Raw genomic sequence first — 144,179 nt, 5'->3', positions numbered from 1 at the left:
ACTCTGTTACAGAAGCAACTCCCCCTCTCCGGGGGTCTTGTTACTTATAATGGTTTTTATGCCCACCACTGACTAAGAACTATGGTTTTTAATGCCAGAGTTTGGTAAAAAGCAAAGGAATTATTTATTTAAAAGTTACGTAGGTTCAGAGTAATAGCAGAATGTTGCTGTTAAATTCCAAATTTCTTTTAAAATGCCCAGGAACATACACAGCCCTGCCTTCCTTTGCCAAGCCAGGCCAATCAGGGGTACCGTATCTCAGGAAGAGATAAGTTCATAGCTTGGCTGGACTCCTGTTCTTAATTCAAAACTGTGTCCTCATGGCCAGTCGGTGGGAGTCCTTCTGCATTCTTTCAAACCATGTGGCCAAGGGAGGGAGCTCCATATGGTTGCTACATCTTGCTTTCCTGCTTCTTTCTAAGCTGCCTGATCAAGACAGCCTCCTCTTCACTCCCAAATCACGTGGTTAAGCCCCAGCATGGCCGCCATGCCTGGGTTTAAATTCTAGTGCGGATTTTCCTCAGTAACCCCATTTCCGACTTCTCCCACACTGGGTTACAACTGCCAGCGGTCTGGTTCTTCCTACCTTTCTCAGCTGTCATTGTTAGTCCAGGTAAGTGTGGCTCTATGACACAGAAGCTGCTTCTAAGCTACTCTTACAGGTTGAGGAAGCCACTCCAGCTATGGATCATGGATTGGAGACACACCCATCTCCTTAGCTATACCCAGGCACAGATTTTAATATTATTAAAACTTTGGCTAAGTTCTTCAGATATGCAAAGTAGATCTCAATGACCCTGCTCCGCTCCCTTCATTCCAAGTGATAGTTATGGGCTTTTTTCTCCATTTGGGGGGACCTTCAGCTCAGCACCCCATTACAATCCCCCCTTTAAGATAAAATCCCTTATAATATTATAAAAAACAATGACCAAAAGATCTTATCTTTTTATAGCTGCTTCCTGCTGGACATGGCCACCATCCTACCTACCCTTGGGTCTGGGAGTCCCCAAAAGAGTGGTGGAGCCCTGGCTGGCGTAGCTCAATTGATTGAGTGCAGGCTGCGAACCAAAGCATCACAGGCTCGATTCCCAGTCAGGGCACATGCCTGGGTTGCTAGGCCACGGCCCCCAGCCACTGCACATTGATCTCTCTCTCCCTCTCTCTCTCTCTCTCTCTCCCTCCCTTCCCTCTCTAAAAATAAATAAATAAAGTCTTAAAAAAAAAAAAGAGTGGTGGGATATGGTGTAGAGAGGGTGGCCTTCCTGTGGGGGGAAGGACCTTGCAGAAACCAGGTCAGTTGGCTGTTACCAGGGAGAAGCAGGCTTGATGTCCAAAACCTGGCATTATCGGACAGTTGGCATCCTTGTTATATTCTGGAGGTGACAGATTTGGCAAGAGGGTTAGAAAGCACAATTAAACCATAACCACGAAGTGACAAAGGCAGAGATTAATTCTTCAATGTCCCACATTAGGAGAAGAATTGTTTATCTGGAGAATGGTGTATGAGTCATGCTACACCTGTCCAAAGCCCTTTTGCCCACTATACTTAGCTTGGGCTGGGTGAAATGTTTTAGGATGTCCACCCTTTCAGGTTTCTGGGCCTTTTCTGTCTAGGCAGAAAAGGAAAACCAGTTTTAAAGTGAAGCCCACAGACCTCCCCAACAGGTCACCAACCCAGCCACTTATTTCAGCCAAACCATTGAGTCTCGGGGGCAATGATGAAGATGGGTTTCTTAAGTAAGGTCTATATTGCACCTAGTCACTCAGGTAATGAGGCCATAGGCATATGCCCTATGAAAACAGAGGAACACACATGTTAATTCACAAAACAACCCACAAACCAGTCTTTGTGCCTGTGAGACTGTCTTTTGGGAAGACATCCAGTTGCAAGGCATTTGCTGAAATAACTTTTAACAGTGGCAACTTGACAGGTCCTTTGTGCCCATCTATTGAGCATCTTTGATGATGCCACATAGCCAATTTCAACTTCCAAATGAAATAAACTTTCAAGACAGTTAGCTGTACCAGTCCAGTGTCCAACGCTGAGCATTGTGATTTTCCTTGAAAGACAATCTTTTCCTTAAGACTACCTGTATTATCATTTTAGGACTACAGTGAGTCCAGTTTGAATTTTTCCTGTTTGTTTGCAAAAACACACCAAGAACAGTCATGGATCATACATGATTTTAAAGTCTGCTTTGCTGGAATTCACACAATAAACCTTTAGATTGCCTTTCTCGTCTGCCCTTCAGGGCCCAAAAGCATATATCATCTGGCTTCACCAGAATCAATTGTTTCACTTAAGTCCTTGAGGCTTCCATTGTGCCTGCACCTTCCTTTATTAACCATTTTTCAGAAAAGCGACCTTCATTCCTCCCCTGGAAAGACTGCCATGAACCACGCAACTAACCAAGAAACCAGTTTTTTTCTTGTGCACATTCCATCCCAGTTCCTCAGGGCTTTCTTGTAACAACCAGAACCTAGGCATGCCTCCTTCAGGTATGACCTTTAAGTAAGAATCTTGGTTGGCAAAACTACCATTAAGCACTTGTCTTACTGGTTTTATGCAAAGAAACATTATGTCTTTACTTAGTTCTTCAGAATTCCCAATTCTGGAGAGACCAGGTAGGGAGAAAAATAGCAAAGTGTAAAAGAAAATCCTTGTGCTTCCAATATTTACTAAGATTGAATTTCCATGTCTCATACTTTCCCTGGTTCATTTTCATGCATAGTGTGAAGTTTTAAGTTTTCCTGGGAAACCTCAGTTGCTTTTCAGAGCAGACACAGAGCAAAAATCAAAACTCAGACAGAGTTCTTCCCTTAGATGTACTTCCCTACCCACAGGAGAACATCCAGGGACCTTCTGGCAGAGAGGGGTCCCTCAGGCCGAGTCTCCTGACAAAGACCTGCTTTTTTGCCTCGGGCCAAAATACTCATCAGCCCGGAATGACCCTCCCTGGGTACCCACCCTGAAAGACCCTCCCTGGGTATCCACCCTGAAAGACCCTCCCTGGGCATCCGCCCTAAATGACCCTCCCTTGGGTGTCAGCCCTAATTGACCCTCCCTGGGTGTCCGCCCTAATTGACCCTCCCTGGGTGTCTGCCCTAATTGACCCTCCCTTGGGTGTCAGCCCTGAATGACTCTCCCTGGGTCTCCGGCAATAAAGGTGTCCTCCCATCCCCCCACCCCCCACCACCCTCTGCCAGTTCCAGGGTACCTTTCCCAGGTCTTCAGATACAGAGGATTTCTGATCAGAAACAGAGCGAAATTTAAATCACATTCCTACTTGTGATTTAATTTACAAGTAGTTGTGGTTTTCTTTTCTCCGTGTTCGAAGCTTTCACATCCTTTCCATACACTTTTAAAACTTTCCACAGACCTTCTGGATATTTTTACCCATTGAGATTAACCATAATATACTTTCAACCCTTGTTTTTCTCACTGGGAAGGACTATACTTAAACTTAATACATGGCAGCTAAGAGTCCCTATCTTTACAGGCACAGGCATCTTGCACTAAAAGTCCCCAGATCTGCAGGAACATTCTGCAGATTTCTGAAGCTTAGACCTTGCAAACACCCTATAACTCAGATTGTCACCCTTGGACCCCAGTTCATGACTTTCAGAACCAGAGCCCTCCTTATCAGAACCAGCTTCACAGAGAACACAACTGGTGCAGGCCCACACAGCAGCAACAACACACGGCCCATAATCTGAAGAGAACGCTTAGCCCACACCTGGCCCAGTTCCAAGAAGGGGGAACCCTCACAGGATCCATCATCCAAGACAGCAGAGTGGCCAGCAGCACATCCAAAATGGCAGCACCCACACACGCTGAGTCATCCAAGATGAGCCCAGCACACACCATCCTCCAAGGTCACGCGCTCATGTGACTCGTCCTCCATTTTACCCCAAATGGCTGCAAACCCTTGTGACTTGCTGTCCAATCCTCAACATGCTTGCAGGCTCAACTGACAGAGCCTAGAGATTCCCTTCCTCTCCAAACCTGCTCCTTTACAGCGTTCTGGCCTTTCTGGTGACTGGCGCCTTGAGCTGGGGTACACGGCACTTCCCTGAGATGGGAAGTCCCCACAGCCCTACTCCAGGGTCGGTGGGCTCCAGGGGGCTGGAAAGGAATACAGGTTCCTTTAATCCCATCTGGGCTCCCCAAAACTGTAAGCGACCAGACCAGAGCAACCTAGAAGCAGCATATAACCAAACTATTATTCACAACTCCCTTGTTCCAAACCAGTGCTCAGAAACAAATTTTCAACCAAACCATCTAACTTCTCCAATCCCTTGGCAGATCCAGTTTCTTTTGACCTTCCAGGGTGTTCAGGTGGCCCATGGCCTCAGGAGGGGTACAGAGACTGGGGAATTCCACAGTCTCCCTCTGCCATTCCTGACGGGGTCTGTCTGCTGAGGGAAATTATCAGGCCCCCTGTTCGGCACCAGACACTGTTACAGAAACATCCCTGAACCCCGGGATCTTGCTAAAACTGGAAAAGCTGGTGTCCCTGTTGCCTGTCACTTGCCAGAACCAACAAGGAGAGACAGGGGTTGAATTTTTATGGGTGGTTAATTCAGATGGCCAGTTATCTGAGGACAGTGGGTTTGTACCCTGACAGACCGACTTGAATTCCATTTTAGACCCACTCTTCCTATGAGAAGAAAACTGTAGGCAAGGGGATTGGAATTCAGTGGGAAAAGTCAATCTGATAAAAAGCTGCTGCATTCTTTCATCTGTGTCCTGGGCGGTGGTCTTTATCTGTACCCTGGGTGTGGGTGTTTCACCCTGGAGGATGATGGCCCAGATACCATCCTAATGGCTTGCAGTCCTCCTGAGGCACAAAGGTGGAATTGTTTGTGGTCTCCTGGAGTCAGGGTGGGTCCTACCTTCAGTTCCTGAAATAGTAGCTTTTTACATACCTTGATTACTAAGCTTATTAGCTATTACCTGAAACTAAACTTTTTCCATCTGAGTCCCTCATCATTCTCCCACTGTAAGTTTAAACTATCTTATTTCTATGAGATCTGTTTCATGTGGAAGTATTCATTTCATTGTTGAGCACGAATCTTAGCATTAGACCATCTGGTAGGGGTTTAGGAATACATTTAATTCAGATCCTCATAAGGGGACACACTGTATGCAACAAGCTCTGAAAAAGCACAAAACAGTTTTTAGCACAATTGACAAACATTGCACTCTCTCCAGCTGGAGCTACAGTAGTGACTTTTATGGGAAACATGTCCTTGTCCTTTAGAATTACCACAGGTTCCCAATTATATATATTGGAGTAGGTTATTTTCTTACTGATATGCTTAAACAAAGCATAATACAAAAGGCTTTCCAGGGGAGTACAAACACCTATAATACATGTAGTGAAAGTTTGTTCAACATAAGTTCATCCTACAAGACAAAATTCAGAGATGTTCACTAAATATTTTCACTAAATATACCCAAATATTTTTATCTCATCTGAAAGGAACAAGTTCTCCGTAATATGGGGCCAAACAAAAGTAATGAAAAGAATATAAGCTATTGTTTTCAAAAGATGCCTTTCAGGTTTTCTTGAGGTTGAGTGGTCCATTGTTCCTCCAGTGATTTCTTTACTCTGGTGCAATGAATCCAAGATTTTATTTCTGCCAACTTCACCATGGTGAGGGTGGTGAGTACGTCCCAAGGTTCAGTTCACTTTTGTCCTAGTTAGTTTTCTGGAGATGCTGTTACCCAAAGCTCGAGTATAGCACCTTACCTACAGGCTCGTAGGAATGTAGCATACCTGCAGGAAAGAGGTCTCTGATATGAGCAAGGTCATTAATTACAGCTAAGGTCTGATTTAAATGTATATTTTCTTTACCTTCACTTCTTGATCTATATACATGTCTCTCACCCCAATCATAACCTGAAATGATTGCCCATACACAATTTGATAAGGACCCAACTGAATTCCATTTCCAGGAGTCACCCTAACATAAGCAAGGCAATAGGTAAAACTTGTTCCCAATGAAGATGAGTTCTTGGCACAGCTTGGCTATATTTTTCTTCAAGGTATGATTCCTCTTCACTACCTTCCTAGAAACCTGAGGTCTCCGTGAGATGTGGAGTCTCCACCTGATTCTTAAAAATTTACTAACCTGTTTAATTTCTGAAACAAAAGGAAGTTCACTATTGCTCTGGATGTCGCTGGGTAGGCCAAAGTGAAGAATTATTTCCTTCAGTAAGTCTTTTACTACCTCAAGGATTTCTCCATTCTGGTAGGATAGGCTTCTACCCATCCTGAAAAGGCATCAATAAAGGCTGGCAAATATGTCCACCCTTGGACCCTTGACATCTGGGTAAATTCTATTTGCCAGTCCTCAAGTGGCCTCTGTCCTTGGTATTGTTTCCCTTCTTTCTTTTGATGCAGATCTGTGTTGGGGTTGTTCTTTGGGCATATAACACACCTAGCGATTACTTTTCGTATGGCTTTAGAAATTCCAGGACCTGTAAGCCACAATTTAATATAAATGGTTAATGAGTCCCTTATGAGGTGAGTGGCCTCATGTAAATGCTTCGTGACTGGCTCTACTAAATGTTCATTAAACAGTATAACTCCTTTCTATTCTGCTGGAGGGAAGGCAAAAGGCCTGAAATTCCTTAGGAGCAGGCATTTATGACTCTGTACCAAGATCCCTCCTTTTGCTCTGGCCCCACCCTGACAGAACCTACAGGCCCAGTGTTGATCAATTAGAAGATATCCTACTTAGTTCCCCACCTGTCTCTCAAGGGAGATTAAGAAGACCCCAGAGCTCAGGAGTCTCTGCCCCTACCTTAGAGGGAGCGACCTCTCCACCATCTTATGCTATAGACAACCTAAAGCCACCAGCTGCTGTAAACCTCAGCCCTGCAGGACATACTAGTAGTGGTGATTCTTATCTCCCTATCACTCTTACACTCCTACCCTTGAGGGAGGTAGCAGGCACCGAAGGTGCTGTAGGGGTACAAGTGTCCTTCTCTATAACTGATTTACAACAATGTAAAGACAGGCTAGGGAGTTTTTCACAGGACCCTTTCTGTTTCACTAGTAACTTCCAGACTCTTACCTTAGCCTTAAGTATGTCATGGAGGGATTTGTACATAATTCTGACCACCGGCTATTCCCCAGATGAGAAACAGTGGATCTGAGAGGAGGCCTGTAAGCATGCAGGCCAGCTGCATATCAAGAACCCCAGCACAAACCAGCCTGCTGCCTAAGCTGTCCCAGACCAGGATCCCAAGTGGGGATACAATACTTAGGCAAGAATCCAGAATGGGGATGTAATGATAGATTGCCTACTGGTAGGAATGAGAATCTTCATCAAGAAACCTGTAAATTATGAAAAGATTAGGGAAATCACCCAGGGCAAGGAAGAGAACCCAGTTCTCTTTAGAAACAGATAAGTGGAAGCCTTCAGAAAATGTACAAATTTGGATCTGTCCTCCCTAGAGTGTTGAATCTTGACAGGACACCATTTTATAAGTCATCTGGCCCCTGATATTTGCAGGAAGCTTCAGAAATTACAAATGGGTACAGAGAACCCACCCCCGCCCCTGCCCCAGACCAGCTCATGGATATGGCCTTTTTGATCTTTAACCATAGGGATTTGGAGGAAAGAAAATAGAAAGCAGGAAAGGGAGAAGCAAGTTGAGCTCCTTGCACTATCCTTGAGCAGAGCTGTTGGTGGAAACCAGCCCCATCAGGGGAGCTCGGGGAGGAGGCAAAAGGATCAGAACTGTTATAAGTGCAAGCACACCGGACACTGGGCAAAGAACTGCACTTGACCACCTCTGGGACCCTGTCTTCCATGCAAGAATATCAGTTCTGCCCTGGCTGGTATAGCTCAGTAGATTGAGTGCAGGCCGTGAACCAAAGGGTCGCCAGTTTGATTCCCAGTCAGGGCACATGCCTGGGTTGCAGGCCAGGTCTCCAGTGAGGGCCACATGAAAGGCAACCACGCATTGATGTTTCACTCCCTTTCTTTCTCCCTCCCTTCCCCTCTCTGTAAAAATAATACATACATACATACATGCATACATACATACACATCAGTTCCAACACTTGGCACTGGAAGGTAGACTGTCCTCATTCCCAGAGTGGAAAGGGGTCATCACCCAAGGCCATGGCTACTCTCAAGCTGAGGGTGCCCAGGGGACAGGTTGGCCCCAGGGAATATTCATATTCCCATCTCTACCAAGGAGCCCCAGGTAACTCTGGATGTGGCAGGTAAGAAAATCAACTTTCTTGATGATACTGGGGCCACTTACTCTTTCCTTAACTCTTACTCTGGACCCTTTTCCTCCAAATCAACTAATATAATGGGGGTCAAAGGAAACCCTTAAGGCCTATTTCTATACATTCCCTGTCACTTGCCAGTTTGAGAGTCAAATATTCAAACACTCCTTTTTGGTTGTTCCTCAGTGCCTTATTTCTGTTAGGCCAGGGCATTTTAGCCTGAATGGGAACCATCTTGTCATTCCCTGAAGATCCACTTGAGTCAAACAAGGTCATGATAATCAGTTATAACCAAAACCAGGAGGAAACCCAAGTTCGGTTCTGGATGCAGTAAACCTGCTAGTTTGGGAGTCAGGGATTCCAAGGAGAGCAAAGACTGCATCACTGGTTAAAATCCAATTATATACCAGGTGGGATTCCTCACAGGAAGCAGTATCCTATTAAATAAGAGGTTTTTGGAGATGTTATAGCCTATCATAACTAAATTTATATAATACAGGCTCATAATTCCTTGTCACTCTTTTTGCAACACTCCCATCTTACCAGTGATAAAACCCACCAGAGAGTATAGGCTAGTCCAGAATCTAAGGTTAGTCAATGGGGTAGTAGTCCCTTTTCACCCAATAGTCACTAACCCTTATACCTTGCTCTTGCAGGCACCTGATGATGCTCAGTGGTAGCCAGCATTAGGTGTGAAAGATGCCTTGTTCTTCATCCATTTGCATCCTGACTCCCAGCATTTGTTTGCTTTTGAGTAGACTGATCCAAAGACAATGATACATCAGCAATATACTTGGACTGTATTGCCACAAGGGTTCAGGGATAGTCCCCACCTCTTTGCTAGGGTATTAGAAAAGGATCTTAGAGAGGAACAGTTACAAGGAGATGCCATTTTACAATATATAGATGACACACTAATCTGCAGCCTCTCCAAGGAGACTTCTAATCAAAATACCATCCAGACTCTGAATTTCCTAGCTGAAAGAGGATATCGGACATCAAAAAAGAAGGCTTAGATTACCCAACAAAAAGTAAATTATTTAGGGTATATTTTGACTCCTGGGTTTAGGCAATTAGCACAGGAAGAAATTAAAGTTATTGCTGAGTTAACTCCACCTGCTACTAAACAGCAGCTACATTCCTTTTCAGGAGTGGCAGGATTCTGTAGGATTTGGATCCCCAACTTTGGGCTAATTGCCAAACCTTTGTACGAAGCTCCTAAGGGGCCAGATAAATATGATCAGGCTTTTGGTAAAATCAAGCAGGTCCTAGTCGAGGCCCCAGCCTTTGGTATCTCCAACTTAAACAAGCCTTCCCTCTATACATAGCAGAGAAGCAAGAAATAGCTTTAGGGGTTTTAGCCCAATTACTAGGGAATGAACCTCAACCGGTTGCATATTTCTCTAAAAAACTGGACACTGTAGCAACTGGGTGGCCTCCGTGTCTAGGAACAGTTGCAGTCACAGCCATGCTAACCAAGGAAGCTGCTGAACTAACTCTCGGGCAGAAGTCAGAGGTCTTAACTCCACATCAGGTACAAGGGGTATTTATTAGAATGAAAGGGCACCTCTGGCTAATAGGAAACAGACTCACCAAATATCAGGCCCTTCTTCTGGACAATCCTGAAGTAACTGTAAAGACCTGTGATACCTTAAATCCAGCCTCTTTTATGCCTACAGAATCATCCCCAGATTTGACCCATTAGTGCTCAGACATGATTAATCTTACTCTAGCAGGACTCACTTGCTAGACCAACCCTTAGAAAACCCTAATGATGAATGGTTCACTGATGAGAGGTTTGTACATCAGTGGGCAGCAGAAAGCAGGATATGCAGTAGTTAGTTTATATAACACTATTGAGGCAGAATCCCATGCACCCTTGACCTCAGCCCAAAAGGCTGAAATTATAGCCTTTACGCAAGCTTTTATTCTAGGACAAGGAAAAAGGGTTAATATCTATACAGACTCCAAATATGCCTTCCTTGTTCTGCATGCTCACGCTGCCATATGGAAAGGAAGAGGACTTATCACTGCTAAGAATCCCCACATTAAATGTTCACCAGAAGTCTTAAATCTGTTGGAAGCAGTTAGGCTCCCTGAGCAAGTGGTAGTCATGCATTGCAAAGACCACCAGAAGGATATGTCCCCTGTCTTCCAGGGAAATAGGAGAGTAGACCAAGAAGGTCTACTCTAATTTTCCAAAAATTAGGAAAGCTTACGTTGAGTTGATATACACATTCACTCTCTTTTCCTGCAACAATTCCAGTGCCAACGTCAATGCAGTCAGCTTAGCTTTCTGAGCAGAGGTTCCCAGCAGCAAGGCCTTGACCTCTACTATTCCTTCAACAATCACAATGGCATGCCCAGCCTTTCTGTTTCCACTGTCCATATAACTGCTTCCATCTGCATATAGAGACCAGTCTGCCTCTTCTAGAGGGTGGTCCTGGAAATCAATTCTGCTAGAATACACTTCATCAACTATCTCAGCACAATCATGTATTAGTGCAGCTGAGTCAGGGTCCGGGAGAAGAGAGGTAGGATTTAACTTACAGTTATGAGGGAGATGTTGGGATTGTTGCCAGGAATGGCTGAGTACCTGCCCATTCTTCCAGCAGTAAGCCAAAAATTTCCCTTTTGCTCCAGCAGGCTCAACATTCGGTGGGGTACATAAACAGTGATAGGCTGTCCCAAGAAAAATTTCCAGCTTCCTGTAAGAGTTCACAGATGGCTGTCACAGCTCGCAAGCAGGCTGGCCACCCCTGGACGGTGTGATCTAGTTTCCTTGACAACGACAGTATGAAGTGGGTTGAGAAATATCACTAATTATTTGGGTGAGGACACTTGGCACAATGCTCTGCCGTTTGTGAACATGTAAGTGAGAGGACTTCAGTAGGTTTGGAAGGCCCAAAGCTGGTACAGAAGCCAGGTGCACCTTCAGGAACTCAAAAGCCATTCTTCATCCATTCTAAAGAGATACACTCTGGTCCTTTCAGAGTTTTTCCGGTTTAACAAATCTGATGTAGAAAATGGAGCAAGTGCTCATGAAATCCAGCGGGCTGGTCCTCTGGCCCCATGCCCACTGACGTTTTCACAAAGGGTATTGCCCTGCCCCAGTAGGGCTTTTCCTTGATTCCCTGATGGGTTCCAGTTCAGACTCACATTTCCCGTGTCCCTCAGCTGAGTAAGGAGGAAGATCCCTCAGGATTGGAGGGGTGTTGGGAAGCCTGACCATACTCACAGCAGCCCTAATATTTAATCTTCCTGGGCCCTCTCCTCGAAGCTTCTGCTATCTTTCACAGGCATGTTCCCTTTTCTCTGGACCATTCATCCATTTCCTTTTAATCCTGTATCCTGATCATTTAAACTCATGAAAATTTCTAGGTAAGGCATTTTGTCCCACTTCCCCGATCTCTGACAGAACACCTCTAGTTAAAGTACAACACAGTAATTTAAAGACCCATTCAGCGGCAGTGCTCTCCTGAGTCTAGATTATACAGTACATAAGCCAAACAGTATTATAATAAAACCACTTTCTTTTTAGTCATAGATTTATAAGCATAGGTTGATCAATTAACCAAAACTTGCCCCAAAAGGCTGTTTCCCAGAACAGAGGCTTTTCCTCTTATTCTACCAGACAGAGCTCGGTAATGTCACAAAGACCAGAAGGTACCTTAATTAAACCAGTAGACACCTTTTTACCAGACAGAACTCTGTAAACCAAAAGGCACCTTAGTTAAACCAGAAGACACCTTTTTACCAGAGCTCTGTAAACCAAAAGGCACCTTAATTAAACTGGAAGACAACTTTTCCAGCAACATCGAATCGCTGGTTAGAGTCACGTCCTCCTCCCTTGCTCCACTGGCACAGTTTTTAGTATTATTACAACATCTGCCAAGTTGTTTAGAAACACAAAGTAGCTCTCAAGGGCCTTGCTCTGCTTCCTTCATTCCCCAAGGGATAGCTAGGGGGGCTTTTTCTATTTGGGGGGACCTTCAGCTTATCACCCCATTATAAATGGAATAGAGTGTGTGAGAAGTATTCAGTACTATGGCAGAGATATGGGAATGCTTCAGAGGCAGTGTTGAGAGAGCTGTAAAGCTCCTGATTCTGCCTGGGTAATTATGTGAGGCTTTACAGAAAGGGAAGGAGCTCTGTGGGCTAGGCTTTGAGGAATGAGGGTAAGGTTGCCAGGTTGACAAGAATGAGAGTAGTATAGAGGAAAGAGAGGATGGAAGAAGAGAAAGAAGGACATTCCAGGCAGACCTGTATCTATCTCAAACTTTTCACCCCCTCTATACATAAAGCTGGAGAAAACATGTTTGTTAGGAGAGGCTCACCAGGTAATTTAACTAGTTTTAAATGAATTCTCAGTGGGGAAGAAGGAAATGTCCAGAAATAATTCAGTCAGGTTTTTTTTTCATGGTTTTATTTTTATTTTTAGAGAGAAGAGAAAAGAGGGAGAAAGAGGGAGAGAAACATCAATGTGTGGTTGCCTTTCCAGTGCCACCTACCAGGAACCTGGCCCACAACCCAGGTTCCCCCTATTGGAAACCTGAATGAGAATTGAACCAGCACTTAATCCATTGAGCCACACTAGCCAGGGCTTTTTTTTTTAAGTATTTTTTATGGATTATGCTATTAGAGTTGTCACATTTTTTTTCTCACTTTTATCCCCTTCTGTCCAGTACTCTCCCTCCATCCAGCATTCCCCCATCTCCTTAGTGCATGTCCATGGGTTGTACATATAAGTTTTCTGGCTTCCCTATTTCCCATGCTATTGTTAACCTCCCCCTGTCTATTTTGTGCCTACCAACTATGCTTCTTATTCCCTGTACCTTTACTCCCATTCTCCCTCTCCCCTTCCCTGCTGATAAGCCTCCATGTGATCTCCATTTCTGTGATTCTGTCCCTGTTCTAGTTGTTTGCTTAGTTGGTTTTTGTTTTTTAAGTTCAGCTGTTGATAGTTATGAGTTTGTTACCATTTTACTGTTCATAGCTTTTTTTCTTCTTTTTCTTAGATAAGTCCCTTTAACATTTCATATAATAAGGGCTTGGTGATGATGAACCTCTTTAACTTGACTTTATCTGGGAAGCACTTTATCTGCCCTTCTATTCTAAATGGTAACTTTGCTAGACAGAGTAATCTTGGATGTAGGTCCTTGCCTTTCATGGCTTTGAATACATCTTTCCAGCACCTTCTGGCCTGCAAGGTTTCTTTGGAGAAATCAGCTTATAGTCTTATGGGAACTCCTTTGTAGGGAGCTGTCTCCTTTTCTCTTGCTGCTTTTAAGATTCTCTCCTTATCTTTAATCTTGAGTAATGTAATTATGATGTGCCTTGCTTGGTGTGTTCCTCCTTGGGTCCAATTTCTTTGGGACTCCCTGAGTTTCCTGGACTTCTTAGAAGTCTATTTCCTTCACCAGACTGGGAAAGTTCTCCTTTATTATTTTTTCAAATAAGTTTTCAATTTCTTGCTCTTCCTCTTCTCCTTCTGGCACTCCTGTGATTTGGATGTCAGCGTGTTTAAAGTTGTCCTAGATGTTCCTCAGCCTCACCTCATTTTTTGGAATTATTGTTTCTTCATTCTCTTACAGTTGGACATTTATTTCTTCCTTCTGCTCCAAGTTGTTGATTTGAGTATCAGTTTCCTTCCCTTTACTGTTGGTTCTCTGTATATTTTTCTTTATTTCACTTTGCATACCCTTCACTTCTTCCTCTACTTTGTGGCAGTGCTCACACATTTTTTGTGAGCATCCTGATTACCAGTGTTGTGAACTCTGCATAGATTGGCTATCTTCTTGTTGCTTAGTTCTTTTTCTGAAGTTTTGATCTGTTCTTTCATTTGGGCCAGATTTCTTCATTTTGGCACACCTGTTATGTTTTAAGGGGTGGAAACTTAGGTACTCATCAGGATGGGGCAACCCACTTCCTTGTGTGTGGTAGTATATATGGAGGAGGGGTCAGAGGGGAGACAATGCTTGGCTCTCTCCTTGCTTTCAGTCACTTCCTCTGCTTCCCACAAGCAAATTGGGCTCTTCTGGTGCTGATTCCCTGGTGAGTAGTTTTGAGTACATTCTAGGACCTCGTGAATCTCTCCAATGAACTCTCCTGTGAAGCTGGTGTTTTCCTTTTCTTTTTTTGCCCCTGCATGCGGCCTCCACAGGTTTTTGAAGCCAGAAGTTTTTGAGGCTTTGTTTTCCCATTCTTGAACCCTAGGTTTTGCAGTCTGTCTTGCTCCCTGGTTTTTCCTCTAGGCTTATCCAACATGCAACGGTGGGACCACCCACCAGCCCCAGCCTCACCTGCCCAGTCTGTTGCCTTGCAGGATATCCTCTCTGCTACAGCTGCCCATCTCCATCCCTCCCACCAGTCTAGATGAATGTTTTTATTTAAATGCTTGGTTGTCAGACTTCCATTCAGTTCAATTTTCTGGCAACTCTGATTGTTTTTTTTAATGTGTCGTCATCCTTCTTTTGGTTGTGCAAGGAAATAAAGCATATCTACTTATGCCTCCCTCTTGAAATCCCAGTCAGTTATTTCTAAAATGCCTACTACCTGGAGGTTACCACATGTGACAGAAAAAGAAGCTTCAGAGCCAAGCGGGCACCAGCATGTCTCAGGTGAACATGAAAATAACAAAAAGCAAAAAAAAGATCAGGTAGAAGGCGCATGACGTGGGAGGCTATAGATAGAGACTGGAGTTATAGGTCAAAACCTTTAGGGCTGGAGATTTAGCCTTTGAAGTATTTGGCTGGATTAGGAGGCCTAAAGTGTTTGTAGTGCCAACAGTGCTCTGAAGAAGGGAGCAACTAGAGAGAGAAGATAGTAAAGGCATTTTGGTTGGACATAGAAGAGGGAACTAGGTGGCCTATAGGTGTCACAGAATTCCAGGGAGGAGGCATTTCAAAATGAAGGGGGCCCCCTAACAGGGCTGCTCAATTGGTTGGAGCATCATCCTATAGACCTAAGGGTTATGGGCTCGATTCCTGGTCATGGCAATACCTGGGTTGCAGGTATTTGTGTGTGTGTTTTGGGGTCTGCTCCTTTTGAAAATAGACTATAATATAAAATCCCTCACTTCATCATCATACCTAAAAATATATCTTCATGCTCTATTGTCAAGATAGGCTAATTTTTGCACCTCCTTCTAAAACCAATCATATTTTTTTCTCCCTCAGAATATTGATTTGATTTCCTCTTTCTTCCACCTCCTCTGAGGTATTTTTTGGTTTGTACATACCATTGTGTTATATGTAACCCATGTATTCTTGACAATCTTCAGAATCAGTTTAGAAACTTGAGTGAGAAAATGATTTTAGGTCTATGTCTGTTAGGAAATTGACCAGTGAATACCAGCTACTGTATTCCTGCTCAGTTGCAGGTTTCATCCCCACCTGGGGCGCGTGCAAGAGACAGCCATTAATGTTGTTTCTCTCTTAAATTGATGTTTCTCTCCCCACCTCTCTATTTCTACCCTTCTCTCTAAAATAAATAAGCATGTCCTCTACTAAGGATTAAAAAAAAAAGATGAAGAGGTAATAAGAGAATGAAGCTGTGCTATGAATGTAACTCAGGTGAGTGGGTTAGTGGACTCAGTGATAAGTGGATGTTATGAGAAGAAAAAAGAGCTAGAAATGTAATTTGTTATGGAGAGAAATAGGTATAAACTTAGATGGGAGAGCAAGGTCAAGGAAAGGAGGTAACCTGAGCATGATGAACATAAAAGACCTCTACACAGCAGAGAGGAAGGAACTAACAAAGAGACTGAAGATGCTTAGAAAGAAAATCTCATTAATGAAGTAAAAGCTGTTTAAATAAAGTAGCATTTAAAAGAGGCTGTGGGCTCAAGGCCACATAACAGGGAAGAAAGTTCAGGTAAAGAAGGAAGTAGTACTATTGAGGAAGGGAGAGCAAGGTAAATAAGTCTATTGCTTCAAGGTCTCTCTTGATAGCCTAGGCTCTGAACAGCTTTGGAGGTGAGCAAAATGAAGACTTAGAACAGATCCCATGTAAGGGAGAGGCTAAAAAGCTCCCAAAGTAAGGATTGCTGAGAAGCAATAGAAACCTCTAAACAGCTGAGAGGAAGGGACTAATGAAGAAAAGACTGAAGATGCTTAAAGAGAAAATCTCATTCATGAAGTAAAAGCTGTTTAAATAAAGTAGCATTTAAAAGAGGCTGTGGGCTCAAGGGCACAAGTTAAAACACAGCCGCAAAATAGGGAAGAAGGTTCAGGTAAAGAAGGGCAGGGAAGGGAGGAAAACCTCAGGCCTATTTAGGTCTTAAGATTTTGAAGCTGGTTAAGGCTCCAACAGAATTCTCAAGTGCAAGCAGTTGAGAAAATGGATAATGCAGATATAGAGGTCAACTGTGGGTGCTTCCAGGTTGAATTTGGGAGCGGACAGCTTGAATTATTAGATTGGAAAATTACCATTGAAATTACAAGATAAGGCACAAATGGAGAGAATGGCCTAATCCTGTTATAGAAAGTGCATGTGTTTTGGGGGTGGGAAGGGACAAAGTGATGGAGCTTGCACTGAAACAGACTCACTTTGACTATTCACTCAGGTCTTGTTTTGGAGTCTGCTCCTTTTGAAAATAGACTATAATATAAAATCCCTCACTTCATCATCATACCTAAAAATATATCTTCATGCTCTATTGTCAAGATAGGCTAATTTTTGCACCTCCTTCTAAAACCAATAATTTTTTTTCTCCCTCAGAATATTTACTTGATTTCCTCTTTCTTCCACCTCCTCTGAGGTATTTTTTTTTTGGTTTGTACATACCTTGTGTTGTATGTAACCCATGTATTCTTGACAATCTTCAGAATCAGTTTAGAAACTTTGGTGAGAAAAAGATTTTAGATCTGTGTCAGTAAATTGACCAGCAAATGCCAGTTACTGTATTCCTGCTCAGTGCAAATTCTCTGGTAATTCCCTTTGTATGTGTGTGTGTGTGTGTGTGTGTGTGTGTGTTATATTTTATTGATTATGGTACTTCAGTTGCTCTGATTTTCCCTTTACCTCCTCCACCCACCACCCCCCACTCACTCAGGTAATCCCCCAACCCTTGTTCAAGTCCACAGTCATGCGTGTAAATTCTTTGCCTACTCCCTTTTCTCTACTGTACTTTTACATCCACATGGCTATTCTGTAACTACCTATTTATACTACTTAATTCCCTCACCTCTCACCCATTCTCCTATTCCTAACGCCCATCTCTTTATCTTTAACCTTTGGAATTTTAATTATGGTGTGTCTTGCAGTGGGCCTCTTTGCATCCATCTTGTTTGGGACTCAGTGCTTCCTGGATTTGCATGTTTATTTTTCCAAGTTAGGGAAATCTTTCATTTTTTCAAATAGATTTCTAATTTCTTACTGTTTCTCTTTTGGTACCCCTATAAAGTGAATGTTGGATTGCTTAAAGTTGTCCTACAAGTTGCTTATCCTATCCTTGTTTTCATGGGGTTCTCTTTTCTTGTTGCTCTGATTGGTTGTTTTTTACTTCCTTATGTTCCAAATCATTGATCTGATTCTTGGCTTCAAGAATCCATTGTTTCCTATTAACCGTTCTTTATTTCAATTAGTGTATCACTTGGTTCTGACTGGATATTTCTTAGGCTGTTAAGGTCCTCACTAAGTTCCTTGCGCATCCTTATAACCAGTGTCTTGAACTCTGTACCTGATTGCTTATATTCATTTCATTTAGCTCTTTTTCTGTAGTTTTGATCTGTTCTTTCATTTGGGCCATGTTTCTTTGTCTCCTCTTTTTTTGGCAGCCTCCATGTTTGTTTCTATGTATTAGGTAGAGCTGCTTTGACTCTGTCTTGGTAGTGTGGCCTAATGTAGTACGTGTCCTATAGGGTCCAGTGGGATAGCCTCCCCTATCAACTGAGCTGGGTACTCGAGGTATGCCTTGTGTGTGGGATGAGTATGATAGGGGACTTAAGAGTTGGAAAATTTTAGTTTAAGGTAAATAGTCATAAGCCTAGCAAGTACTGTAAATGTTAAAGCTTTCATTTCAGAAACTACAGATAAGGCCCACCCTGGCTCCTGGGAAAACATCTGACCTTTTGGGGCATTGCTAAAGATCACCGCCTGGGGACAAGTGGAGGCATCCAGGCTATTGTGTTTCAGGGAGGGGCAAATAACCACCTGACCTTTTAGGAACAGCTAACCACCCAGGATAGGAATGTTGCAGTTTTTCTACCTGTCCCTCCCTGAATTTCAAAACCCCTCATTGCACCTTGTTTTTTCCCTGTTCTAAAAACCTTGGCCAGGAAAGAAAATACAAGATGTCCTGTTAGGGCATGAACCCGCCATCTTCTCAGATTGCCCACCATCTTAATAAAGCAACTATAAAGTTTTATTTGCTGTCATTGCTTATTGGGTTTGGTAGTGACAGGCAGCCCAAACTCTGGTGTCTTTTTTGGTTTCGGGTATACCCTCCTCTTGTAGTTGAGTCTTGGTTGCTGTAGGCAGATCAATTGAGAGAGATTTACCCAGGCCAGTCAGCTGTGACCAGTTACCACCAACCTCTACCCTCCATGGAGGACCAGTTATGCAGGGGCAGGGTGTTGGTTCTCCAATATGGTCTGTAGCTGTCCACTGGATGTGCTGACCCTGGGGTTTCTTGGGTGGTGTAGGCCAAGATCAAACCCCACCTGTGTTTTTCCTGGGGCCACCCTGCTTGGGTTATAAAGTGAACTGGGATGGCTGCTACTTGTGCTGGGCTTGGAGATTCCCAGGTGAAGCCAAGCTGTGAATCTAGGTTGCTAGATCAGGGTCTGGGGTTCACTGAGTTCAGCTGCTGCTCATGTGAGAGGATTTAGGATGTTGTGAAGCATGAACCAAGACCAGCCATTAATATGGAAAAGCAGCTTGGGTGAGCCAGTAGTTAGGTGGGGTAGAGTCTCTGGGGATCTCCATGGAGGGTCAAATAGTGTTAGTCAGCTTAATGGAATCTGAGATATGCACCAGTCTGCCAGATCAGTCTGATGGATATGGTTTCTTTAATTCCATAGTTGTCAGACTTCCACTTAAATCAATTTTGTATCAGTTCTGAGCAATGGATGTTCCATATTTTAGTTGTACTTTTGTTGTGGTTGTGTGAAGAAGTGAGCCATGTCTGCCATCTTGATCAGAAGTCCTAGGTTTGTTTTTAATCTAAGTTTTTCTTGCTTTACTGGACTCCTAGCAGAAATGACAGCATTAAATCTTTCCACTGCTAAACTATTACTGCAAATTTCTCTTGCACAGCCTCCCCTGTTATCCCCTACGATGATGCAGATTGTGCTGTGCCAGATCCCAAGGGACAACTAATTCTTTCCTAACCACTAATATATCCTCTATTTATCTATCCATCCCTGATCTCCTTTTTAAATACTTTTTAACATTACAGTTTACCTTTAGTATTGTTTTATATTAGTTTGAGGTGTGTAGCATAGTAGGTTAGATAAGCACATACTTTACAAAGTGTGCCCCCTGATATTTCCAGTACCCACCTGGCACCATACATAATTACAATATTACATCCTTGATCTCCTTATGGAGAATGAGTCTGTCTTCCTTTCACATTTGTATTTCCAGAATGTATAAGAGTTTTTCACCAACACTTAGTATTGCCAAATTTTTAAATGTTTGTCAATGGAAATTATATTTTTTAGAAAAGAGATACTGTGTATGCGCATATGTGTGTGTTTGAAGGGAGTATATCTATTTTTTTCCTAAGGCACTGCACAATGTAATTAGGAAGCAAGGCAGCCAAGATAACGAGTTGTATCGTTAGGAAGTTTGATAAGCACTCTTCCAATACCCATATTATGTATATTTCACATCTCTTTTCTAGACAGGTATTAGAAATAAGGCAGGTATTCTTGCTTTAATAAGGAAGAGAAGTAGTTGTAAAGCTAGAGGGAAATTACTTAACATTTATTTTTTGATATTGAAATATGGAAAGAATTATACTTCTGCTTGAGTAGACATCTCATTTTATTGTTTTCCATCACTTGTTCAAACTTTCCATTTGTATTACAAATATCAGACCCATATGTTGCTGTGTTTAAGACTCAGATACCAAGGTGACTTTAATTAGCTACACACTGATGACTCCCAAATTTGTTTTTCCAAGCTAAATTTCTTTTCCAAACTCCAAATTATCCAAAAATTGGCCAGTGGGAGCAATCTTTCCACTTTTTACTGATAGACAATTTCAATATTTTACTGTTGTGAAATAGTTGTATTTCAACTAATTGTTGTATAATACAACTATTTACTGTTGAAATAGCACAATCCCACCTTCAGGGCCTTTGCCCTTGCTGGTTTCTGTGCATAAAAAACTCCCAACTTCAGATCAAGTCAATGTCCTAATTACTATATTTCAAATTGCAAAGTTCCCCAGCACTCCTGTCCCCTCTCTTGCTTTCCCCTCTACCTCTGACTATAGCAACCTGACATATGTGCCTTCTTTATTTTCTGTCCCCTCATTCCCACTTCAAACACAGAGGTTTCCGTTTGTTCATTGCTGTTTCCCCAGAGTTTAGAACAGTGCCTGGTACATAGCACAGACTCAACTAACACTTGTGAAATGAAGAGAATGAGTATTACCAAGGACAGTTTTTGTGATTTTACTATTTCAGTACTTTGAAATTGAATCATTTTTATTAATTGAAAAAGCCAGGATATTGCTGTTTCATGATAGTGTTTTCCCTTTTGTTCTTTATGAAAATCAGATTTTGACTGAAACTCTCCCAATATTCTTTTCATCTAAATCTAAGGAAATTGTTTTTAACACAGTATTTACAATTAGGCCTTTGGAAACACTGACTGAGAAGAGTCCATTTTTGCAGGTAAGATTTATTTCAAATGCTATGTTTCTGGCTTTTCCAACAAAGGTATTTATCTGACTGTAGCATTGGAAACACAGTAGGGTAGTCATTAGTTTGTTTTGCTTGCAAACCTGCAATGTATGTTCCTCTTGGGTAGGAGGCAAATTTTATTTAGCACTGTATGTCTAGTTCGTAAGTCAAGAATTTGTTTGGCCCTGGCCAGGTAGCTCAGTTGGTTAGAGGTTCTACCCGATGATATGTCAAGGCTGCAGGTTCCTCCTCTGGTCAGGACTTGTACAGAAATCAACCAATGAGCTCTGGCCAGTGTAGCTCAACTGGTTGGAGTGTCATCCTGCAAACTGAAAAGTTGGAGGCTCCTAGGTTGTGGGTGTAGTCAGGGCACATTCTGGGAGAGGCAACCAATCAATGTTTCTACCATCCCTTCCCCTCTCTCAAATCAATAAGCATGTCTTTGGGTGAGGATAAATAGATGTTTCTAATCTCTCTTTCTCTCCTTGCCTCTCTCTAAAATGGATAATTAATGTATATTTAAGTGAATCAATCAGTGAGAAAGTTTGAAAATCTAGGATCTTTCTCAAAAGAAGAAAGGAAGTATAACAAAGAATAAAAATTAAGTGCAGAATGGGGGTAAAATGATGCAGAAGGCAGTGGTAGAATGACTCTTTTCTCTTCAGTTGAAGTTTGACCTGAGAAGAATGATAGTTCCAGGAACACAATTTCCCCTACCAGTGTGACCCCATTAAAGACCTGGATTCCCATGTCTGTGTAATGACTGACTGCTTCAAGAAGACACAGCCATCTCACACATTTCAGGAGAAATTCAGATCTCTAGAATTAATTTTGGCATAATGACAGTGGCTATAACTCCTAATGCTGAAAACCTACTTCTTCCTCTACCTTCATTTCTTCATCCATAAAGTAAGACCATCGCCAAGGCACAGGGCCAAAGAACTAACAAATGTTATGGTGACTTTTGCAGACATCCAGCACTGAGTCAAGAGAACACAACCTTCTTCTGGCATCTCTGCCTTTGGTGTTGAGGGCAGTTTTCCATTGCTAGTGACCCAGATAGTTGCTCAATGGTGTCATCTCTGACCTGACACCCCTTTATGTATCTACAAACATTCAATTTAGAGACCCTACAACTTTTCTGTCAGCCCAAGAACCCCTCAAAAAATAATGGCTAGACACCTCTCTCCCTCTCCAAAACTCTGCTTTGACCTCAAGAAAAAAAAGTGTTGGAAGAGGGGAGGAGGGCGAAAGGGATGGGGAAGGGTCGAGGGGGAGTCCAACTCCAGTTTGGGGAAATCCAGCTCGCGTTTTGTCTACTGCACAGCGGTGCGGGGTCTAGGGAAGGCAGAGCCCCACCTTCACTCCCCGAGGTCTGTCCTAGGGAGACACTGCAGCTCCGGGGGGCTGACCTGGAGGGGAGGGGCAGGGCAGACCGCTCTAGCCAGGCTTTGTGGCTAACCTCTCTGCTCTTGGGTCGGCCCCCCTGGGACGCGCCCCTGCCCCGCCCAAATCATGAAACTATACCTGCCTCTTCTTCACTTCAGACCTTTGGGAAGCAGCCTCCCACCCAGAGGTCTCGCATCCTGACCGTGCCGGAATCCGGTAGGTAGGTATCCCTCCCGGGCCGGCCGCATCCCTCGTGCCACTGGCGCCCGCTAGGGCCCCCAACTCTACAGTGGTGGGAACCTGCGCAAGTTGGGAAGTTTGCTCGGGGGGCTGGTGCGGGGCTGGAGCCGGGTTGGAGTGTAGCCGGGTTGGAGCTGGGGGGACCTGCGCTGCTCTCGGAGCCCGAGCCCGTCAGTGGTGAGTTGGGACGCTGGCAGAGGGTAGCGGCACCCCGCGCCGGAAGGCAGTGCGGGGGGTGGCGTTCCGCTGCCTTCGACCTGCTGCGCTCGACCTGGACACCGGCTGGGGTTCCGAGTCTGTGGGTCCTCTGCGGCGTCTCCCAGCAGAGACCCCCCCACTGCCAGGTATCTTGGGGACCTTTCGTCGAGGGTGGGAAACAATGCCCCGGAGTCCCTACTTCGGGGTCTGGTGGGGGAAGAGGGTATGCCTCGCACTCTGACCCTGGGCTCCCCTGAAAGCCGGCCTGGGGCGGGGAGTGCAAGAGTGGCCTGCAGGGGTCCCCAAACTTGCTGGCAAATGAGGCGCCTCTTAGGAAAGTCGGAGGTCGGGACGCCTCGGGGAGGCGAAAAAAGAATTAGGCTAAGTTTCGGGCGGGGAACCCGGGGTGTCTGTGCTCAGGCGTACCCCCAAATGTTTTCTCCGTCCCCATGCTGATACAGGGGGCCACCTCGCTGGGGACGTGTTTTGGCGCTTGCCTCCCCCCGCGTTTCCGAGAAGGGGCTTCAGAGACAAAACTCTGGCCAGGACTTTACCTGAAGTTGTGCGGATCCGGGAAGAAGGGAATAGGGGATAGAATTAGTGATTTGTCGAAATGGCTTTTTTTTTTAAAGAATAAAAATCAGAAAACTTATTTTAAGGGCCGCCTGGTTGCCGAACGCACTGGCAGTGCCATTGCGGCAGTGCCCGCAGGCGCTGTCCGATGCGGGGCCTGATGCGGGCCTGAGGGCGGGATGCGGGCGGGATGCGGGCCGAGCCGGTGCCCCGGTGGCCGTGCTGCACGCACCGCTTCTGGTTGGCTTCTCGGCTGGGACTCGGCTAAATCCCTCGCTCGCTCTCCCCCTTTTCCTTTCATCCCCTCTCCCCACTCCCCGTCTCCGCTCTTCCTCCCCTCCCCGCCGTCTCTCACCCACCCTCCCAGCCGCTGAGCTTCCCGAGAGCCTGTGTGCGGAGCGCACACTTCTACAGAAGGCGGTCAGGAAGTTCCTGGCGGGTCCCAGTGACGGTTCCACGAGAATTGGAAACCCAAGTTGGGCATTTCTGACCTCGTGAAAATTAATGTATTGCCGGTAGACCAGACTTGCTCGATCTAGGAGTCTGTCCCCCGCCCCCAACTCTTCGTCCTCTCAAATTAACCATCTTGCAATCTTGCATAGGTCACCCCTGTCCCTCTACCTCCTTCCTCGGTTCCACTCGCGGGCGCAAAATGACCTGCACAGTCCATTGGAATCATGATCAATTTATGAAGAAATGTTTGAAAAGGACTTCAAGATCTTGAACAAGGCAAGGATTAACTTGAGCACCACTCGTGTCAGCCGGGCGCGCTGCACCCGGATGGGCAGGAGGGCGGCGCTCTGGGACTGCCGCAGAGCGGCGGCCGCGGCAGGGATGCCGGCGGCCCGCAGCCGGACCGATGTGTGCTCATCCTTCGCCCCTCCCCCGCCCAACGATCCTAAGGGAAATAAAAATGTTGCCTTCTTTATGCCTCAGTATGTTAAAAAAGAATACGGAAGAGGCGCCTTAACCAGTTCTTAACCAGTTCGGGCCAGTGTTGTTTAGAGCATATCAGGAATTTATGAGTACAGTTAAACGGGCGGGGGAGGGGGGCGCCTGCAAGAATGTAGGTGTGCAGATAAGGAGATATTTGGAGATTGCCCGCATTGCATAGACTGAGATAACATAGCATTTTTCTGACGTTATTGATATTGACTACTCAGATTAAAAAACAAGTCCCCACCCTCCCCAATGAAGGAATGTTATTAAGGTCGTATGTCAACCTCTGACAGTGTTTAATGCCATATTATGATTTCATTTACATTCCAGAACTAAGTTCTATGGGAGGCAGCATACAGTGTCCCGTTTTCGTTGAGAAGATACGTAGCTCACACCTAGAAATCTGGATCCACCCTCTAACCATTTTAAAAAGAGAGTTAACTCCCACTCCTCTCGGGTCTACCAGAACTGATGGGTCGGAGTTTGGATCACCGTGGTCTCTGCCCTTTGTTCTTTTCCTCTTATCTGGTTTGTCTCCCTTCCCCCACTCTCTTCTTTGCGTACTGAAAATTCTCTTTTCTCTTCTGCGAACTTACATTCCCTTTCCCTCCTCTGTTCTTCTATCTTTAGTCTTTAGTGTTTTGAACCCAGTTTTCTTTTTAATATTCTCATTTCACTACTATAAATTTCTTCCCTTTCCTCAGTCTTTGGCCTTTTTTTTTCCTCTTTTACACATTTTCTAATGCTTTTACCTCTAAAGCATTTCCTAATGCTTCCCAATATGTTTTATGCTTTTCTTGTTTCTAGAAGGGTCATTCTGTCTCCATTTTTTTTCTCCCTTTCCTTCTCTGTGGCCCTTTTTGGCCGTTTTTTTCCCTTGCTCTCTGCAGGGCAGCAGGGTTGTTTTACATATGGAAGGAGCCTTTGACTAAATCTGCTGGCCTTCTAGTGAGTTTCCTTGAACAGCCTTTCTACTGCTGAAGGCTCTCACACTTCCTGTGATAGAAAACTATCTAGGAACAGCCAGCAACCCGCCCACCTCCTCTTCCTTCAGATGTAGAACTTAGTTACTGGAAGAAACTAAGCCAGGTGGTGCCTTTTAAAAAGAAATATTTTTAAGTCTTGTATTTCTGAGTCAAGGGCAGTAGTCTTTAAATTCCCAGGAGCTGAATGGAGTAACTATGAATCAGTGTTTCTTTTGCAGCTAGCTCTATGTATGCAAATACTCACCACTTTTCTGGCCACTGCTGGTAGTGAGAAGGATTGCAGTATAATTTTAAGTTGACATGCAGGCTGGGTACCTCATTTCAGCCAGTCCTGCCCAGGGGACTTGGGGACATCCAGAAGGAGGGAGGAACATAGGTGGTAGAGGACTTTTTTGACATGTTGATATCAATATTGCCCTTTATAGACAACAGCTACTACTTAGGAAGTCAGCTTTTCCTTTTCTAGGCAAGGTGATTACTTCAATTGTAAAAAATAAAATAAAATAAAAGCTCTGTTTAAGGAAAAACTGTGATTACTTGGTAAGCTCAAATAATGTTGATGCAAAAATCTGATCCTGTTTGTTGACCTGTTTGGCTAGGTAAGTTTAAATAATGTGTGAATAATGGGCAGATCCTTGCGTGGGCCACGTTTATTCTCCCCATGGCCTGTTCCTGCCACTTTTCCAGTCTTCATACATTCTCTACTTTGGGCTTGCATTGTTGGTTGTGTTTCAAACTTGAGTGGCTTCTTTGTGCTTGGACTATAATATTTTGGGTCTCATACATTCCAGTCCCCTATCTCACAAGGACATTTTAGAAGGAAAAATTTTTATTATAGGTTAGGGGTCTTGGTGCTCTCTGGTAAAGTTTGTTTAAATAATATTCTACACCCTACAATCTTTTTTGTTTCATTTTGTTTTCTAGAAAAATAAGAACTCAGAAGATTGTGTCAATTCATTAGATATGGTTCCCCTCATGGGCCTAATATAAGCTTAATAAGAGGGACATCGTTCTCTTATTTTCTACTTTGAGTTATCCTGTAGCTATCTGAAGTACTCAGGCTCTTGAATGTATTCTGAGGTAGAATAAAACTGATTTTGAGAAATAACCAAAATGTCAGTTTTCATCAGAAATGAAAATGGAATTAGTATTCAATTGCAAAAGTACTTTTTTGTAGGGCTTAAATACTCTATAATAAAAATACCAAAAAAATGAAATAGAGCATTTGATAATATTTACAAATCATTAAGGAAAATAAATTTAAGGAGATCTTGTGGGGATAATTTCATATTTAAATATGGACCTATTTAAAAAATTATTTTTTCTCTAAAATAAAAAAAACAAAATCTTGCTTCTCCTACCAGAGTTCAGCTCTGGGGATACTTGGTTAATCACTTAAAAAAGGTTATGTTTCATTAGCGGAGCCAAGGGTGATAACATTAGAATCTTGTAGGAGCTCTTATTTTGTAATTGTCTTTCTTTGGCTTGGTGGTACCCAGTGGTTTTCCCCCTGCAGTTCGGTTTTTCTGGGGTCCTTGGCCTCTTTAATGATCTCATAAAAAGGCTGTTACCATTTAAAGAGGCCACATCTTCCAATCCATGTTATTCATACTTTTTCCATTTACTTGCCAGGCTCTTTTTCAGGAGATAAGATTTGAATGCTAAACATGATCTTAATTACAAGTCTGAATTTCTAAAGCAATTCAATTAAAAAATATAAAAGAATATATGAGACAGAGATTGATTTATAAAATACTTTCAAAACCAGATCCCATGACACTCTGGCTTATCCAGATTACTTGCCTTCATAAAGGAATTTTAATTTTCATGGCTGATTACAATACCTAGATTATATGCTCCTAATAATTTTTTAGTAATATAATCTCTAAAAAGATTTTATTGATTTTATTTTTTAGAGAGGGGGAGAAACGGGAGAAAGAGGGTGAGAAACATCAATGTGTGGTTGCCTCTTGTGTGCCCTCTACTGGGGACCTGGCCCACAACCCAGGCACGTGCCCTGACTGGGAATCTAACCAGTGACCCTTTGCTTCCCAGTCCAGTGCTCAATCCACTGAACCACACCAGTCAGGGCATAAGTTTTTAGCAATATAATCTTGATACAAGAGATAAAGAAAGCCAATACTGATATTGTTGAATTTCTACAGAATGGAATAGATTGCTTTTCATTATCTGAAAAAAGACAAAGATTGCTAACTTTATGGAGATTGCAGTTGGAATGGCTTTTTTCTAAAAGTGTTGGTACAAAAAGCAATGGTCTTTAGAGAAAATATCTGATAATTTTTCACAGCCAAAGAGTTTGTGTGAGCCAAAAGTTTTTTTGTTTGTTTGTTTGTTTTTTTAAAGAAAAAGGAAAAACAGTAAGCTTAGATGCCAAGAACTTAAGTGAGGTATTCTCTGGCTTAGTGTTTGTATTTGACACAGATATATCAAAACATTATTTTTCTGTGGTTCATGTTGTTACTGTCTACTTCAAAAGTCTTTCTTACAGGCAAAACACTTTGACTGTAAATGTTATGCTTTGCGATCTTATAGTGTATGGTATACAGTGTCTAAAGTGGGAACAGAAACAAGAGAACTAGATTTTGCTTTGCAAGATCTGGCAGACTGTGGGTTAAGCTGGTTCTATAATAACTACCAGGTAGCCTATTTCCCTTATTTTTTTTGTATTTTAGAAATTAGTCTTTTTTTTTTTTAAGCCTCCCATTTATTAAATGCCTAATATGCCAGCCCTGTGCTAAGCCTTTATACATAACATCTTATATTCGTATGGTAACCCAAGAAGACTAGTATTACATGCTTCCTCTCCAGTTACACAGAAGGAAACTGAAGTTATAGAGAGACCAAGGAATTTGTTAGAATTACACAGCTAATGTTTTCTGAACTGGAAACCAAAATCAGGTCTGCATATTTCCAAAGGCCTTCTTACCCTACCTTCCCCTACTTTGCTCTTCAGCCTCAGGTATCACATGGATAAAACCAGTGCCTCTAGGCTTTCCCTGTAGCAGCCCACTAATATCTCAAAAAACAATTTCATTTCAGGTGCAGAAATCTCTCAACTCATTTTAGTGGTTTGCTGAAGGACACAGCTGGTGATCATCACAGGTTCAGGTTCAAGGCTTTTGTGACACAGCTCAAGCCACTAACCCGGCCAGTGAACCCCAGCATTACCTGGATCAGCAGGTCAGTACAGCAAAACCAAAAGCAAAATTTCAGAATTACAGAGCTGTCAAATTTTTGCTTTGCCAAGCAATAACAAAAGAAACAAGCTTATCCTTTACCTTTTGACAAAAGAGAAGACTTTTATTAGATTTTTAAGAGAGGACATTTCAATAGGAGAAAATAGGAAGGCATAATTTCAGAACAAAAGAGTTAATTAAAATGAACTAATTCAACTTGATGAAAATCTTTGTACTGCATCATTTCCCCCCTGATTTTGCCACAGACTGATGATCACTTCGTTACAGACCAGTTTTTGATATCCGTTCTCCTACACCATGCTTTCTCACAAATCCAACAACCTGGCACCTGTTAACAAATTATCACCCAGTCTGTTGTCAGTGTTGATTCTGTGATCCTTAGAGTCTGTGGATATGTTTTGTATGGTGAGCTTGGCCTTGTTTGGGATCAGGGTACGCAATCCGAGGAGATGAAGAGGTAACTGAGGATGGCTGTTTGTCAGCCCCTTTCATTTCCTTCTCTTTTCTTGTTTATCTTGCTTGTCTAGTATCCTTTGCTATTTTAATTATTTCATTTTCTCTTTATTTCCAATTTCCTTGCCTAGGCATCCATCATGAGACTTTTGGGACTGCTGGTAGAAAGGATTTTAGAACCAGCAGTCTTTGGGTTAAGGCGGGTGAAAGAGAAAGAGAGGCACATCATTTATGGGTATGGGCACTGCCCACCAACCACAGTGCCTTCCTTGTACACAGTAGGTGCTCAGTAGATACTTGTTGGACCAGTGAGTCTTCCTTGTAACCTAATCTGTTAATACTACTTCCTAGACTTTATGCTATTGTTGGTGCATGTGAAAAGCTCAAAATTTGTTAGCTGGAATGTGGTTTTAATATTATTGGATCTCCAAGATCCAATATAATCCATATAAGTAGAGCTTCTTGGATTATATAAGCCTCTTCTTCCTCTGGCTTTAGACCATCTTTGCTGTCAAACAAGTGATACCTTTGCCTGTGTGCTGATATGCTGTGGAAAGAGACTAAGAAATAATTTTTTTTTGAGTGGCCAAATTTGGGAAGATTGAGATTTGAGCTTTACACTCCATGTGACAATAATAGTGTGGTTTCTAATACTAAGAAACCCCTTTTTTTGAGAGAACTTCAACTTAATCAGTTCTCATAGGTAATTAAAGGAGCTTTTATTGTGAATACAGGGTTTAAAGAATACCGTAGGTTTTTCCTGTTTATTTTTCTTTTGCAGTAAAAATTCTCAGTTCCCTAATACTAAATAATAATCAGTGGTAAATACTCTGTTTCAAATGAGAAAATGCACTGGGAAAAGCTCACTTCCCATGGTTTTTGGTTATTATTTCAGACCAAAACCTTGGGCTAGCAAACCCAATCACGGTACATTCAGTTCCTCCTCAAAAGTGAAACTTTTCAAAGGACCAATGGCTCTGTTGCCCATGCTGTTTTCATTTTTTTCCTACTCCACAGCCATGGCTCGACCCCGAAAGGCAAAGTCTTCCAAACTAGTCAAGAAGGAAGATTTAAACAAAAAGAAAAGCAGTCAACTGAAGACAACCAAGGCAACCAAGAAATATGTAGTATCAGTTAAGGTAGTGGATGGTAGAAAAATAAAGCAATTAGGAAAAAGAGATATTAAGAAGAAAACAGAACCTAAACCACCCACACCAGTCAGAAGCCTGCTGACAAGAGCTGCAGCAGCTCGAATGAATTTAGGGAGGGCTGGGGTTCTTTTTCAGAACCCAGAGTCCTTAACTTCCAATGGGTTCACGATGACTCTCCGAAGCAGCTCTCTTACCAGGCGACTTGCTCAACCCCCAGTGGCCATAGCCAAACCTAAGAAAATTTCACCTAAGAATTTAGAAAAGCAACGGAAGTGTGATAAAAAGGTGCTTTCTAACACCAGAGTCAAGCACTCGGAAAATGATTCTGTCCCAACACAAGACCCCCTAGGTCCTCCTGATGCAGAGAATCTAAATGACATACAAGATGCATCTTTAGTGACAGGGGAGAGCCTAGGGACAACCGAGTCTTGGTCCCAAAGGCCTGAAGATTACGAAATAAATGTTCCTACTCATGGTGACCCTGTAGCAGAGAGCCTTTCTGGGGCACTGGAAGGGACACATGATGAAGGACTATACCCTAAAGAGACATCAGATGATACCAGTGATTCTCCTGGCATATTTGCTCAGGATACTCTGTGTGCTCCTTTGCTCCAAAGGGCAGCCCTCGAGGTTACCTCTGAGGAGAAGGACAGCTTTGAATTAGAAGAATTGGGTTCACAAGTCGAATCTCTTAAGCTGTCTGATTCTAACCTGGATCTCAACCAAAGTGAAAGTGATTGTTGCCCCACCTCCAGCTTTAATCAAGTTATGTCTGAATTGGACCTTACAAACTGTTTGTCTACTGGTGGGTCTATATATCCTACCTCATTTTTAAAATTGCTCTTGGCAGACTCAGAAGAAGAAACCCTTGGTGCTAAACCTGATTTCATAGAGGTAGTCGAGGCTACCCCAGATTATCAGGAAGTTCCTGATAACATCCTTATCTCAGGACAGGCCGATAGCTCTTCCCCCCATCAGTGGGAAGTTCCCTATGCTAACCCAGGTCAGGGAGAAACTCTGGATGAGACCCCAGACCCAGCAGAGATTTCTGGTGCTATGTCAGTCCAAGGAGAGGTCTTTGGTGCTATACTAAATGAGCAAATCCTTGATATAGGTGGGGGTCCTACCTCAGACTCACCTGTCTTTATGCCTGCTGCTCTGAACTCAATTGATCCCTGTGATGCTCTCTTGGAATGGCCTGCACCCCAGAACACTGTTTTATACAGTCTCGGGGAGAATACAGTCTCAAATCATACTATGCAAATTCTGTCTTTGGGCTCAGGTGACACTCCACAACCATCAAACTCAGAGATAAATTCGGATCTTCCAGTATTTGCGATAAGCAGTATAGAAAATGAGAAGCCAATTCATATAGGCTTTCTACCAGCTGACACTCAGGGATTTACATTAGCCCCTGAGAGAGGACTCAGCTATGACTCACAGGGAATTGTCCAGTACTACCAGGCTAGTCCCGACATACCAGAAGGAGGGAGCTCCCAGATGGACTCCACAGTGGTGTCTAGGCCCGTGTCACTTGCCAGCACCTCTTCTTCCTGCACAACCTTGCCACCTACTTTGGAGAGGAAGAAACGAAAACCATGTGGAGTCTGCGAGCCCTGCCAGCGGAAGAAGAACTGTGGTGAATGCATCCACTGCCAGAACAGAAGCTATAGCCACCAGATCTGTAAGAAGAGGAAATGCGAGGAACTGAAGAAAAGACCAGGTGTCACAGTGCATTCAAAGGTGAGTAAATACACAAGGGCCTGGGAGACACCAGTGGGACTTGAGAGAGTGGTCTGTGTGGAAGCAGTTTGCTTCAGCATCAATCATACTGTTTTTACTGTGTAAAATGTTGCTTAAAGTTTTCTATAAAAATTTGTGCACCTACCTGCACTATGTCTTGTTCATTGACACGAGCTTATTTTTAGAATTTGCTTGGGAAACTGGAACTAATAGTTTTATTATAGAATTTGATGGAAACAGGGAAATTGTATGAATGAAATGTGATTTTACAAATATTTCCATCACCCCTCATTTTGGCTAAGTATGTGTCTTTTTTGGAAGTTACAGATTAAAAAAATTAAGAATGGAATAAACTCATAACTTCCTTGCAGCTTTTCTCAATTTTTAGCAAGTAATTTCTCTCTTGTACTTATCTCACATGGTTGTTGGGGTTAAAGGGTAATTAGAAGTGGAACCTGGCACAGTTGGTACGCCTGTAACTCCCGCCTCTCTGGGGGCTGAGGCAGGAGGATCTGTTGAGCCCAGGAGTGCTGGGCTGTAGTGCCTGCACTAAGTTCGGCATCAGTATGATGACACCCAGGAGTGGGGGACCACCAAGTTGCCTAAAGGGAAGGTGAATCAGTCCAGGGCAGAAATGAGTAGGTCAAAACTCTGATGCTGATCAGTAGTAGGGTTGAAGCTGTGAAATAGCCACTGGGTACTAGCCTGGGCAACAAAGAGAGATGGCATCTCCTGTCCCTCCCTGATTCAGGGAATCCTACATCTCCTAATATTCCTTATGTTGTATAAACATCAGTTCTCATAACTATATTTTGTGAACCTGAGGTAATAAAAGTATTGGTTAACTTAGACTTCATTTAACGAATTTTATGGAGCTTGGTTAATGCTCAAATTTGCTTTTCAGATCTTTAAAATACCTGTCAGTTATGGTGTTTTATGATTTTTAGCTCACTCACTTGAAGTTAATATTTTGTGTTTATTATGACTAAGGTATGGTAAGAGAGATTAAGTGTTCAGAACTAAAATTCAACCAACCTTTCCAATTTCATTCTTTTTTTTAAAGATTTATTATTTTATTATTTTTTTTAGATGGGGAAGGGAGGGAGAAAGAGGGAGAGAAACATCAGTGTGTGGTTGCCTCTCATGCGCTCCCCACTGGGGACCTGACCCACAAACCAGGCATGTGACCTGACTGGGAATAGAACTGATGACCCTTTAGTTTGCAGGCCCATGCTCAATTCACTGAGCCACATCAGCCAGAATAAGAGTATATTTCTTTAAAAAACAAACAAACAAGGATATTCTCTTAAATTATTATCAAAATTAGGAAATTAATATTGAACCATTATTATCTAATCATCAGCTTTTATTCATATTTCCTCTAAAAGAAAATGTCTTCTTGGCCTCCTTTAATCTGGAACAGTTCCTCAAATTTTAAAAACTTTAAGAAAATTGGCATAGAGTAAACTGCACATATTTAAAGGATACACTTTGATAAGCATGACACATGTATATACTATGTGACCATCACCAGTCATCACAGTGATAGCCTGTCCCTCTTAAAAGTTTATTCATGCCCCACCCCCCCACCCTGCCTCCCACACCCTTTCCCCTCTGGCAAACACTGTCTTTCCGTCACTGTGGACTAGTTTATATGACCTACAATTTGATATCAATGGCAACATACAATGTACTCTTTTTATTTTTGGCCTCGAACAGTTCCTCAGTTTTTATCTTTTATGACTCTGCTACTTTTGCCAAGTGCATGCAGCTTACTTATTTTGCGCCTCAGAAGTTTCACTCCCTGGTTTTAGCATTCGCTGGTGACTTTTGCCTGATGGGTTGTTAAATAGTAATTCTCTATTTTCATGATTTCTTTTAAATGTATTAGTTTAAGGAAAAGCTTTTCCTTTTGTTTACTATTTATTTCAATATGAATTTATAGGTTTTATGATATTAAATAGATTATAATCCCTTACTATCATTTTATTTTAGAGAAACAAAAGGAAAGGGGGGGGGAGAGATTTGTTAAACTTACTTATGCATTCATTGGTTATTCTTATTTGTACCCTGATCAGGACTGAACCTACAACCTTGGTGTATCGGGACAATGTTCAAACTAAGCTTCCTGGGCAGGGCTATCATGATTTCTTTATTTTTTTTTAATTACCATATTTTTCAGACTGTAAGATGCACTTTTTTAACCACATTTTTTGCTTCAACAATTTTTTTCCTATTCTCCTCTAAAACCTAATTTGAAGTAAAAAAATGTGCCATATAGTACAAAAATACGGTACTTTTTATTTTTAAAGGTTTTATTTATTTAGTTTTAGAGAGAGGGGAAGGTAGGGAGAGAGGGAGAGAAATATCAATGTGTGGTTGCCTCTCAAACGCCCCCTTCTGGGGACCTGGCCCACAGCTCAGGCATGTGCTCTAATAGGGAAAGGAACTGACGACCCTTTGGTTCACAGCCTGCACTCAATCCACTGAGCCACACCAGCCAGGGCTATCATGATTCATTTTGATGCTGAAAGTTTCCCAAGTTTGGTCAAGGAGCTCCTCAACCATTCATTGAGTAAGTCTTTATTTTCTGAAACAAGTGGTCTAGGCTTTTGTGCGTTTTTGTCCTCCAGACCTGATGTCAGCTACTTACCCAGGGAGTTCCTTTTAGTGGAGAATACTTAGAAAGCAAGATTCTTTTTTAAAGATTCTATTTATTTTTAGAGAGAGGAAGGGAGGGAGAAAGAGAAGGAGAAAAACATCAATGGGCGGGTGCCTCTCGCACACCTCTCAACTGAGGACCTGTCCTGCAACCCAGGCATGTGCCCTGACTGGGAATTGAACAGGTGACAAGTCTTTTGGTTCTCAGGCCGGCACTCAATCCACACCAGCCAGGGCAGAAAGCAAGATTTTAATGATAGATGTGATCATGGTTACTGGAATGTCAGCTTAAAGTGGTTCTCTCTCAGGCTTTCTCACACCATTGTTACCCTTCAAAATGGTTATGTTCTTCATATCAAATACAATTTTAATATTTTACTATATTAAATTTTATATATACAGTACTACTTACTATTATATTAACAGTAATTTTAATATATTATTGTTAAACTCTGTAGAAAATTAAAATATATACATAAAATATAATTTGTTTTCTACTTCAGGGTTTCCCTATACTTGATGATATTCATATTCTCTCTGTCTTGTTCTCCTCCTGCCCCACAAAGTTACACTCACCACTGACAGAGTTGATTCTGAAGAATGTACTAGGTTGTGCTTTTACTGAACTCTGGTGGTAGATATACCCACTGAGAGGTAGCAGTGAATATGGGCCCTCAGAGGGAGTTCATTCCAAGAGAGCAAGAGATAGTTGATAATCCTTTTTTTCTCTTAATGTTATGCTTATGAGATTTATCTACAATATTGCTTATAGTTATAGATATTCATTGTCATTGTAGGATTCCACTGTATGTATATGGCACAGTACATACTGTTAATAGTAGTGCTATCATGAACATTATCATAATGTCTTGGAATATTTGTATGCATTCTGTTGAGTATATTCCTAGGAGTAGAATTTCTGAGTCATGGAATATGCATGATTTAGCTTTGGTATATATTAGCAGACAGCTGTAGTTGTTCCAGTTATGACTCTAATCAGAGGTTTTGAGAGTTCCATTGCTTCATACCCTTACCAACACTATTTTTGTGCTTGTTTTATTTTAATTTTGTTGGGTATGTAGTACCCTACATTGTGTTTCCTTGATGTCTAACAACACTGAGCAACTTCTCACGTGTGTTAGTCATTTAGATATTGTCTTTGAAGTGCCTGTTAAGTCTTTTGTTTGTTTTTAAGTTGGTTCTTCTGCCTTTTTCTTTCCAAAATATTTAATTTCTTTTTAAACCCTTGAGTTGAGGGAAGATTTTTAAAAGATCACAGTGCAGGATTCCTTTTTACTTTTGATTTATGAATTCATTATGATTTGTTGCTAGAAATCCTTTGTTGAATATGTAATCACTGATATCTTTTTCACTCTTAATCATACTTTTTAATTAACAGAAATTCTTAACTTTAATGCAGTCCAATTTACCAGTCCTCTCCTTTATGGTATCTTTTTATGTCCTCTTTAAGAAAAATGTCTTGTTTTTTTTTTTTTTTTTGCCAATTCCAGGTCATGAAAGTGTTCTCATTTGTTTTCTTCTTTAAAAGTTACCTTTTAAAACTCTTCACATTTAGATGCACAATATATCTGGAATTGACTTACCGGTATGGTGTGAGATAGGAGACAAGATTCATTATTTTTCATATGTAAGATTCATTATTTTTCATATGTATACCTACCTGACCAGCACTACTACTAAAATGACGATCCTTTCTCTGTTACTACAGGGTCACCTTGGTAGTAAATCAGGTGATTAATTATTTCTGGGATCTGTTCCTAGACTCTGCTTTACTAACCTTTTTGTCTGCCCTCATGTCTACATTGTCTTTATTTCCCAGGTCTTACCAACTGGTCCTTCAGCTTTATTTTTCCATACTGATTTGGTTTTCTTTTGTTGTTGTTCTTTGAATTTCAATGAAAAAATTTCAGTTTGTAAATTTCCACCAAAATACTACCTTGCTGAGGCTTTTCTTGTAATTACATTGAATGTTTATATTAATTTGGAGAGCTTGACATTTTTACAATATTGAACCTTCCTGTCGATGACTGTTGTATACATATTTTAAAATTTTTTAATTTTAAATTGAAGTATAGCTGATAAACAAATCATGCTATACTATATTTTTATTTATATAAGCCTTATTGAATTTTTCCAATAATGTCTTAAATTTTCAATGTGGAGTCCTATTTTTATTCCTAGGTATTTGGTATTTTTAAATATATTTTATTGATTATGCTATTACAGTTGTCCCATTACCCCCTTTCATTCCCCTCCACCCTGTGCACCATCTCCCACCCATATTCACCCCCTTTAGTTCATGTCCATGTGTCATACGTTCTTTAGCTTCTACATTTCCCATACTATTCTTGCCCTCCCCCTGTCTATTTTCTCCCTACCGTCTATGCTACTTATTCTCTGTACCTTTCCCCCCTCTCCCCTGTTGCTAACCCTCTATGTGATTTCTTTTTTTAATATATTTTATTGATTATGCTATTACAGTTGTCCCATTTCACCCCTTCACTACCCTCCACCCTGTACACCTTCTCCCACCCACTTAATAGTGGCTTGGTGATGATGAACTCTTTTCACTTGACCTTATCTGAGAAGCACTTTATCTGCCCTCCCATTCTAAATGAAAGCTTTGCTGGATAGAGCAATCTGGGATGTAGGTCCTTGCCTTTCATGACTTGGAATACTTCTTTCCAGCCCCTTCTTGCCAGTAAGGTCTCTTTTGAGAAATCAGATGACAGTATGATGGGAACTCCTTTGTAGGTGACTGTCCCCTTATCTCTTGCTGCTTCTAGGATTCTCTCCTTTATTTTTACCTTGGCTAATGTAATTATGATGTGCCTTGGTGTGTTCCTTCTTGGTTCCAACTTCTTTGGGACTCTGAGCTTCCTGGACTTCCTGGAAGTCTATTTCCTTTGCCAGATTGGGGAAGTTCTCCTTCATTATTTGTTCAAATAAGTTTTCCACTTATTGCTCTTCCCCTTCTCCTTCTGGTACCCCTGTAATTTGGATGTTGGAACATTTAAAGATGTCCTGGAGGTTCCTAAGCTCTCATTTTTTTTTAACTCCTTTTTCTTTATTCTTTTCTGTTTGGTTGTTTCTTTCTTCCTTTTGGTCCACTCCACTGATGTGAGACCCAGCTTTCATTCCATCACTATTGGTTCCCTGTGCATTTTCTTCACTTATTGTAGCCTTCATTTATTTCACCTAATTTGCGACCAAAATTGACCAATTCTGTGAGCATCCTGATCACCAGTGCTTTGAACTGTGCATCTGATAGGTTGGCTATCTCTCAGTCACTTAAAAGTACTGACTGTGGGGCTTTCAATTCTGTTTGAGGCATCTTTTTTTTTTCCTTTGATCTGGTCATGCCTGTTGTGTATGAGGGGCAGTGCCTTAGGTGTTCACCAGGACAGGGCACCCCAGTTACTGGGTTGTGATGTTGTATGTGGGGGCGGGGTCTCAGGGAACAATGGCGTTTGTTCCACTCTCCATGGGATCTCAGTCCCTTCCATCACTTCCCCCAGTAAACTGGGCCCTTCTGGTGCCAATTCCTGTGTGGGTGGGCTAGTGTTCCCTGTGGGACTTTCCAAGGACCTCTCCTGTGAGTCTGGGAGTCTCTCCCTGCTCCTCAACTCCAACAGGTGTTTTCAATCTGTGCCCCAAGCCTATTTCCCAGCACTGTGATCCTGGGTTGTGCACAGTGCCTTGCTTCATGATCCCTGCCTCGCAGGGTGTACCAGTTGCCACCCCTCTGGGGTCTGTCAGCTGCCACTTGTGTGTTCAGGGTCCACCTGCTGAGGTCTTGCGAGTCCCAATGCCTTACGCCCCTGGTCGTAACACTCTCTGCTCTCAGCGCTGGACTCTGCCCCTTACTGGTCTGTATCAACGTGTCTATTTTAACTTCTTGGTTGTCCAACTTCCATATTGTTCAATTTTCTGTCAGTTCTGGTTGTTATTCTATTTCTAAATTTTTGTTGTCCCTATCTTGGTTGTGCGAGAAGGCACAGCGTGTCTACTTATGCCTTTATCTTGGCTGGAAGTCAGTATTTGATATTTTTATATCATTTTTTAATACCTATTTGATGCTATTGATGATTCAAGACCTTTTGCTTTGATACCTAAGGATTGGTAAGCAAATATATTTTATGTATTTGTTCTTATTAAAATTATTTTACTTGAAAATTGGAGTGAGAAAGAGAAAATACATTTATAGTTTTAAAATGCTAATATTTTGTTGTAGTTCTTTGTTAATGCTTAGTGAAACAGAGCTGTTAGAATTTTTTTTTTTTTATAAAATGTACTTAGTCCCTTAAGGCATATGTTGTTTCTCAAAGTGTAACTACTCATCTCTTGGAGAAGTAATAACAGTCTTGACTTACTTTTTGGGTCATGAATTGCATTTTTGTCTCATACAATAAGATTGAATTTCTTTTAATTGTACAAGAAGGTGGCTAGATAGTCTCTCCAGAGATTTTTTGGCCAAGAGATAAAATGTTATTTTTCTGCCAAGCTTATTTCAACATTCTCCACATTTAGAAATACAGATAGTTAAAACACTAACTTTTATAATTCAAGAGTCATCTAGGAATTTGCTCTTGGCTATGTATTCCTCATGTGTATTTGTAATTTAACATTTTGAAACATGCATTACCCTATTTTTTAAACAGTGATAGAAGTGAAGTAGAGTGCATTGCTTTTTAAAGACACAGAGTGGATTCTTCAGCTAGACTCCACTAACATAATTTTTAGTATGTATTAATAGAAGAAAACAAAGTCTAGTTTTTTTATAGTATGCTTCTGAGGGTGGGATATTGCATTATATATGTTTAGGTTTATGTTTTGGTATAGTATAACACATTTAATTAACATTAATTGAATGACTAAATGAGCAGCTTGTTGCCAAAGTGTAAGTCTCTCTTATATTTAGTCTAATTAGATTCCTCCCCCCAAATATTAAAGTGTTATTATATATTTGGTTAGATTAAATAGCAGAGATTAAATAGCAGAGTCCTAGGTAACACTGTGAAGTATGCTGTTTTACTACCATGCTACCTTAGCTAATGCAAATTCCACCTGAAAAATGGTAGTAGCTACTTCTACTTATATTGTGCTTGAAAAGCTGAAAGTAGTATTATGTGATGCAAATTGAACCACTGACTATCCACTATCTTATGGATAATGAATGTGATAACAGTCTAGTTCCAGATATGTCATTTTAGAATTGGTTGACACACATTTTATTTTATCCATTTTAGTGGGAGTGGGGGTGGGGCAAGCCTCTCTTAGCCACTGCTTTACTTGGTGTTTTCTCACAGCCGGATCTCATTTTGGCATATGTTGTATATGGCATATGGAACAAATTTTTGCTACCAACTCCTTCAATTGAGGACAGATGTTATATGTCCTTAAATATGCCTTTAAGGAATCTTTTTGGATCACTACTGAGACTTCAGTAGCATACCTAACCACAGAGCTGACCATAAGGGGAAAAAAGGGCCTTTGGGGTCTAGGATCCCTGCATCCATAAATCCCAGGTATGTCAACAATAATTTATATGCTGATCTTTATTGATTCTTACCTGTGGGTGTTAATTTCCAAAATCTTGTTACTGTGGTTCTAATCTTACCTTGCCATTTTGTGTATATCATCTCATTCAGGAAATAAGTGTGTGAAACTGGCTAACACCTTTGTCTAACATCAGTATAATCCAAGTGGTACTATTATGTAGTAGTGAGCACCGTAGTGTGCTACATATTTTTATTTTGATATGGAATTTAGTTCCACATTTGTCATTGCTGGTCAGCCTCTAGGCTTTTCATTCCCAAGTAGTGTTTCAAGAGTTTCGTTTCAAAGCTTCAAAAGTCATTCTCCTTATAAAGTAGTCAGTCTTTGTGGCTCTGTGATGGATGCCAGGAAATTAAGAGGAAGGAGAGAAGGAGGGATCTTGTTATCATAATAAAATAAGACAGAACTAGCAAATAAATCAAACTAAGCAATTCATATCATTACCTTGACAATGAAACTCAGTGGTCAAGTCATGAATATTATCCAGAAAGTCTTGGCTAGTTACCATCTGTTCTTCATGTCTGTTATGAAAGCAACAAAAGAGAAATCTTGCTCTTTTGTGATTAAGTTATGTCCCACTAATAGTCACTTTTTAAAAGAAGAGCATAGTACTCTGCAATAAAAGCAGTAATTAGAAATGAGATATTTAAATTGCTTTTAGAGCCCAACCCCAGGATTACAGGGTGCTAGCCCATCATATGGGCTCAACAAATGTTTGCTGAAGGAATGACTGACTGAAGGAATTAATGAAATCTTTTCAAAAATGTAATTCAGTCTATTTCTCACATACCAATGTTTCTTAGAAAAAATGTATCTCAGTCCTAACGTGTGGCTCATTGGGTTGGGTGTTGTCCCACGAACTGAAATGTCACTCACTGATTTGATTCCTGGTCAGGGCACACGCTAGGGGTGTGGGCCAGGTCCTTGTTTGCGGGCCTGCAATAAGCAACCAATCGATATTTCCTTCATGTCAATGTTACTCTCCCTCTGTTTTTTCCTCCCTTCCCCTCTCTAAAAATAAATACGATCTTAAAAAAATTACAACCCATACGTAGTTAATATATCATCTTAGCAGCTAGTACAGTACCCTAAAACATTTTGGAGTTCATTCTGTACATGTCACTTTCAAGTACTAAAGATATTAGAATCACAGGATATCTGTAACAGAAATTCAAATAGAAGACTTGAGTACAAGGTTTGTAGGAGGGTGTAGAGTGCTTTAAAATATTTTAATTGCTGCTTATGTTTAAAATTACTGCCATATGCATTTGTGATTGAGTTATTCCAAGAAGCAAAGTTTGGACAACTCAAAATTCTAAAGAAGGAGCATGAAAGCTCAAAATTGTGTATTTTTCTAATTGTAAATGGGATTTGGAAAAACAATTCTAGAAATATACCTAGCAAACCAACTCTTACCGTGTTTGCCTCTGAGGATTAGATATTTTTTGGATGGAGGAGGGGTATATTAGAAAACATGTGACTTAAACTTTTTGCTTAATTTTCTTTCTTTTTAAACAAAACTTTAGTTATTGACTTTTAGAGAGAGGAAGGCAGGGAGGGAGAGAGAGATTTTGTTGTTCACTTATTAATTCATTGGTTGATTTCTCTTGTATGTGCCCTGACCAAAGATCAAACTGCAACCTTGGGCTATCTAGATAGTGCTCTAACCAACTGAGTTATGCAGTCAGAGCTTAAATTTTTTAATGTGGTTTGAATTTTTACATAAAAAAGTAATAAAACATATTAAATCTAAGTGATATAATTTGTATTTTTAAAGTTTAGAAACAGGAAAAAAAAGTACAATACTACTTACCAATAGGCAACTACCATGAATAAATTGGTATATTTGTGTCCAGTATTTTTTTAAGATTGCATTTATTTTTAGAGAGGGGGGCAGTAAGGGAAGGAGAAAGAGGGAGAGGAACGTCAATGTGTGGTTGCATCTCTCGCGCCCCCTACCAGGAACCTGGCCCGCAACTCAGGCATGTGCCTGGAATCTGACCATGACCCCTTGGTTCGCAGTCCCGAGCTCAATCCACTGAGCTACACCAGCCAGGTCTCCAGTATTTTTTTCTGCATTAAAAAAAAAAAAAATAGTTGAAGTCAACTGGGTAAAATTTTTTTCTTTTTTCTATACATCATCAGTATTTTTCTTTGTAATTAAAAACTTGTAAAGATTTTAAAATAGTGTGCATAAATGTACATAACCTACTAAGTTATTTTTTTATTGCGGGATGCTTCAAGTTTCTTAATATTTTTCATGACAGAACATTTTTTGTATAAATCTTAGTTCCTTAACACTGGAGTCATTAGTCTTTTATTTCAAACTAAAAGTATTAGGATAACCAAAATACTTAGCATTTTGCTATGAGTTACAGCCTCATGACTTCTAAATCTTTACCACTTTTGGAAACCAGGTATTTTAGAAAGGTCCCTTTCTTTTGCCCAGAATCAGAAACTAAACTTGAAATTACATTCTTCTTGGTAAATCTCCTAATTAATGGCTGGATACTAGCCACATCAGATTAGATAGTCTGTGTATTTTTAGCTGCCATGGGGAAAAAATTGTAAAATTTCTATTATATTAGTACATTAGTTTCACTAAACTTGCCACATATTTTTGGTTACTAGACAAGAATTCCCAAGACTAGATCCCAACACTCATCTTTCATATGATGTGTTTCAGAAATCATAAAAATAGAACTCCTGCATCAGAGGGTTGTAATCTGGATGAGCTGCAGTGTTCTGTTGATCCATCTCCTCACAATTTATATGCAACATATTGTTTCTATATCCTTTTTTCTGGAAAGATGGTCCATGGCTGATCTCATCTCCTCAGAATGATAAGCAACATTTTTATATGCATTTTTCTGGAGAGATGGTCGATAGCTTTTGTTAGATTTCAGAAATGTAAGTCACATCTTCTACTCCCCAAAAGAAAAACAAATAAATTACATCACTTCTTGAAGACTTTGAAAGAACAAAATTGACAACTGATTAAGTAAAGAACTGTTACACTAAAGAGTTTTTGTATTCCTGCATGTGGTCATCAGTATAAAAATGGGTCTATTGGTAACATTGTGATAATCAGACCAGTGAAGCAAGATGGCCACGAGCAGAAGAGACTCCATAAAGGGTCAGGCAGAGTTCCTGCTACATAACAGGTACTTAAATTTGGCAGTTACTATTATATCCTTTTAGAGATTTGCATATTAACTTTTTTTAAGGTTGTATTTATTTATTTTTAGGGAGGGAAACATCAATATGTGATTGCCTCTTGCGCGCCCCCTACTGGGGAATCCGGCCCATAAGCCAGGCGTGTGTTCTGACCTGAAATGCAACCAGTGATCCTGGACCCTTTGGTTCGCAGGCAGGCGCTCAATTCACTGAGCCACTGCAGCCAGGGCTGCATATTTCACCCGCTTCACTCCTGCCACTTGATTTATGTTATTTAGAGGAAAGTAACTGAAGTCCTCAGAAGTGGCCATCACAATGCAACTCATAATGCAATGAGTTGATTTCACTGTTCCAATGTGCTAAAGAATTATAGTTGTGGTTTCCAGCCACATGACAATGCCACAGTTATTTTCTTGTCCTTGTGTAATGAGAGGTTTTGGTGTTTCTGGTGTATTCTTTGCATTTACTCTATACAGCTTATTTTCATATCATATTTCACGTGCAACACAATTTGTGGTGACTTTTAAAGAGAAAAAGTGTGATGGAGGCAGGAGGAAGTGGGAGGACAAGACACTGCAAGCCCACAGTTGATCCAAGCCATGGAATTTTGGATGGAGTTGATGTATAATAGTTTAGACTTAGAGAAAAGTGTATGCTAGTTTCTTCTACTATAGTTGTAGGAGTATGAAACTTATTTACAAGTGAATACAGAATTGCAGAGAGATTTGTCTACTAGGCAACACAGAAATTAAATTACCTTTATCACCTAATTCTGTTTTTCTAGGGACCCTTCTAATGCACTATGAGATGTTAAATAAAAATCAATAAAATCAGGAAAACAATGTTTAATTTCTCTCTAAGAACCAATAACCAGGGACATATGTCTTTATTGCTAATTAGGTACATAAGCTTTTAACAAAATTTAAACTTGAACTTGAAACACAGGAATCTGTCAAAGGAATGAAATGAACATTTATTGAGCGTGTACTATGAACCACAGACACTGGGCTAAAGGGCTTAATGTTACCATATTTGATTCTACCTGTGATCCATGAAGTAATTAGGACTCTCATTTTGCATACCAGAAAAAGAGAAACCTACTTAGAAAAAAAGAAATTTAGCCCAGGCTGGTGTGGCTCAGTGGATTGAGTGGCATAACACATGATATTCATAAGGGAAATTTTTCTAAACAGCATCCTTTGTGATTTCTTTGTTATTAAGAAAAACATGTATATGCTGTTACTGGATTTCTCTCCAAATTAATGGCTCTAGGCTTTAAACCGAGGGATTAGGCCTGTCAATTTCAAGTTAGTACTAAGAATTGTTTTGAAATTGGGAAGAAGTGATATTCTAGCCCCATTAGTCTCTAGTGTTCTCTTATATTTCCCCTCATTGTCAATGATTTGCACTTGGCAACTGTTGAGGAACTTCCCTTCAAGTGTTCCTTAATTCTTGCTGGTAAAGAGCAGTTATCTTCACCTGCAGTAAGCAGCACTGTTGGGGGAACAGGAGGGACACCAGGCAGCCCTTTGCTCCCAGGGCAAAGGATTTCTGTAGACCCTCCTTAGGGAAGAAATGGGGGCACAAGGCCAGGGCAAGGCTGTGGGAGGGAATTAGTTGGCTATCCCCAGACTATTATCACCAAACTTTGCCATTATAATATGGACTGCTTTGCCCAAATTTTTGAGGGAAAAATAAGGATGCGCATTATACATGGGTAAAACTTGAAAGACTTCGTATCTGTTCTTGTATTTTGTAATTATTTGTTATATAAAATTTCTCATACCATAATGTTAAAAAATAAATGCTCAAATTCTTGTATAATACAAAAAACAAGTATCTAAATATAAATAAATTAAAAATTGAATTAAAACAAGATTTTTTTGCCTGAAAGTTTGGGCCAAAAACATGGGTGCACATTATACATGGCAAAATATGGTACTTGATCCCATCAACCAGGAATATTTCCAGTGTTAGTATTCCAGGTTTCTATATGTGATGATAAATAACCCAAGCTAACTTTAAGATCTCTATTAGAATTGTGAAAAGTGTGAGCTATCTTTTACTCATTCTTATTGATAAGAAGTTTACAAAAGATGGTACTTAGAATATCTTTATGCATTTATCACTGCAAAAAACTATGACCCCTCTGCCCCCCCCCCAAACAGACTGGAAGAGAGAAGAAATATAGAAGGATTTCATGGGAGAGTGTGACTAATATTGGAAGAATTTTGTGCTGCAGAGGTGTTGATTTTAAGGAAGACTGAATTATTTAGAAGATGCCTCCTAGTCAGTGTTTGTATGTCTAGTTTCTTGTGGGTCCAGAATTACTTAGGAAGAGAAGTAGAATTTTGAAATTATCCATAAGTTTATCTCTGAAGGCACAGGACATGTTTTTCAAAGGGCACATCTAATGTAATGTTGATTTAAAATACCAGTCTTGCCCTGACTGGTGTGGCTGTCGGCAGCGTTATGGAGGGCGAAAGGTCACCGGGCAAAAGGTCACCGGGCAAAAGGTCACTGGTTGGATTTTGGGTCAGGGCACATGCCTGGGTTGCAAGTTGAATCTAGTTGAGGTGTGGACAAGAGGTAGCCCATCTATGTTTCTCTCACATCACATTTCTTTCCCTCTTTCTCTGCTCCCCAAACCCCCTCACTAAAAATAAATACGGTGTTTAGAAAAAACTAAAGTACCAATCTTGCACTGTCTGAGTAGCTCGGTTGGTTGGAGTGTGATCCCCTACACTGAAGAAGGGTTGCAGTCAGGGCACACACTAGGCTGTGGGGTTATTCCCCAGTCAAGAGGCCTATGGGAGGCAACCAATCGATGTTTCTCACATCGATGTTTTTTTCTCTCTGTAAAAATCAATAAAAACATATCCTCAGATCCTCAGGTGATAATTAAAATAAAATAAAATATGAATCTTCTCTAAATCTGAGTTAGTTCTCTATCCCAATAATTAGGCATGTGGTTTTGAAGACTTTTTAATTAAAAATTTTTCAGTTATAGCTTATATTCAGTATTTGGCATTAGTTTCAGGTGTACAGCATAGTGGTTAGATCATGATATACTTCATAAAGTGTTTCCCCTGAAGACATTTCTTTCAAGATTTTTTGGGGGATATTTACAAATGTCTATTGTTGGGGGCGTTGAAAACCAAGAGAAACTGTCGAGGGAGCAGCTTAGGTGGTTAGAACCAAACTCAAGTCAAGTTCTAATTTGCTGTGTAGCCCAAGATAAAGGAACATTACTTCTTTAGGCCTTAGCTTGTTTATGAAATAAGGTAGTAGTAGACTAAATATTCTGATTTTTTTTAGTTCTATTATAATGTTGTTGTTTTGTTTTTTTGAGAAAGATTTTATTTTGTGATGACTCATGTTTTAAAGAACCTAATACACCTGTGTTAATATGCTATTGAGTGTCAACTCATGCAATTTAATGATCACAAATCCATTGTGGGAAAAACAGATTGAAGTGACAAATGTAAGTTCTGAATAAGTAAGACTATAACCTAAGGTTTCTTTGGTTATAATCGCTCATACTTGCAACAGGATCTAGTTGTATGCACTTTGCCCTAAATAATAAGAAAATGGCTTTCTTGACATCCAATTTCTTTGCTAGAATTCTCTCCATCCAAGTTCATTCTCACCTAAGCCCTGAGCTGAGACTCTCAAATCTTTAAGTATAGGACAGATGGTCACAAACAATAGAGGTTATCAATCTATTCTGTGTTCAGACAAGTGCAGAGCTTCATGGTATAGCACCATTTGGATACTTGGAATTAATGTTAGTTCTGGTCATTTTCATTAACTCATAATTTAGCTTGGGTGAGTTTTGGCTTTTATACATTTTATGGAACACTGCGCACAGACCTTTGGTGTTTGCTGAGGTTGCTAAGGGTAGTGTTATATGGCTTGTGAGTATCCCATGCAATAGAAATACCTGTTCATGGGGCTCTAAAAACTTAATTTCCACCAATGTGGGTACACAGTATACCAAGTACTTTGATCCTGATTTTATTCATTTTATTGAGGCAAACATGTAGATCACAGAGGTAATAGGTAATAGATTAATTTAAAATATGTAACTATATCTTAATGGATCATGGCCACCCTACCAAATATTGAGCAGTCAGCCTGGGAAAATGTTGATGCTTTAAAAAAATTTAGGCCCCAGCCTGGTAGCTCAGTTGGTTAGAGCATTGTCCCAACGTGCCAAGGTGGAGGGTTGGATCACCTACCTGTCAGGGAACATACAAGAAGCAACCAATGAATGCATGGATAAGTGGAACAACAAATCTTTCTCTTTCTCTTTATCTTCCTCTAAATTCAATTATTTAAAAAAATATTAAGAAAAGGAAGTTAATGAATGCATAAATAAATGTAATAACATATCGATGTTTCTTTCTCCCCCTTTTCTCTCTCGAAAATCAAATTAAAAAGTTTTTAAAAATTATGTTTAAGTATTGGACTAGTAGGCATAATTTGTAACTGGAATGAAAGACACTTTAAGAAATACAGAGCTACCCTTGAGTGCATTGCTGATGGGAATGTAAAATAGTATACCTGCTATAGAAAATGGTATGGGCCCTCGCCAGTGTGGCTCAGTTGGTTGGAGCATTGTCCTGTAACTGAAAGACTGTGGGTTTAGTTCTCAGACTGGGCACACACATACCTACGTTTGTGGGTCATTCCCAGTCAGGGCTTGTATGGGAAGTAACCATTCTATGCTTCTCTCTGGCATCAGTGTTTCTCTCTCTCCCTTCCTCTCTAAAAGCAATGAAAAAAATTGTCCTTGAGTAAGGATAAAAACAATCTTTTGTCAGTTCCTCATAAAATTAAACAAAATTATTATCTATCACTTCAATAATTCCTAGATATATACTCAAAAGAATTTAAAGCAAAGATTGAAATAGATACTTTACCCAAGGATATGTTTATTAATTTGAGAGAGAAAGAGAGAAAGCACACCCTGACAGGGTATTAAACCTACAACCTAGGGGTTGGGATACTCAATTTGGATGGAACCCTCAACCTTTTGGTGTGCAGGATGTTGTTCCAACCAGCTGAGCCACCTGCCAGGACTGCACACTCCTTTGCATAGCAGTATTTACAGTAGCCAAAAAGTAGAAACAACTCAAATGTACATGAACAGAAGAATACATAAATGAAACGTGGTAGATATACATCTAATGAAATATTATTCAGCCTTGAAAAGGAATGAAATTCTGATACATATTACAACATAGATGAATCTTAAAAACATGCTAAATGAAACAAGTCAGACACAATAGGAAAAATACTGTGTGATATCACTTATATGAAGTACTTACAATAGGCAAATTGATAGAGATGAAAAGTAGAAGTTAGCAATGGCTAGGAGAAGACAACAAATGAGGAGTTAATTGTTAGTTTGGGACAGATAAAAAGGTTCTGGAAATGGTTAAATGGCAAATTTTATAATATTTTATCACAAAAATATCTCCAAAGAAGAAATGTAGAGTTTGCACCTATTTTTAACATGTCTTACACCCTTTTTAAATCTTGCTGTGTTTGATCCTGTCTTTCTGCCTGTCTCATGGTTGCTTCATTCCCTAGAGAGCTTCTCAGTGCAGGCTGCATGTGCCACAGGTTGCCCTGGTGGATGTGGTTAGGTCAGAATCCACTGGATTTGCTACAGTAGGCTTGCTTCTTATATTTGTTAAAATTTTTGAGGGTGGATGGGTGGATGAGGGAGAGGTAGTTTAAAATGGAAAAACAATGCATGTTGGAGTCCCCATTCCAAAATGGAAAGCATGCTTTTGGGGCAAACCAAAAGGCTAGGAATCAAGGGTGATGAAATGCAGTCATTCTGGCCATCCGGATATCTGGTGTGGGAATCTGTTCTGAATCCAACTGCAAGTGCAAAACCCATCTTTGACTGAGCAGTGAGGGAGGCCCACCCACAATCCCCCAAATGCGCTGCTGAAAGTTCAGCCCTATGGGGATGGAGCTGAGGCTGTCTTTCCAAGGTCCGTGTAGCTGTCAAGGTGGCTATGATGGAGCTGTGACGGGTTGCAGAACTGAATTTGAGAAGTGACCTTGAGACTTGCCAGGTTGTAGCAGCTGTACTGGTTCTCCCTCTACTGCCACTAGTGCATAGCCAGAGAGTTACAGGGAGGGAGCTAAATCTTCTGGGTCTGCCATTCCCAGGATCTGGCAAGTTCCAGCTATGGTGCCAAGCTCTCCCAGCACTTACCAGCCACTGGGCTTAGGGACAGTCCAGGTGTGTGAGTGTGGGTGGCTGTCTGTTCCACCTCTGGCTCAGGTTTCAGTCCCTGGGAAGTGGGTAGCTCTCTGACCATCAGCCTGGCATGCAGACAGGCTCCACGTGGGGCCAACCTGCTTAGCATCTCTATGGAGAGATGCTCAGTGACAGTTGGTCTTGGTAGACAGACAGGTCAAAGCCAACGGTGCTTCTTTGTCCAAAAGGTATGAGGGAAAGATTTCTTTGGGAAATGAAGGTCACCAGAAATGTCCAGAGCAAGAGGAAGAAATATTTTTTCTCCAGCCAGAGAGTGGCAAGTGTATTTTGAAAACTCCTCCCCCTACTTCATGTCTTTATCCTGTCCTTTTCCTTTTAAGTGGCTTTATTTTTTTTTAAATCCGCCTTTGTCATTGGACATTTATTGACAGAAATCAAATTGCTGTGTTTCTGGGCAAAGTGCCTGCTGCAGAGAGGTGTGGTTCCGGAGGAATGAGACACGCAGCCCAACAGCTGAGCCTACACTGTCCTCACATAACCTCCCTGCCTTAAATATCGCCAATATTTAGCCTTGCCTTATAAAGTAAAAATGCACAATACCTTCCAGAATTTCATCAAGCCCAAATACTGCCCCCGGCACCACAGCTCAGTTATATCTTCTGTATGTTGGAGGCAGTGCTGCACAGCCCCCCTTCTCCCCCCACCATGGTCCTGCCCTCGGAGCCACCAAGAGGTTACTAATCAGGGAGACTCCGCCATCGATCCGATGGTGGAGACCTGGGGGATTTGTGTGCATTGTTTTTGCTGAAGCCTCCTGTGAATTCATTGCGACCAGATCCTCTGCAGCGAACTCCATGTCGCAGCTTGTGGCTGCCTGTGTCCTGTGGTGAGAGCAGAGCTGCACAGGAGATCCTTTGTCTAGGAAGGCTAGGCAGAGAAGATCACTTTGGAGTTGCTAAGCTCTGCATTGCCATTGGCTGCACTCTTTGTGGGGCTGTTTTTGCAAAAGGCATGCCCAGCACTTCTACAGTGCTGGCAGGCCAGGGCTGCCTTTAAACACCATGATAATAATACCAAAAAGCAGTTTGCAGAACTGTTCCACTGTAGAGGCTTCCTCTGCAGAAGCAAGCAAGATGGCTACCTCGTGGGCTTCGCCGTGAAGAATGCAGAGGCTAATTAAGACAGACTTTAAGGGGAAAAAAGGGTATTTCCCTACTTCATCTTTATGCAAGGCTTTTTTTTTTTTTTAGTGACTTTTAAAGTATACATTTTACATAAGCTCTTGAGGTTCTGCTTAGCAAACATGTTGATGATTTTAAATGGTATAAGTAGTTTTATAGAGAAATAGCCAAAAATTTTTAGGGGATGGGAGTTAATTTTTCTCTTAAATGGAGGTTCATTTTGCAATTTGATTTTTTTTAGGTTGTAAAGGAAAACAAGAGGCCCCAGAGGGAAAAGAAGCCCAAAGTTTTAAAGGTAATCAGCTATTGATTAAATCATATTTAATTTTTTCCATTTCATATAGTATTTTTCTGTCACTTAGAAGTGAATTTGGAGTATAGTGGATGTGCATTTTCCCAGATTCTCAGTAAATGAATTTTCACTCAAGTAAAGTGTTTTCTCCTTTTGAGATGTGCTGCACAATGTGCATGTTAGCATCCTTTATTTTCAACTCCACACAGATTAGCAGAAGGAAAAGTTCATGTGCAAAGTGCTGTGAATAAAATTTATTTTTCTTCATAGCTCCCTTTGTAGCATCTGCATTTGTGGTGTTGCTCCAGTGTGTAAACTTAAGCTCCTAAGAAGAAAGCCACTGTTTGAAGTTGACAGCTATGATCCATTATGATTTAAATAGACTTTCCATTAGATACTATGTTAAAATGTGTGATTTTTTTTTTCCAAAGGAAAGGGTTCTCAGAGATTTCAGTTCATCTTAAAATGTGCAAGCCATTGAAATCTTACAGCTAAATGACAATTGCTGAATCCCAAATTTTTATTATACCATCTTTAATTTTGACATTCATTGAGCTGTAGGAATATGCATGTTTTCTTTATTTTCAATAGTTTGCCTAACGAGTATTTAGTAGTAACCTAATTTGATTATAAGCTAGCAATTCGTGTTATGAGCTTTGTACAGTATTTAAAAGGGTTAATTTAAAAGCATATGGCATTGCTAAAAGTTCGAGGCCAGCTTTGGTCTAGCAAATAAGTGCTTATGTGTTAAAGGTTTCAAGTGGTATATTGCTATTATAAATGTAAGCAACCTGAGCAACCAACCTTTTTAATTCAAGAAGACATTAAGCAATAACACTACTGGCCTTGAAAATTATATCATGCACTTATAATTTAATATTTTCACCTATAGCTCTTCGTTTGCAAATAAAGTTTTAGCATTCAAAGAGAAACATGTTGGACTATGAGTGTGGCAAATGTTTGTCACTTGTTTCCCAGTGTGTATCTTGAAAGTGTTTTTGACATGGAGAACCAAACCTTGCATTGCCTTCTAATTTGTCTGATCTCAAGTTTCTGTTTCCTGTGTGCACACAACATTGCCATGTACAATTTCCATCATCCAACAAGTATGTATTTAACATTTACCATATAGTCATCTGTGTGCTAGACATTGTAAGTGAGTGTAATTGCTTGGCACAGATTCTCACTTGGTCTGGACAAATAGAATACTGATTATTTTCAAGGTAAATTAAACCCTTTTCTGTTTTTTTCCTGCATATTGATCTACCCATCCTCTATGACTGCCCCCTTCAACTATACAAGTATATCATCTGAAGTCCTTCTTAGGTGATTTGTCTTAAAATCTTCAAGAGAAATAGTTTCAGTTCTGGTATTATAAGTGACTCTCAGATTTGTGGGAGGCAGGGATGAGTGCATAAGATAGAAGGAGAGACTTAATGGACAAGCTTGGTAGCTTAAATCACCTGCCTTCACTAGGAAGTGCAATTGGGCGTTGGGAGTACTATTTAATTTCTATATTTAGTTAGTCTAAAGTAAATTTAGAAATATTTATTTCTAAAATTTCAGAAATCCATATACTGTGTGTTGCTTTTTTGAATCATGGCAGTAGACTCTAACTTTCTGAAAGAATAAGTACCTATGAGTGGTTGAATTTCATGTACCACAGCAAGCAGAACCAAATTCTTGTTCACTCTTCTCTGTAGTTATTGACTGTTGTACCAGAGTAGGAAAATGCACGCTAACTGGTGTGGCTCAGTTGGCTGAGCATCATCTGCAAAGCAAAAAGGTTGCCAGTTAGCTTCCTGGTCAGTCCGCATTCCTGGATTGCAGGTGGTTGGGGCATGTGCAAGAGGCAACCAATGGATGTTTCTCTCACACATTGACATTTCTCTCCCTCTCTCTAAAAATAAATAAAATCATTTTTTCAAAAAAGAATAGGAAAATACGCTAAAAGGAAAAAAGATTTTTGCCCTGATGTTGGCATTTGAAAAATTTTACTTAATGTTCTGCTGGGCATCATATCTTCTTGTTCTTCTAAGAAAGCTTTGTTTTTCTGCTCCATAGAGGAAATGCTAAAATACTTGGAGGTTTTTATTGTGTAAGATACAGTTAGAACAAATGTAGAATATTATGTAACCCTGAAGGAGATGTTAAGAAAACTAAATCCACATTTTGGGAAAGAGAGTGGGGAAAGAGTGCAATCTACAGTTTGAGGTTTTATGAATGAGGACTTCCTGTGCTGCTGGCTGCTACTCAGGGGAGCCGTGATAGGATCTACAGGCTATAACATGGTGTCCTTTCATAATTCTCTTGTTGCCTTTGGTATTGTTCCAGAGAACTAGTTAGCTTCTTCTGCCTCTGGCCTCTTGGATCTTCAGATATCTTGGGTTCTTTGCTCTTTGTCAGGGTAGATGCTGTAGGTATCTTGACTAACTCTCATCCTCATCTATGGGGAAGTAGTTGTATAGATAAGAGAGTCTAATTGAGGCAATTGGGTATTGAACTGAAGCTTGTCGCTTCCAACTCTGAACCTGCTAACTAATAAATACTGAATCCATGTGTGGGGGCTGAAATTGCCTGGTGTATCTCACACTTCTTACCTTAGAACAATTTGTCAATAACCTATATTCATTCTACTGTAATTCAAAATTTAAGACAATAGTGATCTCAAATTTCTGACCAAAGAGGCCATTTTCCTGTAGCTGAAATGATAGTTTCTGAGAATCAAGTGATTGAGGGGTGGGGGTGGCAGGTCAGCACAAACTTCTGCCCCCACTGGTGCTACAGGACCAGGTTGCTGCTCAAACCCTGTTAATGACCACTAGAGTTATTTTCATATGTAGGTGGCCACTTCCCATGATGCTTGAATGAGATAAAGGTGTGAAGTAATTTCAAGCCTTGATTCTTGAAATTGTATTCCTGAGTGGCATTGTTTGGGACTTCCTTCAGTAAAAAAACATTTATGTAAAAAATTTTACTTTGTGTGTTGGGGTAAAAAGGACATTCATTTACAGAAAGTCAATTTTGCCATAATATCATTTTGGTTAGATTGTCAATCTTTGTCTCTGGAGAAAATCAGATTGCACAGTCAACTGGGGGTATTAAGGGAAATGTAATAAAGGAATTGCTTGAAAGGGGTGGGCAGGCTAAGTAAAAATGATGAGTCTAATGACATCAGAGAGCTATTGCCACTCCTAGGCCTGAAGGAACAAGGGATTGGGAGCAGAAACCCAGGTAGAAGAGTTATAGCTGAATAGAGGGAGCAGAGGCTTTTGTTGTGGCCATTTGGTAAAGGGATCTCTCTGCAAAGAGGAGGTCAGAGAATGGGGTATGGAAGTAAATAGCCAGCTCTTCAGTTCTTGTGCTTTCATTGGTTGAGCCCAATAAGAAGTGAAAAGGAAAGGGAGCCCACTAATGAAATATATCTTGGTAAGCCTTCTGTGGCACGTAATAAGGTATGGAAGATAGAGTGTGGTCCTCAGGGGAAAAACAGTCAGCATCCCTAGTGACGGTAGGGTCAGAATTAGTCCCAGAATTGTGACAGTGTAAGAAGGTAACATTAGGCAAGACTTGGTGAAATATGTAGAATTCTATAATATTTTTGCAACCAATCTGTAAATCTAAAGTCATTTTGAACTAAAAAGTGGGGGCATCCCTGAGAGGGGGGCCCCGTGTATACATTCTGTAATCACATACTCTTTCTAGGATGGTGAGGGACATTTTCTAGCTGTTCAGTTATAAAATACCTTCAAAGTAGTATTTGGAAGACTGAGTGAACATATATAAAGAAATGTCAATGAGCATTAATCCAGGAAACTGTCTACAGTTGATTTCGAAAAGAAAAAATGAAAACTCAGTGATCTTCCCACTGGCTTCTGCGCTGGCGATGGCCCCGTTTTGCATGGTGTCCCTCCTTCCTTGACTGTGGTGATGGAGGACACCAAGTGATGCTGGGGGCCATGAGGTGTATGTTCCACTCAGAGCGGACACTGGCATGCTGATAATGTCTCTTTGAAATATGTTTTGGATGGAGGTGGAAGAAAGAGTAGGGGAGATAAATGGTAATAAAAGTACAATGAATTATGTTTTAAAATGGCAATCAAATCATACATTAATCACATTCATGCATGTTCCTGATTTGCATGCCATAGTTACATTCAAAATATTTAACACTAATGTCATTGCCTGGCACATAGTAAATGCTTAAGAAATGTTCTTCCCTGAACACCATTATTATTAACAGTCATTAAGTATATTTTTAGCACATACTAAACGCTGGAACTATAATGGTTTCTGCCTTCAAGGAGACTAACTGGTGCTGAGGAAAGGTGGGCAAAAAAATTAAAGACAAATGGGTAAATTACAAATTATGATATGTACATCATTATATATGTATGTGTATATATATGCATATATATGCATTGAAGGAAACAAAAAATGTACAGAGATAGGTAAAACATCCAGGGAAACTTACTTGATATCTCTGAGAACTATTCCCTTCATTTATAAATTGTTATATATACTAATGCTGTTTAAAAGTACCAAATTGGCTGTCATTGAGTTACCTTGTTTATTTTCAAAATCCATTAAACTACAAAAAAGGAAGATAACAGTTACTAAAGAGTTTTCTCTGCACACTTACCTGCAAATTTGTTTCAGTTAGTAACAGAAATCATTGGAAAAATGATACACTTTTCTTAACTCTGGTTATAATGTAACATTCCATGGCTTACAGCAACATGTTGCAGGTTTAAGCGATAGGTCAAATACTGAGCTTGATCATTATTCAGGACTTAAAACATGTTTTTTTGATAGTGTCCTTCATAGTCCTAGGCAATGAATCTCAGGCTTCTGGGTATAACAGACCATTGGGTAGGAAAAATTGAGAGTTGGTGGTGAGAGGATAACGGGATGCCAGCTTAATATTTTAAAATATTTATGGTCCATGTATATATTAATATTATGTCATGTAAACTGTCATGCAAATCAGGACCATGCATATTTATATATATACGATAGGGGAAAATACATATATGATGGAAAAGTAATCGCAATACAGGATGCTCACATAAATTTAATAGTTTAGACTTCAGATTCAACATATGGTCCTTATTTTCCTCATTATGTCATGAGCTGGCAAAAAGTATCAAAGCAGTGTGTTCATCCATCAGTGTTTATTCACACGCTCAAAGGCACGCATGGGGCTTCTGGTTTGCATACGAACAAATTGTAAGATAGCATTTTGCCCAGAGATGATCAGACTGATTTCAGGGTTAGGTTGTCACTAATCCAGCTCACACACAGTCAAATCATTTATCATTGGAGCATGTACATTTCCAGTGACTCAAGACTCCTTTTTGTAATTTCTAGGAATGATCCCAAATAGAAAATTAGAATGAATGAAAGCCAAGTGGTGTGAATGGGCTTGAGGGAAATTTCATTTAGGCCACAAAACAAGTCTGTTGAATTCTTTCTAGAGCAGAAAAGAACATATGCCTTACCCCTTGAACACTTGTGCTCATCTGACACTGTGTTTGTGTTTTGATAGTGCTGGATTCTTACTGTTTTTTGAGGACTACCTTCCTTACTACATAACTCTCCATATACTTACAAAATTTTAATTCGTTTTCAAATTATAATTCATTTAATAATGCTTTTCTGGGTTCATAATGTCGTTGAAAAAATACTTTTAAAGGTTTGATGGCAAGATTTATTGACCATAGTCTATGCAAGAGAATGAGATTACAGGATCTTGTTTTAAGCCTGTTCTGATCCTTTATAGTGTTTTGGTCTCTTTTTATATTTTTGTCCCATTACCATTTATCGCCCTTATACCCTCTTCTACCTCCACCCTGCCCCCACAATCACCACACTGTTGTCTATGTTCTTGAGTGCTTTTTCTTTCTTGCTGAATCCCTCCAACTCCTAACCCCTACTCCCCAGAGCTGTCAGGCTGCTCTCCATCTATGAGTCTCTGTTTTGCTTGTTGGTTCAATTTGTTCATTAGATTCCTCTTATGAGTGAAATCATGTGGTATTTGTCTTTGTTTGAGTGGCTTATTTCACTTAGCATAATGTTCTCCAGGTCCATCTATGCTGCCTCAAAGGGTAAAAATGTCTTCTTTTTAATAGCTGAACAGTATTCATTGTGTAAATTTCAAGGTTGCTTCCAAATCTCGGTGATTATAAATAATGCTGTAGTGAACATAAGGGTGCTTACATTCTTTTGAATCAGTGTTTTGGGTTTCTTCGGATAAATTCCCAGAAGTAGAATCACTGAGTTATAAGGCAGTTCCATTTTTGATTTTTTGAGGTAACTTCATACTGCTTTCTACAGTGGCTCACCAGTCTGCATTCCCACCAACAGTGCACTAGGGTTCCCTTTTCTCCACATCCTCAACAAGCCAGCACCTGTTTGTTGATTTATTGATGATACCCATGCTGATTGGTGTGAGGTGATATCTCATTGTGGTTTCAATTTACATTATAGTTTTAAATACTGACTCCTTTAGTCCTTTTTGAGTGGCAAATACATCTTTATGTGGCAGATATTAAGATATGCTACACTTTAATCAACTATGTTTAAAACTTAGTGATATCATGTGAATTGGGTTAAATTATAGATTCTTTTCATGCTTCTAAGGAACCAGATATTAAACAATCAACTTATTTTAGGAAGTTAGTTTTAAGTAAGTACATTATTTAAGTATTAAGTTTTGTGAATTTTAAATATAGTATACACTTACACAGAGCCACATAAGATTGCAGGATTGTTATGGAGTTACATGAATTTATTATATGTAAAGTGTACCCTGACTGGTGTAGCTCAGTGGGTTGGGCATCGTCCTAAAACTGAAAGGCCCCACATTCAATTCCCATTGAGGGCACATGCCTGGGCTGTGGGCCAAGGTCCCTGTTTGGGGTCATGCACGAGACAACTGACTGATGCCTCTCTCACATCGATGGTTCTCTACCTCTTTCTCCCTCCCTTCTCTCTCTAAAAAAAATGAATAAATAAAATCTTTTAAAAGGTACATGTGAAGCGCTTTGGACAATAATTACTTATTATCTCAATTAGTTATTTTATTTAAAGGTATGTTACTAAAATATTTTTATTAAATCTTTTATTTTTTAATTTTCCCAATTTTTATTATTTTAATTGTTCAAGTACAATTTTCTTTTACTCCCATCCTAGCCCACCCACCCAGCCCTCCCCACCTCCCTCCTATTTCCATCCCCCTAGTTTTTGTCCATGTGTCCTTTATACTTGTTCATGTAAACCCTTCCCCTTTCCCCTGAAATTCCCCTGAAATTCCCTCTCATCTCCCCCATGTTACTAAAAATATTAAGTGTACCTTTAGAAAATGTATATTTTCTTAGCAGTATATTTATGAAAAAAATTTCACAGTTGATGGTTAGGTTGAATTCTAGAACTCACAAAGATAATCGTAGATTGGTATGAACACATTTGAAACAGCATACGAGATGCAGTAATGTTGTTATACGTTAAGCATTACTTATTCAAGATAAGAATCACATAAGAAAATTCTCAAATTATCTTAAATATCTGAAAGTGTTTTTTGCTATCTTAGAAATGTTTTCACTTACAATCTTGTGTATTCATTCTACTTCAGAAAAGGAAAACAATTCATCTAATAAGTGTTTCCTAAAATAAACTTAAAGTTATTTCAAATATAAATTCCCTTTGGAAACCTACCTGAAATTTTCTGAGCCTTTAAATTTCGATCTTACAGTGCTTTTGATTACTTTTCACGTTCAATGTGAACTGTGTGTGTCTCTGGGGTCAGCAGTGCCCAGAGGAAGGTGCCTGACCTTCAGTGCCGCGCAGTCCTGCCGCTAAGCCCTGCTGCTTTGGTGACTAACCGGGACCTAAGGAAATTTAGCTGAACATTTTGAGCTCTATTTTCACTTTCTGTAAAAGAAGAACAATAATTAATCTGCAGGGTTGTTTAGTAGGTTACATAACTTAAAAAATTTTTAATTTATTGATGTTGGGGGCAGAAGGAGAGAGAGAAACAATGGTTTGTTTTTCTACTTATTTATGCATTCATTAGTTGCTTCTTGTCTGTGCCGTTACTGGGGACTGAACCCACATCCTTGGTGTATCAGAATGATTCTCTTAACAACTGAGCTAAATCAGCCAGGATACATAATTTTTAATTTACTGACATTATCCCATATATATATGTAGTAGGTGTTCAATTAATGATAGCTATCATCATCATCATCATTAATGTTTTTGTTATAATTATTAATATAAAATCCTTTATAAAATATGTTTAAATTTATAGTTTTCACTGTAGATTATAATATTTCTCAGTTTAGAATAGCATTCAACTTTATTTTGCATAGGGTGTTAGTGTAAATATCTTGTGCCTCTAACTTAATAAATGTCAGTTTAATGAATAATTGAAGTAATGCATGTCATGGCTTAACTTTAGTCAGTTAGGTCTCCAATGCAGAAATTACTATGACACCTGGGTATATGATGAAAACTTATCTGCTTTCTCAAATCACTAGGCTATCCTTGAATAGTCTCAGTAATGAATTGTTATAAAGACCAGCACACATATCAGGGCACATTTAATTGGATTAATTTTTTCCTTACTGTTTGAAAAAACAAAACACTAAACACATTTATTTACATGTTTTTTTCACCATGTGACATTTTAACTTGAAATACCTTGGCATACGCTCCCTAAGGAAAGCATGTTCTGCATGAGCACAATGCAACGATCACTGTAGGAATCTCCCATGGATTCAGCCTAATCCAACCTGAGACATTCATTGTCCATTTAAAAAATCTCAATTGTCATTTCTCCTGCCCCTCTCCCACTCAAATCCCTGGCAGCTGTTTTCCTCTTCATCTACTTTCCAATCCAGTCTTAAATTATGTCTTGCATTTGGTTGCCACATCTTTTTGGTCTAGTCTTCCCACCATTTTTTAGTGTGTTCCTGGACTGATAATTTTGAGCACTACTGGGTTTTTATTACATTTTTGTAAGGTCTTTTCATTTGAAGATCAAGAAATCTGAGTAACAGTAAAATTTCAGGTTTCAGGTAGATTGTTCAGTCCTCATGTAGCTGTGGGGGGTCTTTGTGGGAGACTGCCCATGACTTCCTGGATTGAGTCTTAAATTTGGAGTTGGAGGATATTAGGACACTGAAAAAAAAATGTAGTCAAGTAGATTCAGAAACTCAACTATCTGCTATATACACCAATTGGTAGCAGGGAATGGATGAGAACATCCTTAATTATTGCCTCACTGAAATAAAGAAATGAAAATAGATGAAATAGTGGTATTTATAGAGCTATGGGGAAACATAAAAGTATTATTGGCTTGAAGTAAGGGTTATGGTGAGCCTTATAAAACTCTGAAGATTATTTGCTGATTAAAATAATTAGAATGTAAACCTATTTCAGAATGTTAATTTTGTCATTCCACCATGAAATACAGTTTATGCTCTCAGTTGATGGATAGTATAAAATAGCTAGCTGTACCCCTGGTTAGGTAGCTCAGTTGGTTAAGGCACCATCCTAATACACCAAGGTTGTTGGTTCCATCCCTGGGCAGGGTGCATACAAGAAATAACCAGTGAATGTATAAATAAGTGGAACAGCAAATTAGTGTTTCTTTTTCCTCCCTCAAATCAATAATTTAAAAATTCTAAAAAAAAAAGCTGCACTGCATGTTAGAATATTTCATCAGAAATTTAATCCAGCTCTCAGGGTTTATTTAAAGTCTTTGGTATTTGATCACTTCACTAATACAAGTTAGGACTATGAGAAAGCCAAGTTACCTGGACAACACTTGCTAAGCTACTTTGTGTTATGACACCTGATAGTTATAAGGCCTGACTGGCTACCTTCTGCCTACTACTATAATGCCTAGAGAAACTTTTAATTGAAAAATTAAAATTAATTAATGTCTGTGAAGATTAATTTATGTGCTGCCCATAGTTGGAAAAAAAGAATATAAACAATGTGTTTTCCTATTTTGACTTCAGTTACAAAACATTGCCAGATATATTGGTCAAACAGTATAATATGCTCAACTGTGAAAGGAGAAAGTATCTTTTTACTTCTTTGGGACTTCACTAATTTTTTTTAAAAAAAAACAACAATATTAAACAACAGAAAAGCTGTATAAGAGCAGTACAAAGTATTGTCATACACCACTCACCTGATTTACCCGAATGTCAACATTTTTCTGGTTTGCGTTATCTGTCTCTCTAAATAGATTTCCCCTTGAAATCTTTGAAAGTTTCAGATATGATGTCCATAGGAATGCCACAGAAACAAGTTTGTGTTTTTTAGTGAACCATATCTAGAGGCACATCAGATCAGTTTGTTCCATTATGATTTTAACATTGACCACTTTGTTAAGGTGAAGGTTTATATCGGCCAAGTTTCTGCACTACTAGTGTACTTTTCCCTTTTGTATTTAAGTATCTTCTGTGGAAATACTTCATATGGCCTCTGTTACTTCTCCTTGATGTTTGGTATCCATTCATGATTCTTGCCTGCATGAAATACTATAATGCACTCCATTTTAACCTAAATTTTCTGTGTTGTATGTTACTTTGAAGACACCTTGATTTTATTTTGCATAGAAATGGCATGTCTTAAGTTTCAAAGATTCAATGAGTAAAACTTTTCAAGTAATAATGAAACAATTCCTATGGCTCTATTTAATGTCCAGTTGCACATAGCAAAATGGTTAACTTCGGTTGAGAAAGTTGGACTCAGGTTACTATATGGTAAAATGTGGGTATAGTACTTGGGATGTTGAAAGAAAAAGCAGATAATTAGGATGATGAGGCTAAATAGGGCATAGAATGCCAAGGAAATAAGATACAGACTTTATTCCTTCTTTATCTTGCTCTTTCTGGCTTTTATCTTCCATACAACCCACTCTTACCAAAAACATAATACAAAACAAAGAAACCCAACTCAGAGAAACTCAGTAGAGATAAAGTAAAATAGAAGATAATCAGTAACAACTTACTTTCCTAATTTAAGGCCAAGTAGCTTTGAAGAAAAAAGAAAAAAGGTTTGTTTATGAACCCAAAACATAAAATTACATTTGGGTGAAGTTTGTAGTTGATCATAATGGCAGGGAGAGTATACTACAATCCTCTGTGCAATGAACAATGTGAGGGAAACAGCAGAGTGTAGTCAAAAATAATTTTGTTAAAGGAAGGAAATGCAAACATAAGTATAATTTAAAAACAAATCCAATAAACTCATTTAATAAGTATTAAATTTTTAAAAAGCCAATCTTGAACTTCAAAGAAATGTATGAAGAGGTATAGTCATATAGTCATATATAGTCACTCCTTCCAACCTTTTTCTGTCACATCAGAGGTACTTAAAACTCTCGTGGATATTCTTTTTGATAATCTCTATACATACAAGTATCTCTGTAGTTACATATAGTTATATATATGTTTTGGGTGTATATACAGATGTATCAACCCATTCTTCTTTTATAGTGGATTATTTTTGAAATATATTTTCTATACAGTGAAATACTCACATCTTAAATATGTAATTCGATCACCTTTGATGAATGTATAGGAAGATACCATTCATTTCTGTCACCCCTAGCACTCCCTTGTGCCTCTTCCTAGTCGATCCATGCCCCCTCCAAGCAATTAATGATCTTACTTCTTTCACCTTAGGATACATTGCCTTTTCTCTAAATGTTTGCATATGGAATTTTATATAGAATAAATATACTTTTTAAAGTCTGGCTTCTTTCACTCACTTGAGGACATACTCACAAGTGAGAGAGTGAGCGAGAAAGAGAGAGACATCAATTGGTTGCCTCTCACACACCCCTCCAGCGGGCACTGACCCTGCAACCTAGGCATGTTCCCCCACTGGGAGTCAAGCGTGCGACCTTTTGGTTCACAGGACAACATTCCAACCACCTGAGCCACGCTGGCCAGGGCCTTATTTAACTTTAATGGGAATTGCCAAACTTTTCTAAAGTAGCTGTGCCATTTTACATTCTCACTAGCAATGTGAGGGAGAGAACCTTTCTACATTCTAGCCAACACTTTTTGTGGTCTTATTTTCTTAAACCCTCCTTATTGGCAGGTAAAGCAGTAAGTATCTCACATGGTCAAAAATAGTAAACATTTTTATGTGCCTATTGACCATTTGTATATCTTTGTAGAATGGTCTATTCATTTTTTATTTGGATTATGTGAAATTCTATTGTTGACATACTTCATGCATTCTAATACTTGTTCTTTGTCAGTTGTATAATTTGCAAGTATTTATTCCCATTCTGGGGTTCCCTTTCTACTTTTCTTGATGTGTCATTTGAAACACAAAAGTATTTAATTTTTTAATTTTAAAATTAACTTTCACCTGAGGATATGTTTATTAATTTTGAGAGAGAGACAGAGAGACATAGATGTGAGAGAAACATTGACCAGTTGCCTTCTGGGACTGGGTATCGAACCCTAAACCTTTTGGTGTATGGGATGACACTCTAATGAATGGAACCACCTGGAGAAGGCCAAGTTTTCCCTTTGATGATATTCAGTTTATCTATCTTTTTCTTTGATAGCTTGGGCTTTTGGTGGCATCTAAAAATTCAAATTTACGAAGATTTGCACCTATGTTTTCTGCAAAGAGATTTGCATTTTAGCTTTTATTTCAGGGCCTTTGATTTACTTCTTATATAAAGTATGACTAGGATCCAGCTCCATTCTTTTTTTTTTGCATGTGGATATACAGTTTCCCCAACACCATTTGTTGAAAAGATTATTTTCCCAGTGAATTATCTTGGAACTCATCACATATTTAAAGTATATTTTATTGACTATGCCATTATAGTTTTCCCATTTTTTTCTGCCTCATGTCCCCATCCACCCTGCATGCCCCCTCCAGTACTTCCCTCCCTTTAGTCCATGTCCATGGGTCGAACATATAAGTTCTCTGGCTTCTCCATTTCCTATACTACTCTTAACCTCCCCGTCTATTTTGTACCTACCAACTATGCTTCTTATTCCCTGTACCTTTTCCCCCATTCTCTCCTCTTCCCTCTCTTCGCTGATAACCCTCCATGTAATCTCCATTTCTGTGATTCTGTTCCTGTTCTAGTTGTTTGCCTTGTTTATTTTTATTTTTGTTTAGGTTCAGTTGTTAATAGCTGTGAGTTTGTTGTCATTTTATTCATATTTTTTATCTTTTTCTTAGATAAGTCTCTTTAACATTTCATATAATAAGGGCTCAGTGATAATGAACCCCTTTAACTTGACCTTACCTGGGAGGCACTTTATCTGTCCTTCCATTTCTAAATGAAAGCTTTGCTGAATAGAGCAATTTTGGATGTCCGTCCGTCCTTGCCTTTCATGACTTTCATGACTTGGAATAATTCTTCCCAGCCACTTCTTGCCTGCAAGGTTTCTTTTGAGAAATTAGCTAATGGTCTTATGGGAAGTCCTTTGTAGGTAACTCTCTCCTTTTCTGTTACTGCTTTTAAAATTCTGTCCTTATCTTTAATCTTGAATAATGTAATTATGATGTGTCTTGGTGTGTTGTTCCTTGGATACAATTTCTTTGGGACCCCCTGAGGTTCCTGGATTTGCAAATCTATTTCCTTGCCAGATTGGGGAAGTTCTCCTTCATTATGTTTTTGAATAAGTTTTCAATTTCTTGCTCTTCATTTCTACTTCTGGAACCCCAATGATTTGGATATTTGAACGTTTAAAGTTGTCCCAGGGGTTCCTAAACCTCTCCTTTTTTTTTTTTTTTTTTTTGGATTCTTTCTTCTCTCCATTCTGGTTGAATGTTTTATTTCTTCTTTCTGCTCCAAATCATTGATTTGAGTACCAGTTTCCTTGTTTTCACTATTGGTTCTTTGCACCTTTTTCTTTATTTCATTTTGTATAACCTTCACTCCTTGCTCTATTTTGTGTCCATACTCAAATTATTTCTGCGAGCATCCCAATTACCAGTGTTTTGAACTCTGCATCTGATTTGTTGGCTATCTCATTGTTGCTTAGTTCTTTTCTGGAGTTTCAATCTGTTCTTTCACTTGAACCACATTTCTTTGTCTCAGCACACCTGTTATGCTGTAAGGGGCAGACCCTTAGGTATTCACCAGGGCTGGGCAACCCACTTTACTAGGGTGAAAGAGGGGAAAATGCTGCTTGCTTGGCTCTTGCCCTGCTTTTAGTCACTTCTCCTGCTACCAAGGAGAAAATTGGGCCCTTCTGGTGCTGATTCCCAGGTGGGTGGGTTTGTATATGTTTTAGGACCTGGTGGGTCCCTCCAATGGACTGTCCTATGCGACTGGGAGACAGTGGGAGTTTCTCCCACTGTCTCAACCCCCACAGAATTTTACAGCCAGAGGTTTTGAGGCTTTAGTTTTCTGCACTGAAAAACTGGGTTGCATGGTCTATCTCACTCCACAGTTCCTCCCAGTTTATCCACTTGTGAATGGGACCACAGGTCCCCCAGCCGCAGCCTTGCCATACATCATCTCTCCTCGGCTGTCTGTCTCTTCCCCTCCTACCTGTCTGGATGAATATTTCTTTAACTCCTTGGTTGTCAGACTGCCACACAGTTCAATTGTCTGATAATTCTTGTTGTTGTTTTTTTTAATTGGTGGTTGTCCTTCTTTTGGTTGTGTGAAGAATCAAAGCATATCTACTTATGCTTCCATCTTGGCTGGAAGTGAAAACTCATCAATTTGAATTTCATTTGTGTTTCATATGTAGGTTATTTGTTTCTTTTTATTGCTAAGTAGTATTCCATGGTAAGAATAGACCACACTTTATCCATTTGTCATGGAGATATAAGGATTGTTTCCAGTTTTGGCTATTATACATAAAGCTTCTGTGAACATTCTCATGTAAGGTGTTTTTTTAAATAGGTACACATTTTCATTATCTTGTAGTTTTACCCTTTGCTTTTAATCTTTGGATTAATGGATGATAGAACATAGAGAGGAGAAACTGAATTTCAGGATGTTTACTAATAGTGCATAAAATTTCCTAGTTGGCCTGAAGAGAGTTCAACTTTGTAATTAACATCCCATAATACAGATGTACTTGGAAATGAGAGCATAAACATCATCAGTGATGTTTATGATGTCATGGAGAATGAAAGAGGGGCCTGGAAATTTAAGTAAAGGAAAAAGCTTACTGAGCTTATTACTAAGTGGTCAACTTCATAAAAGACGAAACTATGTTTAAATGGTCAGTCTCTATAATAATCTGAAAAACATACATTAGTATAAAATTCCATTTTTTCCACATGAATTTTGAAAGGTGAAAGAACAAGGGCAGTAAATTGGGATATTTGAGTTAAAATGGGATAGCCTTCAGTGCTCCGAGAACATGAGTTGGTACTGTCTTTCTGGAGAGCCAGTTGGATAGTCTTGAAAATATTTTATGTATGCCTACTACATTCTAAAGAAAGGGAGATTTAACAATGTGTTCTTAAGTGAAAAAATAGATTACAAAATGACATATGGTGTAGATCTCATTTTTTGTTTTAGAACTACAGTGCACCAAATGTAATATATTTATGTACATAAAATGGCACGTGGCAGATTGCATTCTAGTTTCCCAAGATTAGATGACTTGGAGTTTTTCCTCTGCTTTTCCTTATGTGTGTTTACTGTTTTCTTTGTTCTTTTTCTTTTTCTGTCATGTGAATGTAATGAAACAAAAAAAAGCTAACTAAAATAAAAACTGCAAGCCATAACATAATTAAAGAGCAGAGTGAGCAAAGCACAGCATAGGGGATATAGTCAATAATATTGTAATAACTGTGTATAGTGCCAGGTGGATACTGGAAATAATCGAGGGGAATAATTTGCAAAGTATTGATTATCTAACCACTATGCTGTACACCTGGAACTAGTAAAGAATATTGAATGTAAGCTGTAATTGATAAGTAAAATAATATAAAATAAAGTAAAGAGAAAATGGGCAGCACATTGAAAATAGTGAAAACCATTCCTTCTGTTTGAAAGTTCCAGTTAAGTCTTGGGTTGGGGAAGGGCCTTAGGAAAAGGGGAATGGACTGTAAGGTATGATATGGATAATTTTTTATTTATTGTATAACTGTAATTTATAAATATTGCAAAACTAATGCAAAGAATTTCCTTATACAATTTACCTAACATCCCTAAATGTTAATATTTTACGTAACTGTTGTACTGCATTCAAAATCAGGACATTAACATTGACACTATAATAATTACTATTCTAAAGACCTAATTCAAATTTGGCCAGTTTTCCCACTAAAATTCTTCGGGGTGGTGTAGGATTCAATCTAGTATCCCTTATCACATGCAAGTGTCTCGTCTCCTTGGTTTCCAAAATGCAATAACTCTTCAGTGTTTTAGAAGTCTTTCATGACATTTGCACTTTTTAAAAGCTTAAAAATGTTTTGCTTATTATTGATATTAGAGTGAAGAGGGAAGAGAAGGGAAAGATCAGTTTGTTGTTTCATTTAGTTATGCATTCATTGACTGACTATTGTGTGTCCTGACTGGGGATTGAATCTCCAGCCTCAGGGTATTGGGACAATGTTCTAGCCAATTGAGCTATCCAGCCAAGGTAATACTGGTGCTTTTAAAGAATTCTAGTCAGTTTATTTTGTAGACTGTATCTCAAGTTGAGTTTGTGTGATGCCCCCTTATGACTAAACTTAAGATACGCATGTTTGGCAAGAATTCACAGAAGCAATAAGCTCTTCTCAGGGTACCAGGTCAGGTCTTATTACCGAATTAACCTTGATCACTTGGCTTAAGTTTCTGCTGGAATGCTCGTCTATAAAATGATTGTTTTCCTTTGCAATTAGCAAGTCCTTTGTGCAGAGATACTTGGACACTGTGTAAATATACTGTTTTCATCATATTTTCCCCACCAAGTTTAGCATACATACATAATTCTTACTTCCAATAACTATTGTTTTTACTTCCAACAATTATTAATGTGGTGCTTACCAAATGGTCATTTCTATTTCTACCATTTCTGTCTACAAATGGGAATTCTGTAAGGAGGCACCAACCCTCTTCTCCCACTCTTAATTATTTATTATATCAGTGTCGATTCACAGCTCTTTCCAGTATTCTGTGGGCTGTAACCCATCACCGGTAGTTGAAGCGAAAACTTGCCATGTCAGTTCCAAGGATAAAAGTGGGACTGAGGCTTGAGGGAAGGGAGATACAGCATATTGGATTGCTTGGAGGTAGTTAGATTGTTGTTACTTTGGGCACCTAAGCAAAGGTTGATGGATCACTGTTAATATAGACAATGCAGAAATAGTTCATGCCTTGCAGCAGTAGATGGACTCCATGTTTTTAAAGGTCTTTTTAACCTTGAGATTCTCTCAGCAGCTTAAGCAGAAAACACAGATGGCTACTTCAGAACTACTTAGCTCTAAAGCTTGTGTAGTAAGGGTTTTATATCAGTATTGTTTAGCCTGTGGTGGATCTGACTCATGATTAGTAAAACCCAGCCATTACCCAACACAGAAGGTAAGGTATATGGAGTTTAAATGCAAATAATCTAAAAATGCCAGAGCCAACAGATTCTACCAGTTTCATATAGCTAGATTCTCACTTCTTAAGACTAAACATAATGATGTCTAAGTTTAGGTCCAGGTGACTTTTTCTTGGGATGTACAAAGGAGATTATTGTACTTGCTGATATAATTGTTGTTTTCTAGTACCAAGTACATAGTTGTTTTCTCGTACCAAGTACATAGCTTTATGATTTTTTGCCTACTGCCACTTAGTTCCTTTTCACCACTTTTTCCTTAGAATTTCAGCCTTGATTTATTTCTCCCAGACATCCACACTTTTAAAAATGAATTTTATACTTGTTTTTATTTCCATGATTTCTGGTTTCCAGTGAAGCTACATAATGGTTTTGGCAAATTTATTTTGTTTTTGTGTTTTAAAATTTATTTTAGTACACCAAAAATAGCAAACTTTATTGTTATTGAAACTTTTTTCAATTTTCACTCTTTAAATATTTTTTTAGATTATATTTATTTATTTTTGAGAGATTGTGGAAGGAAGGGGAAAAGGGAGGGAAACATCAATGTGTGAGAGCAAGGTGCATTGGTCGCCTCCTTCACACCCCCAACCAAAGACCTGGCCTGCAACCCAGGCATGTGACCTGACCAGGAATTGAACCAATGACCTTTCATTTCTCTGGCTGGACCTCAATCCACTGAGCCATAGCAGCCGGGGCTTAATGAAACATTTTGAAAATTTATTTTTTCCTAATTTTATTGAGATATAATTGATTTATTCCATCACACTATACATTTAGGGTGTAGAACATTGATAATCCAATAAATGTATAGGCTGTGAAATGATTATTATATATATATTTATGTTCTTTTTGAATGTCACTGAAATTTTCCTTTTAGTAGCTTATAGCATTGGTCTCATTTATTACGGGCCCCCAAATTTCTGATTTGTGTTTGTCAATTGTTAGAGTTAGATTGTCTTAGATGTTACTTGAATCTCTACTACCCAAGTGCTGCTCACCCCTGGCAATGGTCCTTTGTGTACATATATAATCCAGCTTTTAGTCCCTCTGATTGCTCTTTCTCAAACTGATTTGTTTGAATCAGTTTTGTGAGTAAAACATTGATAGGCTTTGTAGGAAGTGCTTCATTATTGTTCAAATGTATAACATCTGCTGAGGCTTCTTCATGTCTGAGCCTTGTGTTCTCAAAACTCGATTCCACGGCTGTCATCTCATTTTTTAGCAAGCATCAAAATAGTTTACAAACAGGCCACATGAGCCTACCTGGCAACTTTTCAGCGAGGTGTGGAGTAGAGGGATTCTAGGGTCAGGCTGTAACTTTTGTAATTCATAAGAGAGAGGTGAGAAAAATTGAACCAGAGCTGAAAATCCTCAGTGTTCACAGACTACAAAATAATTTTTAGATGTTATTTTTGTTGATTTTTATTAAAAGCCTTACATCTATGCCAGTCTCTCCCATCCTCAGTCATGGGAGAATGTGATTTTTTTTCCCTATTTTGTTGTATAACAACAAGCTTTTTGGAAATGTGGGATTCAGAATCTTCTTTCTTCTTTCTTTTTTTTTTTTTTTAATAATTTGAGCTCTTGAGGATTTTAGAATCTTTTTTTATTTAAAGATTTTTATTTTTTATTTATTTTTAGAGAGGGAAGGGAAGGAGATAGAGAGAGAGAGAAACATCAATGTGCGGTTGCTGGGGCTTCTGGCCTGCAACCCAGGAATGTACCCTGGCTGGGAATCGAACCTGGGACACTTTGGTTCCCAGCCCACGCTCAATCCACTGAGCTATGCCAGCCAGGGCTTTCTTCTTTCTGTCTTGTTTTTATTCTTGTCTTCCTTTTCCTTCATTGGATTTATATTCCATTATATTCAAGATGTTTATGAGGAACTAAAAAGTAATATAGCCCTAGATCTGAATTTTTATAACATTCCAAGGCATTCCTAAGAGGAAGTGGGAAAGTACAGTGCTCTCTTCTGTATGTTTGTAATGACTTACACCTTTAATCAGTTTTTCAATTCAATATAATGCTTTTATTTTTATCTTGCAAATTTTTATTTACACCAGGAAATACATGAAACAATGGTGGCCACATATGTGCTGGCATTTTATTTCAAATAATGACTCAGTCCAAACAGATGATATTCTAGACACTTAATTATTATGTCTTTCTTTAATTGTAAAAATTTTGATAGTGGACAATTCACTTTGCCTGACTCACCAGGTAGACCTAGTATTAATAGTTGTCGTATATTTTTTTCAGACCATTTTTATTAATAATAGAAGTAAATATACAAAATGGTATCATGCTATAATTGTTTTGCCATATGGTTTTTAAACTTCTTTAGAGTTCTATAATAACTTAATAAATACAAGAGTTTTGTGTAAGGCATTTGTGTAGTTAAGAAGGGCTACAAAAACACTCTGAATCACTAATCAACTGGTGTAGAAATAGAACATTGCCAGTGTGTGTCCCTCTGCCACCTCATTGTCCTCCGAGCCCCCGAGAGGAAATTTCTTTCCTAAAGTTAGAGCAATCATTTCCTTACTCTTCTATATAAAGTTTTACCACTTCCATATGCATCCTTAATACTATAGTTCTTTTTAAATCCAACCCACAGACTTCATTCAGAGTTTACCCATTGTCCTATTTGTCCTTCATAGTAAGAATTTTTCAAGTTCAGTATCTAATCCAAGATCATTTGTTACATTTCAGTTGCCATGTCTCTTCGGCTTTCCTTCATCTGGACCACTGCTCTTTGTCCTCTCAACTTTGACATTTTGAAGAGACAGGGCCAGTTATTTCTAGAATGTCCCTCGATTTTGGTTTGCCTGGTACTTCATTAGGCTCAGGTTATATACATAGGTGGTGGGAATACCCCAGAAGTGATACTGTGTTCTTCAGGTGATCCTATAAGGTTGCAGGTGATTGTGACTCTGGTGACTTTGATCACCAAGTACTGGACATGTCCTCCAAGAGTTTCTACTGTAAAGTTACTATTTTCCCTTTGTAGTAAAGAACTAACTTGTGGGGAGATTATTTCAAGTTGTGTGAATATCCTGTTCCTTATAGTACATTGACAGCTCTTGCCTGGATCAAATTATTGTAATGTTTGCCAGATGGTGATTTTTTTCAATCCTCACCTGAGGATATGTTTATTGATATGAGAGAGAGGAAGGGAGAGAGAGAGAGACTGAGAGACAGACAGACTGAGAAACACCCACCAATCAGTTGCCTCCCACATGTGCCCCAACCAGGATCTAAACATGTAATCTCAGTATGTGTCCTGACTGCAATCAAACCTGCAACTTTTTGGTGTGAGGGATAATGCTCCAACCCGATAGTGATTTTTTAAAATATATCATTTCTTCTATATTTCTTAGTAAATATTTTACTAACTTTATTTACTTGTGTCAATATGTATCCATGGATTCTGATTTTACTCAGTGGGTTAGAATTCATTACTGTCATTACTTATTTTGATGTTCAGACTGTCTGAGATTTGGACAGTGGGAGCCCCTTCAAGCTGGCTTGTGACAGGCTTGTGCCCCTGTCATTCTTTGGGCACAAGATGGTCCAGACTTACTCTCCCAGCCCCAGCCCTGGACTCAGCCATTGTGCTAAAGACCTCTGGTTCTTTTTAGTGGGAAATGATATTAAAACCTGACATCCAGAAGCTAAGTGTGCTCATATCACTAAGGTTATAATTGCTCGTGCCCTTTTGGTGGACAGACTGGCAAAAATAGCCATTTCAGATCATTCTTGCCTTTCACCATTTTGTATTTGTAGCTCCTTTCTCTCACCATGAGAAGCTTGGTTCCCCCAAAAATCAATATAAACTGAACAAGCAAAATACAGACACTCATAGAGAGCAGGTTGACAGCATAGGGTGGGGTGAGGGGGCAACTGAGAAGGGTAGAGGGAGTGGGCAAAAAAGAAAAACAAGCCCTGGCTGGCGTAGCTCAGTGGATTGAGCATGGGCTGCTAACTGGTTCAATTCCCAGTCAGGGTACATGCCTGGGTTGCAGACCATGACCCACAGCAACCGCACATTGGTGTTTCTCTCTCTCTCTCTCTTTCTCCCCCCATTCCCTCTCTAAAAATAAATAAAATCTTAAAAAAAAAAGAAAAACAAAGAGAAAGAATTCATGGACACAGATACCAGTGTGGTGATTGTGGTGGGGTGGGGAAGGGGTGGGTGGAGATGGAAGAGGGGATGGGAGATAAATGATCATGAAAACAATAAAAAAAAAACAACTTTAACCTTTAAAAAGTGTATATATAGCAAGTGTATATATAGCCCTGCATTGACTGGTGTGGCTCTAGATTGAGAGCTGGTCTGTGAACTGAAAGATATCGCCAGTTTGATTTTCAGTCAGGGCACATGCCTGGGTTTGTGGGCCAGGTCCCCAGTTGGAGGTGTTTGAGAGGCAACCGATTAAAGTTTCTCTCCCACATTCATGTTTGTCTTTTCTTCTTCCCTTCCCCTCTCTCTAAAAATAAATAAATAAAATCTTTTTTAAAAATTAAAGTAAATAAATATACTGCTTTGCTCAATTCTACAATACACATAAACTTGTTTTAGAGTTGCTATGCCCACATTACTATTAACAATAAGACTACTAACATATTAAGTCAAATTTAAGTTTTCTTTATAGTTCTTTTTAGTCCTTGTATCTTTAGACTGAGAAGTGAAAGTACTGTAGCTAAAAATACTTGGATTGTTTCTTTTCCACTTTAATATAGTTGTTACCCACTTGGTATATGGGTAACTTGATTTGTTTCTGTTTGTTTCCAGATCTGAAGTTAAAAGAAAAAGTCCTTGTCAATTTAACTTTTGGCATTTTTGTTATGACGTGTCTTGGTTTGGGCCTCTTCGCTTTCACACCATGTGGGGCTCTCTGTGCTTCCCGGAACTGGATGTTTGTTTCCTTCGCCAACTTGGGGAAGTTTTGAGCCATTATTTCTTTAAATAGGTGTTCTGTCCTTTTCTCTCTCTCTCCTGCAATCCCTATGATTCAAAAGTTGGTAGTCTTGTCATTCTTCCAGAGGTCCCTAACACTATCCTTATTTTTAAAAATTCCTTTTTCTTTCTGTTGTTCCAATTGGCTATTTTCCAATACCTTTTCTTCCAAGTCACTAATTGGATTCTCTGCTTCATCTAATCTGTTCTTGATTCCATCTAATGTATTCTTCATTTCTGGCTGGTTCTTTTTTATTTTTTCCATTTCCTTTATGTTTCCTATCTCTTTGTTAAAGTTCTCACCGAGATCAGTGAACATCGTTATAACCAGTGATTTGAACTGTTTATCTGATAGATTGCTTGTGTCTGTTTCATTTAGTTCTTTTTCTGGGGTTTCATCTGGTCTTTCATTTGCGAGATAATCTTTCTGTTTCCTCATTTTGGCTGTCTCTCTGTGTTTGTTTATATGTATTAGATGAAGTAGCAACCTCTCCTGGTCTTGAAGGAGTGTCCTTGTGTAGTAGCTATCCCTTCGTAGACTGTGTGTCCTGGGTGTCTTTGGTAGGCCAGCTGAAGCTGGAGCATGCGTGGGCCACAGAGAGTGGGGAGGGGCAAGCCTGGACCTGTAGCTGAGTGGGGATGGGGCACATGGGAACCTAGAGCTGAAGCTGGAGCTGATGTGACCTGTAGGCATTCCCAGAGGTAAGCCACTGGGGCTGTAGCTGAAGTGGGTGTAGTCTGCAGAAATCCTGGGGACAAGCCACAGTTTTGGGTCATCACTGTACCTAGGGCTCTGCAAGCTGAGGGGAAAGTTGAGGGGAGTACCGAGGGGAATCCCTGGGCAAGCTATACTGCTGGAAGCTGGGGCTGGAGCAAGCTGCAGGAAGACTTGTTTCTATGTGGTCTCTTTCTTTCTCAGTCAGCTCTCAGTTCTTTCTCAGGAGGAAGTGCTGTCTGTAGGTGTAAATGCAATGTATTGCTAGGAGGAGGTGAGTTCAGGGTCTTCCTATGTTGCCATCTTTGACCGAGGTCATAATATATTTTTTAAGGATAAGTTCCTAGGAGGGAGATTCAGTGATGAGCATGTAGTGAAACATTTTCATTTGCATAAAAATCTTTGATTTTTATTCTGATTATAAAAAACAATCTTGATTATTATACAAGTATTTGAGCTCATTATACAAATTAATTAAACATTACGGAATGCATACCAAAAGTGAAAGTAACTAACCCCATACTAACTATCATACATTGATTTATGTTCCTGTGATTATACTAATATTTACTATTTTATAAAAATTAGATTGTGCTATATTCATTGCAACTTGGCTCTTTTCATATTAATTTACTTTTGGGATCAGTGTGAATTTCCATTATGATTGAGAAATATCGATTTAAAGATAATACTTTAAAGACATAAAGGGGATCAGTAGTAAATTTTAAATAGAATATGTCATTTAAATTAATAGGAAAAGAGAATGAAAAAGAAAAATGACCCATTAGCAAAAAAAACCTGCCAGCAGCAAACATTTATTTTGATAAATGTCTATGAAATACCATCTAAAAGAAATGCCTTAGATTGTGTACATAAAAGAGTTTAAACTGTTATATTGTCCATAAAGGACACACCTAAAGCAAAGGGAATTCATATGCAAAGAATGGGCAACAACATTCCAGAAAAATGTAACCGAAAATAAAATACACTTCTAGGTGTGACATTTGTGATTTGTTATATCTATATGTGCATTGTAAAGGATCCCCCTCATCAAGTTAAGACATCCATCAATTCATTTAGCTTTCTTTTTTGTAAGAACATTTAAATTCTACTCTTAACAAATTTCAACTATACAGTACAGTGTTACCAACTGTATTGTCACCATGTTATATATTAGATCCTCAGAGTTTATCTTACAATTGAAAGTTGTATGTACCAAGTTACTAACATCTCCCTATTTCCCCCACTCACCTAGCAACCACGTTCTACTCTCTGGTTCTATGAGTTTTATATTTATTTTTTTAAGATTGCACACATAGGGATACCCTGCAGTATTTATCTTTGTCTGATGTATTTTACTTATCACAATGCTTGTCAGGTTCATCCACCCTTTTGCAAATGACAAAATTTCTTCTTTTTTAAAAGCTGAATAATATTTCATTATGTATCACATTTTTAACCCATTTTTCTGTGTACAGGCACTTCTTAGGTTGTTTCCTTACCTCTGTTGTTGAGAATAATGCTGCTACTTCATTAAGATAATATTTCATTGTTTTTGATTTGCTTTTTTCTGATGATTAATGGTAATTAGCACCTTTTCGTGTACCTTTTGCCATTTCTGTAAATGATATTTTAATGGCTACTTAGGATTCCATTGTTACAGACATATTATTCTATATTGTATTCACCTAGTCCTGTATAATTTTGAAACATTTGCCCCGACTAGTGTAGCTCAGTGGATTGAGCGCCAGCCTGAGAACCAAAGGGTCGTAGTTCAATTCCCAGTCAGGGCACTTGCATGGGTTGCAGGCCAGGTACCCAGCAGGGGGCATGTGAGAGGCAACTACACATTGACATTTCTCTCCCTCTCTTTCCCCCTCTCTAAATATAAATAAAGAAACTCTTAAAAAATTAGTAAAAGCTCTTGCACTAAAAAAAATTTTTTTAAGAAATATTTGCTATTAAATAAAGCTCCAACAAAACTTCCATTAACATTCTTATACATATTTTTATTCCTTTATTAAAGAAAACTCAATCTAGAAATACTTTAAAATTATTTTATTAAAAAGGAAAAGATAGGAGAAATTTCCATTATTGTAGTTATCTATGGAAATAAAGGAAGGAGAAAGGACTAAATCTGTCAGTGTTGCATTCGTGTGAAGTGCGTCTTGGCTTCATGACTCTGCCTATAGGTGCTTCTCTTGGCTTCTCTTCCTGACTTCTCAAGATTGAGTCATGCAGTAAAAGGACTTAGGTTAAAAAACAAAACAATCCCTCCCTAAAAAACTGAAGCTCTGGTTAAGAGGGGAGCTCTTTTTGTGGTTGACATGGAGTCAGTGATACTAGGTCCTACAGATTGTTTTGCAGGAGGCAATAAAATATTAATGTACCTAACATAACTTTACTAACCAGTCCTGACATTTAAAGTATCTTGTTCTAGAAGAGCCAGCTTCTGAAAACAAGTATTCGAAAAATTGACATTTAGAAAGGAAGAGAACTCTATTACTTTATTCTAAAATAATATTTACAAATGAATACAACAGCATGGAAAATCTCTCCAAATAAATTCGCCATGTAAGACTTGTGTTTCTTCTTAAAAAAAAAAAAGATTTTATTTATTTTTAAAGAGAGGGGAAGGGAGGGAGAAAGAGAGGGAGACAAATCAGTGTGAGAGAAACTTGGACCAGTTGGTTGCCTCTCCTGTGTGCAGATTGAAGACTTCCAATCAATTGAGGCACACCAGTCAGGGCAACCTGTGTTTCTTTTTAAAACATTTTATTTAGCCCTTGCTGGTGTGGCTCAGTGGATTGAGTGCCAGCCTGTGAACCAAAGGGTCTCCAGTTTGATTCCTAATAAGGGCACGTGCCTGGGTTACAGCCAGGTCCCCAGTTGGGGGCGTGCGAGGGGCAACCACACACTGATGTTTATCTCCCTCACCTTCTCCCTCCCTTCCCCTGTCTCTAGAAATAAAGTCTTTACATTTTTAAATTTGTTTACTCATTTTTATTCTTAAGGTAAACATGCAACTTTTAAATGAAAATTTTCCAACATCAAACAATTTGAGAGAATGATGCAATGAACACCACTATACCTGTGATCTTAATTCTGTAGTTCCCTTTTTCTTTAATGTGTATGGACCCTTGGAAAGCTGTAGGTATCATCATTAAAGCTTTGTCTCTTAATACCATTAAGACCATTCTATACCATTGTAATACCATTATTAGAATTCCCCAATATCTAATACCTAGTCTATACTTAGATTGACTCGTTTGTCCCCAGAATAAAATGCATATTTGACCCCAGAGGACAACCACTAAGACCAAAGTCCAGGATAAGGAGATAGCTCTGCAAACAAAGTGCGGTTGATATAATAAATATCTGTGCAGCAATAGTAAAGGAAGGAATGTTCTGTTTTATGTGAGGAAGGCTGGGGGATAAGAAATATTTGACTCTACCATCTGGGTGATTGTTAAGAAATATTTCATTCCACAGATTACTTTCCTTCTAGTTCTCTGTCTTTTGGGGGCAGTTTAACGACCAAAAGTCATTCTTTTTTCAAGTTTCTACTTGAGACAAGACTGGCTGTTTAACGTAGCCTAGGGGAAGCAAGGCTAGTGTGGGCATACTGTTATTGTAAGAGACATTCTGCAAAATTTGGCCAAGGCTAGGAAATGGAGGCCCTGTTTGCTGGGCTGAAAAAAAAATGTGATTTTTGCTGTAGGAATTTATGGTTCCCAGGTTTCTTTACCAAGCTGCTCTTTGAATCTTTATATAGAATCTTTACCTTCAGACCTAGGTATCAGTTAGTTTAGAATCTTGGTTTCTGAAACCTACCTAAAGTGATGTGGATGTTTAGCCAGGTGCAGTGTGGAATACAGCCTAAAGCCACAAGATTTGCATTTAAAAAGATACCTTAAATACTGCATTGTTCAATACTTGAAATTTGGGTGTGCAACTAGAAACTGACTTTGTGATTTTATTTTATTTTAATTAATTCAAAATTTAAAACAAGTAAAAAAGGAATATTATAAGATTAAATACAACTTTGTTTTGGTAGCGCTACATTTTACATAGTAACCATCCAAAATTTAGCTTGGACTGAGATTTATTATGTGTGAAATATAAATTGAATTTCATAGACTTTATTTTAAAAGTTAAATATCTCAGATACCTTCTTATATGAATTACATGTTGAAATAATATTTTTGTCATGATGGCTTCAATAGAAACACATTAAAATTTATTTTATTGGTTTCTTTTTCTCTAATGTCCTGTCCATGAGAGTGAGTACCTTGTCTCTACTGTTAACCATGCCTGCAGCATGTTACGGCGCCTTTAAACATTTGTTGAATTAATGCGCTAAGGAAGAAGCAGTAGGAATGGAGAATGCAGGATGAATGGGAGAGGCTTTAAGGAAATGCAGCTGAAGTTGCAGGCTGAGTTTGCTTCTTGAACATATGAGGCACCTCAGAAGACTTATGGGTTCTTAGGTAGGTTTTGAGGTTAAAATGGGTTTAGAAAAGTAGTAACTAGTTAATTTTTGGACATGGCTGAGTTTTAATTGCCGGGTAAAGATGTCCAGTTGCTGGATGATTAGTTTAGGAGAAAGATCCTGTCTTGCTGTGGGAGTCATCAGCAAGTGTAGGCTGAAGGCAAGGACATAGCTTGTGGGGATGGAGCTAGAAGGAAAAATTTTATATGTCTTAAAACTTTGTGGAATGCACTTTCATTTAGGAATATGTAAATACTTCTGTGTGTATCCCCACCAGCTAAGTGCTGAATAAAATACTGAGTATTCTTGAAGCTCGTGTTTTTAGAAAGCCCGGGGGGGGGGTGGATTGGAGGAAAAAACTAGTAAACCAAGGCCAATGGGCAATATGGAAGGAAATGAAAATCAAAACTTTTATTGGTGTCTTGCAGGATCATGAATGAACTAGTCATCTATTGCCTGTTGGATGGTATTAGGTGAGGCAAGTTCCTTGAATATTTGATCATAATGAGGGAACATTCCAGACATGATGACTTGATAACTGGATTTGTCATGGGACAAATCTTCTAAAATCTTTGAGCATTTAAATGTCATTAAAAAAAAAACTAATGTATTTGGAGCTTGCCCTCTATCATGAGCCTTCACAGTATAAGTGCATATAAACCATATTTGTAAAACTAGTGTGACTGAATCACCAGACAGGGTTAATTTTTTTATTAATGAGGCAATTCATACAGGGGTGTTATTTAATATCAATAAGATCTCACTGAATTGTAGTCTCCTAATTATATGGAAGTAAAAATTTTGAGGAAAAAAGTTAGGTAAAAGGTAAAACATACCAAGGCTCTCCAGAAATTAGGAGTGTTGAAGTCCAAGGAACATTTGAGGGGAAATGGACAGCGGCTTCTGACCACATCTTCAAGAAGTATATTTTAAATTTGGTTCTAATTTTATCCACTTTCATTAGTAACTTTGTGTAGATCCAGCCAGTGTGCATATACTGAATTTGACCTAAGGTGAAAATACTTTGAATAGCAGTACTGTGTTGCTACAACTCAGAAACAGATAAATAAAAACAGGCCATTGGGTTCACAAAGGCAATAGTTCCCACCAGTTGAGAAAAGAAACTCCCACAGGAATTGTGTTGTTCTTGCAAATTCTAAGCATCTGTGGTCATCTTAGTTCAGTAACACTAGTAAGTATTAGTAACTCATGCACTTCGTTGTAATGTTACTTCTTACTTGCTGCTAAAATTAGTATTTGTAGATCACTGCTGTGGGATTAAAATTAGAATATTGTTGTACCTCTGGCCCAAGTCCTGGTACTGAGAGCATTGATTTGACATTGACTAATCATTCTAAAACCTTATCAGAAAATTTCATATCAAAAAGGGAGATATTAACGCTATTAATACCAGTAGTTAAAGCAAAAGGGATAGTTCCTATAAAGTGGTCATAATGATGTGTGGCAGGTAGTAAATACTCACTGCAAAAATAATAGCTATTCATAAATATTCTTTTTAATCGTGGATTTGAGCATGGAATAACTAGGGTTTTGTTATATGCTGAAGGACAGGTAGAAAAGAACCTACCCAACATGTAGTTTTACCTGACAGTTCTTTTCCACACATATTAAGGTCCAATAATTTATATAAATACGTGGTTTCATTTACTACTTACAGTAAACCTGTTCAGTAAGTGCTATTACCAGTCTCAGTTTATCTTGAGGAAACTGGCTCAGAGAGGTTTCACAGAGCAGGCTGTCGCTCTAGGCCACATGGCTGGTAAAATAAGGAGCTGGGCAAGTAGCCAAAGCTGGTCTGATGCCAATTAAGCCCACATTCTTTTTTTTTTTTTTAAGATTTTACTTATTTTTAGCCACAGAGGGAGGGAGGGAGAAAGAGAAGGAGAGAAACGTGGATATGAGATGGCAACATTGGTTGCCCCTCACATGCCCCCACCAGGGACCCACAACTTAAGCATGTGTCCCAAGCAGTAAATTAACCAGCTACCCTTCAGCCCATCGGTTTGCAGGACGAAACCCAACTCACTGAGTCACAACAGTTAGGGCAACACACATTCTTTTTAAAAAATGAAAAAATTAAGGTATGTGAGAAGTATAAGGAATTATTCACTGAACACCAGAGTAGAAGGTATGAACTTGAGGCATGGATAGGATCATTCATGAAAAGGCAGTGGGTTTCAATTTAGAACCCATTAAGGGGCAGGCTTAGGGACACACAGCTACAGTCAAGGGAGAAGGATGGCGACAAGTGAGCATGGAGGCCCAGGACAGACCATAGATCACAAATTCTGTTGAAAATCTCAAGGGTCTATAAAAGAGTAGATTCAATCTATGGTATTTAAGGAGTGATTTGAATTTGGCAACTGGAACTCATAACCCGGGAGCGTAGACATTTAACTTATGAGTGAAGGGGAAATTTGATAGGATGATAGCCAGGTTTGGGGTCAGAAATGTTATTGTCTTTTTGACTGGACATAACGTAATGTACTGTCTCATAATTCCAGAGAAGGAGGTCCAGAGCCAAGGACACCTGTGACTGGAGAGGTTTTATCCTTAGGTCAGCCATGCTTTCCACACAGTTGGAACCAGCCTTTAATTTATGTGGTTTTTTAAATTAATTAGAAGTGATTTGATTAATTAGACACTAGTACCTTGTGTCCCCTACTCTTTTGCCCCACCCAAAGTTAAAAATTTTACTTTGGAGTATAAGACCCTGTGGCCAAATGAGGGTGGAGTTTTTGTTTAGAATAGGAGTTTAAAAATTAGAATAGAAAGAAGTCTGGATCTGGTTCAGGGAAGTAGGAAACTTTTGAAATCTTTGTCATGGCTTCTGTTTGGTCCAGGCAGGACAAGGAAATAAGGCCTTATGGCACTAAAATAGGGCAAATGAGAAAGAGTGCTGACTCAGTCCCTTAGACACCCTCCTCCCTATCTCAGGCCAATCAGGTCCTGCCTTCCTATGGCCTTTGAACCCTTTACCAGCTGGCTGTAGACAAATGGGAGAAACAGAAATTACAGGCAAAATTCAACGACTATTAGGGCTACAAAACTTAGTAGACTACACATCTTTTTTATGCCTAAAAAGCGGAAAAAGAATTTAACAACTGGAATTCTGTAGTAGACGATTTCTAGGAAAACAAGGTAGCTGTTTGCAGGTCCCCCTTGAAGGGGGACTTCTTTCATGTGTGTGTTAAAATTTTATTTTAGAATCTCTTTGGGTGGATGTTTGAGCAACTGGTTCATCTCTCCTCTTGACGTAAATTTAGTTTTGTTAGCAAGCCATTGTGGTAGACAGTGCACCGAGGATGGTTACAAAGCACGAGCGTTCCTCCAAGCTTCTTACTCTGGACTGTAGGGGGTAAAATACAGTATTGGGCGTGATTGTCATTTTAAAAATGTTTGTTTGTTTGTTTGTATGTATGTATGGAGAAGGGAAGGGTGGGAGAAAGAGAGGAAGAAAAGCATCGATGTGAGAGAGAAACATTGATCTGCCACCTCTTGCAACCCAGGCATGTGCGCTGCCCAGGAATTGAACCAGTAACCTATCAGTTAGTGGGATGATGCCCAACCCATTGAGCTACACCCATTAAGGCCATTGTGTCCTCTTAAAGTCAACATTAATGGAGGCACCAGTGGTTCTCCCAATATTTTTTTCGAACACTCAGTTTTCAGGTTGAGAACATAGATCCTGAGAGTGTCACTTCTCAGGATCTTGAAAGTATTCAAAGCATGAATACTTTGTGGGATGTTCCTTGTGGTCTACATGTTATGTCTTGACATTGCTTTTTCCTCAAATGAATAAAAATTGTTTCTTGTGAGGGTGGGTAAAACAATAGTAATTATTACAAGGCGTGGCAGTAGATAAACAGATACTATATTTGCTCTATTAAAATTTCACAGGGAGAACTACTAGAGAGAAAAATATTTTAAAAGCCTCCCAGGGTGGGAGTGAAAAAAAATAGCAGATTGAGAAACACTGATGTAAAAGTCATAGTCTTGTTGGACCATGGCTGTAAACATGTTTTGAAAGGTGTTATTTTTCCTTATGATATGAGCACCTGTTTCTTGAGAGGGGAAATACAGCGTGTATGGGATGTGAGTGTGTGTTGGGAGGGGTTACAATCAGATCTGTCCATAGAGCAAAATCATTTCAGACTAAAACACCTCTTTGTTCGATGCCATTTGACCTCCTTCAGGACTGGTGTAAGAATATTATGGTGATAGCAATGTAGAGAAATGAGAAAATGGAGGGAACTTCAGAACTGTTGGATCCAGATCTGATCTGAGAAGCTCACCATTACTGTTGGTTGAGAGTGGGCAGGAGCGACCCTGAGCAATCTATAAATCTTAAGATGAGCATAGAGGAGAAGGCAAAGAACTAGGGGACTTGGAGTTACTTACTGTCTTTTAAACTGTACTCTTGATCTCTTTGGGGCAAAGTAGAAGATGGGAGAGGAAAAATGATGGAGGCAAGGAGACAGAGGAGAGGAGAAAAGAGAAAGGAGTGTGGATGGCATGAGTTTGGTGTTCCTAGACTATACATGGAAATTGCTGGTATAAAGCAGCCACTCTCCCAATAGCCTGAAAACATTTCCTTCAGAGAGTTGGCTTCTCTTTAGAGATACTAGGTGTTAAATATTTTGAGATTCAAGATGGATGTTTGGGAATATGCTATATCTAAGCAGATTAAATGCCAAGAAAATCTGCATTTAAAAAAAAGTTATATTGTTGCTAGTGGGGCCTATTTCAACTAGTAGTTTGGATTCCAGCTCACTGATCTTGCACATTTCCAACCAACTCTTGCTCAGGTGGTTGGTCACATTGATAGTTTATAATCTGCCGTGGAGGGCATATTTACACCGCAAAAACTGGCCAACAATACAAAACAGGGACTCCCCCACCCCACTTCCCAAGCTGATTGTTAAGCACTTCCCAGCATACCACTGAGTATACAGTATCTATGAGGCAAATGTTAACAGTTGTACATAGTCTTCCTGAAGTATTTTAAACGAGCAGATGCACATGTGTGTGTATTCTGCACCCTTCTCCTCGCGCTCCACTGTGTTTATAATTTGATCCTGCATAAACTATTCTGCATTCATCTTTTCTTCACTTAGTATATACTAGAAATCTTCCCACAGAGAGCTTCATCAGTTTTGGTTTAATGTCAAAGGAGACATCAAAATATCAAAACAGTATTTAATCAGATCTGGGTCTGATGGTTCCCAAGCCTTTTCTGTTTCTTTAATGTTAAGTATTGCTTCTAACTTCTTCCTACCCACCACTCGTATTGGTTTCTTTTGTATCCTTTCTGAGAGTATTTATATAAATATGAACATATATATACAGTTCCCTTATGCTTCAAATTTTTTTAAAAGATTTTATTTGTTTTTATAGAGAGAGAGGAAGAGAGGGAGAGAAACATCTATCAGTTGCTTTTCACACTCCCCCAACCAGATGCTTGGCCAGCAACCCAGGCATGTGCCCTGACCTGACTAAGGAATCAAAACTATGACCTCTCGTTCTATGGGTTGATGCCCTAACCCTAACTGGCAACCTTTTGACTCACAACCCCATTTTTATCCACTGAGACACACCAGCCCCAAGGCTCCCTATGCTTTTCATATAAAAACGATCATTCCCATATACAGTTTCTATATCATTTTTATAATATATCCTGGATATACTGCCTATTAGTAATGGCATGTTTTTTTTCATTCTTTTAGCTGCTAGGTATTATGTAGTTGTATCACAGTTGGATTGGTCTACTAATGGGCATTTGGATATTTCCAGTTATTTGTTAAAATACACAAAGGTGTCAAAACATATGCAATTCTGTTTTGCCATAATTAGAATATATTCCTAAAAGTAAAAGTGCTATATCAAAGGATAGGTTGCATTTTGTAATTTTTTAAAGAGTTTATTCATTTATTTTCAGAGGGAGGGGAAAGGGGAAAAGAGAGGAAGAGAAACATCGATGTGGGAAAGAAGCATAGATTGGTTACCTCTCACACTTCCTAAACTGGGGACCTGGCCCACAACCCAGTCAGGTACCCTGACTGGGAATCAAACTGTTTATAATTTTTTAATAGTTTGTTTTTATTGTATTTTCCATTGCCATTTATTCCCCCTGATAACTTCTTACACTTCCACACTCATGCATCTATGATTTTGATGATTATTGCCAGATTGCCCTACCATAGGGGTTATACCAATTTTCAATCCAACCAGTTATTGTTTGAGACTGTAATCCCCACAGATCCCCCAAGAGCCTAGGTAGTGAAACTTTTTGATGCTTGCTATTCTGATAAGTAAAAAACATTATTTTAGTGTCCTTTTAATTTTCATTTTTCTTCAAGTTGAGCAGCTTTCAGTGTTTAGTTCAGGGTTGTAGTGAGGATTATATGTGAATGTGTTGTAAAACAGCTAACATTCTTTGAATTGCTAGGTCAGTAGACCTCATTTTACTCGTTTTCTCATCTGTTCCCCATCACTGTTTATGTGAGCACTTATAAAAAGGAAGCAAGTAGTATCGTTGCCTAGGTGACATAATTCCCCAGGATTGCTCTCTTCTATTCTCCACCTTAGTGTTCCAGATTATCCAGTCATAGCAGTTGGGTTGGTTTCTTTTCTTTACAACACTTCTATTTACAAATACATGTTTGTACATTATTTAGATGCATTTTAAAATAAGATCGTGTTACTTTTCTTTTTCAAATACAAGCAAAAATTTATTTAGAAAGTCACAGGAGTAGAAGAGTGTGAGCTGGGTGGCAGGGGTTCAGGAAACAAGTTGGAGGGAAAAGAAGGGTCCTTGGTCCAAAGGAGAAAGACAGCAGAGACAGTTCTGAAGGGACAGTGCGGGGGCTGCTACAGAGAGAGCTGCACTGGGTCCTTTGTAGCAAGGGCTTCTTACAAACTTTTACAATTGCTTTTTCACTCATCTGTGCTGATTCACTTTTTCAGGGGGAGGGAGTAACAGCTTTATTAAGATATGTTTCATATACCATGCAATTCATGTTTTGCCAGTTCACTTTTGACATGACCTCAAGTTGGATTTTTCCCCCAGTAGTGTTTACTCTGGCACTCAGTTTCACAGTGAATGGCAAGTTTCACTATGAAAACTCAGTTCCACTATGATGAGCAGCAAGAGCAAGGGTAACCATCTTGTCAGTGTGTGTACGTACACACACGCACACTATTAAATTTAATAGTATGTGTTTGCAAGAAGTCAGAGGTGATTTCTGAGGATACAGAACAGAAAATCTTATCCCCTAATAAAGTATAATCTGTTAAATTATTTTCCTAAAGTCTAGGTTTAGTATTTTGCACTGTGTAGCACATGTTTTCATGTAACTACAGACTTGTGTTTTTAAGAAGCCATATGAGATACAGCTAAATAATAAAGGTTACTTATATTTAATTAAGTTCTTTAATAAATGAAAATATCTTATGATTTTGGCACTTAAATCTTAAAGGACTTCAGGATATTTTCTGTAGAAGAATGTGTACATTGATGTTCCAGTGTACTTGGCTATGTTTAACTATAGTATTTCAAGCATGAAGTTTTAAAAAAACGTTTCATAGTTGTAAGTACTATTAACATTGTTGGTTTATCAGACTGGCTTTTTGCAGTGGTAGACAAATATTTTAGTGTTGAAATAAAAATAACATAGCACCCGTGGCTTATTTACTTGGGCTGATGTATTACAGATATCTTGCCATACAATCACTAGATTTGATACATAGAGTAATGGCTGCACATTATTTCACAATATGAATGTACAAAGAGTTTACTCATACTTTCTCTAGTATAAATGTTATGTTACATTATAATTTGCTTGCATTTCTGCTTTTTTATAATTGCTTTTTGGATAGATAAAAAAGTTTTATTTGCTTATCTTCTAGTAAAGTCAAATAGGTTTTGTTCCTTTTAATTTTCACTTAAGTGAATTCTATATTCCCATTCTTTATTCACTATGATATCGAGTCATTTTCCTTTTTTATTAATTTCTTGGAGCTCTTTACATTGAGAATAGAAACTATGAAACTGACATTGAAGGAGGCGTGTGGTGGACTTCTGGGTGATGTCACTGCTCACTGTGTTGCTTGTGCTGGCGGTTGCATGACTATATTTATTAACAATTATAGAGCTGTGCTCTGAAAAAGGATGGTTTTATATTATTTTTTATTTTCATTTTTAATATTTTATTTATTGATGACACACACACACTGATTTGTTGTTTCACTTATTTATGCATTCACTTGTTGATTCTTGCATGTGTTCTCACCCTGTACCTTACCCACAACCCAGCCAGGTCAAAAAAGGATTATTGTATTGTATACAAATTATAATCTAATAAATCTGACCAAAACATTTTATACATATAAAAAAGTAATAGTAACTCTTTAACATGTGAATATTTTCATAGTCTATCATTTGACTTCTGAATTTTTTTATGGCAATACAGCTCCTACCTGTTTGACGGGTATACATATCAAGAAACATATTTTACAGCATGATTCAACACACTGACGTGTCTAAACACACACACAAAAAAGATTCAGGTGGTAATTATCTTTCCTAAGTATAGGGTACTTTTTTTATTATCCTATTAAAAAAACTTGTCACAACACTAAATTGGTATTTGGATTCATGAATTGTGATCTGCAATTTGATAAGCACTATCTCATGCTGTCTTTATAAGCTGGAGACTTGAGTAGGACAAAAGTAGAAGAAAAAATTAAAATTGTTAATATTAGATAGCTATCTTTTCCTTTAGGCCTCTCCTTTTCTATGCTTGCCTTGGAAGGTTTTTCCTACTTACTGAATTGTCTTCTCACATCTTCTTTTATATTTAAATTAATATACCTGGAATTTTTGTTGCACAGTATGTGATAGTGGTCAAACTTCCCTCTTGTCATTGTTAAGGAAATGACACTTTCTCCACTGTTTAGAAATGAGAACTTTTTAACAATAAATTATTTAATATTCTAGAGTTTAGTCTGTTAGTTGATCCATCCTTAGCATTGTATGCTATTTCTTAGCATACAATGCTAAGAAATTATTGCTTTTTTAATATTAAAATGTTTATATAATTGCTGTATGTTTAAAAATTGGCCATTTAATATTTATGTTTTGAGTTGTTGAAATATAATATACATACATAAAATGTGTATATGATCATTGTATATTTGGATGAATTTTGATACACTGAACATTACTGCATAACTTATACTGTGACCAAGAAATTAGATATAGTTTATTTGCACTAAGATTGTTTAATGTCATATTATATAATTGGGCAATGCTTTACATATTATATTATGAAAGTAAGTATTACCCTTCTAAATTCTGATCCATTCTTTTAGTGAATACTCTTGGTTTTTCTGTGGAGTCAGTTATATCATCTTCATTCAACAAAAAGTCTACTAATTTTTGATGCTTGTATTTTTCTCTTGGCATTGACTAGAACATCCAGTGCCATGTTTAAGTGTTCATAGTATAGAAGTTCTCTTTCTATTTTTTCCTGACATCAGTAGAAATGCCTCTACTCACTGAGTTCTTGTGGTATAATTTTCGATGAGCTGTTTCAAGATTTTTAAAAATAAAGATAAAAGGGGAGAGTAGAGAGTTATTGCTTAGTGTACAAGATTTCTCTGAGAATGATGAAAATGTTCTACAATTAGAAAAGTTGGGTTTTGCACAACATTGTAAATATACTAAAAGCCACTGAAATGTACAATTTTAAATGGTGAGATTGAATTTTATTTCATGGGAACCTGATCTAAAAATTTTTAAAGGGATTACATGACTACCAACTCACCAGAATCACCAAAAGGAAAAGGCAGAAAATACTAGTGGTTAATAACAATGTAGTGCAACTGGATCTCTCAATCACTGGTGGGAGTGTGTACTGATAACCATTTATAAGATTTTTTTGTACTACCTACTAAAGCTGAAGATGTACAGACATATTTACACATTCTAATATGCAACATTTTCACTCAGCTCGATATATGTATATGTTCACCAAAAGATAACAGTAATAATAAAAGTATAGGCATTCTCTCATTGGTGTGGCTCAGTGGGTTGGGCATCATCCCATAAAGCAAGAGGTCACAGGTTTGATTCCTAGTCAGGGCACATGCCTGAGTTGCTGGCTCCGTCCCTGGTTGGGGGAGTGTGAAGAGCAACTGATTGATGTTTCTCTCTCATATTGATGTTTCTCTCCCTTTCTTCCTCCCTTCCCCTCTCTGTAAAAATAAGTAAAATCTTTTAAAAAATAGTACAGGCATATACCTATAATAACCAAAAACTAGAAATTACTTAAATGTCCACCTACATTAGATTAAAGACATTGTAGTATATTAAGTGAATTACTACACAGCAATAAGAATTAATGAATTACAAGTATACTTAACAATGTGGATGGATCTCACAAGTACAATTTTGAGTGAAAGGATGTCAGTTGTATAAAATTCAAAAATAAGCAAAAGAAGCCAATGTTTATGTCAAAGTATAACCAGAAAAGCCAGCATTCTTGCTGCCTGTCACCTACAAGACTCAATCAGCAGAGACAGTGGTTGAATCTTTATGGGCCCTTTACTCAGATCTCAGGCAATCTGAGAAGACGGTGGGTTTTTACCCTAAAGGACTATCCTATACTCCATCTTAAAGCGACCCTTTTTGTAAGGAGAACAAAATGTAGGTAAGGGGTTTGGAATTCAGGGAAAAGCTAACTGGATTTTAAAACTGCACCAAAGTCATTCAGGGCACACAGGTGCTCATGGCAGTAGTCTTTATCTTGTCCTGGGATCCAGGGCTACTCACCCTGGGGGCCAATAGCTCAGATACCATGGTGATGATTTGCAGTCCTCTTGAGGCACCAAGGTGAAACTGCTTATGGTCTCCCGGAGTCAGGGTGGGTCCTACCTTCAGTTGCTGAACCAACAGCTTTTTTACATGCATTGATTACTACTAAGTTTGCTAGCTAATCCTTAAAAGTAAAAACTTCCAACTTTTGTCCCCATCCAAAGCAGTGGGCACCCTTTTACAGTGGAGTGATGACTAGATGAAAGTTTCTTGGTTGGAACCTAGGCACAAAGATGTTCATTTTGTGTTAATCAAACAAGTTTCATACTTATGAGTTATACATTTTCTGTGTGTTCTACTTTAGTACACTTTGCATTACAATATGACTATTGCCCATCAATATTCATTGTACAAATTTAAAATAATTTTTTTAATTACTTTGGAAAAACATACCAAATATACCTAGTTATTAACTAACAGTCATGTGATTATGAGAGTTTCCACATTTTTTTCTTTCTCTCTACACACCACTTCTTGGTATTTTATGATTTCTCTGGACATGTAAAAGTGATAGTATCTTCTCTAGGGCTTCAAATGTACTTTCTCTTAAACTGTAAAATCCCTATGACTCTTATTCAGATATTTAAATGGATAATAAGAATATTTCCTGTGTTTGTCTTACAGGCAGATACTACGAACAAACCAGTAAATGGCCCCAAGTCAAAGTCCATGGAATACAGTAGATATGGTCAAGGGGAAGAAAAAAGATTGGAATTGAACCTACAACCCCCTGAAAATGTAACTCAGAATGAAGAAGGTATGACAGGTGTTGAAGTGGAGAAGTGGACACAGAACAAGAGATCCCATTTAGCCGATCAAGTCAAAGGAGGAGTTAAGGCCATTGTGACAGAAGCTGAAAAATCGAAAACCTCTGAAGATGACAGAAAGAAAGTCCTACTTACTGAAGTCCTTGAACCTCAAAACTTGTTTGCACAGACTGTAAGAAATGGCATTAAAAACGTATATTATTTACCAACTGAAACAAGTGTGTCTTTTAAAACCATCAACATTGAAGAATTTGGCAAGGCATTTGGAAACAGTTCCTGTAAACTCCTGAAAGACACTGCAAACCATAACAATGCCATGAGCTCTATTGCCACTACTGCAAGCTGTGATCATCTGAAGGGGAATGCTTCAGTCTTCCAGACGCCTGGCTCTAACTCCAAGACCGTTGCAGATCCTACAAACGTCAACGTGTATAGTCATACCAGTGCACCCGGTGAACCTGATCAGCCAAACTCTCTAGAAAATTTACCAAGTAAAGAACCAAAACTTGAATCTCCAGTTCAACCAAATCTTCTATTCCTAATAAAAGACAGGACATTAACGCTAGAGCAAGTGGTTGCTATAGAAGCCTTGACTCAGCTTTCAAAAGCCCCTTCACAAAATTCCTCACCATCCAAGTCAGAGAAGGATGAAGAAACAGGGCAGAAGACCGCTAGTCGGCTTAATAACTGTAAAGCTATCATCTGTACAGTAAGAGAAGACCTCCAAGAACCAAATGTACAAGGGGAACCTCAAACCCTTCGTCACTGTCCATCTTTGGAAAAGCAAAGTTCAGGCAACACAGTGCTGTTTAATGGCCAAACTATCGTTTCCAGGTCCCATAGCAGCTCAGCTACTAACGAAGCATCCACAAAGTCACAGGAATATTCCACAGTGGAAAAATCAATATTGTTTATTTTTCCAAATTCAAATTCTTCTGTAACTGAAACCAATAACAGTGTAGCACCAAATAGAATTGATCTTGATGGTTGTTCCAAGGATCTGCATCAGTTGCCACCAACAAATAATAAACCGGGACTCGGCAACCAGTTGCTGGGCAGCAGTAAAGAGTTGAATTCAAAGGATGATTCGTCATGTCAAGATATAGTTCATAGCAAAATCGAGGAAGATGTGGCTACACAGTTAACACAGCTTGCATCTATAATCAAATGCAGTTACATAAAACCAAATGAAAATAATGTGGAAAGTACAACGGCAAACCTTGCTGAGTATAATGTACAGCACACATACAGTCAGGAGAAGGGCACAATACAGCAGAAAGCACCTTCGAATGTACAAAATAATCAGAGCTCACAACCAACAAAGCAGAAGAACACAACCCAGAAAAAGACAAAACCTGCCCCACCAAGAGATAGGCGGAAGAAGAAGCCTGCAGCTGCAAGTTCTCAAGAAAATGACCAGAAAAAGCAGGAACAGTTGTCACAAGAGTATAGTAAGTTACATGACATTTGGGTGGCATCTAAATTTCAAAGATTTGGTCAATTTTGTTCTCACGATTTTCCTGTTCTGTTGGGAACAATTCCTTCCGGAACCACAGTATGTAAACCACTGGCTCAAATAAGCTCAGCATCAGAACAGAAAAAACTATTTCCTCCAGTAGCTCAGATAAAATTTGATCGACACTATCCTGATTCACAACAGGAAAAAATGGTGGTTGACCCATTGGATTCTCTCCCTGTATCCCAGTTAATAACAGATTCCAATGGACAGTCGTTTACAGAAAAAGTTTATATTTCTCAGGTACAGCCAACAGTGAATGTCAATCAGAATGCTCATCCTTTACTCCAGCCCTCCTCTCCAACTAATCAGTATGTCAATGTGATGTCTGACAATGACCAAACACAGCTCCAGCAGGACGATAACCACCAACGTATGTATCAGAGAGTGCCGGCATTGCCTGGCTTCTCTCAGGTGACCTTATTGGACACGGCGCAAATTCTCAGGAATGTAAATGTAGTATATTCAGGTGGAATTGCAGTGGTTTCTACCAAAAGCGAAGAGGACGTCTGTTTATCTAGTGTTGGAGCGGCAGAATGTTCCCCAGTAAACAATGCACAGAAAAATTTTCATGATTATGCCATGAACTTCTTTACTAATCCTACAAAAAACCTGGTATCCACAACAAAAGATTCTGAATTGCCGACCTGCAACTGTCTTGGTAAGTGCCTGTGGATGGTGTGTGTGTGTTTTTCTTCATTACCTGCATGAATTGCTTTAACTTAATGACCAAACCAAGTTTGGTTTATATTTTACATATGGCATTTTTGCCCTACTCATATTCTAGCTAAGACGGACTACATAATTCTACACTAATTTCCCCAGATAAACTGGAAATTCAACTCATAATTAGGAAACTTTCTCAAGTGAAAAGTTTGCTGATGTCTCTCAACGCCAAATGTCTCTCTAGTTCTTTATTGTCATATTGTAAGAGTAAATTCCCTTAATACTTTATTACAGTTTATTCTTCTTGTATTCAAAAGAATTTTAACCTGTAAACTTTTTGCTTTAAAATGTTTTTGTTGTGACATATAACATGCACACAGATAATGTAAAATATATGTACAACTTAACCAATAACCGTAGAAAGTACCTGTGTCACTGATAACCCCAGCCAACTGGCTTATTTCTTTTTTCAGTACCTAGTGCTTCTATGACCTGCAATATAAAGGGTATGCCTCTGTATAAACAAATTTGTAATTCTGGCCAGTTGAATTTGCAAACCTTTTGGAGCTTTAAAATATTGTTAAATCATTGATTTCCTATTTCAAGGAACAATAGTAAAGAGTTTTGTGCAAATAGCTGAGTTGTGTACCAGTTTCTAACTCATGTGTTTGTATATTTTGTGCCTTAGGAATCACTGAAAGAGAATATACTGAAACTAACAAATAGAAGTTTTCTCAGGGTTTAAAAACCCTGTTATATCTTGTGACAGTATAAGAGTTCGGCAACTAGTCTTTCAAAGTTACTGAGTATCTGCAGTGGATCCAGAATTGTTTTAAGCATTGTCACTTACATGTTTTTCTATAATCATTACATGTGAGATTATTATACTCATTCTGTAGGAATAGGAACTTAAAGAAAACAATGAAAAATAGGTTCACTCAGAAATCATCCCAAGTGGGACCACTACAGCTAAGGGTAAATGATTTCCATGGAGGTATTATGTTCTAGCAAAATAAGGATAATTATCCTCTAGATCATGGTTCTTCAAATTGTTCGCTATTGGCATTTTAAATGGAATAATTTGGGGTTTTTTTAGAGATTTTCTTTATTTTTAGAGAGGGTACAGGAGAGAGGGAGAGAAACATCACTGTGCGGTTGCCTCTTGAATGCCCCCTACTGGCCTGCAACCCAGACATTATGCCCTGACTGGGAATTGAACCTGCAACCCTTTGGCTCACAGGCCAGCTAGCGCTCAATCTACTGAGCCACACCTAGACAGAGTAATTCTTTGTTGTAGGGAGACTGTCTTAAGCATTGCAGGCTGTTTAGTGGCAATCTTGGCCTACACACACACACACACACACACACACACACACACACACACACATACACCCCAGTTGTCACAACCAAAAATACTGTCCAAATGTTCCCCCAGAAAAAATTAACCCTGTTAAGAACTATGGTTCCAGATCACCAGTAGTAAGTTAAAATCTATTAATTATATGTTGCTTAAGAAGCTATAGATCTTAATCCCGTTATATTTGGTGTCCAATCAAAATGGTTCGATAATGACTTTTGATATAGCTGGATATACCATGGCCAGAAATGCATTCCACAGTGATTCTAGTTAGACATGATTCTAAGAGACCAAGCTAAAAAATACTGTTTTCTAACATATGTGTAATTCACATTCATAAAAATTTAAATGGTACAGAAATATGATGCAAAACATCTTCATACAGTCTCGTTCTCTAAAGACAACCTCTGCTATAATTTTTCTATATGAATTAACTTTATACCAACTGTTAAAATATTTTATTTACTTATTTTTAGAGATAGGGGAAGGGAAGGAGAAAGAGCAGGGGGAGAAAAATGTACAAAAGAAATAATCAGTTGGTTGCCTCTCACAGATCCTTAACTGAGAACCTGGCCCACAACCCAGGAATGTGCTGTGACTGGGAAACAAACCTGCCACCTTCCAGTTCATAGGCCAGGGTTCAATCCATTGAACCACACCAGCCAGGGCAACATTATACTGATTTTAATATTGTTTAAAATTTTACAAAATATAAGCCTTTTAAAACATACTATTTTAGTGATTTGCTTTTTTACCTTAAGGATTTTTAAATTTACCCTGGCTAGTGTAGCTCAGTGGATTGAGCGCAGGCCTGTGAACCAAAAGGTTGCTGGTTCAATTCTCAGTCAGGGCATATGCCCGGGTTGTAGGCCAGGTCCCCAGTAGGGGATGTGTGAGACACAGCCACACATTACTGTTTCTCTCCCTCTCTCCTTCCTTTCCCCTCTTTATAAAACTGAAAATAAATAAAAAACTTTTAAGACAGAATCTAAAGTTTAAAAAATTTCTTAAATTTTTAATGCACCTGAAATTAATACAAATAATATTGACTATCAACTGTAATTGAAAAAAAGAAAAATAAAGTTTACAAATTCCTTAGATTTTTTCAGTGTTTGTAAATATTCTTGTTTTGATAGCTTCAGTGTTTTCCACTATATAAACATGTCCTGATTCATTTAACTATGACTTATTGACAGGTGTTAAGGGTATTTCTCTTTGTTTGATATTTCAAATATTTGTAATTAGAAACATTCTTGTGTACATTTTGCTTTATAAACATATAATGTGTTACCAAAGAGTAGAATAAATTCTTAGCAGTGCAATTTTGGCGTTCAATTAATGGGATTCTGAGGCCATGTTTTTAAAATATATCACTCTTGGATAAATTTTAACTCTGCATTCTAATTACTAATAGGTTTTTTAATACGGGAATAAATATTCTTTTTTAAAAGAATAAATATGACCCACATCTTAAAATATTTTTACCTCTCTGGTTTTGGGAGGAAGAAAAAATTAGGAAGAAAAAATTAGCAGAATGGAACAGGAACAAGTTAAATTCTAGATCCTATTGCCCTAAACTTTAATTATGAAAGCTTGCCAAAACCTTGTCAAGATTCATTGTTCTGAATGGGGCGGGGGGGGGGGGGGAGTAAAAATAGCTCTTCCTTGCCCCTACACAGCTCTGTAAAACTTTGGGTCTAATAATCTTATTCCTTCCACAGATCGAGTTACACAAAAAGAAAAAGGCCCATATTATACACACCTTGGGGCAGGACCAAGTGTGGCTGCTGTCAGGGAAATCATGGAGAATAGGTGAGGAAATATGCTTCCTTGTTAAAACCATTCCTTATTGTGGACCCGGCTCAAGGCAGAGAAGTTCTCTCTGTGAACCAACACCAGGTGAACAGAACCTGCAGGCATATGAGCTGGATGTTTCTGAAGGCCCAGGCAAAGAATAGTTTCCTGGCGTCCCTGCTGAACCAGTTACCACATGAGCCGTTGGGCACTCAACAAGACACTGACAAAGCAAGGCTGTCTCTGCTAAATTAAGAAATATTCATTTTTTTATTGTTGTAAAACAATGGTAGAATAGTTCAAATGCCCTCTGTCAACACCATTATACATCCTTTTTGTCTGTCTTGGAGCCAGGCTCTTTTAAGGAGAAGTAAACAAATGTCTAACAAAATATCTGCCACAGAAAACTAAATGTTTAACAAAAATAAATGCTGAGGAATGTTTGATTTTTGTGCTTCTGTAGATTGTATCTTGTACACATTAAGATGTTAAAAGTGTGTATTGGAATTAATTTCCTTTTCACTGTGTTTTGTACTCAGGTATGGGGAAAAAGGAAACGCAATACGGATAGAAATAGTAGTGTATACTGGAAAAGAAGGGAAAAGCTCTGATGGGTGCCCAGTCGCTAAGTGGGTAAGTATTTTGTATTGGATTCAGCTTCTTTAAGAAGTTCTCAATCGAAAAACTGTTCATGGCCAAATGTATATTCTTAGTAGGATATTCACATCCATAAGCATTTAACCAGTTTATTTGGAATTCTTGACCATAGAATCATTTAATATCCCTGTGCTCCAATATGATGATGATCATGATGATAATAACAATAATGAATAAATAATGAAAATTACTACTACCTTAAATTACATATCAGGCACTATGTGAAGAATATGACATTGCCTCATGAATCCTCACAGAGGGACGCTATTAGGAATTAGAAAAGGAAAAGGTAAAAGCCATTATTTTTATATCCCTTCAAAGAGAAACATTAAATGCAAAATGAAGATAAGGTTTGAGTCCAGGTATTCCTGAAGTAAGATAATTGCCACAATCTTACCTGCTCTAGTAGGCTGTGGTTTGGTTACTTTTCAGCCTTTGAATGTGGTGGCAGTGACGATCAGTGTGCTCAGGTACGGGTAAAAAGGAAGTTCAGGAAGGACAGAAATAGTCATGTATACCAGAAAAGAAGGTAAAAGCTCTCATGGGTGCCCAGTCACTAACAGTGTAAGTATTTTGTATTTACACATTTTTCAAAATGGATTGTTCCATTTTGAAAATAGAACAAGAGTTGGACACTAAACAGATACTGTGTTGCTTCAATCTGTTTGAAGAGCATAGTCTTGGTAGAATACATATAAGCTCACAGAAGTGGAGTACACCTTGTTTAGATACTTATCTTACTTCGGTAAAGTGTAAAAATCTTAAGTGTACAGGAGGAGTTCTTCATATGTATAACACCTATCCAGGTAATGATATAAATCATCCTAGCATCCCAGAGGGTTTCTGTGTGTTCCCTCCCAGTCAACAACTCCTCATGAAGATAACTACTATTTTGACCTGTATTACTATAAAGAGCTCCTGAAGAAATTGACTCCATATAAAAAGAATCATATATATGCCCTCTTGTGTATATCTCCTTCCCCTCAACATTTATAGAATGTGGATTTAATGAATTGTGCAACAGCCATTTGGAAACTCTAATTGACTTGATAGTGGCAGATTTGTACAAAGATGGTGGGGGAAAGACAGAAGCCTGAGTCCTTGGTGATACCATTGAAGCTACCGTACCATCCCAGGCCTTCTTAAATCTGGATTTCTTTACCATGAGATTTTTTTTTTTAAGATTTTATTTATTTATTTTTAGAGAGGGAAGGGAGGGAGGGAGGGGGGAGAGAGAGAGGGGGAGAGAGAGAAATATCAATGTGCAGTTGCTGGGGGTTATGGCCTGCAACCCAGGAATGTACCCTGGCTGGGAATCGAACCTGGGACACTTTGGTTCCCAGCCCGCACTCAATCCACTGAGCTATGCCAGCCAGGGGAGATTTTTTTTTTAATTGTAAGTTCCACCAGTTTTTAGATGAGAAGAAATTGGCCCAGAGCCACATCAGCCATCACAAACACAGTTTGAGACTAGGCTTGGTGAATAAAATTTCCTAAAATGCTCCCCTCGAAGTCTAAAACTTCTCCTAAAATGTCTGTGAATGGCTGGGGTAGGGCTCGGGGTTGGTGGCTTGAACTGTTATTTCCTCACTTCATAGACTGGCTTCTTTACATGCTATGCAGATTTTCACACTATTTTCAACTAAGCTATGAAAGTTGAGTGCCCTCTCAATTTCCACAAAACACCCACTCGTACAAGTCAACCTCCACGAGTAAGAGTTTTGGTGAATCTATGTCTAAATAGTAGCTGCAGTGGTCTTCATTTTATTTTATTCACTTATTTTGCAAAGGAAACAAACTTAATTGAAAATATTTCAAAGTAAGAAATAATATATAAGTTTCCCATTAGTGTTCCATTGATTTTTATAGAAACTCCTTTAGGAAACTGACCATTAGTGATAAAAGTTGCAAATGTATTTCCTCAGTTTGTCATTGTTTTTTAACTTGCATGTTAAATTAAATTTAAAAGATGAAGGAGTTCTTTCATCTTTTCTTCCAGAGCTTTAGCATATTGTATCCTAATTTTTAAAAATCTTTACCACTTGTATCTTATAAATCATTCTCCTGTTTTCTTTTTCGTTTCTTAAGATTTTATTTATTTTTTAGAGAGGGAAAGGGAGGGAGGAGAGAAATAACAATGCCAATGTGTGGTTGCCTCTCACATGCCCCCTACTGGGGACCTGGCCGACCACCCAGCCATGTGTCCTGACAGAGATTCTAATGGAAACCTTTTCATTCACAGGCCGGCTCTCAACCACTGAGCCACACCAGTCAGGGCTCTCCCATTTTCTTTTTGTGGTAATTAATGACTTCATTTTTTCTGACACTTAGCTATTTTATTCATTTTGTGTGTGGCTTGTTAGTAACAACTATTTTTCCAATTGATTACCCAGTTATCTTGTTTGTTTTTTTCCTACCAATTTGTATTTGTTTATATTAGAAGATTTTTTATTCTGTTACATCAGTGTTGAGTGTCTACTATATCAACATCAAACTTCTCTAAGTATTTAAGTTTTATAATATGTTTTCATATGTGATAGAAGTAATTCCTCCTTTTAAAATTTCAGAAATTTTTGACTACTATTGCCCTGTTTATTTTTCCATGCGAGTTTGTAATCACCTTGTCTCATTGCAAGAATAAAGTCCTATTGGTATTTTTATTGGAATAATACTACACAGAGAATTTGGTGAATTTGTATATTTTAAAAAATATTTTTATTTATTCATTTTTAGAGATCGGGGAAGAGAAGGAGAAAGAGAGGGAGAGAAATATCAATGTGTAGTTGCCTCTCAAGTGCCCCATACTGGGGACCTGGCCCACAACCCAGGCATGTGCCCTGACTGGGAATTGAACTGGTGACCCTTAGATTTGCAGGCCAGCACTCAGTACACTGAGCTACACCAGCCAGGGCAATTTGTACTTTGTTGATGTTTAGTCTCCCTGTGCTACCTATTATACCTTTTAATTTGTTAACAACTTTTGTCCTTCAGAGTCTTTTAAAATTTTGTTTCCATCGAGTTTACTTATTTGTTGTTTTCCAATTTATCTCTTTTGTGTATCTGAGATGTACAATTATGTTATCTATTTTCCTTTTCAAATTTTATACTTTTAATTTAGTTCATTTAATACTTAGTCTACCAGACTACCTCCAACTTTATATTTTTTTATGTATGGTGTCCTTATCCTGTTCCTGTCTTTAGTATAAACCTTCCAGGGTTTTCTGATGAATGAGATCATCAGGGAAGGGTGCTCTAGAAAGGGAAGTTTTTTTGTTTGGTTTGGTTTGGTTGGTTTTTTTGTTTTTGTTTTTGTTTTTGTTTTTTTGGAAAGGGAACATTTAGGCTGAGATCTAAGTGAGGAAAAAAGAGCTAAGTCTGCAAGAATACCTGCAAGATTGTAGGAAGGAGTATTCCTGAGCAAAGAAAACTGCAAAGGTCATGGAAGACAGTACATTTTTAGTAATCTAAGGGGAGTCTTGAGGTTGAGGAGGTAGCGAATGGAACCGGATGAGGGTAAAAAAGTAGCTAGAAACCAGAGCATGTACGGTTGGTTTCATAGGTCATCATGAGGAAATCGGGTTTTAGTTTACAAACAACATGAAGCCTGTAATATATTTTAACTAGTGGTATGGTATCTATTGATTTGTGTTTTAAAGAGACCATTCTAAAAAGTTAATAGAGAAAAACTCTAGCTACTTGCTGCTGAACAAGTTACTTCAAAATTCAGTAGCTTCATAAAACGAACATTTATTATCTCAGAGTTTTTATAGGTCAGAAATCTGAGAGTAGCTTAGCAGGGTGCTGTTGGAAGTTCCCTCATGAAAGTGTAGTTCCTTGAAAATTTGGGAAGCCTGTAATGGGGTGCAGCCCCCACCTCCTATGTCATTTACAGGAGCCTTTAGTTCCTTGATGGCTGTGTGCTAGAGGCCTCACTTCCTTAAAAAACTTACAGTACTTTCTCATGTCATGGCAGCTTGGTTTCCTCCCAGAGGGATGTCAATCCAAAGATAGTATGGATGAACCCACAATGTCTTCTTGACATTGGCCTTGGGAGTTGCTGCACCCATAAGTCCTATTCCATGTAGGAGGAGACTGTGCAAGGCTATCAAAACCAGGTGGCAGTGATCATTGGGGACACCTTGGAGCTCTATATGTTGTCTTCTGCACTAAATATCAATGTGTATAGGACACTGCATTGACTTAGTAAAATATATCTATCTTAGTCCTACTTAGTCCTACTCAATATACCTCATACCTAATTACATCTTGTGAATCTTATTATACAAAATAATGCTATTAAGCATTAACATTGTTTTTCATATAATATATTAACAGAAAAGGTCATGAATATAAATGTAAAATAACAAGGTAGGTGGATTAAGTTTTGGGACTTTGGATAAACGTTCCATCCTTTCAAACCTCCTGTAATGTAATAACAATCATTGCACTGTTAGAATTTTGGTTTACACTTCTATTTTTTATGAAAATATGTATGAATTCTGCAACTTAAAGATTTTGGTAAACAATGTTCTGTTTAATTAATCTTTTGGTTCAACTCTTCAGCAGTTCTTGGGTACAACAAAAAAGAGTATTTAGCATTTTCCATGCAGCAACTGCAGCAAAATTACTTATCTTTCCTTTTGCAATATTCAGATTAATTAGAAGATTTTGATATATAATATGTATCTGGCAGCTTTCACAAATACAAAAACAATCCAGTGATAAGGAACTAAATAAAGCACAGTCGCTAAGCAACTTATTGGACATTTTGATATTTACTAATGACAATTCAAAAGTATAATCCTGATAACAAAACCAAGAATTCATTCCATATGTCTGTGCAAAGGAATGAAATGGGTCTGAAGTGATTGTGTATGTTTGAAAATCATGTTAATCAAAATTTATTTTTTGCGGCCCTGGCTGGCGTAGCTCAGTGGATTGAGCGCGGGCTGGGAACCAAAGTGTCCCAGGTTCGATTCCCAGCCAGGGTACATTCCTGGGTTGCAGGCCAGAACCCCCAGCAACCGCACATTGATGTTTCTCTCTCTCTCTCTCTCTCTCTCTCTCCTCCTTCCCTCTCTAAAAATAAATAAATAAATAAATAAAAACACTGTTTTAAAATTTATTTTTTGCAAACTATCTTATTTAATATATTTTTATTGTTCCTTGTCAGTGTCTAGAGTAATGCCCTGCACATAGCCAATACTTAATAAGTTTTTGTTGAGTGAGTAGATATGGAACTTAAATAAGAATATTTAATGTATTTTAAATTTGAATTGGTATCTAGAAATAGTAGTGTTGTGGTATCAGTTACTAGGTTTTTTCTGAGGCATGAGAAACTTTTGAGTATTAGAACTAATAGTTCACTAAAGTTGTTCAACCTAAACTTGAACTTTTTTTTTTTTTTTGATGAGTTAAATGAAAAAGTGTGAAAGAATTAGCTTTCTCAATAGTGTGCATAGTTTTTAGGACTTGAGAAACAGATTATTTTTAACAACACCAGGGCAATTAAGCCTTACATATGGATGCTTTATGCAGGAACAAAATAAAAAAGGGGTAAGAGGAAATAATGATCACTTATTTTAAACTAAGGAATCTAATTAACATTCAATAGTGGATTGCATTGCCCCAAATTTACTTTTATCTTGCATAGTGTACATTTGCTATATAATTAATATTAAACTCAAACATTGTGTGATTTTATGTACATTTTTCCTCTCTCTGTGCAGACGACTTTGTTAATACCTGTTGAAAAAATACAGTGGTTGAATTCTTTTCTAATTTTTTGTGCTACATTTGCCCTTTTTTTATTGAAGGAGAGGTTTATTGTTTCTGTTTATTTTTATTGATTTGAGAGAGAGTGAGAGAAGAAAGCAGGAGTGGGGGGAGAGAGAGATTTTTTGTTCCACCTATTTACTCATTCATTGGTTGATTCTTGAAAGTGCCCTGACCAGCGATTGAACCTGCAACCTTGGCGTGTCTGGACAACACTCTAACCAACTGAGCTACTCTGCCAGGGCTGGCTTCTCTTTTCAAATGGTCATACACAAAATAGCTATCAGCAAATTCTGACTGGGCAGCACAACTTTCTGAGCCTTTCCCCCACATTGTTTTGCCTTTACTCTTAACAGTGCTTTGTTCTTTTTCTTGTAATCTTTCTTATATTTGTCAGGGTCTAGTTATCTTGTTACTCAGATTTTGGTGGAAAGGGTGATCTAGTTTGTTGGATACACTATGCCCTATTAACTCTGCTCTCCCCAGTGGAGTGTTTGGAGCCTTTGGAGCCATGGCAGGAACAGGAAGGAGAATTCGAACAGGCTGCCCCGAGAGCCCCTATGCCAGAGCAGTTCACACCAGGCACCTGTTGATGGGTCTCCTCTGTAGTATCGCATACAAGTGAATATGTTTAGCCTGCTCTGGTCAGATGTTGGATCAGGGTTTTGGGGTGAGGTGTAAAGGAAGTCAAGGTATCCAAATAGTTTCAAACCATTGTACGTGGATTCATACAATGTCATCTTCAAAGACATTTCCTTTCTCGTTTCCTTTGCTCTGAGGTTCTGCCTAATAGCTGACTTGGTTGTTTTGGCCTGTACCATGGGGTTGCTTTTTTCTGTGCCCAAATTTGGCACTTCTTTGTATATTACCATGTCAGTGTAATAGGGGGAGTACCCCGCTGTCGTGGTTTACTCGTTTGGTTTGGTGGCTGTGTTATGTTGCTAATGTGAGAAAACCAATTTATGCTTCAGTGATGAAAATTAAACAGAAGCCAAGAAGTGGATGCTATCTGTTGATGTTCAACTGACTTACATTTTTTACTGCCTGTTTTTTGTGATAAAACATTTTTCTTCACTGAAGCCTATTGTCTGCTAATGCACCATTAGAACTACTTTTATGTTAGCTTACCTTAGTTCATTTTTAAGAGAATTTCTTTTTTAAATATATTTTATTGATTATACTATTACAGTTGTCCCATTTCCCCCCCTTCACTCCCCTCCACCCTGCATACCCCCTCCCACCCACATTCTCCCCCTTTAGTTCACGTCCATGGATCATATATATAAGTTCTTTGGCTTCTACATTCCCCATACTATTCTTAACCCCCCCTCACCCCATCTATTTTCTACCCACCATTTATGCTACTTATTCTCTGTACCTTCCCCCCTCCCCCTCCCACTCCCCTGTTGCTAACCCTCTATGTGATCTCTGTTTCTGTGGTTTCTTTTCCTGTTCTAGTTGTTTGCTCAGTTTGCTTTTGTTTTTGTTTTAGGTGTGGTTGTTAATAATTGTGAGTTTGCTGCCATTTTACTGTACATATTTTTAATCTTTTTCTTGGATAACTCCCTTTAGCATTTCATACAATAAGAGCTTGGTGATGAAGTCCTTTAACTTGACCTTATCTGGGAAGGACTTTATCTCCCCTTCCATTCTAAATGAAAGCTCTGCTGGAAAGAGCAACCTGGGATGTAGGTCCTTGCCTTTCACGACTTGGAATACTTCTCTCCAGCCCCTTCTTGCCTGCATGGTCTCTTTTGAGAAATCAGCTGACATTCTAATTGGCATTTTAAGTGTGATGTGTCTTGGTGTGGTCCTCTTTGGGTCCATCTTGTTTAGAACTCTGTGTAATATCTGGATGTTTATGTCTCTTTCTTTCACCAGATTAGGGAATTTTTCTTTTATTACTTTTTCAAATAAGTATTCCATTTCTTGCTCTTCAGCTGTTGTTTCTTGGAATTTAGGAAGTTGTAAAGAATTAGTCCAGACCAGCCATTCATATAAAAAAGTCACTGTTAACAGCTGTAAGGTGGGTGGGACAGAGCCTCAGGGGATCTCCAGTTCTAGCCAGGTTAAAGGAATCTCACATATGGCATCCACCTGCTCGCTCTGTGGCGGGAGAGTTCAGAAAAGGGACAATAGTGTTTTTTTACCCTTCTGTCTGGGAGAAATCTGTCCCCCAGCTCCTGTCTTGTTTCCAGACACTTCAGTTCTTTCCTGTATGGTTCTGGTACCTTTCAAGCTGCTAGCCTAGAGCTGGAGCTCAGAACAAGTGAGTCTAAGTCAGTCCATGTGTACCTTCTTTAAGAAGAACACTTGGGACTCCAGTAGTTTCTTTCACCAACTCAATTCCCACTGGTGTTTGCAACCAGAAGTTCCCCTGGCATTGGAACCCTGGGCTGAGGGCCCTGGTGTGGGACTGGGATTCTCCACTCCTGAGATACCCTTCCCGAATTTTTATCCACCACATGTGGATGTGGGACCAGCCCATTTTGCATTTCCACCCCTCCTACCAGTCAGATGGATATATTTTCATTAATTCCATAGTCAGACATCCATTCACCTCGATTTTTGATGGTTCTGAGTGATGTTTGTTCAATAATTTAGTGGTAATTTTGATGTAGTTGTGAGAGGAGTTGAGCTGTGTTTACCAATGCCCCCATCATCTGTCCTCTGTTGTGTGTGTGTGTATGTGTGTGTGTGTGTTTTTAAAGACTTTATTTTTTTAGGCAGAGGTGAAGGGAGGGAGATAGAGAGGGAGGTAAACATCAGTGTGTGATTGCCTTTCGTGTTTCTCCTACTAGGGGCCTGGCCTGAAACCCAAGCATGTGCCCTGACTGGGAATCGAACCAGCTACCCTTTGGTTTGCAGGCTGGCACTTAATCCACTGAGCCACAATGCCCAGTGCTCCAGAGGTCTTTTATAGGTCTTTTACTCTGACTGCTATGGAAAAAAACCAAAATACCAAAGTGGGTGGCTTATAGACAAAAAATTATTTGCCACAATTATGGTGTTTGGAAGTCTGAGATCAGAGTGCCAGCACAGTTAGAAGAGGACTCTCTTGTCTTTCTGTCTTCATGTGTTTGAAGTGGCTAGGACGCTTCCTGGGGTCTCTTTATAAGAACACTAATCCCACTCATCACAGGTTTCCACCTATGACCAAATCACCTCCCAAAGGTCCCACCTTGTAACATTTACAAAAACATTGGAATTTAGGACTTAATGTGTGAATTTTGAGTAGACATGGATATCCATGTGATACTAATACTGAAGCAAGTTATTGAAACTAGATTTAAATTTAGATACTCATGCTTTTTCTATTCTCTGAATTTTCTATTCTCTATTCTCTGAATTTTGTATTCTCTGAAGGAAATTTGAAAATATGTTGGCAAAAGCACAAATACAATGGGTGAATAAATAGCATTTTAGCATTTTCCATACGAAGAATGGATCGATACAACTTTGTTGTAGCCTTGACAGCTTGAAAATTGTTATAATTTTGTTTGATACAATATATATTATTCTGCACTTAAGCTTTTTTTTTTAAACAAGCAAATGTATTCTTATTTACCTGTAAAGGATATATAAATGTAGGTTAAAAATGTTAATGTAAATCATTGTGTTTAGGAGGAAAGTCCTAAAACCAGCTCTACTCAGGGGCTGCCTTGGCAGCAGTGGTGGTTAACTATCTGCAGTGACAGAAGAAAGTTCTGCTGGGTAACTAACATCCTGCGAAGTTTCATTTAAAGTTCATGTAATATTATTTTAGCCAAAAAAGTGGAATGTTATGCTATTGGTCACTCGATTTTGGTCTCAGGGGCCGGCAGTTTTATCAGTTACTGATTACATACTAATTAATGTGGCCAGTTTTTCCTTATAAACTGGTACAGGGAGGGAGGTTTAAACAGAGGTGGATGATTTCATGTTGTGTTGACATTTTTATGTAATTGTTTTTATAACACTAGGACTATTGATCAGTATTTTGAATACTTTTTAAGTCTTTTGCACCCTATGGGTATGACATAGTATATGTTATGTGGATAAATATTCAAAATTGATTGTTGTGTTTTACATTCACCATGTCAGCTGGATGCTTTAATCTCATGATAAAAAGGGGGTTTGAAAATCCCAGCAATGCCATGGAAAGGAATCATAGGAACATTTCTTTATATGTTCATTATTCTATTTAGTAACCCGTTTCACTCAAGGTAAAGATCCATAACTTTCCTGAGATGCTAAATTTGCTTGCTCAAGTTTATTTTTGATGTTGGGAAGCCTTGGTTATTTTCATCTAGCTAGATGTGTCCCGTTGTGACATTTGTGTAAAAGCAGTTAGGCTCTTTTCCACAGGATCCTCTGTTACCTCTTTTGCAAAACTGTATCAACAGTGAAATAAACACAGACTGCTTTGGCCTGCTTTTATAAATAATAACCACATATCACAGATTTCTGTTCTGCCTGTGCTTAGTGAAGTAACCCGGGACACTGTGTGATGAGTTATGTGGAAGAAGGTAACTGAAGGTCCTCTGGGCTTCAACATTTTGGGAAACAGTGATTTTAAAAGATAAAATTCAGTATTGCAGAGCTGTGAGAGCAATATACATTGTATTTGACTTTAGGTTTTCTCTTTCCCATAAATGAATGCATTCTGCTTCTGCAGGTTTTAAGAAGGAGCAGCGATGAAGAGAAAGTTCTCTGTTTGGTTCGGCAGCGGCCAGGCCATCACTGTGCCACAGCCGTGATGGTGGTACTCATCATGGTGTGGGATGGCATTCCTCTTCCCATGGCAGACAGATTGTATACGGAGCTTACCGAAAACCTAAAGTCATACAATGGTCATCCCACAGACCGAAGATGCACTCTCAATGAAAAGTAATCATATCTGTTTTTGTACTGTTTTAACACTCAGACCTCTATTTATAATGTTAAATTGTTAATTAATGACCAACTGCGTATATGGGAGAACAAGATTTTAAATATTGTGCAACTAAATAGAATAACCTTTTCTTTAAAGAGACACATGCTTTCTTAATGAGTTAAGACAATTTTAAGATATTCTCCATTAGAATATTCTTTTATTACTTCTTTCTTTAATATCTTACCCTACTCACCTCAAGAATCTGCAGGAGAGCTTTTTTTTCCCCGTAAAGGGAAATCCTCCACAGGGAATTGAACCCCTTTGCCTTTCCTCTAGCCGTGTCCGAGGATATCTGTTTTCCTGTGGTTTTGCCCATGAATATGTTGTTACCCTGGGGTTTTTGCCAATTTAACCAGTTCACATTTGATTTTGTGTTTTTCATATTATGAATGGGAGCATTTCTTAATATTGTTAAGAACTATTTGCAATTTTTGTTTGTTTTTTGTCAACCATCTTCATAATTATTCCAGCCCATATTTCTACAGGATTGTCCACTTTACACAAACCTACTCTTACATATTGGGACTATAAACCCTTTGTGGCATAATTAGTGAATGCTTTTAACAGCTTACCTCTTGTCTTTTTTACTTTGGTAATGTCATCTTTTGCAAAAAAAAATTTTAATCTATCTTTAACCATATTTGTGCCTCAATTTTGAATGGTATTTATGGACATTTTTTATCTCTCAACTTATACAGTAATTCACCCAATGTTTTCTTTTACAACATTGACATCATAAATTTTTTAAAATACAAATCTCTCCTGTATTTAAAATTTACGCTACTCAATGGTAGGAAGAAGAGATTCATTTCTATCATTTTTTCCATTTATTCCAACACTACTGCTACTTTAAATGCATTAAATGCTACTGCTACTTTAAATGCATTAAACGCTACTTAAATGCATTTGAGTGCTGTACCATTGTCCTGCCCTTTCAGGTACTTAGTATCACATTTCTTATATTATAGAGGCTTTCTATTTTAATATTTGGTAGTGCTAGTTTGCCATTCTTACTCTTTTTTCAAGGCTTTCTTCATTATTCTTTTTTTCTTTGTGCTTCCAAATAAACTTCATAATAAATTGTGTAGTTTTAAGATAAATCTAATGATATTTCTCATGGGATTACATTAAATTATAAATGGACATCTTTATGATATTGAACCTTCCTATCCCAAAACATGGTTTTTCTTTCCACTTGTTCAAGTTTACTTGTGTGTCCTTCAGGAGTGATTTGTGTAGTTTTCCTCAAATAGCTCACTCTTTTTTTTTTTTTTTTTGAAAAGAAATGTCATTATACAAAATATAACAAAAATATAATATCATTTCCTCTTTTCCCCAAACAATATACCTATGAGAACATTCATTGATACTTATATTTTCATTAAATTTTTTTCTTACCTTTTCAATGGCAACAATTATGTGTACATCTTTTTTTTAAATTGGTTTTAGAAAGAGCAAGTGAGTGAGAGAAAAGTTGATTCATGTTCCACTTATTTATACGCTCATTGGTTGGTTCTTGTATGTGCCCTGACCAGGGACGGAACCTGCAACCTTGGCTATCAAGAAGACACTGACCAACAGAGCTACCTAGCTACGGCCTGTGTACATAATTTTTTTTTAATATTGGGAAAACATCAATATGATTTTTTTATTGTTGTTTTAAATCCTTGCCGTAGGATGTTTAGTGATTTGAGGGTGGTGGGGAGGAGATGGAGAAGGACAGAGAAAAATAATGTGAGAGAGAAACATCAATTGGTTTCCTTCTGTACACACCTCCACCAGGGATCCAACCCACAACGTTTTGGCATAAAGGGATGATGTTTCAGTCAGCTGAGCCACCCACACAGAGCATTAATGTTTAATTATCTTGTTATGTGGATGCGGAATAAAAATTAACATCTTATACAAAGACACTGCTCTAATGGATAAACATATTGCCTTATTTAATCTTCTCAAGAATTCATTAATTCTATTTGACCCAATATAGATCTAGCATTTTAATTATTTACAGAAAATATCCAAGAATTCAATGATCCCTTATATACCCCTTGCATAATTGTTAATAGCTTGTTACATGTTTACTCATATACACGGGTACACATAAACACAAACATGGTGGTATTACTCATTTTTAATATTTTTTTTCTGGATTATTTGTGAGGCAGTGAGTGGTACACTTTATACATTTTCCCCCCATAAATAATACTTCAGAGGGTATTTCCTAAGATATTCTTTTACATAGCCCCAGTACAATAATCAAAATCAGAAATTTTTACTTTGATTTTAAAAATTAGATAAAATTATCTAACTCAAGTATTATGTTTCCCAATTTTATTTTTTATAGTAATTTTCCCTCCACAATGGATGGATTAAATTGTGTTGTCTTTTGGTCTCTTAATCCTTTAATCTCAGTTCTTGGTCTTTCACTGCAGGGACAGTTTTAAAGGGAAAGAATCCATTTTGTAGACTTGCTCAGTTTTGGTTTGCCCAATTGTTTTGCCTGATTCAATTCTGTTCAGGAACTACTGACGGGAATAGTGTACTCGATCCACAGGACGTAAAAGTTAGTTTGTCCCCTTTCAGTGATGTCAGCTATTTCAGGGATTTTACACAAGCTCTTTTAGGTCTTTCATAGTTCCTATGTGTTTAATTTTTAAATAGCTGTCAATAGTTAAACTATATTTTTCTCTGATTCCCATGCATTATTTCAGTGATGCTTTAAATAAGTCATTTTGCGTTTTGACAACTTTAATTTCCTCTGCAATTTCAAATGAACCCCTTTTATCCCACTTGCATCCCATTTTTCTTCCTTATGAAGTAATTGCAATATTTTGTCCCTTTAAACATGCTTCCATCTTTGTAAGGGGATTTAGAGGAAGTTTGAATATTTGAACTATTCCTCCTTTTTTTCCTTCATAGTGTCTTGAGTGATCCTTTTTGTATGTCTTTTTGTATTCAATGTTTTGTTTTTTTGTGTTTTTTTTAGATTTTTATTTATTTATTTATTTATTTATTTATTTTTAGAGAGGGAAGGGAGGGAGATAGAAAGAGAAACATCAATGTGTGGTTTCTGGGGGCCGTGGCCTGCAACCCAGGCATGTGCCCTGACTGGGAATCGAACCTGTTATGCTTTGGTTCGCAGCCTGCACTCAATCCACTGAGCTACGCCAGCCAGGGCTCAATGCTATCTTATATTAGGCTTTTTCCTGAGGTTCACAAGTGAAATATACTAACACTTTTGATCTCAAAATTTTTATTTTTTCATATAATTTTCAATGTATTTATGTTTTATTGAGGTAACTTTAGCTAATAAACATGAATTTCAGGTATACAACATCACAACTTGCTATCTATACACTCTGTGGAGTACTCACTTCCAAATGTCTAGTTTCCATGTTGTTTGTATTTTTAAGGCATTACATAAGTACTACATATATACTATTGCAAGTTTCAAGCATTATGCAAATAGGAACAACTGAGTGTGTGTTAGTTCCTTGGCTTCATGTCTTTGTACATTTATTCCAATCTTTGTCATTCTTACTGTAGAATTTATTTTAGGGCTTCAGAAATGCTCCACAGTGATACCACAAGTTACCAAATGAAACAGGCTTTCTGTTTTTTTCTCTTTTGACATTCATAAAGGCTTTCTTTAAAACTGACAAAGTGATTTCACCAACCATATATTACCGTTTTCAGTCCTCAGAGGATTGTATCAATGTCATTTACAGACAGAGGAGATAAGTCCAAAGAGGACATGAGATACTATAGTTTTCATTGCTGATAGGGAACAGATCTAGGATGTAAAATCCAAGCCATTTATATTCCATCCTGAGACCATCTTCAAATTAAATGAGGTTATGAGTATTTCTGTTCTGTATTTTTATTACCATTTATTTTGAATTTACAACCTTGTGTAAACATTGTAGTTAAAAAATTAGTTCTTTTCACATCCACTTAGCTTTATGTTATTAACAGTACTTTACATATAATAAGCAATAAAAGAGATGTCTTAAAATCAGTTTATTAGCCACCTACTTCAAAAGTTATATGGTCCTGAAATGTTTTGTCTGGAGTATTGTCTTGCTTTATCAGTTCATTCCCTTGCAATTACCATCTTACAGTCGCACCTGTACATGTCAAGGAATTGATCCAGAGACTTGTGGAGCTTCGTTCTCCTTTGGCTGCTCATGGAGTATGTATTTCAATGGCTGCAAATTTGGTAGAAGCCCAAGCCCTAGAAGATTTAGAATTGATCCAAGCTCTCCCTTACATGTAAGTGCCTTTTTAACTTTTGAATTTATACAATGAATGTGTAAGTGTGTTTCTTTAAAATGTTTTGAAATAGTAAAAAATTAAATATTGAGTTCTAAATAAACTAGGTAAAGTCTTCATTAACCCAAATTCCAATTGTCCCTGGCTCCTTCCTCCTTCTCCCCTCACCTTGGAGTGAATTATTGTTAAAAGAATCTAGAATTTTATACCCAGTGTAAGTAGGAAGAGTAAATAAAGGCATCTGCGAACATTTCAAAGACTCAGAGAGTTTACTACCCACAGAGCTACTATGAAAGAATTACTAAAGGACGTATTCCAGAAAGAAGATATGTGAGACCGGAAGCAATCTGTCCGGGACACGAGGCCATGGTGAGCAAAGAAATTAGTCAACCTTACTATTAAGTTTAACTAAGTTGAGCACTTACATTTTTAAATAAAAAATAACAACCTATGAATATAACTCCATTCTCTTAACAACTCAAGGGTGAGTAGGTAGTGGGAGGTGGTGGGGCACCTACAAGAACTAAGCGTGGTGATGTTTTATGCTTTGTTTGGAGTGGGAAGAATTTAGATACTGATTAACTCTAAGATCAGTGTTTTTCAAACTTTGAGCTGTGACCAAGAGTAAAAATATTTTATAGTACATGCCCCTATACAGTCAGATATGTACAAGTAAATAACTTGAACAAAACTATCAGAAAAGATGACTTAACCTTAATACATGTAACAAAAGAAAGTATTTTAAAAATTAAAAGTTAATATCCAATGTAGTTATTGCCAAGGATCTCTATGATGTAGTATAATTTTAGTAAAATTTCATTCCTTTTTTAAATACTAGTTGTGACCTACTAAACTGTTTTTTTTTGGGGGGGGGGGCCACTAATTAGTCATGACCCACAGCTTGGAAAACACTGCTCTAGTTAGAAAACATTTAATAAAGTGCATGTTTAAAATTTTTTTAGATGAGTAGAAATAGAATTTATAGCTCTGAACTAGCTGTGAGGAAATAGTTAAAAAGCAAGCAATCTGTTTGCAAAGTTGTTGGGATACAAGGTAAATAGAAAAGAAAATAAACAGCAAGAATTAATCTGACTATATTTGTTATATAATGAATATAACATCTGTTTTAAAAGCTTAGAATGAAATGATCCCTTTAAAGAAGTAATTAAAATTATTTAGCATTTTCTAGAGTTTCCATCTGTTGCAATAAAACAAGGGAAAGACTTGAGAGAGAGAAGCATCATTTGCAGATAAAGTATTATACAGTACTATAGAAATCTAACAAGAAGTGTGTTAAACCTTTAGGGAGAAAAGTATAAAAAATTAGTAAGGAACATATAGAACACTTGAGAGTGTGATGTCAGTTCTCCCTTAAAATTAACCCATTGTGTTTTCTTTTCGAACATTATCTGATGAAACTGTTAGTGTGTAAATAAATATATTAGTAATGTTGACATGATGAATTTTTATTCATAGCAATACTGTTATAATTAATAAATGTCAAATCAATTTTTGCTTATGGATATTATTCATAATCAGTAACACTTATATAGGGCTTAAGATGCGAGATGAATCATTGATCATCCCAGGAATTGAGAGGAGGCCATATGAGGCAAAGGAGAGCGAGGTGCATGCAACCTCACTCTTGTAAGCCATGTCAAGATTTTGGAGGATGATTGAAGGGTTTTAAGGAGGAGGGTAATACAGTTACACTTGTCTTTTAAAGAGCTCTCTATTACTGCTCTTTGAATAATGGATTGCAATTGGCCAAGAGTAGGTTTAGCTAAATGAGCTAGCTATGAAAATAGACCAGTGAAGGGTTAATCATAACTTGGATTATGGTTGTGACAGAGGAAATGATAAGCATTGGTTGGTCTAGGAACATTTTTTAAAATTAGATAGTGGTGCTATTACATGACAAAAGGGCATGCAGATGTACAACCAGGTTGGTAGATGACGTATTATGAATTCAGTTTTTACACAATGCACTGGAGATTCCCTAAGGGAATTCTAAGTGGAGAATATCAGGTCAATAAAAATCTGAAGTTCAAGGGGTAATCTGTGGTCCAGACAGTAATTATAGCAATGGATGTGGATTTGATGGTCCTACAGATCAGTTATAGGTAGGAAGAGTAGAGGGATGTTGGCTTAAGCCCCAACAGGTAAAGGTCTGATAAGAAGAAGCCTTTATATCTGAAACGCACAATTATTCTAATGAAGCAGTTAGAAAGTCAGGGTTTTTACAATATGAATGAGCTTTACATTCATAAAATGATACCAGTAGTCAGCTATACCATCTTTGATTTGTTTCTATTTGCCTTCTTTTTCCCCCAACATTTCCACTCAAAAATTGAGATGCTTTATGACAGTCTGATTTGTGATGCTGGACTTTTAATAATGTTCAATTGGCAGTAAAACGTCAAAACCACTCCACCCAATATTTCAAGTGTTAGAGAACAATAAAAATATGTTAATAGGTATTTAAATCAGAATTCTCCAGTTTTCCCCAAATAAATAAAATAATTAATTTGTGTATTGACAGGAAATGTTTTTAGAATAGGATCCTAACTCTCCCTGACTGTATTTATTAAGCTACATTAAGTAACAGATAATGAAGTATACAGATGAATGAAACAGTAATTTAGATATAGACCCTATATGTATATAAATTTCTTTTTCAATGAAAGCATCAACAGAAATCAGTAGGAAACCAAAAGGATTATCACTGATGCTTTACAGTTGTCAACATTGAGGCTTCTTAGAAACACTCAAGAACTAACTTCTTATGCCTGCATTGCTGTATGGCTTTGGCTTTTATAATAATCTGACGAATATCAGATTTGGACTGCTCTGTATGAAAGTTGTCTTTCTATGTTCTTGGTTGGTATGCACCAAACTTCAAATGAGACCAAAGGCCCAAACATTCTTAAATTCCCCCTTCATTCTTGTTTTATTCCCCTTCAACTGTCTTCCTTCGATGTGACTAATCATTTTTACCAAGTTCTTGATTTAGGGTTATAATTAGGTCTGAAAAACTATCACAGCAGTCTTTCAACTATTGTTTTTGAAATCTTTCTTTGTCTTAGACCTCGTACTCTTATCAAAGACATTATTAATAGAGACTCTTGTCCTGACCCTTTTCCTTTGAAAATTTGTTTCTACAATATTATTAGTAAAAATTCAGATTCTTTTCTTTAATTCTTTATTGATTTTAGAGAGAGAGGAAGGGAGAGAGAGACAGAAACATCTATTTGTTGTTCCACGTAGTTTTGTATTCATTGATTAATTCTTGTATGTGCCCTGGCCAGGGTGGGACCTGCAACCTTGGTTTATTGGGACAGTGCTCTAACCTACAGAGCTACCTGGCTGGGGCTAGCAATCCAGATTTTCATAATGGTGTTAAGGTTCCTCACAGTCCCACCAAGTCTTCTCAACCTGTAGCCTTTATGGTGTACAAAAGAAAACACTGGTTTTAGACAACTAGTTGCCCACTTAACTACATTTGAAGCTCTTAGCACAGATTCTGATACATGGTGTGGGCCCTATGTCCATTGCTCTCCTATCTGTGTTACAGAAAGTGGTTGCCCTGTGTCAGAATTCTTTGCTTGGACATGTCCCTTTGCCAGCCACAACTTTGTCTTCATTTACTTAAAGTGACTAGTATCATTGAGTAAACACATAAAATATGTTCTCATTTTTTGCAGCATGAGCACTTTTACAACTTACTACTAACTCCATTTAGATTTCTAATTAGCTTATAACATAGAATTTTAGTTTCAAAAGACTAAATTAAAGCTTAACAATCACTAATAGTATATATTTTCTTTAAAAATAATCCATTCTATTTTCTATGGTAGTTCTTTCATCAGGGTAAGTATGAATTGTGCATCGATTATGTATCCTTTTCTTACCCTTAAACTCACCCTATGTGTCATCAAGAAATAACTTTTATGGACTGTCTTTTCCTACAGGAAAAAAACCTTGAAGATAATTTACAAAGTTTGGCCACACAGTTAGCTCCAATTTATAAGCAGTATGCTCCAGTCGCTTACCAGAACCAGGTATGTTTTGGGACCTTATGGTACTCTTAAACATGGTTGGAATTTCTATTTAAACAAAATTATTGTTACAGAAAACATTTCCAATTTGAACTTTGATGTGTATTTATTTTAACTGAACAGCTTTAAAATTATCTAATATTTTTTAAATGTTATTATGGTGAATTAATTAAAACTTGTGACAGAATTATGATTATTTCTAAAATTTATAAAAACAAGAATGTGTGATTGGTTCAACACATGAAAATTAATATGTGGTAGCATACCATATTGGTAGAACAAGGGCAAAAACCACATGATACCTCTATAGATGCAGAAAAGGAGGTGAGTAGTCCAACTATTGGATAACAAAAGCACCCAACAAACTAACAATAGTTGCCAGAAGTATGATCCTGTCTGTAGAAAATACTGAGGCATGTGTACACACACACACACACACACACACACACACAATTAGAACTAATTAGTAAGTTCACCATGGTTTTTGGATATAAGATCAATGCGCAAAGATCATTGTATTTCTATACAGTAGCAATGGACAATACAGAAAGAAATTAAGGAATAAATAATCATCAAAATTTTAAAATTTTGTGCTTCAAAAACATCAGGAAATTATTGAGTTGGGGGAGATAGTGAAATGTCAATCAAAGAATACATATCCGAGCTATTAAATACATAAAATCTGGGATATAATGCATGTGAATTAACAATGCTGTATTATATACTTAAAAGGTTTTAAGAGATCTTAAATTTTATCACTACACAAAGGGGTTGAAAAGTTAACTAACCTTAATGTGATAATTATTTCACAATACATATATTTACTGCACATCTTATACTTGTACAATATATGTCAGTAATATCTCAGTAAAATGAGAGGGGCAGGTTTTTAAAAAGACAGCTACAGGATGGGAGAAAATGTTTATAAAATCATGTATCAAAGTAGAAAATAAGTGTAGCCTTTTTTGGTAATTCATTGATTTTTTTTTTTTAGAAAGGAAGAGAAACCAATTTGTTTTTCCACTTATGCATTCACTTTTGTAAAAATAATATTTAAGTTTTAAACATAAGTATAGATTCCTATTTTTTAAATCTTTATTGCATTTGTATTCTGAATAACATCCTCTGTGTTAAATTCTAGCTTTTAATTTAAATTTTATAAATTCACATTCTGTACTGGCTCATAAATATATACATATACATATACATGTATATATACACACATACATATATATGTATATATATTTACTTCTTATACCCATTAAAGCTCTACATACGTGATTCATGCATTATATTAGTCTTTCTCCTTAGTGGAATGATTTAGGCTTGCCCCAATGGTTGATGTCTATAACCAGTGGGTGTTAGTGTCCTGGCCCTGCCTTCAGTCACAGTAACTATCATTTCACTCCTATGTTCTCAGACTATCTCCTGAATGTTACTAAAACTACATAGTCAGTACCATAACACACTCTTTTCAGAAATCTCTGAAATTACAAACTGTAACTAATTTAAGAGCTTTGTCATGAAGTTATGTTTACTCTTTACTGCAATTGATTCTTTCTATCTCTTAAATTGTGTTATGCATTTTTTAAGGTGGAATATGAACATGTTGCCCGAGAATGTCGGCTTGGCAGCAAAGAAGGTCGTCCTTTCTCTGGGGTCACTGCTTGCCTAGACTTCTGTGCCCATCCCCACAGAGACATTCACAACATGAATAATGGAAGCACTGTGGTATGTACCTGGGTGGCTTTAGATTCTAAAAAATCTATTGCTATGGGCTTAGGCTGAAGTCCTTAAATATGACTTGTAGCAAATCATATTGTATGTTCTGTGTGTGTGTGTGTGTGTGTGTGTGTGTGTGTACCAATACTGTTAATATAAATTATTGCTGAAGTACTTCCAAAAATGTTTCAGAATTGCCCTAACTGGTGTGGCTCATTGGGTGCTTCATCATCCCACAAACAGAAGGATCGCTGGGTCTATTCCTGGTCTGGGTAGTGGGCCAGGTCCCTGGTTGGGGGCGTGCAAAGAGGCAATTAATCATTGTTCCCTCATACATAGAGGTTTCTCTTTCTCCCTCCCTTCCCCTTCTCTAAAAATAAATAAAATCTTTAAATTTTTTTTCCCTCTGGTGAGGATAAAAAAATAAAACAAAAAAGTTAGAGAACTACCCTTCAACATATATTTTGTCAAAACCCTTGAATTATATATTTAATTATGGTGTGTATGTTGGGAGGTAGAAATTACATGATTACTCAAAGCAACTATTCTGTGCCATCAAACTGGTAGTGAGGAAGTGAAGTAATTTAATGATTTTTTTTTTTTTTTTTTTGCCATCTGTACTTCAGGGTTTTTATGAGGGAACTGTGCCAGATTTATCATTTCTTAATGCATATTGGTTCTTAATGCAGTGCACATAAATTTACATGAATATTCAAAAATTATTAGACTATTTGCAATTATGTGTGCATGCAGTGTTTATAGCCATGAAAAGAATCACATGCCTATAGTGTGAAGTCAATCAAGAGATACTTAAATTAGGTAAAATACCCAGGGTAAAATCTTGCAATAGTTCTTTGGTAAGGGAAATGAGTTTACTTCAAGTCATTATATTCTTCTAACCTTGTGAAACAGATTCATGGAAAGTAATTGTCTCTGTTTTTGCGATATGCTGATGTGTTTGGTTTGCCCAGTATAAGATGTATCTGCAGGCTCTTACCTGTGATTTGAAATGCACAATTGGATTCATCGCTGCTCAGTGGAGTCTGTTGGTGATAGACTAAGGAGCTAAAATAACTTTTTGCATATGACTCCTCTGCACTGATTATAGCTATAGTATTTGAGACTGGTTATTTCAAAATGTGGGAATTTTATGAATCTGCCCAGGTGACTCTTAGCAAAAGAATGATTTATCATCATCAATAGGTTAGTACATTTTACCTGAATTGCCTCATTCCAGAATATCTGTAGTCAGGCTGGATTAGGTCACAGTCAAACTAAATTTTGGTTCCTCTTTTCTATTTTCTTATGCTTCTCGAGTGTCATTTAGTGCTTGCTCTTCTCCACTGCTTTCATTACTCATGCTGTGAGCTTTGTACCTAGCATGTGGCATAATCCCAAATTTCCCCATCTTTAAAAACCTGAATTAAAATTCTGTCAACTCTTCTTCCACCCTGTTTCTCTAACCTCTCTCATTATGTTGCTCATGTCTTGTCCTTGTCCCCTTCTTAGTCTCCCTGTGCACAAATAAATAGATTGAAATAATTTTTTACTAGTGAAAGATTTGAATTTTTAACATTTTTGTTATTAAATTTTAAAATATTGACCTCTAGAGTTCAGTATTTTCAGGCCTTAGTGGTAAATGTAACCATAAACATTGAAAAAATAGTAAGATTTTTAAAACTTCAAACCTACTTCAGTTTATCATTTGTATCCATCCAGTCCTAGCAATCTTGGAAGTCAAATCTGACAATTTCATTTATTTCCACCTTTTTAACATCTCTTCCATCTTAGAAAGAGCTCTTAACACTAGGAAAATGTTTTCAATAAAAAATAATGAAACCATTGGTTGTGCTTTTAATGGATCTTTAATGACATTTAAAATGATAAAAATAGTATATGAAGAATATTATTAGAACTAAAAGTCAGGAATTTTCTACATTTTAGTTCTGTGCTTTCATTTTTCTACAATGAATAAAATAAGGACAAGGGTTGAGAAATAGGTTATGTAAAAGGCAGAGTTTTCTTAATTTGTCCTACTTCACATCCAAAATAAAGTCTGGCAAAATTATTGATATGCTCCTAACTATACTAGAAGCAAAATGGAACAGAAAGAGAAAATTGATCCAGATAAAAATATGTTAGTTATTTCTTTAAAACAGGTAGAATATAAATCCTCCTAGAAAAGTTAACCTTTTGTGCTTTCTTTTGTTTCATTAATACCTGTCAATTTATTTATTGAAGAAGTAAATTCACCCTGTCCCTGCATTGCTCGGTGGATTGGATATCATTCCATGAAGCGGAAAGTCATCCATTGGATTCCCAGCCAGGGCACATGCTTGGGCTTCGGGTCAGGTCCCCAGTTGGGGGTGTGTAAGAGGCAGCTGATTAATGTTTCTCACCCTTTCTCTCTCCCTTCCCATCTCTTTAAAAATAAATAAGTAAAATCTTTTTTAAAAAATCACCCTGGGCCATGCTTGGTGTTGCTCAGTGGGTTGAGCCCCGACCTGTGAACCAAAAGGTCACCGATTCAGTTCCCAGTCAGGGCACATGACTGGGTTGCAGGCCAGGTCTCTGATTGGGGGTGTGCAAGAGGCAACCAGTTGATGTATCTGTCACACATCAATGTTTCTCTCCCTTTTTTTCCTCCCTGCCTTCCCATCTCTCTAAAAATAAATAAAATCTTTTTAAAAAATCACCCTGAAAAGGAAAGCAGGAAAAAAATATCTATAAATTTCACTTGAAGATAGGTATGAAAATATTCTAGAGGAAAACACAGAAAATTAAGAAATTCATTATAATTAAGCTCGCTCTACCCCAAGGAATGTGGCATTATTCAAATGTTAAGAAATAAGGTATTTATAGGCTCAAGTGATATCTTCTTTTTTCCAAGTAATATCTTCTAAATACTTAATATTTAATATGAAGGTGGTAAATAGTTCAGTAACTGTTCCTTACGCAGTTAAGATGAAATGTAACAAAGAAGGCTTAATATTTAAAATATTATAAAATACATAAAAATATAAAATATGTATTTATAAAATCAACTCAAAATTATAATGGTCTGCTTACAAACAACAAATTAGTTACTACAATTGAACAATGTTGGGTGGCTTTATATAGAAGACATTTATTCAAAATTAATATGCTTGTAGTAACCAATTAAAAATAGGACAAGAATATAGATCCCTTGAAGTATGGCAACAAAAAGAAGGTAGAAATAACTATGGTGAACGTGCAGGACCTATATTTTCCATTTCATGTTTTCTTCCTATCAGGTTTGTACTTTAACACGAGAAGATAACCGCTCATTGGGTGTTATCCCTCAAGATGAGCAGCTGCATGTGCTACCCCTTTATAAGCTTTCAGACACAGATGAGTTTGGCTCACGGGAAGGAATGGAAGCAAAGATCAAATCTGGGGCTATTGAGGTTCTCACACCCTGCCCTAAAAAAAGAACACGGTTTACTCAGCCGATTCCTCGTTCTGGGAAGAAAAGAGCAGCAATGATGACAGAGGTCCTCGCGCATAAGATAAGGGCTGTGGAGAAGAAAGTCATTCCTCGAAACAAGCGGAAGAATAATTTGACAACAAACAACAGTAAGGCTTCATCACTGTTGCCTTTAGGTAAGGTTTATAGAGTGTGCTAATTTTCTGTGCACAGTTTTCACTGGCAGACGTCTGGAGTTTCCTTTGCACTGCATTCTTTCTCTTCTTTGTCTTTGCTACTCTTACGAATGAGGCATTATGAAAGAAAATCTTTGTCAGATATCAATTAATTAAGGTACCTAATTGTTCTTATATGCCATTTGTTTTTAACATAGCCTGATTAGAGTTCAAACTACATATAAGACACCAAATATATTTCTATATACTTAACAAAACCAAAAGCAAAAGTCAACAAAAAGTGGCTCATGCATTTCTTAATATTTTCTTCCATTAATGCTTAAAAAATACTTTTTTTTTTGTCCCCATCTATTTGAAGACCTACTCCTTCTTGAAATACATAAAGTAACATCACTTCCTTGAAATCTTCCTTGATCACCTTTAGCATCAATTGAAGTAACCTACTCAACAAATATTACTGAGCACCACTTTGAAGCAGCCTAGATATTGGAAACATAGCCATGAAAAAGAAGGGAGATGGTACTGTGAAAGAATTTCATTTAGATAGGGTTGTCCGAAGGATTCACTAAGAGTGAGGCATTTTTGCAAAGTCCTACAGGAAATGCGAATCTGCTGTGCTTTTATTTGGAGAAGGAGCATTCCAGAAAGAGAAAATGGCAAATGTAAAAGTCAGGAGGCAGGAATTTCCCTTGAATCCTTGATGCGATCAGGGAGGCCAGTGTGGGCAGAGCAAGTGCGAGATGAGACTAGTTGGAGAAGAGATTGGAGCAGTAAGAGGGGATCTGAGCAGTTCATCTCAGGTGTTGTAGGTGGCTGTATAGATTTTGGTCTTTATTGTGAGTAAGAGGATGTTTATTGGAGATTTCAGGAGAAAAAAGGGTTATGATGGGACTCAAACCTACCATTCTAGTTACTGGGTTAAAACTAGACTAAAGTGGAGCAGGGAATGGAAAAGTACAATGATCATAGAGGCTATCCTAACAACTCAGGAGAGAGTTGAGATGATGGAGTTTGGACCAGTGTGGCTAATAAAGATATTGGAAATGTCTGATTCTGGATATGGTTTAGAGGTGGGATTTATGATAGATTGTTTGGAGCCTGAACCGAAAGAATGTGTTACAGTTTATCCTGATGTTATTGGCCTTGAGAAACTACCAACGTGTCATGAGGAATGGGGAGAGAAAAAATAACAAATTTTAAAGATATAAAGGGAGATCAGCTCACTGCTGTCAGACACTGAGGCTAAGATGGTAGGTAAGCAATTGAAGAAGAGTATAGTTCTGACCAAAGGTTCAAGCTGACACACAACTTAGGAAGTCAATTTTATAGAGGTAGTCTTTCAAGCCATGAGAATGATTGAAATTACAGAGAAGGTAAAGGAGATAGAAAAGAAGTTTAATCAAAGACAAATCCTGAGAATACTCAGTTTGTAGAGGCTTTAGAGATGAGGAGGAACGAGGAAGAGAGGTTTGGTATGTCTGGTGAAGTAAGAGTGAAACCAGAGAGCGGAGTGTTTTCAAGGAGGGAGTGGTCAGCTATATCAAATGCTGTTGCTCCTGTGTCAAGTGAGATGAAGACTAAGATTATTTCACCATTAGATTCGCAGGTTATTATTAGAGGTACTGCTGGGGCAGATTTCATTTCAATAGAGTGGGGTGACAATGAAAGAAGTAGATTTACAGAAAAAAAATGGGAGAAATTCTTGTGGTTGGCTATAAGAAGGTGAAATAAATGAAGTGAAGGTTATACAGTTGTGGTTTTCCTTTAACAGAATTTTTTTTAATGTACAAAGTGAATGAATTACATAATGAATCCCATGTCCCACGTATGCTCCCAGTTTAAAAGTTTTTCAATACATAGCCACTCTTATTTCATCTATACTGTTACCCAGACACCACCCCTTAAAAATTTTTTTATAACAAATTGCAGAAGTTGTATCCCATTAACCATTGATTCACCAGTATGTGTCACTGGAAGATAAGGAATTTTTATAACCACAATACCTAAAAGTAGAAAATCAAAGAATGCCTTAACATTGACCAGTGTTCAAATTATTTCATTTGTCTCCTAGTTGCTTTTTTTTTTTTTTTTTTGCTTTTCATATTTGGTGTAAATCAGTATCAAAAAAAGGTCACACATTATATTTAGTTGAGATGTCTCATATCTTTTTTTAATTTATAGCTTACCTATTTCTCCTTTTTCTCTTTCTTTTCTTTTTTCCTTGTAGCAGAAACCATTGTCTTGTAGAGACAAATTCAACTTCAGGGTTTTTGTTTTTGTTTTTGTTTTTTCTTTGAAATTATGCACCATCTGTGATTCTTACATTTCTCTTCCTTCACATCAAAATATATATAGTGTCTGATGGTATATATTGTTTAGATGTTGAGCCTGATTCATAGGTCAAGCGTTGTCATCCTAATTCACTGATTATATTGCTCCCTATCAGCTTTTTACCTAGTGATTTTAGTAAATTTATATTCCGTGTTGTTTATTTCATTAGGAGTAGCAAAGTCTATTATTCTTTTTCCATTTGTTGGTTCATGTTCTTTTTAAAAGAAATATTGCCCGCATCAATACTTGTTCATCCTGAGGAATGGCTCATATAGGGAGATCAGAGTAGATGCTTGGCTGTTTGTCTTCATCAGTTTTCAGAATGCAAGTCAGTTCCCAAGCATCTTCTAATGTGGTCAGTTTTTATTTTAGTATCATTTTGATCTTGTGGTTTTTTTAAAAACAGTTTATATTATATTGCATATTAAGTAGGTTTTTTCCCAAATGAATTTGAAAATGCTTTCTGAAAACAATCCTCAATTTGTCCTGTCTTTATTCAGTAGAAACCCACCAAGCTGGCTTCTGAATTTTTTTTCATGACCCCAATTATCTTTGATAGCTTCTTTTCTGACAAGATGTTCCAGGTTCGTCTTATATAATCCTGCCCCATATCTAAAATCAGCTATTTCTCCAAGGAACCTTAAGAAAAAAAATACACCATGAATTTATACTGATATTCAAACTTAGAGTTAGAGGGTATTCCTTAACGTCTTTGATCTTTATATTTGCAAGAAAGGTTGTTTGTTTGTTTGTTTTGTTTTTTGAGATGAGAGAAATGACAATGCAGACATTTATATAATGATGGAAAAGATTCAGTGAAGGGATAGTAAAGAGGGAAGACAGAGGGAATTATTCCTGTTTGCCTATAGTTTCATTTTACAGGCATATATTGAAATCTTATTTTAAGATTCACATTTCTGATTACATGCTACTTGTAAATAACAATCATATAATTTTCATCTTTGTTTCATTCCCCAATAGATAGCATCTTTACATGCTAGTTTTTAAATAATATATAGCTTGTGAGTAGCCATATGTACAATATTTGACCCATAACCTCTTGACCTCTATGTAATCTTACCCATAAAATCTTTTATAAATTTTATTCAACTCAATGAATCACTATTTTAATCTTCCCTTCCCATGATTTATATTTGTTGATAACTTAACCTCTATAATAACCAATGTAGCAACAGGTAGTAGCTTGGGTTTTCTGACGTACCACTCCTTGGGTTCTATGTATAAATCCTCTTTAGAGATGAGAACCAATGTGTCTCTAGGTTATATTGCCGGGGTACGGGCGCAGATTGCAGATCTTCTGAATTAGATACTTGCTATATATTGATTATTTTTAAACAAAGCCACTTTACTTTTTCTTTATTGATCCTAAAATTCCCTGTTTTTGCACTTCCAAAACATTCCTAAAACTTCAAAAAACAGGGAGAATGTCCTCAACAAGAATGTTTCCATTTGATGTGATGTTTTTGTGGGTATTTCAGAGCAGCTACTAGTGTGATAACAATGATTTACTGAGTCAGAAAGAAACAAGTTTAAAACACATGTGTTTTTAAGGGTTGCAAATGACTTATTTTTCAGCTAACATTTTTTATGTAACTTTCCTTCAGTGACAATTAACTTTGCCAGTTCTGACACTTTCCATTGCCCAGAAATACATATGAACTATTACTTACTTTTACTTTTCCAAAAATGAGAGCATGCAATATCTAAAATCCGTCTAAACGTATCCTTGTGTAGTTAAATATGTCATCATATTGTTGCCTGCATTATATTCCAATGTATGGTTTTAGTATTTACTTCAGAGCCAATTAGGTCATTTCCAGTATCTAACTGTTTTACACAGTGGACATCCTTCTGGCAAAATATGTGTACTTATTTATGATTATTTAGGAAGTGAAGAAATTCTTTAAGGAAAATTGATGAGTGAAAAAGCTAGCAAGCTATATCCAATTTTTAATGTGTGTTTGACTTAAAGTAAATAGAACAAAACTAGCCAACATTGCCATCCTCAGTGTTTTATTATATTATTCTTTGTACTCTTTAAAAATACTCTTTAAAAACAGCGATTGCCAAAAGTAGTTTGTACTTACCTTCACATTTGGTGTCCTTTTCTCTGTTTAGGGAATAAAACTGAGACCTTGCAACCTGAAACAAGTGAAACTGAACCCAATTTTATCTTCAAAGGTTCAGACAACATTAAAACCTACTCACTGACCCCATCCATTCCTCACCCAGTGAAAGAGGCAAACTTACCGCCAGGTTTGTCTTGGGCCCCTAAGACTGCTTCGACCGATGCGTCCGTTTCGTGCGAGTTCTCAGAAAGAGGTAGCAATCCCCACTGCACAATGCCGTCTGCAGGACTCAGTGGTGCTAGTGCTGCTGCTGGGGAAGGCACTGGAATTGCACAGCCTCATGAAGTGAGTCCTCCTCCCACCTTGTCTACTCCCATGTCAGATTCCCGGGCTTGTTCTGAGCCTCCCACTGGTCCATCTGAGCAGCTAACTTCTAATCAGCCAAACCAGCAGCCCCCACTCATCACCTCTCCTCCTCAACCTGCTTCCTCTCTGGTGGAAGAAGATGAGCAGCATTCCGAAGCAGATGAGCCTCTGTCAGATGACCCCCTATCAGATGACCCCCTGTCTGAGGAGAAATTGCCCCACATTGATGAGTATTGGTCAGACAGTGAGCACATCTTCTTGGATGCCAACGTTGGTGGGGTGGCAATAGCACCTGCTCACGGCTCTGTTTTGATTGAGTGTGCCCGGCGAGAGCTTCATGCCACAACTCCGGTCAGACACCCAAACCGGAATCATCCTACACGCCTGTCCCTTGTCTTCTACCAGCACAAAAACTTAAATAAGCCCCAACATGGTTTTGAATCAAATAAGATTAAGTATGAGGCTAAAGAAGCTAAGAATAAGAAAATTAAGTCCTCAGAGCAGAAAGATCCAACAGCTAATGAGGGTCCTGAGCTGTCCCCTGAAGTTAATGAGTTAAACCAAATTCCTTCTCATAAAGCATTAACATCAACCCATGATAATGTTGTCACCGTGTCCCCTTATGCTCTCACACATGTTGCAGGGCCCTATAACCATTGGGTCTGAAGGCTTTTCTCCTCTTTTTAATGCCTTTGCTAGTGCGGTGTATTTTTTCAAGGTGCTGTTAAAAGAAAGTCATGTTGTCGTTTACTCTATCTTCATCTCACCCATTTGAAGGCTGAGGTTTAAAAAAAGGGGGTGGGTATTTCTTAACTGTGACTATATTTTGACAATTGGTAGAAGGTGCACATTTTAAGCGAAAATAAAAGTTTTATAGTTTTAAATACATAAAGAAATGTTTTGGTTAGGTGTTAATCTTGATAGAATCACTCAGTTTGGTGCTTTAAATTAAGTCTGTTTACTATGAAACAAGAGTCAGTTTTAGAGGATTTTAACAGATAATGTGCTATGATATAAAATCAAGATTCACAGTGTTAACTCTACACAGCTCCTGGTGCTTAACCACATCAACACAGTTAAAAATAAGCTGAATTATTATTTCATGGTGCCATTGTTCCAACATCTTCCAATCATTGCTAGAAAATACGCATATTCCTTTGAAATAAACCAATGAAATATTTTCTCTCTTAAAGTTCTCTCCTGTATAAAATAATTCATTATTGTTAGTAATGGTTGGAGGCTGTTCATAAATTGTACATATATATTTTAAAAGCACTTTCTATTTTTAAACGTAACTTGAAATAGTATAGTATAAGAATCCTATTGTCTATTGTTTGTGCATATTTGCATACAAGAGAAATCATTTATTCTTGCTGTGTAGAGTTCCATCTTATTAACTGCAATATGTATTTTAATCATGTATATGGTTTGTTTTTAATGTGTTTTTCTCATGCAAATATTAGCTACTTACATAAAATAAATCATGCAAAAATTGTTATCTCTAAAATTGGAATTTGAAAGCATATCACCAATATTGATTAACATTTTCTTGAACTAAGTAATAGTGGTCTCTTCTGATTTATTAAGCAACATTGACCCAAATTTAATCTCACTGTAGCTTTCTTAATATAATCCATGAAAGGTGTTTCCAAAAGGAGACGGGATTTAATAGGATTTAGGAGAGTCAAATGCTTCTAAAGTTTCAAGGTGATAAAATATAAAAATTAAGAATCTTTCCCATTCCAAATTGCCTTATTCATTGTGAAAGTCATTCTGGTACAGAATAAAAATAAAATTTTTGTGGAAATATTTTGAAAACAAATTCCTTATTATCATCACACACCCCAAACAAATAGTAAGAATGGTATTATAAATATAGTTCTATTCAAAAGAGCTAATCCAAAGTAGTTCTAAGTATATTAGCTTTGGGGAAATGATAACTCATCTTCTGTGATAATTGCCTATGTCCTAGGTAACAGGAACCTAGGCATCCCATTTATTTTAGTCCTCTCATTATTTTTTCTGTTAACTTTATTGATTCTTAGCAAAACAAATGGGATTGCCCAAAGTAAACATTTAGAACAAGAAGAAATTACAATGAAATACTTGATTCTGTTAAAATGCAGAGGTGCTATAACATTTAAAGTCTCAGATTCCTTGGGAGTATGGAAAACCTAATGGTGCTTCTCCCCTGGAAATGCCATAGGAAGCCCACAACCGCTAACACTCATAATTTTGGTGCAAAAGCAAACCAGTTCCAGCAAGCTCTCTAAAGAAAAACAAATTATAACATATTAAAATAATATATGGTGCAAAGTATTAGTTTCAAGCTTTGACTAATCAAAGTAAAGGAATATGAAGGGATTGTAAATAACAAAATGTTCATCGGTAGACCATCATCTTGTACAAGTAGATTTCTGCTTTCGAATGTGTACCTATTTGGGTAATTCATTGACTTGTTTTAGTATTTTGTGTGCCTTAGATTTCTGTTTTAAAACATGTATATTTTTGTGAGCCTAAGGTTTCTTATACATATAAGTATATAAATGAGTGATTGTTTATTGTTTCAGCTGCTTTAATAAGATATTACTAGTATTAGACTATCAAGAATACACCCTTGTGATATTTTGTTTTAGTTCTAGACCTTAGCTCCCACTAGAAATTATTTTCTCACCATATTTAATGGATAAAGCTCTAAGATCCTTTATCCATCCACCCATCTATCCATCCTTCCACTCAACACTTATTGAATGTCTGCAAAATTTAAGTGTTAGCTTCTTTTTTCTTTGAATTACCACCCATGATAGTAAACTCGAAAAAGTAAAGTCGTACAAAACACTCTTATTTTTCAAAGAAGTAGCACATTTCCTTCAAAACAACCCATGTAATATATCTGCAGCAATTCAGATCTGGTCACTAATTTTAAATAAGTTCCTAAACGATCTAAACTTGAAGCACCAATGTCGATATAGGGAATGTTGGTATTTTTGAAATTAGTTGCAGTTAACCAAACCAAGTACATGAAAAATCTAGTCTCAACTAAAACTGTCTCCATTCAGTTACTGTAATTAACACCATGAACGGCCTGCTCAGCTGATGACCCCATGGTGGGAATCACACATGATTCCTGCATTGTTGGACTCTTTCATAAGTTGAACCATCCCATTGTGTGCCCTGTAATTTCTTAACAGTTCGTGCTTATGTAATGTTCTACCCCACTGTGATTGTCTGCTGGCTACACTGCTGTTACAATGTTCTTTTTCATGAAGCGAAGAAATAAATTTGTTTGAAATGACATTTCACTCAGAAAACTGGTCATCTAACATTTCTCCACCTCTATTATATTTCACTATAGTGATCACTTTTGTTTTACCTTTTTTGGTAGCACTCAAATTGGGTTTTCAGTCTTCTGACTTTGTTCATGGTATAAGTGAATCCATTGATACATGACTCCCAGGTTAGCCCAACCTGCTCACAACGTTACAAACTTAACCGTGATGGAATAATTCCTGCCTATTGTAGAAGCCTACAAAATATGCTGCCTTTCAAAATCCCATTTCTAATGGCTCCTAGGCTATCATTGAAAATTTTCTTGTGCTTATCAGCCTCACCTACATTCTCTTTTCCAATTCATCCACAAAGTACCAAATACATCTTGTCATAAACATAATTGAAATATATCAGCGATTTTCAACTGGTGTGCCACAGCAAGAAATTTTAAAACATTTAATACCTGACCTCTTTTCCCTTACCTTGTCAAATTAAAAAGACAATAGCCACCTGATATGATAATTAGTTTGTGTGCCACGAGGTGAAAAAGGCTGAAAATCACTGAACTATTATTGGGAAGTGACCCTAACTGAAAATGTATAGCTGTAGGTTAATTTTTGCAACATATTAGCAAAATGTTTGCATCTTAAATAACCTTCCAACATCTTTACGCATGTGGATAAAATAATTTCATTTGTTAAATATAGAATTTCACTAGATTAGATCCATAAGCAATTTGCCTAAGACATAGCCCCAATACATAATTGAATGCATCCTTGTGTAAATGAGATACTGACTTAATTCATATGAAGTAACCTACTTTCTAATGTTAATACTTCCATGGATTCCTACTGATTATCATTTATTTCACAATAGCATGTGTGAAAACCTCCTATTTAAGTTTAGTCTTTTTTAAACATCATATTGAAATCTTTTATCGGGACAAAATTTTGACATTGCATGACAACACCTCCCTATAGTGGGCACAGCATTTCTTTTGAATGTGCCAAGTAAATCAGGAGCTGTATGTGACCTTTAATACATAGCTACCTTCTATTCCACAACTTTTTAATGCATGGAAATCTTTTTTTCTTTGTTTAGTTTTAGTACAATTGTGAGTTCTGATCTTTTATACAAATTTATGACAAGAATTGTGAAATAAGGTAATATAGCAGTGGCCTCCCACAGCACTGAAGACACCTTAGACATCCTAACGTTTGATCGCTGGGCCCCAGAGAACAGACTGTATGTCCATGTGTAATTTTTGTAATTAGAATTCAAAGAGTCAGATGAAGGTCACTTTGGTTAAAACGGCTATAGGAAAACACACTTGATTTAATCAGCCATAAGGTATTTTATTAATGGGAAATAACCTTTTTTTGGTACAAGTCAAAAATAAAATGGCTTTGGGTTATTTTTCTGAGAGGTTCAAGGGGAAGACCTTAAGTGAAATTGGATCAAGATTCCTCTCCCTGCATACCTTCTTCGACCCTGCATGGAAAATTTAGCATACATCTACCCATCAAGCTGGCCTGTTAAGACATCCTACAAAGTGTGGCAATTGTCTTGTTTGCTATTTCAATAAATGTCAAGTATCTATACAGTACAGGCTTTTATTCCCCCCAGAACAAGTGTTAGGCATATATGAGGAGTTACGGAAACTTGAATGGTTGAGCCCTGGCTGGTGTGGCTCAGTGTACTGAGTGCTGGCCTGCAAACCAAAGGGTCACTGGTTCCATTCCCAGACAGGGCACATCCCTGGGTTGCGGACCAGGTCCCCAGTAGAGGGTGTTCGAGAGGCAACCACACAGTGATGTTTCTTTCCCTTTCTCCCTCCTTTCCACTCTCCCTAGAAGTAAAATAAAATCTTTAGAAATTTTTTGAATGGCTGAAATAATTGGGGAAAGTATATATCCATTGTACATACTATGTAGCCGTTGTACGGTCTATCCATGTGTCTTGTCTAGTTGGCCTCACAATTAAGTCCCTGCATAGTTTATTTCAATGTGGCTGTCAATATATTAGAAAACTGTCTTATTGTGCACAGCTACTAAACTTGCCCAGAAGTGTATTGAACTTACAACCTCAACATCAGTAGTATGGCACCCTTAACTGGTGATATATAATCAGTGCCCTGATTCCTCCAAGACTCTGGATTTATCCAAACCAAAGTATGCTCTATGCTGAGCTGTCACCCGACAAGTTTAGGAAATGATGCTGTCCAAAGCTCTGGAATGCGATTCAGAAAGAACCAGTGTGTCCTTTATCAGAAGCTGAACATGTGAGTTTCCTTAGAATATATTGAGATCAATTGGCATCTTTTTGCTTTTCTCTTGGGTATAACACAGAGACTACATTCCTCTTTTAATTTTGGAAATGGTAAAACTGGCTTCTATCCAGGACATCATTCTTTTTGTCCACATTGAACTCTCCAAACTAACTCTCTGCATTCCAGTATCTAGATGAGTTTTTCTCAGTCCCTACTTCCTTTGGGTACCTGTTCAAATACCACTGGTTACTTCAAAAGGCTTGTATTTTACTCCTTCAGGTAATCCAAAACTATTACTTTTTTTTTGCCATTCCTAATTTTCACTTTTTTAAGGGCTCCACAATGCGTTTCTTCTGTAGTAGTCTACAATCTTGAGTGTTTCTAGCTTTAAAAGTCCAACATACCACCCTGGCTGGTATGGCTTAATGGATTGAGCGCTGGCCTGCAAGTCAAAGTGTCACTGATTTGGTTCCCAGTAAAGGCCTGGGTTGCGGTTTGGGTCCCCGGTTGGGGGCATGTGAGAGGCAAGTGTTTCTCTCGCTCACACAATGACGTTTCTCTCCCTCTCTTTGTCCCTCCCTGCCTCTCTATAAAAATAAATAAATTAAATTAAATTAAACCTTTTTAAAGAGTCCAACATATCTTTCCTTTGTTGGCTGTCCTCCTTTCCCATCCTTACTGTGATACCCATTGTCCTGCTTTGGTCACAAGTATTTTTCCAGTTTGTTCAGCCATAGGGGTCCCCTAAATTAAAGCAAAACTTAGTCTAAGGCAGGAATGGTATCAGATGTTAAATGTATTAGCTGATTTATTCCATCCGTGTTTCAGTGCAACTTGGGAAACTCTTGATTAACACCATAAAGATAGTTTTTCTAAAAATATGCCTTTTGTCCCTGTCAGCTTTTATAAAAGGCATTTTCTCTTGTTCACCAGAACAAAATCTTGCAGCTGTCAGAAACATTTGCATTTTTGGAAAAACAGTATTGAAAAGTAATTTGGTTTCTTCACTTGGCTAGATGTAAACTTAATCTGACCAGAAACTCTGTTTGTGGTCATTTTTTTTCTTATTTTATTGAAGGTACGGTGTCACTGAATGTACTCTAATTCTTTTTTACAGTTTGTATCCTTCTGATTTTCTTTAAAACCATTGCTTCCCCTTTCTCTGTCCTCCGTTTTCCAAGTCCCCTACACAAATAAATGCACATGGTTCATCTTCAGAATAGCAGTGACTTGGTCATTTGTCTTTTCCTGTCTTTTAAAATATGTTTTCAAAAAAATTTTTGGAATAATATCAGAAGGAATCAAGAGTGTTTATTCAGTCCTTTTTAGTTAGAGGCAAATTCTATTTTTAAGAACAGGTACAATCACAAGATCACAGGTTAGCGTCGAGCGTTCTCTTTCCCAGTCCCAACAATGTTTGACTCCAGAGTTACTTAGTGTTGGGATGTTTTACAAAAAGTTGTATAAGAAGTTAAATATTCTACCACTGCATCTATATGGCTTTCTTATTTCAGTATAATGCATCTTCCTAATTGACCAGTAACTTTCTTAGTAATGGATCTGACCTACAGAAGAGACAGTAATTTTTTTGCATGTTTTTCTCCTTATCTCCCAGCCCAATTTTGTGAATGGTACCTATTTTCTAATGTAAATTTACCCCATTGGAATTTGTTTGTAAACAATAATAGGAACTATTCTATAATCTGGATGAGAAAGGTTAAAAAAATAATTTGAATAGTTTTTTAATATATTCTTTTTATTTTAAACTATTAAATTTATTGGGGTGATGTGTTAATAATTAAAGAGTTCTTAAAGACGAGAAACGTCAGTTGTTAGAAAGTCTTTCAAATGCAACGGGGGAAGTTAAGGGGCAGAAATGAGGGAGAATTTTGTTCTTATCAGCAACCTGCAGGTTTACTCTACCAGCTTAACACCAAGAAATACTTTTAATGTTTCTTCTCCCCACTCTGTACCAGTTTTCTCTGAAAACATAGCAGCTCAAAATGAGGAGCCATTTTGAAAGCCAATAGAAAATTATAATTAATATTTGTACCTTATAATGTTTTAGATTATCAAACTGCTTTATTATGTGCTACTTTTTTTCTCTCCAGCACTGAGGTTTGGACAGAGGATGTTCCCATCTTATTGGTGAGGAACCTGTGCATTGGCAAGAATAGCTAATGGCTTGCTCCAAGTCACACAGCTAGTTAGCCCATCCATACTAAAACTATCTGCAGGCTGCTGAATGCATTTCTGCACCATAAACTATGACTTAGCATTATCAATTAAAATTTTTTGTCAGATCTGATGTAAAAATAATGCAAAGCCTACTTGTATGCAAAACACGCTTCTGAAGTGTTTTGTTTCCACTATTTGTTTTCTAAGTAATTACATCTTTAGTATTTTGTTAAAGATGGACCTCAAATACAAATAGTACTGAAATAAAAATAATGCAGGCAGATTTTTTTGAGGATGAATTTTTTAAGTTCTACAACCTTTAATAACTTTTAATGTGAAAATTTAAACGAAAAGAAACCCCAGGACTAGAAATTTTGAAATCTTTCACAGAGCATTGTACAGTTTTTAGTTATTATCTTGCCTAAACAGAGGTGAGCTAATTTCACAGCCCCACAGGCCACGCCAGAGGGTGAGAAGGTCCCAGGGATGCACGGCTTGAGCAAGTGTGACGGGACAGCTCCACTATTTATTTAACCAGCTATTTTCTTGTGTATTCTTAAGGCTTCCCCAAATTCCCAAGTCATCTGCATTAGGACTTAGATTGAGTTTTATTTTCCCTTATACAAACACTTTTTTGTAAAGAAAGACCATATACTCCTTAAATAAAGGGAACCAACCTAAGTAATACTTATTTAAAAAATATTTTTAGAACCTGGCTGGCGTAGCTCAGTGGATTGAGCGCGGGCTGGGAACCAAAGTGTCCCAGGTTCGATTCCCAGCTAGGGTACATTCCTGGGTTGCAGGCCATAATCCCCAGCAACCGCACATTGATGTTTCTCTCTATCTCTATCTCTATCTCCCTTCCCTCCCTAAAAAATAGATAAATAAAAAAAAAAAAATCTTAAAAAAAATATTTTTAGAAGACTTAAGTCAGCAATTCATAATCAAAGTTTAATATATTTGTTACACTGCAATGCAGATTTCTTGAAGAATGTACTGGGTACACTATTCTAGTTCCCAGGCCTCATGGTGAAAATATAAAATTGTCAGCATCTCTAAAAGATAGTACTGTGTCCCACTTATTTGAATTTGTTCTGTTTGGGTTTTTTGTTCCGTTTTGTTTCTAGCTACAAATAGTGTCTCAAAGCTTAGACATACCTTTTGCCCAGAGAGTTAAGAAAACTGAGATGACTTTGTAAAAAAATTTAGCAAGCTCTTCATTGGTACAAACAGGTCAGATATTTTGGCTATTCCATCACTACATTATGGGTTACTAATGAACAAACCAGCCAAACTGCCCTGAATAGTCAAATTCCACTTTTGGTGACTCAGTTCAGGAACTGCCTATCCCAACAAATGCCTGTTTGTGATATTACAAAATGATTGACTGCATAGGACTTTACAAAAGCAGCTCTTTAAAGAAGATTAAATATTTTTAATCGCTATGTATGGTCATATTTTTTTTAATTTTTATGAAATAACAATGTGATAGGTGCTTCAAGAGAAATATTTTTTCAGGAATGGTTTTATAGTAAAAATAAAAGGTAGCTTTTGCATTGTGACATATGGGTGGATGGTCATCTTTAGGTTACTAAGAAATGAAGTGTTCCCTAAAGAGAACCTCATAAAGTTACTTAAAAAAAAAAGGAGTTGATTTCTAGTTTCTTCAATTTCTCTAATGCTATCTGATTGATGGCCTACCAGTAGATTTGCGTGCATATCAATAACTTGGTTCAAAGGAGAAGACTGAGTGCTTGACATTAGGGAGTAAAACTCGTGGACCCTAAACCACGGTGAAATAGAATAGTACTAAATTCCCAACAGAGTTATTGATTTTACTAGTTACTGTTCCTGTCTCGAGGTGACTTTTTCTATTTGGAGTGGATTTACTATTTATTTTGCACCTTTAATTTTCTGCTATGGGGTACTTTATTTTTACCTACTGCTGTCCTACTGTATTAAATACCCAATACAACAGTAAGGAAATGATTTTAAAACTCCACAAATATCCATTTTTGGTTCTTAACATATGGGGAAAACAGGTTAAAGAAAAAGCACTTCATCTTGTAAAAGGGAAAAAGATAATCATAATTATGATTATTTCAATTCAGGATCAACATGTAGTGCTTTGTATACAAGGGAACACTTACTAGTAGTACTTGAAGACTTGTGAGTTGAAATTGCATGTTACTTGAAAGATCGAATTAAGCTAAATTTTAGTGCACAGCAGTTGTACATGATTTCATGTTTATGTAGCAAAATGCATTGAAATGTACTAGTACTGAAACATACATGTAAAGATAGTTGTGGAAATTGTCTATTATATTTTCCTTGTGTCTCATTTATTTAGAGCATAAAGTTTCTTTTTTAAAATTGTTTTAAAGGAGAAGGCTAAATAAATACTGTAATTGAAATTATATTTTAAATCTTTGTCATGATTTTTTAAAAAATTATTGCAAATTGTATCATTCCTGATTATACAAAACTTTGTGGGTGGTTTTAAATAAATTTTATACTTCTATTTTGCACCTTGTAGTCTAATTTTTATTTCCTCTGCAAAATATTCTTTTTTAGAATTTAATACTTGAAGATGACCAAATGTATGGATTGAGATACCAAACTCAAGATGGCTACATTTTTGGAATCCTTATTATGTCCCAGAAACCTTGCATTTTATTTTATTTTATTTATTTTATTTCATTTCATTTTATTTTATTTCTCACAGTAATGATATTAAGTATGGGCTCTTAGTAATCTCATTTTATAGATTTGTTCTGAAGCTTAAGCAGTCATGTTTACAACTCTAGTAACTGGCAAAGGTGGTAATCATCTTGGGTCTAGACTAATTCATGCTCTTCCTTGAGTTTATCATTATTTTTATCAACTTAATCCTGAGCACAGTATGCTAAAGTGTTTATTAAAACCTGAAGCAGCACTGACTGGTGTATCTCAGTGGTTGTGTGTCATTCTGTAAATGAAAGGTCACTGGTTCAATTCCTGGTTAGGGCATATGCCCGGGCTGCCAGCCAGGTCCCTGGTTGAGGGCGTGCAAGAGGCAACCCATTGATGTTTCTCTTGCGCATCAATGTTTCTCTCCCTCGCTTTCTCCCTCCCTTCCCTGCTCTCTAAAATAAATAAATAAAATCTTTAAAATGAAACCTGAAGTGAAAAAAAAATATTGACAATAGGCTTTTAGTGATATTACAGCAAATATCACAGAATAATAAGTTACTTTAAATTCATCTAATTTGAAACCTAACTCCCCTGCTATAGTATCCTGGTAGTCCTGCTAACAGGAACAACTTATTATCCCCCTGCTGCACCCCCTCCCCGGGTTGAGGTGAGCAGCTAGAGACTACATTTTCCACCTCCTTCCTGACCAGTTACAAGGGAGACATAAGTTAGGCTGACCACATAGACACGGGCACCACTCTAGGACATGGCAGAAGAGCAAAACAGAAGGAACTGAGGCCCTGGCTGGTGTGGCTAAGTGGATTGGGCATCATCCCACAAGAAAACAAAAAGGTCGCTGGTTCGATTCCCTTTCAAGCACAAACCTTGGTCGCAGGCCAGGTCCCTGGTTGGAACTGTGAGAGGCAACCCCAGCAACGTTTCTCTTCCACATTGATGTTTCTCACCCTCTCTTCCTCCCACCCCCTCTCTCTAAAAAAGTGAATAAATAAATTAAATCTTTAAAAAATAATAAAAAGAAGGAACTTGGGTCCCTGGGTGACCAACACCCCTGATACACTTATCAACTTTGTCTTTTACATGAGAAAAAAGTGTTCTTTTCTATTATTTTACTCTCTGTTAAATAGCTCAGTCACCTTAACTGAACATCCACCATCCAAGACAACTATCATTTTTTTAAGTATCAGGCCAATATGCAGTTTCTTCAATGTTCCTCTAGTGATATGATTTCTAGGTCCTATATGTTAGAGCTCTCTAGGGAACAGCCAGAGTAATCTTTTAAAAACAGATGGTGGGTCATGTCATTACCCTGCTTAAAACAGTCCAATGGCTTCCCACTGTACTTAGTATGACAACAAACTAATTAGCCTGCAAAGCTCTGGGTGACCTGGCTGATCTGATTTACCACAATAAGATAGGCCAGCCTATCTGATCTGGTTTACCTTGCTCCAGCCACGTGAATTCTGTAGTTCCTTAGATAGGTCAACCTCTTCTCTGACCCAAAGCCTTTGTAGCTGCTCCCTGATTCTACTTTCAGATCCTCATATGGGTAGCTCCTTCCTGTAGTTCCTGTATCAACTCAAATGTCATATCATTTTTAATACTTGCATAGTGTTCAAGCATGTTAATGTCCCACTATTTTATCAGTCCTATTATTGAACATTTTGATTTTTTCCAACTTTTTTCTATGATACACACTAAAATACTAAAGAAATGGATGTTAATTTTTAAAAATTTAGTAATTAAGATATGTCATATGATACATTAGAGGAGAAAAATATAATGACCTTTCTATCTCTGTTGTCCATTGGTTATATTTAGGACACTCCTGGCTACAACTAAAAATGGTTTAAACAATGGAAAATTTATTTTCTGACATAACAAGAAATCCAGAGATAGCCTGGGTTGGTGTGGTCCAGGGGATTGAATGCTGGTCTACGAACCAAAGGGTTACCAGTTCGATTCCCTGTTCGGGCACATGCCTGGGTTGTGGGCCAGGTCCCCAGTAGGGGGAGCACAAGAGGCAACCACACACTGATGTTTCTCTCTTTCTCTCTACCTTCCCCTCTCTACAAATAAATAAAATAGTTTTTAAAAAGAAGAAATCCAGAGATAAGTGATTCCAGGTTAATAAATTCAGCAATGCAATGTCATCAGAGTTCCAGATCTGTTTCTCTGCACTTCTCAACATTTTTATAACTTACAATGTGGTCACTTCACTAAAACTTTAGAGAAAGACATTATCAAGTAGCATTTTTCAACAAAACCTTTCATTTTCTTTAGAACATTTTTTCAAGTTATATTTACGAGGGTATAATTTACATGTAGTAAAATTCATCCTTTACATGAGTGCTATGAGGTTTTTTGTTCATTTTTAAAAAGTTTTTACTCGACACTATTACATTTGACCCCCATTCCCTTCCTTTGCCTGGTTCCACCCATTCCCACCCCAACCTTCACCACATTGTTGTCTGTGTCCATGGGCTATGCATATATGTTCTTTAGCTAATCTCTTCTAGTCACACCTCCACCCTCCCCTCAGAGATCTGTAAGTCTGTTTCACATATTCATGCTTTTGGTTTTATTTTATTCATCACTATATTTTATTCATTGCATTCCACATACAAGTGAGATCATATGGTATTTATCTTGAGCACTATCAGTTTTGGTAAACATATACAGTCATGTAACCACCAAGACAATCAAGATGTAGAATAGCATTGTCTAATAGAAATCTAATGACAGTTACATTTGTAATTAAAAAATTTCTAATATAGACATTTTCAGAATGAAACAGGTGAAATTAATTTTAATTGCACTTTTGTTTAACTCAATATATTAAAAATATTTTAATATGGAATGAATTGATGAGATATTTTTCCCTTTTTTGTACTAAGTCCTTGAAATTTAGTGTGTATTTTGTATTTATGGTACATGTCAATTCAGATGTTAAATTATTTATATGAAATATTTGAACTGTTTCATGAAATTTACAATCAAAAAAAGTAGATACACATACCAAAGCTATTCCAAATGTTAAAAGTTTTCCAAAACTAAATCAATGATCAGTTTAAGTCCAAATTCTGAGTAATTAAATAAAATTAAAAGTTCAGTTCCTTGGTTGCATTAGTCATGTTTGAAGTGTTCAGTAGCCATGCTTGGTTAGTTTCCCCTGTATTCAGATGACTCATATTACAGCATGTTTCTGTCAGTCCTCAAAAGTTCCCTGTCATCATTTTTCCTCAGTTGACTCCCCACATGGTAGCCCGTGGTAATGACTGATCAGATTTCTTTCATTTAGATTTTGCCTTTCACAGAATGTTATGAAAATAGAACAATTAAGCTATTTCCTTTAGCCTTTGAAATTCATCCAAGTTAAGATATTTTCTTTTCTTTTTTTTTAAGATCCAGTGGAAATCCCAACATAACACCAAGACTTTTTATTTTCTACTAAAGTAACCTTAAGTAATAATCAGATATTATCTGCACCAGTTTCCCAGGCCTCCAAGGATGAGATTGCTTTTATTGATATGTTCCTTTGATGTATCTGAGCAGAAACAGAATAACGATTAAATACTTTACTCTATGCCAACACTATTCCAAGTGCTTCCCTATAAACCATTACATGCTTAATAGTCCTGTAATTCTCAATCAGGAAATAGACACAGAAAATTTAAGTAGCATGCCCAGCATTAGCACAGGTATTAAGAAGGAGAACCATGATTTAAACCTAGGTAGTCTGGCTTTACAGTTCATGCTTTTAACCCCTACTTCCCTCCACCCATCCCTGCTCTATCTCAGGTGATGATTTTGGTCACTACCCTCTCCACTTTGTTATGGCCTCCCTCTTTTATGCCCAGTACTGATACTGAGTGATAGCATTTCTTTATTCTGTAACAAAGTGATGCAAAGAAGTTGGTATGCCAAAATTTTCATGACTTAGTGCAGAAAATGAAGTCTGAGAAAATTATAGTTTTTTTCTCTTGAAGAAATAGCCTTGCTCAACTGGATGAAATAGCCTTGCTCAACTAGAGACAATTTATTTTTTAGTTCGGTTTTGTAATCATTTTTTACTTTGCAATTATAATTTATATACAATATTATATTAGTTTCAAGTGTACACCCCAGTGATTAGACATTATATAACTTAATAAGTGATCATCCTGATAAATCTCATACCCATCTGACACCATACATAATTATTGGACTATTAATGATTTTATGACTATTATGCTGCTGTAATTTACATCCCCATGACTATTTTGTAACAACCAAGTAGTACTTTTTAATCGCTTCACATTTTATACCCACCTCCCCAAATCTGCTTCCATCTGGCAGTTGTCAAAATGTTCTCTGTATCTGTGAGTCTGTTTCTGTTTTACTGGTTTGTTTTGTTTAGTTAGATTCAATTGTTGATAGATATGTATTTATTGCTGTTTTATTGCTTATATATATATTTTTCCTTCCTAAAGAAGACCCTTTAACATATAGTACTGGTTTGGTGGTGATGATCTCCTTTAGTTTTTTATTGTCTGGAAAACTCTTTATCTGCCCTTTGATTCTAAATGATAGCTTTGCTGGGTAGAGTAATCTTGGTTGTAGGTCCTTGCTTTTTATCACTTTAAATATTTCTCTTTTTTTATTTTATTTATTTATTTATTTTTAGAGAGGGAAGGGAGGGAGAAAGAGAGAGAGAGAAACATCAATGCGCGGTTGCTGGGGGCCATGGCCTGTAACCCAGGCATGTGCCCTGACTGGGAATCAAACCTGCGATGCTTTGGTTCGCATCCCATGCTCAATCCACTGAGCTACGCCAACCAGGGCACTTTAAATATTTCTTGCCAATCCCTCTGCCCTGAAAAGTTTCTATTTAAAAGTCAGTTGACAGTCTTATGGGAATTTCCTAGTACATACTAACTGCTTTTCTCTTGCTGCTTTTTAAATTCTCTCTTTGTCTTTAACATTTTGCATTTTAATTATGATGTATCTTAGTGTGGGCCTATTTGGGTTCACCTTGTTTGGAACTTTCTGCACTTCCTGAATGAGTATGTCTACTTACTTCACCAGGTTGGGGAAGTTTGCTGTCATTAGTTTTTCAAATAGGTTTTAAAAACTCTTCATGACTTTGAATATTTCTGGCCAATCCCTTCTAGTCTACAAATTTCTTTTGAGAAATCAGCTGACATTCTTATGGGAACTCCCTGTAGGCTAACTACTGCTTTTCTTTGCTGCTTTTAGGATTCTTTTCATCTTTTACCTTTGGCATTTTAATGATGATATGTCTTGGAGTGGGCCTCTTTGCATCCATCTTGTTTGGGACTCTCAGTGCTTCCTGGGCTTGCATGTCTACTTCCTTCACCAAATCAGAGAAGTTTTCTTTCATTATTTTTTTCAACTAGAATTCCAATTTCTTGCTCTTTCTCTTCTCCTTCTGGCACCCCTATGATGCAAATGATGAACCTATTAAAAGTTGTCCCTCAGGCTACTTAATACTATTCTCATTATTTTGGTTTCCTTTTCATTTTGTTGTTCTGGTAGGTATTTTTTGGTTCCTTGCATTTCAAATCAAATTGATTTGATTCTTGGCTTCATCCATTTACTATTGTTTCCCCTGTAAATTGTTCATTATTTCAATTAGTGTATCCTTCATTTCTGACTGGCCATTTTTTTATGTTGCTGAGGTCCTCACTATGTCCTTAAGCATCCTTGTAACCACTATTTGAAACTCTGCATCTGGTAGATTGCTTATCTCCATTTTGTTTAGGCTCTTTTCTGGAGTTTTGATCTGTTCTTTCATTTGGGTCATGTTTCTTTATCTCCTCATTTTGACAGCATCCTTGTGTTTGTTTCTATGTATTAGGTAGAGCTGCTTTGACTCTGTGTCTTGGTAGTGTGGCCTAACATAGTAACTGTCCTGAAGGGTCCAGTGGCACAGCCTCCCCTATAACCTGAACTGGGTACTCAACGTGCTCTCTTCATTTGGACTGAATATACCCTCCTCTTGTAATTTAGCCTTGGTTGCTATTGGCAGATCAACAGGAGGGGTTTACCTAGGCCAATAATCTGCAAGGCTTGGCTGTGACCACTGACCATCAACTTCAGTATTCTGTGGAGCATCAACTATGCAGGGTTAAGGTAGTGGTGTACCCACATGATCTGTAGCTGTCCGCTGGGTGCACTAGCCCTGGGATTTCCCAGGTATTACAGGTCAAAATCAGCCCCCACTTGTCTTTCATGGGGCCACCCTGCCTGAGCTATAAAGCAATCTGAGATGACTGGTACTTGTGCTGGATGTGGAGATTCACAGGGAGGGAACCTGTGAATCTAGGCTGGCTGCTGCTAGTTCTGGGCCTGGGGCTCACTAAGGCAAGCTTGCTGCTTATTTGAGAGGATTTAGGAAGTTGTGAAGCATGAGCCAAGATGAGCCATTCATATGGAAAAGTAACTTGGATGGGCCAGTAAGCTGGGTTGGGTGGAGTCTCTGGGGATCTCCAAGGTAGTTTGGACAGTGTTACTCAGGTTGATGTTAGCCAGTCTCAGATATGGCACCAGCTTGCCAGCTCTGTGGCTTTGTGGGGGATGAGCTCAGAAAAAGGATGATGGCTTCTGCTTGCCTTGATGACAGAGACTCCAGTTTCTTTCAGTATGCCATTGGTGCCTTTCAAGCTGCTGCCCTGTTGCTAGAGCTCAGAGGGAATGAGTCTGAGTAGGTGAGTCCATGTGTGGGTTCTTTAAGAGAACCTGCTTGGTGTTCCAACAGTTCCTTCCACCAACTCAATCCCTGCTGGTTTTTGCAGCCAGAAGTTGTAGGGATTTATCTTCTTGGCACTGGAACTCTGAGGTGTAGGCCCTGGTGTGAGGCTGGGACTCCTTGCTCTCAAGATATCCCTCCTGAATTTTTATCCACCACATGTGTGTGTGGGGCCAGCCCATTCTGTGTCTGCGTCTCTCCTCCCTGTCTGGACAGATTTGGTTTAATTCCGTAGCTGTCAGACTTCCATTCAACTCAATTTCTGATGGTTCTGAGTGACTGTTGCTCTATATTTTAGTTGTAATTTTGATGTGGTTGTGCAAAGAGGTGAGCCATTTATGCCTACGCCACCATCTTACTGACTGGTTCTTTTTTATGGTTTCCATGTCCATTTTTTATGCTGTTGAACATCTCATGAAGATCCTTAAGCATCCTTATAACTAGTGTTTTGACTTCTGCATCTGATAGATTGCTTGTCTCCATTTTGTTTAGTTCTTTTTCTAGAGTTTTGTTCTGTTCTTTCATTTGGGCCATGTTTCTCTGGCTCCTCATTTTGGCGGCCTCCTTGTATTTATTTGTATCAGGTAGAGTTGCTATGTCTTTTGGACTTGGTAGTGTGGCCTAATGTAGTAGGTGTTCTGTAGGGTTCAGTGGCACAGCCTCCCCTATCACCCAAGCTGCACAATCCAGGTGTGACACCCACTTTATATCCCACAGGAACTGTGTACACCCTCCTATTGTAGTTGAGCCTTGATTGCTATTGGCACATCAGTGGGAAAGATTAATCTCAGATTAATTAGCTGGTAGGACTGGCTGCAACCACTGACCACCAACCTCTCTCTGGAGGATCAGTTGTACAGGGGTCCACCCCACAGAGCAGGGCTTTTTCTGTGTGGCTCTGGTGCGTGCTGAGTCTGCCCCTCATGTATGTTGCTTTTAGAAGTATTTTTGGGAAGCAGTCCTTTGGGTGTGCTGTCTCTGGGGCCTCTCGCAAGGTGCAGGCCAATGTCAGCCACCACCTGTGTTCTGCCTGGGTCACCCAATGGGAGCTACAAAGTGATCTGCTGATGGCTGCTACTTGTGCTGGGTTTGGAATTGCCTAAGTGAGGGCCTCCTACTGGTGCCGGGCCTGGGACCACGTAGCAAGTGGTACAGGGTTCACTGAGGCCAGATGCTGCTTGTTTGAGTGATTTTAAGAAAGCCTGAAAGATGAACAAGGCAGGCCATTCATATGGAAAAGCCACTGGAAACATTTTGGGTGGGCAAGTAATTTGGTGGGGCGTGGTGTCAGGGAATAACCGTGGCAGGGCAAACAGTGTGAGCCAGGTTGATGGAGACTCAGAAATGG

General features: G+C 38.0%; 1 protein-coding gene and 1 long non-coding RNA gene across 2 annotated transcripts; one reads left to right on the top strand and one right to left on the bottom strand.

The window, feature by feature from the left end:
• The first annotated feature begins 30,127 nt into the window (after positions 1-30,127).
• On the top strand, positions 30,128-128,967 carry TET1 (tet methylcytosine dioxygenase 1). Its single transcript, XM_028513131.2, has 11 exons — positions 30,128-32,002; positions 51,087-51,140; positions 90,387-92,706; positions 95,790-95,880; positions 96,402-96,495; positions 106,952-107,163; positions 111,331-111,481; positions 115,453-115,542; positions 117,133-117,270; positions 120,537-120,885; positions 125,356-128,967. Exons 1-11 carry the CDS (start codon positions 30,128-30,130, stop codon positions 126,336-126,338), a joined length of 6,357 nt encoding a protein of 2,118 aa, XP_028368932.1. The 3' UTR covers positions 126,339-128,967.
• Positions 93,913-98,804, bottom strand: LOC118500821. The gene is made up of 3 exons (XR_004903406.1): positions 98,748-98,804; positions 98,693-98,699; positions 93,913-93,930 (listed from the first exon to the last, which is right to left on the bottom strand). It is a non-coding gene; the product is annotated as an uncharacterized LOC118500821 (long non-coding RNA).
• Positions 128,968-144,179: the final 15,212 nt, after the last annotated feature.

Source organism: Phyllostomus discolor, chromosome 5, assembly GCF_004126475.2.
Source record: "Phyllostomus discolor isolate MPI-MPIP mPhyDis1 chromosome 5, mPhyDis1.pri.v3, whole genome shotgun sequence".
In the NCBI taxonomy this organism is placed as follows: domain Eukaryota; kingdom Metazoa; phylum Chordata; class Mammalia; order Chiroptera; family Phyllostomidae; genus Phyllostomus; species Phyllostomus discolor.
The sequence above is the reverse complement of the archived record's forward strand: the minus strand, read 5'-3'. Positions and strand labels throughout refer to the sequence as shown.

Excerpts from the sequence above, each read along its gene's own strand:
- TET1 (XM_028513131.2), top strand. The coding sequence starts at position 30,128 with ATGGCTCGACCCCGAAAGGCAAAGTCTTCCAAACTAGTCAAGAAGGAA. Across the intron at positions 51,141-90,386 it reads AGAAGCCCAAAGTTTTAAAG|GCAGATACTACGAACAAACC; the intron begins GTAATCAGCTAT and ends TTTGTCTTACAG. Across the intron at positions 96,496-106,951 it reads GGTGCCCAGTCGCTAAGTGG|GTTTTAAGAAGGAGCAGCGA; the intron begins GTAAGTATTTTG and ends CTGCTTCTGCAG.